Source organism: Salmo salar, chromosome 13 (assembly GCF_965601325.2).
Source record: "Salmo salar chromosome 13, fSalSal1, whole genome shotgun sequence".
NCBI classification, from domain to species: Eukaryota; Metazoa; Chordata; class Actinopteri; order Salmoniformes; family Salmonidae; genus Salmo; species Salmo salar.
The window spans coordinates 101,066,435-101,198,680 of record NC_138303.1 but is presented as its reverse complement, the minus strand read 5'-3'; the positions used below and the strand labels follow the sequence as shown (position 1 = coordinate 101,198,680).

The window sequence follows — 132,246 nt, the reverse complement described above, 5'->3', positions numbered from 1 at the left end:
CATGATCATTTTGCTACACGCTCTCACCTTCTCACCCTTTCCCTTCGCTTGTGGACTTCAGTGCTCAACACATCAGCTGTCTTTGACCAGGTGAAAAAACCTTTCCAAGTCAAACCTTCATATCATAACCACTACACCCAGCCTACATTGTTGTCACCACATAAGCTAATGTCATAGATACCATAGCTACTACAGCTAATGCATTACTAAACTCACTACAATCCTGCAGTACAGTGTATGATCAGCAAGCAGTTTAGCAGTTACACTGGCGGGCCCTGGTGAAAATACATTTATAAAACCAAAAGCTTACCTTGACTTGGAAGAGTTCTAGTGTTGAATAGCTTCCCTCTCTGCTTGAGCCAGGTGTTTGAGTAGGCTAAACAAGCTATCTGTATTTGCTAGCTGAGTGAAAGTGTTGTTTTAATTATTGTTTAAGTCTATGGAAGGGTGTGTGAAATTCCCTTTCCTACTCTGAGTAACCTCTACTGAAGACAATCATGATGATGGTCCACTGCAGTCATTGTGACTTTGTGAGGTGAAATACTGTGTTTGTATCATGGGTGGAGTGCTGTTAGAGCAAAATGGTCATACCAAGGATCATTTAACTATTAGAATTTTAGGACCCCTTTACGTATATATTTTTATATACAGTTGAAGTCGGAAGTTTACATACACCTTAGCCAAATACATTTAAACTCAGTTTTTCACAATTCCTGACAATCCTAGTAAAAATGTCCCTGTTTTAGGTCAGTTAGGATCACCACTTTATTTTAAGAAAGTGAAATGTCAGAATAATAGTAGAGTGATTTATTTCAGCTTTTATTTCTTTCATCACATTTCCAGTGGGTCAGAAGTTTACATACACTCAAATAGTATTTGGTAGCATTGCCTTTAAAATTGTTTAACTTGGGTCGAACATTTCAGGTAGCCTTCCACAAGCTTCCCACAATAAGTTGGGTGAATTTTGGGCGATTCCTCCTGACAGAGCTGGAGTAACTGAGTCAGGTTTGGAGGCCTCCTTGCTTGCACACACTTTTTCAGTTCTGCCCACACATTTTCTATAGGATTGAGGTCAGGGCTTTGTGATGGCCACTCCAATAGCTTGACTTTGTTGTCCTTAACCTGTTTGGGATAGGGGGCAGTATTTTCACGGCCGGATAAAAAACGTACCCGATTTAATCTGGTTACTACTCCTGCCCTGAAACTAGAATATGCATATAATTAGTAGATTTGGATAGAAAACACTCTAAAGTTTCTAAAACTGTTTGAATGGTGCCTGTGAGTATAACAGAACTCATATGGCAGGCCAAAACCTGAGAAGATGCCATACAGGAAGTGCCCTGTCTGACAATTTGTTCTCCTTCTGTGGCATCTCTATCAAAAATACAGCATCTCTGCTGTAACGTGACATTTTCTAAAGGCTTCCATTGGCTCTCAGAAGGCACCAGAAAGTGAAATGACGTCTCTGCAGTCTCTGGGCGAAAAACAGCAGGAGTTTTTGTGAGTGGTCAGGCAATGACAATGGAGATGCGCGTGCACGAGACGACTCCATGTTTTTCTTTCAGTGTTTGAATGAATACAACGTCGCCCGGTTGGAATATTATCGCTATTTTACGAGAAAAAATAGCATAAAAATTGATTTTAAACAGCATTTGACATGCTTCGAAGTACGGTAATGGAATATTTTGATTTTTTTGTCACGAAATGTGCTCGCCCGTCACCCTTCGGATACTGTCTTGAACGCACGAACAAAACGGAGGTATTTGAATATAACTATGGATTATTTGGAATCAAAACAACATTTGTTGTTGAACTAGAAGGCCTGGGAGTGCATTCTGACGAAGAACAGCAAATGCCAAGTGTCACACCCCAAAAATCCTATAGATGGCGAGCGCGCTCCACCGTGGATTTTCATATTGCAAATGTTACACAAGTCAACACCCAAGGAACACATTTTTTAAAAATTAAAATTTTTTTGAAAACTTATCAGTCCCTTAAAAAAGTTCTTTCTGGAACGTTTTTCGAATTTTTGTCATATTTTTTTTGTTTTGAATTACACATGTATGAACATACTTTTGACCATTTTTTTGGTTGTTTTTGCTTGTGCATAAGGCATATGTTTTGTGCATTTGGAATATGATTTCATAGGAAGTCAAAAGTGACTTTCTTTCTTTTTTTGCCAAATGCCATTAGAAATGTCCAAATGAAATGTCAAATTATTTTTTTGTCAATTATACATGTATGAAAGTATTGAATGTGCCAAATCAGGATGTTTGTCCATTTGCCATGTACGATCATAGGAAGTCAGTTTCCAAACCCAAAAGTCAGTGAACCATGTCCAAATGGCATTTATACTGGCCAAATGATATATAGCCCTATGTTAAGCCATGAATCAACCTAGATGGTCTATTTGTCATGTATGATGAGGGAGAAGTGGGACTCTGTTGTTTTTGAACGATTTTTTGAAAAACGTCCAAAATGACCATTCCATCACAAATTTGACATGCTCAAAAATACTGCAGAAATGCAAAATTGACTGGCCCGATGAACTCAGGATGGCCGGGCAGTGACTGTGGTTCCTCTCCATCGCTCGTTGTGGTGTTTTCATCATGTCCATTTGGTGATGTTTTTCACTATTGAATTATATTGCAAATGTACAATATGTTGCAATTTGTTGCAATATTTTTCAATGCGGCATATACCATCACAAATTTGACATGCTCAAAAATACTGCAGAAATGCATAATTGACTGGCCCAATGAACTTGGGATGGCCGTGCAGTGACTCTGGTTCCTCTCCATCGCTCGTCACCCAGCAAGTCAGCGTCCATCAGTCAATTAGATGTCATTCTGACACCAAACTGATACCATCTGACACCAAATCCACTTTTTCCAACTCGTTTAGAAGCCAACTATCACATATCAGAGCAGGCCCATAATTCACAGCGCCTTCAGTTTAAACCATAAAAAACCATAAAACACGTAGTTACGTTCTAGCTGCGGGTCCAGCTCTGACATTATGTGTAGGCCTATGTGAGGCGACCCCGAATCCTAAGTTTCGGCTCGATATGTCATTCGGTGCCCGAGCAACGGCCTTAATTGGTGCTGAAAATCCACTTTTTCAGGGCGTTGCTACGTGGTCCTTGAATGAGCTATCGGACAGAAACGTTGGGGTCCATCTCTATGGCCTGAGGCGGTTTCAATGCACCTAGTCTTGTGACTCTGGGACATTTCTAAATGTCGCCATTTTCGTGATGGCCAAAATGAATTGAACATATTGCAAATGTATGAGGCTGTTTCTCGGTCTGAGAACCTTCTAGAGCCACATAACTCACCGTGCACTATCGACTTGAGCTCTAGAACAGGTTTCTAAAGTTTCAGAGCTCTAGGTCTGACGGTTCTTTAATCGTTCGAACGAAGGTAACTATTGCAGGCACTGTATGTCTCTAAGCCCCACATTGTGTCACTATGGCCTAGCTGTGTGTGTTAGTTTTTTTGCTAATCTGATGGGATAAATGACTGATTTACAGTTCATGAGGGTTACCTAGTCACACATATGAAGTTTTGAAATGATCTGACTTTTTTTAACCCTTCGAAACAGCCCCTGTGACCCATATTTAAGGCACTTCCAGTTGGCACAGGAAGCTATAAGTAAACACATATCCTGATTGGGGTATGCTATTACAGAATCCTGAGTTTTAAGTCTTTACATGCAGAATTGACTGATCTACATAGGGTTGAATGCAGTGATTTTCACAATATGCAGGCTGGTTATAGAAAAACACTTTTTGGGTGTTTTAAACCACTTCCGGTTGCTCCAGGAAGCTTAGAATCGACACAGGTAGACCTCATAGTGGCCTGATAGTATGTCATTGAAGACAGGTTCATAAGGCATTCATAACCCACATAGGCTTCAGGTTGAATTTAGGGAAATAGGCAATGTATTCCTATGGGGAGAAAAGTCATTGCAAACTTTTTGATGTAAACACCTTCTTTTAACTGTTAAGGGCTAATGTCACATGGTCAAGGTTAGGCTTGCACAGATCGGGAGGACCTCAGGAACATTCCCAAGGTCAAATTGTGCTTCTAACCCTAACGGTTCCGCCGCTGTCACCCAAAAGCACTTGAAATTTAGGGCCAGGCTTCATTTTGGGTCTACTTTTTCTCACGGTTGCTGCGCTTAGACCGAGCGAGCTATGGTCAAGTGGGGTATCTCGTTGAACTCGGCACAGCCTAGAGATAATGGTAATGCCATTGCAGGCTCTGTGTGTCTTTAAGCACCGCACTCTGTCACTCCATCCTTGGTGTGTGTGTGTGTGTGTGTGTGTGTGTGTGTGTGTGTGTGTGGTGTGTGTGTGTGTGTGTGTGTGTGTGGTGTGTGTGTGTGTGTGTGTGTGTGTGTGTGTGTGTGTGAGAGAGAGAGAGAGAGAGCTTTTCTTTGACATCTGATGGGATAAATGACTGATTTCCAGTTCATGAGGGTTGCCTAGTCACACATATGAAGTTTTGGAAAGATGTGACTTTTTTAACCCTTCAAAACAGCTACTCTGTCCCCAATTTAAGGCACTTCCAGTTGCTCCAGGAAGCTTAGAATCGACGCAGGTAGACCTCACAGTAGCCTGATGGTATGTCATCGAAGACAGGTTCATAAGGCATTCATAACCCACATAGGGTTCAGGTTGAATTTAGGGAAATAGGCAATGTATTCCTATGGGGAGAAAAGTCATTGCAAACTTTTTGATGTAAACACCTTCTTTTAACTGTTAAGGGTTAATGTCACACGGTCAAGGTTAGGCTTGCACAGATCGGGAGGACCTCAGGAACGTTCCTGAGGTTCAATTGTGCTTCTAACCCTAACGGTTCTCTCGCTGTCACCCAAAAGCACTTGAAATTTAGGGCCAGGCTTAATTTTGGGCCTACTTTTTCTCACGGTTGCTCATCTTGGACCAAGCGAGCTACGGTCAAGCGGGGCATCTCGTTGAACTCGGCACAGCCTAGAGATAATGGTAATGCCATTGCAGGCTCTGTGTGTCTTTACGCACCGCACTCTGTCACTCCATCCTTGCTGTGTGTGTGTGTGTGTGTGTGTGTGTGTGTGTGTGTGTGTGTGTGTGTGTGTGTGTGTGTGTGTGTGTGTGTGTGTGTGTGTGTGTGTGTGTGTGTGTGTGTGTGTGTGTGTGTTTGTGTGTGTGAGAGCTTTTCTTTGACATCTGTTTGGAGAAATGACTGATTTACAGTTCATGAGGGTTGCCTAATCACACATATGAAGTTGTGGAAAGATCTGACCTTTTTAACCTTTCGAAACAACCCCTATGACACCATTTTAAGGCACTTCTGGTTGACACAGGATGCTGATGTGAACACACATCCTCCTTGGGTTAGGCTCTTATAGAATTTTGAGTTTTAAGTCTTTATGTTAAGAACTGACTTATGTACAGAGGGTTGAACAAGTGTGTGTTGTTTCAGAAAATCACAGAAAATCACAGAAATCTCACAGAGCTCCGAAACCTGCCTTAACGGATTCATCTGAACACGCTGCAACTGGATCTGTAACTTTAAAAAAAGAAAAACTAATTATTTTGAATATCACCAATTTGACATTGTACGATTTCTCTTACATGACGATAGATAAATGTCTGGTTCTTTTTTTCCTGACACCGTAGGCTCATGTACTTTGATGTGAAGCGGTCAAATTAGCGCTCTATTTTAATTTTTGACTTTTAATCCCAGAAAAATGGCCTTAACTCAAAAACCATTGAGGCCTCGACTCCATCTTGTTCGGGGCCAACTGCCCATTATGCCAAACCAATGCTCACCAAGTTTCGTCTTCGAATTCTTTTCCATTTAGGAGATTGGTGATGTTTGTTACATTTGCAATATGATTCCATTCGCCCTCCTGTGGTATAATCCGGGACAGGTGAGAAATGACCAAAATTAGAAAATTTTATAAAACGGAAACCGAATGTCCGAGAGACTCCGTTCAATGACTTCCCGGAAGATCCGGTGCACGGCCCGACGCCGTCCGTGAGATTTACAAACGTTCGCGGATGTCTAGTAAGGGACCGTACATATGCAATATGGACTTTGTCACTAATCATACAACAAATGCCGAAATGTTCCCTTCATGTATGGAAGTGTAGTAACCAAAAAATTGTTAAACAAATTAAAATATATTTTATATTCTTCAAAGTAGCCACCCTTTGCCTTGATTATACAGCTTTGCACACTCTTCGCATTTTTACTTTGCAGTCCAACTCATCCCAAACCATTTCAATTGGGTTGAGGTAGGGTGATTGTGAAGGTCAGGTCATCTGATGCAGCACTCCATCACTCTCCTTCTCGGTCTTTGTGAGACGCAGAGTAGGTGAACGGATGATCTTCGAATGTGTGGTTCCCACATTGAAGCATGGAGGAGGAGGTGTGATGGTGTGGAGATGCTTTGCTGGTGACACTGTCAGTGATATATTTAGAATTCAAGGCACACATAATCAGCATGACTACCACAGCATGACTTCTTCAGCATTCTGCAGCAATACGCCATCCCATCTGGTTTGCGCTTAGTGGGACTATCATTTGTTTTTCAACAGGACAATGACCCAAAACACACCCCGAGGCTTTTTAAGGGCTATTTGACCAATGAGAGGGATGGAGTTCTGCATCAGATGACCTGGCCTCCACAATTGAGATGGTTTGGGATGTGTTCGACCGCAGAGTGAAGGAAAAGCAGACAAGTGCTCAGCATATGTGGAAACTCCCTCACTTCCGGCGCTGACAGAGATGGCCTCCTCGCTTCGCGTTCCTAGGAAACTATGCAGTATTTTATTTTTTTTATGTGTAATTTCTTACATTGTTACCCCAGGTAATCTTCGGTTTTATTACATGCAGTCGGGAGGAGCTATTGGATATAAGAGCAACGTCAACTCACCAACATTACGACCAGAAATACGACTTTCCCGAAGCGGATCCTCTGTTTGACCTACCACCCAGGACAATGGATCGTATCCCAGCCAGCGACCCAAAACAACGACGCCGTAGAAGAGGGGGCAGACGGAGCGGTCTTCTGGTCAGGCTCCATAGACGGGCACATCGCGCACCGCTCCCGAGCATACTACTCGCCAATGTCCAGTCTCTTGATAACAAGGTAGACGAAATCCGAGCAAGGGTAGCATTCCAGAGAGACATCCGAGACTGTAACGTTCTTTGTTTCACGGAAACATGGCTCACTCGAGACACGCTATCTGAGTCGGTACAGCCACCTGGTTTCTTCACGCATCGCACCGACAGAAACAAGCATCAAGAAGAAGGGCGGGGGTGTATGCCTTATGATTAACCCCTGGTCGGGCTCGGACGGACATCCAGCGAAAAATCCTATCGACATTAGCATAACAAAATGTAATCTTTTTTTTTTCAAATATAGGACTATGTTATATCGTTTTATAGATACACCTCTCCTGAATCGAACCACATTGTCCGATTTCAAAAAGGCTTTACAGCAAAAGCAAAACATTAGATTATGTTAGAGGAGTATATCGTAAAAGTAGCCACATAGCCATTTTCCGACCAACCACCTGCATCACAAATAACCAAAAACAGCTAAATGCAGCACTAACCTTTGACAATCTTCATCAGATGACACACCTAGGACATCATGTTACACAATACATGCATTCTTTTGTTCGATAAAGTTCATATTTATATATAAAAACAGCATTTTACATCGGTGCGTGACGTTGACTAACTATTTTCCCTCAAATGCATCCGGTGAAACAGCGCTACAATTTACTAAATTACTATTCGAAAACATTTTAAAAATGTAATATTGTCATTCTAAGATTTATAGATGAATATCTCTTGAAAGCACCTGTAATGCCAGATTTAAAAATAACTTTACTGGGTAATCACACTTTGCGATAAAAGGGGATGCGATACTCAGAAAAATAGGCTACCGTTACAGGTCAGCGCCATCTTGGAACAATCGCATATCAAAATCTACTCTTGTATACTATTGTCAATAATCCCTTACCTTTGATTATCTTTATCAGAAAGCACTTCCAGGAATCCCAGGTCCACAACAAATGTATTTTCGTTTGAAAAAGTTAATCCTTTACGTCCCAATAGCTTGTTCTTGTTAGCGCGTTCTGAAGGCTGCTCCAAAACTTCCGTCGGCTGCGGGACTTCTCTCTCAACAAAATGCATTTTTTTTTAATTTAGGTTAGTTCAAACATGTCAAACGTTGTATAACATAAATCTTTAGGGCCTTTTTCAACCAGAGCTCCAATAAGATTCAAGGGGGACGATTGCATTGTGTTTCAAAACGTTTCGAAAGGGGAGGGGTAGCCAGGGGCCCTGGCGTCATAATGGTGATGGCCCTCTCCGTGTGACCACGTTCCACTGCGTCTCATTCATTCAGTTTTCACAGTAGAAGGCTCAAATCACTTTGTAAAGACTGGGGACATCTAGTGGAAGCAATAGGAAGTGCTCAATGAACCATTGCTCACGGTGTGATTTATAGGCAAGGTGCTGAAGTTGAGTCCGCAATTCAGAATTCCACATCCTGTTAAGATCGGTCTCGAGGTTTTGACTGCCATATGAGTTCTGTTATACTCACAGACACCATTCAAACAGTTTTAGAAACTTTAGGGTGTTTTCTATCCACAACTATTAATTATATGCATATCCTAGCTTCTGAGTTTGAGTAGGAGGCCGTTTAAAATGGGCACGAATTCTTTTCAAAAACCGCTGTAGTGCCCCCTAGCCTAGGCGACCGTCAAGAGGTTAACGAGACGTGGTGTGATCATAACAACATACAGGAACTCAAGTCCTTTTGTTCACCTGACTTAGAATTCCTCACTATCAAATGCCGACCGCATTATCTACCAAGAGAATTCTCTTTGGTCATAATCACAGTCGTGTATACCCCCCCAAGCAGACACATCGACCGCCCTGAAAGAACTTCTATGTAAACTGGAAACCACATATCCTGAGGCTGCATTTATTGTAGCCGGGGATTTTAACAAGGCCAATCTGAAAACAAGGCTCCCCAAATTCTATCAGCATATCGATTGTGCTACCAGGGGTAGCAAAACCCTAGACCACTGTTATTCTAACTTCCGCGACGCGTATAAGGCCCTCCCCCGCCCTCCCTTCGGAAAAGCTGACCACGACTCCATTTTTTTGCTCCCAGCCTATAGACAGAAACTAAAACAGGAAGCTCCTGGCTCAGGTCTGTTCAACGCTGGTCCGACCAATCAGATTCCACGCTTCAAGATTGCTTCAATCACGTGGACTGGGATATGTTCCGCATTGCGGCGAACAACAACATTGACGAATACGCTGATTCGGTGTGCGAGTTCATTAACAAGTGCATCGGTGATGTTGTACCCACAGCGTCTATTAAAACATTCCCCAACCAGAAAAAGTGGATTAATGGCAGCATTCGCGCAAAACTGAACTCGTGAACCACTGCTTTTAATCAGGGCAAGGTGACCGGAATGACCAAATACAGTGTACAGCTCAGCATTTAACACCATAGTACCCTCCAAACATGTCATTAAGGTCGAGACCCTGGGTCTCGACTCCGCCCTGTGCAACTGGATCCTGGACTTCCTGACGGGCCGCCCCCAGGTGGTGAGGGTAGGTAACAACATCTCCACCCCACTGATCCTCAACACTGGGTCCCGACAAGGGTGCGTTCTCAGCCCTCTACTGTACTCCCTGTTCACCCATGACTGCGTGGCCATGCACGCCTCCAACTCAATCACCAAGTTTGCAGACGACACTACAGTGGTAGGCTTAATTACCAACAACGACGAGACGGCCTACAGGGAGGAGGTGAGGGCCCTCAGAGTGTGGTGTCAGGAAAATAACCTCACACTCAATGTCAACAAAACAAAGGAGATGATCGTGGACTTCAGGAAACAGCAGAGGGAGCAGCCCCCTATCTACATTGACGGGACAGTAGTGGAGAGGGTGTAGAGTTTTAAGTTCCTCTGCGTACACATCACGGAGAAACTGAAATGGTCAACCCACACAGACAGCGTGGTGAAGAAGGCGCAGCAGTGCCTCTTCCACCTCAGGAGGCTGAAGAAATTCGGCTTGTCACCAAAAACACTCAAACTTTTACAGATGCACAATCGAGAGCATCCTGTCGGGCTGTATCACCGCCTGGTACGGCAGCTGCTCTGCCCATAACCGGAAGCCTCTCCAGAGGGTAGTGAGGTCTGCACAACGCATCACCGGGTGCAAACTACCTGCCCTCCAGGACACCTACAGCACCCGATGTCACAGGAAGGCCAAAAAGATCATCAAGGACAACAACCACCGGAGCCACTGCCTGTTCACCACGCTATCATCCAGAAGGCAAGGTCAGTACAGGTGCATCAAAGCGGTGACCGCGAGACTGCAAAACAGCTTCTATCTCAAGGCCATCAGACTGTTAAACAGCCATCACTAACATTGAGTGGCTGCTGCCAACATACTGACTCAACTCCACCCACTTTAATAATGGAAAAATTGATGTAATCAATTTATCACTAGCACTTTATATTATATAATGTTTACTTACCCTACATTACTCATCTCTTATGTATATACTGTACGCTATACCATCTACTGCATCTTGCCATCTTGATGTAATGTATCACTAGCCACTTTAAACAATGTCACTTCATATAATGTTTTCATACCCTGCATTACTCATCTCATATGTATATACTGTACTCTATACCATCTACTGCATCTTGCCTATGCCGTTCGGCCATCACTCATTTATATATTTTTATGAGATGTCGAGAGATGAGTTTGGATTGGTCTGCCATGCAGCTAGCTTCTGTCTATAAAATGAGCTGGTCAGTATGTGTAGGTAATCCTTTCTGAAGCTTCTTTTTTGAAAGATGTCACGTAGTAGAACTGCAAAAGTGTTGCTCTCCACTTTGTAAAGGACCGAGTTTTGAAATCAGTGGGATGCCCAGTGGAATTAGAGTATGATAGCTAAGGAGAAAATTCTTGCATTTGATTGCAAAGGGAATCGAAAAGAGGGAATCGAAAGAGAACACACAGGAGGCTGTCGTATAAAATGCCTGTCTCTGTATTACCTTCAAACTAAGGGCAACCATGGCATCCGTGACAGAGAGGGAGAAACGTCCATCCATATATATGGGTAAGATCGTCTAGCTAGCTACATTTTCAGATAATATACTTTTCTAATTTGTCAGAAAGTCATTTTATTTTCAAGTTAAAGCATACTGTTAGCTAGCAAGCTAACATTAGCTGGCTGACTCGCTAGCTAACGTTACATGTTTGATCTGTGTTTGACCTTCTGGCCACTCTACCATAAAGGCCTGATTGGTGGAGTGCTGCAGAGTTGGTTGTCCTTCTGGGAGGTTCTCCCATCTCCACAGAGGAACTCTGGAGCTCTCTCAGAGTGACCATCGGGTTCTTGGTCACCTCCTTGACCAAGGCCCTTCTTCCCCGATTGCTTTGTTTGGCTGGGCAGCCAGCTCTAAGAAGAGTCTTGGTGTTTCCAAACTTCTTCCATTTAAGAATGATGGAGGCCACAGTGTTCCTTGGGACCTTCAATGCTGCAGAAATGTTTTGGTACCCTTCCCCAGATCTGTGCCTCGACATAATCCTGTATCGGAGCTCTGCAGACAATTCCTTCGGCCTCATGGCTTGTAAAAATGTAAAAAACACAATTTCAAATTTTGCTACTTAAGACCGAATCGAGCCGGTCGGTCACATATCCAAAACAGAGAAATATGTGGTTTTATTCCTTAATTCATAACCATAGTAACCCATATTAAGCGTGTAAAGAATATATGATTTGAGATGAGTAAATTGACTTTACATGGATGAGCGCTATTGGAATATAAATAGTATATTGGCAGCAGAGATATCCCGGAATGTGAACAGACATCTGTATATTATGCATACACTGTTACAGCATACTGCTTAAGATGCACCACACTACAGGTTTCTTAGGCTGCCTAATATTTGGAGCATAATCAAGTGTAACAGCAATTAAGCACAGTTTACCTTGAGCCAGATAAGACTGCTACGTTCCACATTCCAAGACAGCAATTTTCCGTTAGAGTACACTGTGACCAATCATTGATTAGAGTCGTATGTATGCCTCCTCCAATTTCTACCTGGTCACACATTCCAATCCCTTAATCAGGGCTACGTCCCAAATGTCACCATATTCCCTATTTAATGCACTCGTTTTGACCAGAGACCTATCAAAAGTTGTGCACTAAATAGGGAATATGGTGCCATTTGGGACACAGCCCTGTCTGGGCTGGGATTCATATTTCTCTGCTCTTGGGGTGGTTAATTACTTTATCTTGAAGGATGATGTAGCTATAGATACAATGGGTATACATGTTTGTGATTCATTGTAGCATTTAGTGTGGAAAAACAGTTTATTCGTTTTGATCAATATCGTAAGAGTTTTGTTCAGATTTCAGTCTTTGAATAAGGGACATATTGTTTCTTTGCAGACTGTTTTGATGAACACAGCTTGCAGGTGTGTAGTTCCAGCTCCTTATCAGGTGTATAGTTCCAGCTCCTTATCAGGTGTGTAGTTCCAGCTCCTTATCAGGTGTGTAGTTCCAGCTCCTTATCAGGTGTTTAGTTCCAGCTCCTTATCAGGTGTGTAGTTCCAGCTCCTTGTCAGGTGTGCAGTTCCAGCTCCTTATCAGGTGTTTAGTTCCAGCTCCTTATCAGGTGTTTAGTTCCAGCTCCTTATCAGGTGTGAGTTCCATCTACTTATCAGGTTTGTAGTTTCATGTGTGTAGTTCCAGCTCCTTATCAGGTGTTTAGTTCCAGCTCCTTATCAGGTGTGCAGTTCCAGCTCCTTATCAGGTGTTTAGTTCCAGCTCCTTATCAGGTGTGTAGTTCCAGCTCCTTATCAGGTGTGAGTTCCATCTACTTATCAGGTTTGTAGTTTCAGGTGTGTAGTTCCAGCTCCTTATCAGGTGTGTAGTTCCAGCTCCTTATCAGGTGTGAGTTCCATCTACTTATCAGGTTTGTAGTTTCAGGTGTGTAGTTCCAGCTCCTTATCAGGTGTGCAGTTCCAGCTCCTTATCAGATTTGTAGTTCCAGCTCCTTATCGAATCTGGTCTCAGAGCATTTCATATTATTCTGTACATCCGCGACCCTACATTTAGTATGATGTGTTACGTTTTGTATTGTATGTATTAATTTGTGGATGTCCATCACCCATTTCTTACGATATGTAACAAATTACAATTCGTATTATATGTCATGAATTTGGTAAACTTACAATATATTATGAATTGCTAAATGTATGATATGTTATGAATTCTAGCTAGTTGGCTAAGTGTCTAACATTAGCTTGGGGTTAGGGTTATGGGTTAGAGTTAAGGTCAAGGTTAGGGTTATGTGAAGGGTTAGCTAAAAGGGCTAAGGTTAGGGTTATGGGTGTGTAGTTCCATCACTTTATCAGGTTTGTAGTTCCAGCTCCTTATCAGGTGTTGTGACTATCTCCTACTATACTGAATAATGATATTAATCTGTGATGTTTCTACCCATTAGTAACTATTAACCTTCCTGTCAGTTTAGCTCCGTCCAGTACCTGTCAGTTTAGCTCCGTCCAGTACCTGTCAGTTTAGCTCCGTCCAGTACCCGTCAGTTTAGCTCTGTCCAGTACCTGTCAGTTTAGCTCTGTCCAGTACCTGTCAGTTTAGCTCCCTCCAGTACCTAGTTAATGCTTTGGAAATGGTATAATAAATACATTTTTTCCTGATATTTTCATACAGGAGCCTTTGTACTCAAACAGAGGTATCATTCTGCCTACAAAATACCTAAAAACTCAGTTTGAATGGCCAGCTGCAACCAAGGCTTGAATAATTTGACTCCTGAATGTTCTTTCATTTTTGATAGCTGTTATTTTCCCTCTTACTCCCTCAGTTTCCCATGATACTGGTATATGTTTTGCAGGAGAGACATTAGTGCTGTGTTTTATATTCAGCTGCTCTATCTTACAGCATCCCCAGTCATTTTCTGCTGGGAGAAAAGGAACTGGGCAGAGAGGGCCCCGGGTATTGTGTGTGTCTGTGTGTGTGTGTGTGTGTGTGTGTGTGTGTGTGTGTGTGTGTGTGTGTGTGTGTAGTCAAAAAATATAGAGGGTGAACAAATGTGAATGATGTTGAAGGCTAGTGATGAAGATGCATCTAGTGACTTGCAGGCACTGAGGCCCAGCGTGATGACTCAATCGCGATTCATGGCATTGTCAAGATGGCTGACCATTTGTTGGCTATCACAAGAGTCGAAACACACCTTATCCGTGACTTCTCAGAGCACGGACAGCGCACGGACACTTGAATGACTAAATGAATGTTACTGTGTGAATGAAATTGTCTTGTTTGGATTGTTTCAAGAGCTGCAATTAGTTTTTCTTGTATTGTATGAGTTATGGATTTATTTTTACAGAGTTACTGTGTTAATCTGTTTGTTGGATGATGGTCGGTTCAAACACATATGTGCGCTCCTATCATTTAGATAAGAGTTGTGATGATTAGGTTCAAGAATGCATGTGGCATGTTTATGCCTTTTGTTTATTGTTTTGGTCAAACAAAGTGATGTTAATTATCTCCCGCTCACATATTTTCATACCGCAGCTGGCTTTCTGTCCGACTCCCACCCTCTGCCCGAAAGAAGTGGTCCCAAACTCAACCGCAACCCTTGCATTTTCTCTGGAGCTATTTTTATAGCCTACTTTTTAGGAGTGGGAAGATTTTTAGATTAAGAAATATGGGTGATCAATATTTATTAAAGACAATGTAGTAAACTACAAACTACAGCTAATAATATTTAGGAAGTACATTTCCTTGGAAAGATAACTGCCCCGACTCTATTTAATTGAGACCACAAGCACACCTGATCTCGCAGGTATGGCTACTGAACTTGAAGCAGCAAGAATGATGACAGTGATACTTGCTAGTTTTGGATATAAGATATAGTTTACCTTTTAGGAGGACGATTTGAATTCAGAGACAAATAAATGGGTAATAATTGTTGTATTTGTATTTATTTATTTTTTATTTATTATGGATCCCCATTAGCTGCTACTCTTCCTGGGGTCCGGCAGAATTAAGGCAGTTATACAATTTAAAAAAACATTACAATACATTCATTACAGAATTCAAAACACACTGTGTGACCTCAAGCCCATCTTACTTATTGAAAATGAAAAGTGCCTTTTCCTTTTCAATGATGATCACATTTTCTGATTGCACCTTGACTCACTTTGGTTGAGCGCCCTCCACTTCTTTCCGTTATCAATATTTATTTAGACACTGTAGTAAACCACAGTCTAATCATATTTACATTACATTTTTTTAAAGTTAATTTCATATTTACGTTAACTGCCATGCGATTCCCAGCCCATGTAGGCAGACTACTCTATTTTAATGAGACCACACATACTAGGTACACTTGAACTTGCACGCCCAACTAGGAGACGAGAGGTAGGTAACTGAAGATGAAGCAGCGAATTCTGAGTGTGTGAATAATGCCAAAAATATGTGGTTTCAATACAATAGATAGGCGTAGGCTAAGCATACAAAGCAGAAAGATTAACATTTCCAAATAATCTGCGGGACAACCAAAATATCTCCTGGTATAGGTGTCTTTACACTATAGTGTGTTTTTTATACTTTTATACTAAAGATATTTCAGCCAGGTCACCTGTGATACAAGTCAGTATTGGACATCCACCCATGTCTGAGGACGTAGGGAGATGATGTAGAAACCGGCCACTAGGGGCAACAGTGAGCACAGTTACGTTTAAGTAGGTTTGGGATTTGCTAGATCATTGTGGACGGGGATGGTGGATGAGCATAAGCATCTGATTCCAAAGTCTGCAAGTTCAAATTCAGCGATAGAAAGTTGTTTTTGAGATTTTTGCTTTAAGCATATCCCAAACCTTAACCCTTACCTTAACCATTCGGAGTTAATGCCTAAACTTAACCTTAAACACTTTAACATTTTACATTTGCAACAACTTCGAAATTGGATGTTTAAGAAACATGGATGAACGTCTAATTCTGACGCAAGACTGTGGAAAGATAGTTTTTACACTGCTGCTACTCGCTGTTTATTATCTATGCATAGTCACTTTACCTGTACCTAAATGTACAAATTACCTCAATTACCTCAACTAACTTGTACCTCTGCACATTGTACCGTTAACCTCTGCATAGCCTCGTTATTGTTATTTTATTGTGTTACTTTTTTTTTTACTTTAGTTTATTTAGTAAATATTTTCGTAACTCAATTTTCTTAACTGCATTTTAAGTAAGCATTTCACGGTTAGGTTGTATTCGGCGCATGTGACAAATACAATTTGTTTAGATTTTTTTTATTTTATTTGTATTGTGTTGTCACGACTTCGGCAGAAGTCTTATTGCCTCGGTCTTATTGCCAGGACCGGGCGAGGGAGTGGGCGGCGTTCGTGCCCTGGGCAGAGATGGCCCAGAACTCGTTCTGCCACTCCTCCACTAATCTCTCTCCCTTTCAGTGTGTGTTGGGGTATCAGCCGGTTCTGGCCCCTTGGCATCAGAGTCAGACCGAGGCTCCTGCGGTGGACGACTGGTTCCGGCGCCAGAAAGTTGGCGCAGATCGTCACCGCAGTGAGGCCCCGGAGTTCGCCCTGGGGGACAGGGTCTGGCTCTCGACCCGAAACCTGCCCATCCGCCTGCCCTGCCGGAAGCTGGGTCTGTGGTTTGTGGGGCCGTTTAAAGTCCTGAGGAGAGAGAACGAGGTATGTTATAGGTTAAAGCTTCCCCCCATTACCGCATTAACACCTCGTTCCATGTCTCTCCTCAGGCCGGTGGTGGCTGGCCCGCTCCAGGAGGCTGAGGTGCGGGAGGTTCCTCCGCCCCCTCTGGACATTGAGGGGGCCCAGGCGTACTCCGTTCGATCCATCCTGGATTCGAGACGTCGGGCGAGGGGCCTTCAGTACCTCGTGGACTGGGAGGGGTACGGTCCGAAGAGGAGATGCTGGGTTCCGGTGGAGGATGTGTTAGATCCTTCCCTGCTGTGAGAGTTCCATCGTCTCCATCCGGATCGCCCTGCACCTCGTCCTCCGGGTCGTCCACAAGGCCGGTGTCGACGCGCTGCTGGAGCCTCACGTCGGGGGGGGGGGGGTGTACTGTCATGACTTCTACCGAAGTCGATGCCCCTCCTTGTTCTGGTGGTGCTCGGCGGTCGACGTCACCGGTCTTCTAGCCATCATTGATCCATTTTTCATTTTCCATTGGCTTTGTCTTGTCTTCCTACACACCTGGTTCCAATCCCATTCATTACATGTTGTATATTTAACCCTTTGTTTTCCCTCATGTCCTTGTCAGAGATTGTTTGTTTGTTGTTATGTGCTTGTGTTATTGAATTGGTGGGCGACGGTTTATTTTACCCATGTTTATTTTATTTATGTACGTTGGTTTTGGAGTTTGTTTTTATTTTTATTAAACTACTCCAGTTACACCGGGTTCGTTTCTCCTGCGCCTGACTTCCCTGCCACCTACACACACATGACAATGACATGTGTATTGTGCATTGTGTCATGTATTGGAATTTGCATAGTATTGTGTAATGTATTTTGTACTGTATTTTGCATTGTGTATTGTATTACATAATGTTATGTATACTATGCATTTTAGTTGTTGTGTTTTGTTTCCTGTTTGGACCCCAGGAAGAGTAGCCACTGCCTTGAGAGGCTAGTTGGGCATCCTAATAAAATACTATACTATTCTTATTGCATAACTGTAATACATCTGATTACTTTAAAATGGATACGAACAGTAGTTCTCATATTTCTGAGTAATATTCCTTTCATTATTATTTGATGTATGTTCTAGTGGTAAATGTTATTCACAATACACATAGCACATGCTTGGCTTCTAACTGTGCAGCTCTGAGATAAGGTTAACTCAATCATTTAATGCTGGGAATATATCACATTGTAACGGGTGTCGTAAGGATCAGACCAAAACGCAGCGGGAACGTGTATACTCATTTTTTTAATGTGAAGAAGGAAAAACAAACAAAACATGTATACAAAAAACAACGAACGACACTAACAGTCCTATCAGGTGCTCAGACACTAAACAGGAAACAACTACCCACAAATACCATAGAAAAACCACCCTCTTAAATAAGACCTTCAATTAGAAGCAACGAGGAGCAGCTGCTTCCAATTGAAGGTCAACCCCATTAACTAAACATAGACATAGAACGACTAGAACTAACATAGAAATAAACTAACAAGAACATAGCCCAAAAACCCCGGAACACTCTAAACAAACACCCCTCTTACATAATAACATAACCCAACAAACCCCGAACCACATAAAACAAACACCCCCTGCCACGTCCTGACCAAACTCCAATAACAAATAACCCCTTTACTGGTCAGAACGTGACACACATTATAAAATATTACCTACATGGGTCTGTAGCATTTAATGGAAATTGAGTCAGATTGAATATTATATTATGGTCGTATTCAGGGACTGATTAATGTAGGGCCTTACAATGGCTGGAGCCCCTGGGTCCTTGCCTGTAGACAGAAAAAGTGGGAACATTTGTAATTAAAAATAAATATCCAACCACAGGAGAATACTCTCAATGTTCAAAATACACCAGAGAGCATAATTAACCACATAGGATCAATAGTTTATGAAAAAATAACTGTAGATGAAGTTTTATCACAAGCACATACAGGTAACTGCCAAAATAAAGTGTCTTCATTGAGTGTTGGGTCACCACGAGCTGCCAGAACAGCTGCAATGCACCTTGCCATAGATTCTACAAGTGGACCAAACTATGCCAGGAAAATGCAACTCACATCATAACATATTCCTCATATCCCTCATTTACGCAAGCGTTTCCTTTATTTTGGCAGTTACCGTTAAGCCTACAGTCAGGAAGGCCGCAATTTGGGCAGCATGTGCGCCAAATATACAGCTTGCTGCATTGTGGCCATAGACATATAATCCATGGAAGAGTTTTGGAACCTCTTACAATTTGAATTGTTAAAGTCGAACACTAGCAATCACTGCCAATCTGACGTGAATGGGAACAGCCATTTATGGATTATATTTATATTGTTCGTTGCGGCTGTCTATTTGCCTTTTGCAAATTTCAAAATACAGTTGTGGAAAAAACATACAGTTTGGAAAGACTAATCTGTGTGTAGAACTAATAGATATTTATTTTCTCAACAACACCCAATTTTGAGTGAACAGCAGCACTGTTTTACAAAGTAGTTTATCTTGAGACCAGCTATTGCCACAACGAGTGCATTGGCCATCACCGGTGAATAGCCAATAGCTTTATCTTCATCATTGGGTGAGTCAGTGTGCCAGTGGAAATTTGTATTAGTAGCCTACCATAGCATATAAAGAGGTAGCCACCATTTGCCTTGATGACAGCTTGGCAGTCTCTCAACCAGCTTCACCTGGAATGCTTTCCCAACCATCTTGAATGAGTTCCCACATATGCTGAGCACTTGTTGGCTGCTTTTCCTTCATTCTTCGGTCCAACTCATCACAAACCATCTCAATTGGGCTGAGGTCGGATGATTGTGGAGGCCAGGTCATCTGATGCAGCACTCTATCACAATCCTTCTTGGTCAATAGCCATTACAAAGCCTGGAGGTGTGTTGGGTCATTGTCCTGTTGAAAAACAAATGATAGTACCACAGAGCGCAAACCAGACGGGATGGTGTATCGCTGCAGAATGCTGTGGTAGCCATGCTGGTTATGTGTGCCTTGAATTCTAAATTAATCACTGATAGTGTCACCAGCAATGTACCCCCACATCATCACACCTCCTCCTCCATGCTTCATGGTGGGAACTACACATGCAGAGATCATCCACTCACCTACTCTGGGTCTCACAAAGACACGGCGGATGGAACCAAAAATCTCAAATTTGGACTCATCAGACCAAAGGACAGATTTCCACCACTCTAATGTCCATTGCTCGTGTTTCTTGGCCCAAACAAGTCTCCTCTTTTAGTGGTGGTTTCTTTGCAGCAATTCGATCATGAAGGCCTGATTGACACAGTCTCCTCTGAACAGCTGATGTTGAGATGTGTCTGTTACTTGAACTCTGTGAAGAATTTATTTGGGCTGCAATTTTTGAGGCTGGTAACTCTATTGACTTCATCCTCTGCAGCAGATGTAACTCTGGGTCTTCCTTTCCTGTGGTGGTCCTCATGAGAGCCAGTTTCATCAGAGCGCTTGATGGTTTTTGCAACTGCACTTGAAGAAACTTGAAATGTTCTTGAAATGTTCCAGATTGACTGGCCTTCATGTCTTAAAGTAATGATGGACTGTAATTTCTCTTTGCTTATTTGAGCTGTTCTTGCCATAATATGGACTTGGTCTTTTACCAATTAGGGCTATCTTCTGTATACCACCCCTACCTTGTCACAACACAACTGATTGTCTCAAACGTATTAAGAAGGCAAGAAATTAACTTTTAACAAGGTACCTGTTAATTGAAATGCATTCCAGATGGCTACCTCATGAAGCTGGTTGAGAGAATGCCAAGAGTGTGCAAAGCTGTCAAGCAGCTACTTTGAAGAATCTCAAATATCAAATATATTTAGATTTTTTTTAACAGTTGTTGATTACTACATGATTCCATATGTGTTATTTCATAGTTTTGATGTCTTCACTGTTATTCTAAAATTAGAAAAAAGTAAAAATACAGAAAAACCCTTGAATGAGTAGGTGTGTCCAACTTTTGACTGGTGCTGTATATGTATATATAAATAAATACATAGATAATGAATTATATAATATATATATATATATATATATATATATATATATATATACTGCTCAAAAAAATAAAGGGAACACTTAAACAACACATCCTAGATCTGAATGAAATAAATAATCTTATTAAATACTTTTTTCTTTACATAGTTGAATGTGCTGACAACAAAATCACACAAAAATAATCAATGGAAATCCAATTTATCAACCCATGGAGGTCTGGATTTGGAGTCACACTCAAAATTAAAGTGGAAAACCACACTACAGGCTGATCCAACTTTGATGTAATGTCCTTAAAACAAGTCAAAATGAGGCTCAGTAGTGTGTGTGGCCTCCACGTGCCTGTATGACCTCCCTACAACGCCTGGGCATGCTCCTGATGAGGTGGCGGATGGTCTCCTGAGGGATCTCCTCCCAGACCTGGACTAAAGCATCCGCCAACTCCTGGACAGTCTGTGGTGCAACGTGGCGTTGGTGGATGGAGCAAGACATGATGTCCCAGATGTGCTCAATTGGATTCAGGTCTGGGGAACGGGCGGGCCAGTCCATAGCATCAATGCCTTCCTCTTGCAGGAACTGCTGACACACTCCAGCCACATGAGGTCTAGCATTGTCTTGCATTAGGAGGAACCCAGGGCCAACCGCACCAGCATATGGTCTCACAAGGGGTCTGAGGATCTCATCTCGGTACCTAATGGCAGTCAGGCTACCTCTGGCGAGCACATGGAGGGCTGTGCGGCCCCCCAAAGAAATGCCACCCCACACCATGACTGACCCACCGCCAAACCGGTCATGCTGGAGGATGTTGCAGGCAGCAGAACGTTCTCCACGGCGTCTCCAGACTCTGTCACGTCTGTCACGTGCTCAGTGTGAACCTGCTTTCATCTGTGAAGAGCACAGGGGGGCACCAGTGGCGAATTTGCCAATCTTGGTGTTCTCTGGCAAATGCCAAACGTTCTGCACGATGTTGGGCTGTAAGCACAACCCCCACCTGTGGACGTCGGGCCCTCATACCACCCTCATGGAGTCTGTTTCTGACCGTTTGAGCAGACACATGCACATTTGTGGCCTGCTGGAAGTCATTTTGCAGGGCTCTGGCAGTGCTTCTCCTGCTCCTCCTTGCACAAAGGCGGAGGTAGCGGTCCTGCTGCTGGGTTGTTGCCCTCCTACGGCCTCCTCCACGTCTCCTGATGTACTGGCCTGTCTCCTGGTAGCGCCTCCATGCTCTGGACACTACGCTGACAGACACAGTAAACCTTCTTGCCACAGCTCGCATTGATATGCCATCCTGGATGAGCTGCACTACCTGAGCCACTTGTGTGGGTTGTAGACTCCGTCTCATGCTACCACTAGAGTGAAAGCACCGCCAGCATTCAAAAGTGACCAAAACATCAGCCAGGAAGCATAGGAACTGAGAAGTGGTCTGTGGTCCCCGCCTGCAGAACCACTCCTTTATTGGGGGTGTCTTGCTAATTTCCTATAATTTCCACCTGTTGTCTATTCCATTTGCACAACAGCATGTGAAATGTATTGTCAATCAGTGTTGCTTCCTAAGTGGACAGTTTGATTTCACAGAAGTGTGATTGACTTGGAGTTACATTGTGTTGTTTAAGTGTTCCCTTTATTTTTTTGAGCAGTATATATATTGACATGGCACCAGTGAGATTCAAACCTATGGTCTTCTGTTTTCTATCCCTGGAATTAGTCCACTGAGCCACAAGAAATGGAGCTTGGTGAAATATTTGTTTACGCATACATATATATTTTTAAGTAACTTGTAAGCCCATGTGGGCTAGGCACAGGTAGGTGTATGACTAGGATTAGTAGCTAGTAGCTAGGATTCCATCCAATTTCATGTGATAAGTTATGTGTTGCGAATGTGCCCACTCTGGTGTTGGCATGTGCGCTCTGTTGGATAGCCAACATGATGAGATTATTAAGGACAAAAGAGCAAGATTATTTTTATTTGTCAAAAGGCAGCCAAGCGTCAATCATAATGTTTCCAGAATAAGACCCTAGATATTTATTGGAAAGGAGCATCAATCACAACATGCATATTCACCACCCTGTGAAGTTCATGTAGCATTTGATCTGTAGCCTAAAACAACATTCTTTCCCGACAAGTCGTAGTGGGAGGACGACACAACAGCTCAAAACGTGACCAAGTTCACTTCGATATGATGGTTATTATATCAATATTTGTTTATAAAGGCATTTCCGTCACCATTTCAGTGCATTATTAATCTTACTGACACTAAAAGAACCCACCTTTACTAACGTATTTTGTTTTGTCAACATTTGGAAAGTTTACCAACAAATCTGCTGTCAAAAGACCAATTAGTGAAGAAAATGTCAGAATTGGGCTGCCTGTGTAAATGCAACCTTAGAACGTTACTAAAGTGTTCTTGAGTTTTTTTATGGAAATTCTTCTTCATGTTCTGAGAAAGGAATTTAGAGCTTATTCATGTTAATGTAGAATTCCATTATATAGAGCATTCCCAGAATATTGACAAATACTAACATAAAAGAGAACCATACATTCTCTGAATGTTTTGAGAACATTGCTTATGTGACACCATTTAGGGGAATGTTCCCAGAATGTATAAAAAATGTGACATTAAGTAAAAAAACATGGGAACTTGTGTGGAATGTTCTGTGGAAGTGATGACATTCCCACAGAATAAAATTATTTTCTAAAGCTCTCTGAACAATTTGAGAACATTACTTTAAATAGAACCACAAGGAAAGCTTTAGGAAACGTTATGATGAAGTACTGAAATTCCTACAGAAGAACATTATGTCTTAAAGTTCTCTGAACCATTTGACAAAATTACTTTAAATAGAAAAATGAAAAAACCTGTAGGAAACATTATGCTAAAGTCTTGAAATTCCCACACAAGACATACTCTGAACATACTCTGAACTATTTGAGAACATTCTCAATGTTACTCTATTTGGAGAACGTTCATAGAACACTACCAAACATTTGATTAAATGTAACCATGTTTCAGCTTTTAGTAAACGTTCTGTTAAAGTAATTAAATAACAAGATTTTTATACATTTTTTGTCAAGTTCCTTAAATGTGCTGAGAATGTTCCAAAGTCAAGCAACTATCTTGCACCATTCCCAGACAGTTATGGGAAGGATGTATGCAAAATAACAGTTGGACAACAAAACTCTCACCAAGCTTTAAGAAACATACTGTATGGTTCTCAGAATACTGTGTGTTAGCTGGGTAGTGTGCTTCTGTGCACCTCAGGAAATGTATGCATAATGACTGATTGTTAATTAATTCAAAGTGTTCCTCAGTGTTATCCCTATTTCTTCCATAAGGACACTTATACGTCACCCTTGGAATCCCCAAGGGACCATTATAGCATAATTATGCCACTTCTCATTCTGGAAAACCTCTTCATAAAGAGAGAGAGAGAAAGAGAGAGAGAGAGAGAGAGAGAGAGAGAGGGTTCTAGCAACATCCCTTCTTCTCTCATGATTCACAAATTATTTTCCCTCTCAACTTACTGTCAATTTCTTTGACATTTTAAGTCTTTCAAGCTCAGTTGAACTCTTCTCTGTCACTGACCTCAGCTAAACAAGACTTAATCTATGGCAGATGTAAAACACTCAACATTAGATTAGATTACATTACAGTATTTATAGGCAACAGAATGTGAAGGGCAAGCAATCTGCCAGACAGCGAAAGACTTTGGCAGAAAGTTACTGTATTGCAAAAGTTACTGTATGTCTGTGCTGGTTGATAATGTATTTCTTGGACTTTTACAGCACAAGCACATAGTCTTTTCAGGTTCAGTAGTAAGAGCTGTGTAAAATGTCATTATGTGAATTTAGTTTATTTATAAAGGAGTTGACAATATACAGGTACAGTTGAAGTCCGAAGTTTACATACACCTTAGCCAAATACATTTAAACTCAGTTTTTCACAATTCCTGACATTTAATCCAAGTAAACATTCCCTGTTTTAAGTCAGTTAGGATCACCACTTTATTTTAAAAATGTGAAATGTCAGAATAATAGTAGGGAGAATTATTTATTTCAGCTTTTATTTCTTTCATCACATTCCAAGTGAGTCAGGAGTTTACATACACTCACTTAGGATTTGGTAGCATTGCCTTTAAATTGTTTAACTTGGGTCAAACGTTTCGGGTAGCCTTCCACAAGCTTCCCACAATAAGTTGGGTGAATTTTGGCCCATTCCTCCTGACAGAGCTGGTGCAACTGAGTCAGGTTTGTAGACCTCCTTGCTCGCACACTCTTTTTCAGTTCTGCCCACAAACTTTCTATAGTATTGAGGTCAGGGCTTTGAGATGGCCACTCCAAAAGCTTGACTTTGTTGTCCTTAAGCCATTTTGCCGCAACTTTGGAGGTATGCTAGGAATCATTGTCCATTTGGAAGACCCATTTGCGACCAAGCCTTAACTTCCTGATTGATGTCTTCAGATGTTGTTCAAGATGTTCAATATATCCACATAATTTTCCTCCCTCATGATGCCATCTATTTTGTGAAGTGCACCAGTCCCTCCTGCAGCAAAGCACCCACACAACATGATGTTGCCACCCCCGTGCTTCACGGTTGGGATGGTGTTCTTCGGCTTGCAAGCTTCCCCCTTTTTCCTCCAAACATTATGATGGTCATTATGGCCAAACAGTTCTATTTTTGTTTCATCAGACCAGAGAACATTTCTCCAAAATGTACGATCTTTGTCTCCATGTGCAGTTGCAAACCGTAGTCTGGCTTTTTTTATGGCGGTTTTGGAGCAGAGGCTTCTTCCTTGCTGAGCGGCCTTTCAGGTTTTGTCGATATAGGACTTGTTTTACTGTGGATATAGATACTTTTGTACCCATTTCCCCCAGCATCTTCACAAGGTCCTTTGCTGTTGTTCTGGGATTGATTTGCACTTTTCGCACCAAAGTACGTTCATCTCTAGGAGACAGAACGCGTCTCCTTCCTGAGCGGTATGACGGCTGCGTGGTCCCATGGTGTTTATACTTGCGTACTATTGTTTGTACAGATGAACGTGGTCCCTTCAGGCGTTTGGAAATTCCTCCCAAGGATGAACCAGACTTGTGGAGGTCTACAATTTCTTTTCTGAGGTCTTGGCTGATTTCTTTTGATTTTCCTATGATGTCAAGCAAAGAGGTACTGAGTTTGAAGGTAGGCCTTGAAATACATCCACATGTACACCTCCAATTGACTCAAATGATGTCAATTAGCCTATCAGAAGCTTCTAAAGCCATGACATAATTTTCTGGAATTTTCCAAGCTGTTTAAAGGCACAGTGAACTTAGTGTATGTAAACTTCTGTCCCACTGGAAATGTGATACAGTGAATTATAAGTGAAATAATCTGTCTGTAAACAATTGTTGGAAAAATTACTTGTGTCATGCACAAAGTAGATGCCCTAACCGACTTTCCAAAACTATAGTTTGATAACAAGAAATTTGTGGAGTGGTTGAAAAACTAGTTTTAATGACTCCAATCTAAATGTATGTAAACTTCAGACTTCAACTGTAACTGCCAAAATAAAGGAAACACCAACATAAAGTCTCATAATAGGGCGTTGGGCCACCACGAGCCGCCAGTACAGTATCAGTGTGCCTTGGCATACACTACATGACCAAAAGTTTGTGTAAAATCTGCTTGTCGAAAATCTCATTCCAAAATCATGGGCATTAATATTTAGTTGGTCCCCCCTTTGCTGCCTCCACTCTTCTGGGAAGGCTTTCCACTAGATATTAGAACATTGATGCAGGGACTTGCTTCCATTCAACCACAAGCATTAGTGAGGTCTCGGCACTGATGTTGGGCGATTAGGCCTGGCTCGCAGTCGGCGTTCCAAATTATCCCAAAGGTGTTTGATGGGTTTGAGGTCAGGGCTCTGTGCAGGCCAGTAAAGTTCTTCCACACCAAATTTGACAAACCATTTCTGTATGGACCTCGCTTTGTGCACCGGGGCATTGTCATTCTGAGACAGGAAAGGGCCTTCCCCAAACTCTTGCCACAAAGTTGGAAGCACAGAATCGTCTAGAATGTCAATGTCACACACACTGTAGCATTAAGATTTCCCTTCACTGGAAGTAGGGGGCCTTGCCTGAACCATGAAAAACAGCCCCAGACCATTATTCCTCCTCCATCAAACATTACAATTGGCACTATGCATTGGGGCAGATAGCGTACTCCTGGCATCCGTCAAACCCAGACATCCGTCGGTCTGCCAGATGGTGAAGCGTGATTCATCACTTCAGAGAACGCGTTTCCAATGCTCCATAGTCCAATGGTGGCAAGCTGCACACCACTCCAGCTGACTCTTGGCATTGCGCATGGTGATCTTAGGCTTGTGTGCGACTGCTCGGCCATGGAAAACCATTTCATGAGCTCCCGATGAACAGTTCTTGTGCTGACGTTGCTTCCAAAGGCAGTTTGGAACTCGGTAGTGAGAGTTGCAACCGAGGACAGACGATTTTTTCTCGCTACACTTTTCAGCACTCGGCAGTCCCATTCTGTGAGCTTGTGTGGCCTACCACTTTGCGGCTGAGACATTGTTGCTCCTAGGCGTTTCCACTTCACAATAACAGCACCAACAGTTGACCAGGGAATCTCTAGAAGGGCAGAAATTTGACGACCTGACTTGTTGGAAAGGTGGCATCCTATGACAGTGCCAAGTTGAAAGTCACTGAGCTCTTCAGTAAGGCCATTCAGTGTTTGTCTATAGAGATTGCATGGCTGTGTGCTCGATTTTATACTCTAGTCAATCATCAGTTTAGGGGGGCCATAACATTTTGAATGGGGTTGCCAAGGTGAGGCACAGACCCAGTTTAGGGGGCAATAACATTTTGAATGGGGTTGCCAAGGTGAGGCACAGGCCCAGTTTAGGGGGCTATAACATTTTGAATGGGGTGGCCAAGGTGTGGCACAGACCCAGTTTAGGGGGCCATAGCATTTTGAATGGGATTGCCAAGGTGAGGCACAGACCCAGTTTAGGGGGGCCATAACATTTTGAATGGGGTTGCCAAGGTGAGGCACAGACCCAGTTTAGGGGGCCATACCATTTTGAATGGGGTTGCCATAGAGATCCGTCTTTACAAAAATACACTGATTGGCCAGATGGTGGCGCTATAACAAAAGATTGAAAATGAAAAGTTTGAAAGGTCACGCCCCTTACCCCATTTGCAATTTGGTACATAGGTCCCCCTCCTCACGAGGAACAAATTTACCTCAGGGACCCATACTGCTCTACCATCCAAAAAGGCAGTAACTGCTCATAGCGTGGAACTGAGAAAAATGGCTTTTATTTCCCATGGTTTCACAGTAACTTTATGCAGTTACTGCTAACATGACCCCCATTTTTTCCAAAACAGAATACAATAGAGGCGGGATACTTGTCCACATAATTAAGCATGTTCTTAATGTAGCAAAAATGACATTAACTCATTTTCGACCAAATGAGAAGTTACTGCCTTTTTGATTGGTAGGGCAGCATAAGGTCTGCCATGATGGATGTTCTGCCATACTTGAATTTTGTGACAAACACTTAAAATGTAATTATTCTGGCACCGAATGACCAATCTGCATGAACCGTGATATGTGGCATCTATGGACAAATGTTTCTCAACACAATATTTTCCAGATTAGTACTTAAAACAACATGGCTACTATTGACCAATAGACATTCATATGGGCGTGGTCTGGCATATACATGCATATAAATAAGTTGAGGATATTCGTATTGTAACACAATTTGGTACACATGTTGCAAACACTGCCAAGACTCAACATATGCGAGAACATTCATATCGACCACACGGTGGTGCTATAACGGGCACATGTTTATATATCTTGATCTATTTGTCTCAGATCCCCCTAAATAGCCAAATCCACAAATTTGAAGGGGTGTCCACATACTTTTTTTTATATAGTGTATATTCTACAAGTGTCTTGAACTCTATTGGAGGGATGCAACACCATTCTTCCATGAGAAAATCTATAATTTGGTGTTTTGTTGATTGTGGTTTGATTGTGGTGGAAAACGCTCCAGAATCTCCCGTAAGTGTTCAATTGGGTTGAGATCTGGTGACCGACCAACCCACCCACGCACACTTTAAACCCCCTATGCTCCGTTGAGATCCCTCTTCAAAGTCACTGAGCTCTCTTTTTCTAGCCATGGTAGCCAAAATAATGGGCAGCTGGACATTTTTATACATGACACAAAGCATGATGGGATGTTAATTGCTTAATTAACTCAGGAACCACACCTGTGTGTGGAAGCACTTGCTTTAATTATTCTTTGTAGCTAAAGTATTTACTTTATTTTGGCAGTTACCTATAGGTCAGAGGATAAGTTTTGATAAAAGATGAGGAAGGAAGGTCTGACTTTAAATGTTTTTGCAGAATAAGTCATATCAACCACACTAATTAGCAAGGATGTTTTGAAAATTCACATTTGGTTGAAATACCTTTATTCAAATCAATACACTTTCGGTGTCAATTAATGTAAAAGACAAGACATTTCTCTCACAGAAATGGTTTCATTTAGTTTTCTAGTTCTCTGGTCACTTCTTCGACCCTACTTCATGACTGATTTCAGCACAAAAGGGGATTATGCCATGCAGTAGATTGCTGTGTAATCACTGGCATTTCCTTTTTCAAACTGAAGGAGACTGTGACTTCTGTCTTCACAGGGAGCTAGTCAACCGTTTTCAGTCTAGAGTCCCTGTGGCACACAGTGCTCTGCTTCACAGCATAGGCAGTTACTTTATCATGACTCCACAGACTGTTGCGTATAAATGACTATGAAAATGTCATTCTGCATATGGAGAATTTTCAGATAGAGACTGGATGTTTGCAGAGGGAACAACAATACAGATGTCAATGTTAATTCAATTCATTGTTGAGAAAACAATCTGCACCACCATGATGTTTCAACAGAAAAATGTAATATTATATTTTATTATTTTGCCTTTCCAAGAAATCAATAATGTAGGGTTCCCCCACAACTTGAAAAGTTCAGTCCTGGACAAGAAAAAAGACTTAAAAATCCCAAAACATTATGTAATTTAGCAAGCATAAATCACTGCCTTAAATGACCAGAACACGATGTTGACAATGTAAGTATTGCCATTAACTCAGGATAGAGTACAGCAGGATTTTCAGAATAAAGCTATTGACATAGGCCTTTTTCCTAGACCACACTAAGTTGAACATGTTGTGTTTCCCCTAGATTAATTTACCAGCGGTGCTCCCCCGAGATGTGTTTTTAAAGAGATAGTGCAAAGCCCTTTTTCTACTTACCTCGAGTCAGATTAACTAATGGATACAATTTGTATGTCTCTGAATGCAGTTTAAAGGAAGCTAGTGCAATGATTGGAAGTCTATTGGAACAGCTAGCATGCTTGCTGTTCCCATAGACTTCCAGTCAACGCATGCTAGCTATTACCAAACACTTTCAGTCATTGTGCTGTTAGGTTCTAATAAACGCAATGGACACTATGAAAGCTCAAACCAAGTTTATTCTTCCCAGAGGATCAATACAGCTGCATTAGACAAAGACATTGTTCACACAAGCACTGATATTTAACCCTTTTTATATGCTGAGTCTCCTCCTACACATCTGAACAAACATTGCATCTTTATTGCTAGGCAGAAAACTAAGTGATACGGGCCATAAACTTTTCTTTCTCCCTTAACGTGACCTGACCTGACCTCGACCCCCTTCATCACTAATCCATGGCTCTCTCCCCTTATCAATTCCTGCCACGTGATCGCTTTCCCTACACTCAGTACATTCCATGCTTAATTGCACCCACTATATACGCCTCAGGTCTCTATTACAGCTAATGATTAATAACATTTAAAGTTCAGAAATCCAAACCTATCAGTGCTACCGCTAGTTCGTAATGGCTCAACTTCCTTCAAACTGCACGCAGACATAAAAATGGCATCCATTAGTTAGTTCATCTGACACTGTTAAAGTAGAAAAAGGGTTTCATAGCCAAAATCTTGCACTATCCCTTAAAGATCAGAGTGGCAAGTTACAACATATATTTTTTGCAAACAGAGGGAGCAGTGGCTTGAATGAGAGCCACAAGCGCACAGCCACTGCTTGCTCCTCGTCATCTCCCAACAGTTCAGTGGCGAGCATCAGTTATATTTCAGATGGTGTCAACATCATTAAATTGTTATGCATTTTGGAGTAGAACGTCCTTTTAAAAAGTTACCAGAAGTGACCTTCTTACAGTTGTTCTACAAAACGTGTACAGTAAGTATGTAGTGCAGCAGGTATGTCTTTAGTCTTGTAATGGCAACCAGGCATCTCTTCCCTGCCTTGTCCCTGCAGCTAATGAACTAGGAATATGCTAAGTGTAAGTACTGTACTTTTCCACACCAGTTAAATGGCACACATTTTAACTGGAGGTTACCTATCTGGAGGCCCATACCCTCTAATTTTTCCTCCACAGTCCCCACTCATACAAATACTCATGAGGTAGTTTGCTAAAGACCCCCAGTGACTGACAGGACCCCATGCCAAGGGATTCTCTCACTCTTGTGGAGTGCTTGCCTTTCTCCTTTCACTATCATTCTCAATTGTTCTTAACCATTCGCTCTCTCTCTATCCCCACACGTGATATACTGCAGCTTTGTGATAACTCTCCCTAAGCTAACATATTACGAGCCGAGCTAAAGTACATTTACATAGTAAATAAGTAGGATTTACAATGCTGGATATATTATATAAAGAATATGTTTGTTGTTCACACCCTGTGGATTCCATGTGTTTCCCAAATTAAACCCTTTTGCCTATATAGTGCATTACATTTGACCAGGGACCATAGGGCTCTGGTCAGAAGTAGTGCACTATAAAGTGAATAGGGTGCCATTTGGAACACTGAAAGGCTAAACAGAACTTCCCTCAAAAAAACAGAGCATATAGACTCAAAGCATGTGACCAATGATAAGCTTAGATCACATTTACATTTTAGTCATTTAGCAGATGCTCTTATCCAGAGCGACTTACAGTAGTGAATGCATACATTTCATACATTTTTTCTCCGTACTGGAAATCGAACCCACAACCCTGGCGTTGCAAACACCATGCTCTACCAACTGAGCCACACGGGACCATCACCTCTCAAATGTGATATTCATTCCCTCAGCAATACAGTAAAACACCATTAATGGTGTTAAGGACCAGATTTGAATGTAACACTTAACTAGTTGCATTGAACGCAGCTCCCTAGCATCTCAACAAGCACCAGCTGCTAACCATTGCCAATCAGCCTCAACTAATGTTTGCAACGCTTAACTATTTGCCTTAAACGTAACACCTAAAACAAACTCCAGCTGCTACTAACTGCTAATCAGCCTTAACACCTGTTCTCACCCTCCTTAATCAGCATTACCACCCTACTTAAACCTGATCAGTCATTCCTTCTCTCTGTTTTGTCTTGCATGCAAGACACTGCGTGACAAGCCTTGCTGTAGCAAAAGCTTACTTAGTTACTTAAGGTAGCTTACTTCGTTTACAATGGAGCTTGACCTCACTGTCTTAGATTCCACCACGTTTTCAGACCAAGTCCCAGATTCTCCATTATCATGGGGACACCCACTCTAACCAGATGTCTGCGGTCTGTTGTCTTGGTGCCCTGCCACAATTCCAGGCCTCAAAGAACCAGAATGCCGTGGCTGGCCTCCATGCCGATCTTCCCACCGCCCTGCCCGCCTGAGCTCACCAGCTGTCCCGCCCCTCTCCGCATGCATGGACGGCTCGGGGCCTCCACCATCCCGCCAATCTACAGAACCCCTCTCCTCTCATGCCTCTGAGGCATGCAAAGGCAGGCCTCTAGTGCTGTTGGACAGGACCATTTCCTGGCTACAGAAGAAGATCTGGGAGGGGTGGGGGGGTCCAGAAGCAGTCCGTAAACATCCCGGACGCCATGGCTCCACCGCTGCCGAGGGCCTTCCATCTCTCTCTCTGTCCCCCCTCAATCATCCGTTCCATTCTCATTTTCCCACTGAATCCACGTTCTCACATCGGTTTCCTCAATAAATATTCTAAGCCCATTTCATGGCCTGTCCTTAAACTCATGAGTATGTTTTATTATGAGCCAGTCGTATCTATAGCTAGGTTTCTGTCTAACTGTTGATATTTTCATGCAAGTACTCCAAAATCTACATAAAAACAATAAGCATGTTCTGCTGCCAGAGATATTTCCATCAAATTGACTTGTTGCAGATAAGGCTGTGCGTGATGACGTAGTGCACATAAATACCTGTGTGCAGTTAAATTCCCATATACCGAATAAAATGGGCTTCCAATGCATTTTCAACTCTACTCTGAAAATGTGCCATAGTGAGTGTGCCCACTCTGCTTCTGGCTCGGTATTGACACGTGCATTCCATGCTGTTGGCAAGAGTGCATGTATAGCATACATGATGAGATTATTATAGATGAAAGAGCAATATTTTTGTTTGTCAAACGACAGCCAAGCATCGACGGTCATGTCACCAGAATAAGTCCCTCCATTTTTTATTGGAAAGGAGCGTCAAGCTCATCACCTTGCACTTTCACCACCTTGGGAAGTTCCTAACTTGTTTCATCTGTAGCCTAATAAACTGCATGCTTTCCCGGACTAGTGGGAGGACCAGACATGTCAAAAAAGCTTTTCCACCGCCATTTTTCGCATTATTCATTTTACTGACACAAAAAGACCTGACCTTGTCTAATGTATTTTGTTTTGGCGACATTTGGACAGTTTACTGAAGAATATCTTGTTTCCATCAGGCCTATCTGACGTACTTTACTCACATAAAATGGTTGGATGGAAACCTGCTTTATGGAATGCATATTTTGCTCCTGCATTTTAAATGCAGTCTAATGGCCCATACTGTACACTATTAAACTCGTTGAATATATCATTTCAATCTATGAGGCCCCCTGATTGAAACATCCTCCTATGCATTCTGATGTTCCTCCACTTATCACTGATTTAGAGTGAGAGAAACCCACCCCAGTGAGAAGGAGCCCTAATTCTCTCTCTGCCTTGCTTCTCCCTCTCCACCCCCCTCCTCTCTCTATCTGGATATACATTTTTTGCATGAATTACTTTTGGTCATCTGTGATCTGCATGAAGAGTAGCTTCTCCCAGTAGACCGGTCAGATTATGCAGATGAGAGTCTGTGATGCACAATTTACCCAGTAGGAGTAATCCTAACCCCACATCAACACTGCCCCCCCTAAAAAGCAGAATAATTAAAATCAGAATATTTAGCAAAGTCAACCAAATACATCTGCTACCTTTACTGATTTCAGTCCAAGGCTCAATGCATCAAATTTACTGCAATGGCTATTCAACGTGTCAGGAAAATGAAACCTACACAGTAAAACTGTGAACGAAATTGATGAAATGGGTCTCTGAGCGGCATTGAAGTGCCTTCATATAGAGAGTAAATGTGCCAATGGTGCTTTAATACCAATGTATTTTCTGCTACAACAAGCAGAAAATGTGAAAGGCAGCCTGTGCACTATGAATCTAACATTAATGGGTTGTTCTTGTTGAATATTTTTCCAAAATTGGGCATCTGCTGCTGTGCATACTGCACCAAGCAATAATGTGATGTGCCTACAGTACCTTTTTAGAATTATGCATCAGATTACTGTATGTGAAAAGCAGCACTATACAACGAGTATACAAAACATTAAGGACACCTGCTCTTTCCAATGACATAGAATGACCAGATGAATCCAGGTGAGAGCTACTATATATACAAAAGAATGTGGACACCCTTTCAAATTAGTGGATTCGCTATTTCAGCCACACCCGTTGCTGACAGGTGTATAAAATTGAGCACACAGCCATGCAATCTCCACAGGGAAAAAAATTGGCAGTAGAATGGTCTTACTGAAGAGCTCTGTGACTTTCAACGTGGCATCGTCATAGGATGCCACCTTTCCAACAAGTCAGTTCGTGAAGTTTCTGCCCTGCTAGAGCTGCCCCGATCAACTATAGGTGCTGTTATTGTGAAGTGGAAACGTCTAGGAGCAACAACGGCTCAGCCTCGAAGTGGTAGGCCACACAAGCTTACAGAACAGGACTGCCGAGTGCTGAAGCATGTAACGCATAAAAAACATCTGTCATCGGGTGCAACACTCACTACCGAGTTCCAAACTGCCTCTGGAAGCAATGTCAGTACAAGAACTGTTCATCAGCATTGTCATGAAATGGGTTTCCATGGCTGAGCAGCCACACACAAGCCTAAGATCACCATGCGTAATGCCTTGGAGTTGGGTAAAGCTCGCCGCCATTGGACTCTGGAGCAGTGGAAACGCGTTCCCTAGAGTGATGAATCACGCTTCACCGTCTGGCAGTACTACGAAAGAATCTGAATTTACATGTCCATTCAGACAGTCTTTGGTTGACAAATTGTAAGGCTGTACCATCAGAATGCAATATTGTGAAACATTATCATTCCACTATTACTGCAGATATATTGAGGACTTTTTCTGAAATGGCAATGCAAAAATATTACATAATGCTGCTTTAAAATGTGTGCTATTGATTACCCTGTTTATAATAACATAACTGGTAATGTTTATCTTTACATCATAAGTGATGACTTTCAAAATACATTAATATTTACTTTCAAAAGACATGGTCCTTGGTTTTCCTCTCAGAGAGCAAATGGTAATATCCCTTTTCCCTATTTAAATGAACATGACATTGTTATCATGTATAACAATAATTGCTGAGTTTACAGGTATTGATATTACCCTAATAGCATTAAGACTTGTGTTTACTTACTGATATATTCATATATTCCTCAAGCTTTGATTTTGCAGTAGCCCACTGTTGAACGATAATTGAATGTAATATGCAGCACAGTCAAGGCAGGTGTCAAGGCGAAGCGCCCCAGAATAAAGGGAGCCACATATGAATGAGGTTAGTTGATTACAGCAGCATCTCCACTCCTCTCTGGTAAGATGAAATGAGATGAGAGAGAGTGAGCGAGCTGATTCTTCAGTGCCATGTTTCTCTACATACCGTAGGTGGGCAGACATAATTACTGCTGGTCCACTATCTGATTAGCCATCTCGTGGGACCCAACGGTAAACGGAAAACATCTCCACGCACCGACCAATTACAAATGACACCACAGACCTCCGTTGTCAGTTTGTATCCATCATTATCACACTGTGCAATGTGCCTGGAATATCAATGTGCCGTTTATTGATGAAAAAGAGGCTGAATAACATACCGCTGTCTGTCCTGCTGTGAAATCTTCTCTCTTGAGCTTTTGGCCCCTTCCTGAGTGTCAGTTGGTGTGTCAGTTGGTGTGTCAGTCGGTGTGTCAGTCGGTGTGTCAGTCGGAGTGTCAGTCGGAGTGTCAGTCGGAGTGTCAGTCGGTGTGTCAGTTGGAGGGTCAGCCGGTGTGTCAGTCGGTGTGTCAGTCGGTGTGTCTGTTGGAGTGTCAGTTGGTGTGTCAGTCGGAGTGTCAGTCGGTGTGTCAGTCGGAGTGTCAGTCGGTGTGTCAGTCGGAGTGTCAGTCGGTGTGTCAGTCGGAGTGTCAGTCGGAGTGTCAGTCGGTGTGTCAATTGGTGTGTCAGTTGGTGTGTCAGTCGGTGTGTCTGTTGGAGTGTCTGTTGGAGTGTCAGTTGGTGTGTCAGTCGGAGTGTCAGTTGGTGTGTCTGTTGGAGTGTCTGTTGGAGTGTCATTTGGTGTGTCAGTCGGAGTGTCAGTTGGTGTGTCTGTTGGAGTGTCTGTTGGAGTGTCTGTTGGTGCAGGGGGGCGCTGGGATGCAGTGACAGAACAGAGAGAGGGTTTGTCAGGGATCAGTGGGCAGGGGTCAGGTGTTAGGAGCCAAGATGTTCAAACTGAACAGTAACTCAAAGAGAGTTCACTTAATGACTTGTACTATTTCCTACTGGTTACTTCCCTGTGGCTCTGCCTCTGCTGAGAGAGGCTTCATTATGGGAGGGAGTGACTCATCTTGTGCTGCAGGATCTAAGATATTATTGAATTCCATATTAATGGAGCTATAATATGGGTGTGATGAATTTGTTGCTCTTACCATTACTGTTGGTATGCTCAAATGTAAGCCTACGTAGGCAGCCGTCAAATTCTTTAAACTGTTCAAAATAGCATAGAGATAAGCTGTTAAAGCCCAGCCAAAGATATTGTTCATAAATATCTGACTGAAGTGAAGTGTACAGGGTACATTATGCTGAAAGAAGAGAAAGCTTCGGTTTTCTCACCCAGTATAGTCCCAACAGACATCAGTTGACAAAAGCATGCTTTCAGTGAATGTGTCTCTCGTTCTTGATTGCCATGGGAATAGTCTTGAAACACATGAAGGGAAACAGAATAAATGTTTTAAAGAAGCAGGGAAGCACAGTGTCAGCTAGGAATACTTATGGGATGGAATAGTCTTGGCCTCATGTGTAGGCCTTGGCTTAAAGTCAATTGTTGTGAATGTTTCTAGCTTTATCTTTTATGAATGTGCGATAACACAGGACTTCACACTTAATCTGTACACTTTTGAAACAGGTTTCTCAGAAGATGAGAGTGAGACTTTAAAGAGTGTCCTGCTACCAACTTACTTTCATCTCCTTTCAAGAGTTGCCAGACCAGCCCTCCCCCCCCCCCCCCCTCTGACTTTACAAAGGGGTTTAGTATTTCTAATACATATCAATTATCTGCCCTTTAAGCCACCTTGGGCCTGGCAATCGTATAATAAATGGATTTCTTAAAAAAAAAAATCAATATCACCTCACCCTTGAATAGCTCTGTGAAGTGGCACTGGTTTGGCTGAGGGTATAGGAAATGGTTGTAGCTCCCACACAACTGGGCAATTAATTAACTACACTACGAATGTCTCCCCCATTCTCCTCCTTTGCCGACTTAAGCCCTCTGAGATGGGATAAGTCGAAAGGCATAGATCATGGGCTTTTGTATGCCCCAGATTACATCTCTGAGTATGCTGAAGCGGACTACATTTATAAATAACAAGGTTTTTAAAGACGTTAGGTTCCTCCACCTCATGTTTTATTGATGTCCACAACACCTTGAGTCCATTCTTCCGTCCATGTCAGTGGGTCGGTTGATGCGTCATCTGTAGGCAACTTCAAACCCACAATTCCTTGAAGAATGACATACGCTGACTGTAGATGTAACGCCTTTGTGGTGCCTTTAATGAATGCTAAGGTGTTTTAAACTTGAACGTTATAAAACATGTTTCCAGTTACCTTTTACCCACAAAAGAAGTTTTCGCAAATTGAGAAGAGAGAGTAATGTTGCTTTAAAAGCTATCAAACTTTTTCTAGCAAAAAGATGATGATGAGAGGACTGATAACAACCAGGCCAGGCATTATATAAGGTGAACTTTATATCTCGGGGAACCCTCTGCTCCTCAAAGGTTTGTCAATAGGCCTTGTAGGTTGTCATTGTAAATAAGAATTTGTTCTTAACTTACTTGCCTAGTTAAATAAAGGTTAAATAAAATAATGTGCCTGTAATCTTAAAGGATCTATTTTCACCTGCATGGGTGACACAGGAGAGACAAGATGGCTTCTAGCTTCTCGCTGCCCGAGATTCTTAATAACGATCATCATCAAATCGAATCATCAAATCAAATGTATTTATATAGCCCTTCTTAGATCAGCTGATATCTCAAAGTGCTGTACAGAAACCCAGCCTAAAACCCCAAACAGCAAGCAATGCAGGTGTAGAAGCACGGTGGCTAGGAAAAACTCCCTAGAAAGGCCAAAACCTAGGAAGAAACCTAGAGAGGAACCAGGCTATGAGGGGTGGCCAGTCCTCTTCTGGCTGTGCCGGGTGGAGATTATAACAGAACATGGCCAAGATGTTCAAATGTTCATAAATGACCAGCATGGTCAAATAATAATAATAATCACAGTAGTTGTCGAGGGTGCAACAGGTCAGAACCTCAGGAGTAAATGTCAGTTGGCTTTTCATAGCCGATCATTGACAGTATCTCTACCGCTCCTGCTGTATCTAGAGAATTGAAAACAGCAGGTCTGGGACAGGTAGCACATCATGATAGCTATCACAGGCAAGTGTGCTTCCTTCCTGTGTTGGAGATGAAACTCATCCAAGAGCCATGTTTTCAAGTACACATGTTATCAATTACACAGAGCTATCATATAGATAGCTCACCATTTATCAAAATGGAACAGCAGATTGGCACTAAGCTGTCCCATTGTAGTGGATCTTACCTGGCTCTCACTGTTAAACCTCTCATTTACCTCATGTCACGACACAGATTGCCACATCTGCAAGCTGACATTTAGAATGGAGATTTAGATGTGTTGTTATCTGCTACCTGGCAGCAGTACAGTGGGGGCAAACCCAACCCTCATTGTTGGCATTTTGCCTGGCGTAACTTCACTTAATTGTCACGTTCAGTATCTTCTATCCATCTAGACTCTTCAATTTTCTTCAATCTTTTTTTTTTTTTCATCTTTCACTATATTTGATGATTTCATAAGATTGAAATGGGACTTGCTAGGCAAGAAAAGTAAATGGCAATCAGTGTAGCCATTATGGCAGACATTGTTCAATTTCCCCCTTTCTGTATAAACCATTATGAAAAGCAAGATTGCTTGTGATTAATGTCTAACCTGGGATTAGTCAGTTAAAGCCAAGACTGTAAAATGTATATGGCAGTTGCATTTGCATTTTCGATAGATTGGCATTACATCTGTCCTTTACAGCAGCTTGCTTTTGAGCTTGTCAAGGTGTTCAGAATACAAAGGTTTCAGCAAGGAATCTCAGTTTGCTGATTGAAGACTCTCTAAATGTGCCTGTAGATTTTGGTGTAATACACCCAGTCTTTAGTTGTGATTGCATTGTACATCGATCTTTCCAGTTTGTCAGTCTTGACATCTTTGACAAATTTTGTGTGTATGTTTTCAGCCACTACCAACCACTGTCTTCTGGCTTAAATTGAGGTCTCTATCGAAAATCATCAATTGTGGCCTAGGCTCTACCAACATGGTTGATTGAAGCGATTTAGTTGGTTGCATGTATAACCATCTTTGAAAACATAGAAGTATTTGAAACTCACACAGATGTAGGATTTTATTATTATTATTATTTTTATTATTATTGAATTTTAAAACATACAATCTACCTTCAGTGAAGCCGCTCAACATTTACATTACATTGTCATCTAGCAGACAGTCCCATCCAGAGCGACCCACCGGAGCAACCAGGGTCAAACGCCCCAGCCAAGGGCACATTGAGCAGATCTCCCACCAAGTCAAATTGGGGACCCGAACCAGCGACCTCTCTGCCACCGGCCCAAGCTCCCAACTGCCAGGCCACCAACTATCCAAGATCCCCCCACAGTTCCCCCGAGAGCTTCCCCTCAACCCTCCGAGACTCCCCCTCCACTCCCCACCCCCTAAACCACTCCACAGCTCCAGAAAAGCCTCAATTCGTCAGGGCATGGACTCTACAAGGTGTCGTAAGCGTTCCAAAATAATTATTTAACCTATCTCCTCTCCTTCATCTACACTGTTTGGAGTGGATTTAACAAGTGACATCAGTAAGGGATCATAGTGTTCACCTTGATTCACCTGGTCAGTCTATGTCATGAAAAGAGCAGGTGTTCCTAATGTTTTGTACACTCAGTGTAGCTCAGTATTTGAATTATTTATTTTATACAGTCATTACTGCTTATCTTTATCAACAGTGTCAATAATTTCGGACCCTAATGTATGTACATGATCACCATGTTAAACCACATAATCACATTTATAATAATATCCATATTCAAATCACACCTTTATTGAGATAGATGGCATCCATATTTTATAAATCCAATCCAAATTTACAGCTCAGAGTCATTGTGTTGAGGGGCCACCTTGCTTCAGGATAATTATTCACCCTCTGCACTTGCAATACATCACTAACACTGTTTACTGGCCCAAGGTCAGTGCTTAGCAGAGAGGGAGAGAATGTGAGAGAGAGAATGTGAGAGAGAGAAAGTAAGAGAGAGAGAGAGAAAGTGAGAGTGATAAAGAGAGACTGAGAGAGAGAGACAGAAGGAAAAAGCGAAAAATAGACATAGCCGAACAACAGGAGATATTGAAAATGTTGTGTTTAAAAATCAAGCAAATTAACGTTTCACTGGAATGCTATCAGACACTTTCGAATGGTTGGTGAAATATTCCCTCTGCGTTTCCTTACTGACACCAGCTATCAAACTCTTCCTGACTTGAGAGTCTGGAACGGCTGCTTTCATGTGTCAGCATGAAGCATCGATAATGAAGGAGGTGTGCCCTCAGACTTCCAGGCTGCACCCTACGCTGGTTGGATATCCCCATTTCAAATTGAATGAATCATGATCGATTGTTTTACATAGGACTGCCCCAGCCCTTCCTCTTCCAGCCAGCCTTTCCGGGATAAGCAAACAGATACAGTAGCTAGCTAGCTAGCAAAACCTTCGGAGTTCTGACATCGTTTGCCACTAACATCATGAATAGGGGGAATAGATTATCACAGACATTTTCAAAACGTTATAACAACCCTGACATATTAGACAACTGCACCCTGTTAAACGTGACAATCTTGTGGCTAGCAAGTAGCAACTAACGTTAGCTAGCATAGCTAGCTGTGAATGTGTCGATCGCCCATGGCTAGCTAGCTATTGTATTACCCATCTTCACTTCTGGCAAGTTTCCTGCATGCCCCCTTATTTTGGCAATACATGAACATGAAATACCCTAAACATTAACTACAGCAAGTATGACCAACAAAAACAAAAGAGATATGAATCATCTTTCATCAAATCAACCAAGTCAACCTGTCTATCTAATGCAACAATTACTAATGTAAAGATAAAGAAAAGAGAGCATGTACACAATGTACTTTACTTTACAGGATGATATAATGCATGACGCAAACATGGAATGACTGTGAAATTTGAAAATCTAGATTCAGTGAAGATGTACGCTACATGTCCACAAAAGTATGTGGACACTTGCGCGTCGAACATCTCATCTCAAAATTATGGAGTTGGTCCCCCCATTGCTGCTAAAACAGCCTCCACTCTTCTGGGAAGTCTTTCCACTAGATGTTTGCACATTGCTGCGGGGTCTTCCTTCCATTCAGCCACGAGAGCATGCACTGGTGTTAGACAATTAGACCCGCAGTCTGCGTTCCAATTCATCCTAAAAGTGTTCAATGGGGTTGAGGTCAGGGTTCTGTGCAGGCCAGTCAAGTGCTTCCACACCGATCTCGACAAACCATTTCTGTATGGACCTTGATTTATGCACGTGGGAATTGTCATGCTGAAACAGGAAAGGGCCTTCCCCAAACTGTTGCCACAAAGTTGGAAGCACAGAATCATCTAGAATATCATTATATCCTGTAGAGCTAATATTTCCCTTCACTCGAACTAAGGGGCTCAACCTGAATCATGAAAAACAGCCCTAGGTAATTATTCCTCATCCACCAAACTTTACAGTTGGCACAATGTATTGGGGCAGGTAGCGTTTCCTGGCATCTGCCAAACCGAGATTCGTCCGTCGGACTGCCAGATGGTAAAGCGTGATTCATCACTCCGGAGTCCAATGGCAGCAATCTTTACAGCAATGCCACTTGGCATTGCACATGGTGATCTTAAGCTTGAGTGCAGCTTTTCGGCCATGGAAACCCATTAACTAGAAATATGTGTTGGCATTGAGTAATTGTCTCTGGCCCCCTCCCAGTTAGGGGGAGTGATGAGCTCTACAGCAGACTCGCACAACTCAATCACTAGTTGAAAACTGTTTTCTGCCCTTCCCAACAGAATTTGTAGAGAACTGACCCTCTTTCTTGGATTCCCCCACAAACAGGACCAAGCCTGGCCTGCTCAGCAATGATGGACTCCATCCAAGCTGGAGGGGTGCTCTCAGGTGTCTAACTCCTCTAGCTCCACAATGAGATATGTTGCAGACCAGACAGCTCTTAGACAGCTTGCCAGCTTAGTGGAGTCTGCCACTAGCACAGTCAGTGTAGTCAGCGCAGATTTCCCCATTGAAACAATGTCTGTGCCTCGATCTAGGTTGGGCAAAACTTAACCTGGTGGTGTACGCCTTCGCCATCTCACTAGAATAAAGACCTCCATTCCTGTCATTATTGAAAGAGATTATGATAATATCTCACATCTCAAAATAGGACATCACTTCCAAGGCAGACATAGTCAATGAACTAATCACTGATCATAAACTTGATGTGATTGGCCTTACTGAAACATGGCTCAAACCTGATGAATTTGCTGTGTTAAATGAGGCCTCTCCTCCTCGTTACACTAGTGACCATATCCCCTACCCATCCCACAAAGATGGAGGTGTTGCTAACATTTACGACAGCAATAAAAAAAGGGCTGCGTTCTCGTCTTTTGAGCTTCTAGTCATGAAATCGATGCAGCCTACTTAATCACTTTTTCTAGCTACTATTTACAGGACTCCTGGGCCATATACAGTGTTCCTCACTGAGTTCCCTGAATTCCTAACGGACCTCGTAGTCATGACAGATAATATACCAATTTTTGGTGACTTTGATATTCCCATGGAAAAGTCCACAGCCTAACTCCAAAAGGCTTTCGGAGCCATCATCAACTCAGTAGGTTTTGTCCAACATGTCTCGGGACCTATGTACAATCATACGCTGGATCTAGTTTTGTCCCGTGGAATACATATTCAGGATGTAAATGTTTTTCCTCATAATCCTGGACTATCGGACCACCACCTGATTACGTTTGCAATCACAACAAATAATCTGCTAAGACTCCGAGATGCCCTTCCAGACTCCCTCCACCTACCCGAGGACGTCAGAGTACAAAAATCAGTTAACCACCTAACCGAGGTTCTAAACGTAATCTTGTGTAATACCCTAGATGCAGTCGCACGACTATCAATTCTAAAAACAAAAAACATTTGTCACAAGAAATTAGCTCCCTGGTATACAGAAAATACTTGAGCCCTGAAGCAAATGGAAATGGTGCTTCACCAAACTGGAAGTCTTCCAACTAGCTTACAAAGACAGTACCATGCAATATTGAAGAGCCCTCATTGCTGCTTGATCAGCCTACTTTTCCAACCAGATTGAGGAGAATAAAAACAATACAAAATATATTTTTTATACTGTTGCAAAGTGAACTAAAAAGTATGGCCTTCACTTCAGCAGTGATGAATTCATGAACTTCTTCGCCAAAATGATCATGATCATTAGAAAGCAAATTACGGACTCCTCTTTGAATATGCATATTTTTCCTAAACTCAGTTGTCCTGAGTCTGCACAGAACTGCCAAGACCAAGGATCAATTGAGACACTTTAGTTTTTTAATCCTGTATCTCTTGACACATTCACAAAAATAGTCATGGCCTCTAAATCTTTCAGCTGCCTACTGGACCCTATTCCAACTGAACTACTGAAAGAGCTACTTCCTGTACTTGGCCTGCCTATGTTGAACATAATAAACATCTCCCTGTCCTCCAGATGTGTACCAAACTCAATAAGGTGACAGTAATAAAGCCTCTCTTGAAAAAGCCAAACCTTGACCTGGATTATTTATTTTTTACTATCGGCCTATATCGAATCTCTTTTTTTCATTATGCAGAAAAGATAATCCATACTTTTGTCACTTCTAGATTAGACTACTGCAATGCTCTACTCTCTGGCTACCAGGATAAAGCACCAAATAAACTTCAGTTAGTGCTAGATATTGCTTCTAGAATTTTGACTAGAACCCAAAAATGTGATCACATTACTCCAGTGCTAGTTTCTCTAACCTGGCTTCCTGTTATTAAGGCTAGAGCTGATTTCAAGGTTTTACTGCTAACCTACAAAGCATTACATGGACTTGCTCCTACCTATCTCTCTGATTTGGTCCTGCCATATATACCTACACATACGCTATGGTCATAAGACTCAGGCCTCCTTATTTTCCCACAGAATTTCTAAGCAAGCAGCTAGAGGCAAGGCTTTCTCCTATAGAGATACATTTTTATGGAATGGTCTGCCTATCCATGTGAGAGACGCAGACTCGGTCCCGACCTTTAAGTCTTTACTGAAGACTCATCTCTTCAGTCCTATGATTGAGTGTAGTCTGGCCCAGTGGTGCAAAGCTGAATGGCAAGGCACTGGAGTGACGAATCGCCCTTACTGTCTCTGCCTGGCTGGCTCCCATCTTCCTCTGGGATTCTCTGACTCTGACCCTATTATGGGGGCTGAGTCATTGGCTTACTAGTGTTCTACCATGCCGTCCCTAGGAGGGGTGCGTCACATCGTGCCAGGATTTGTTTTCTATACTCGACTTGAGTGGGTTGAGTCACTGACGTTCTCAGGGTAGTACTGTAAGTTGGTGGTCTGTTGATATCCCTCTAGTCATGTGGGGACTGTGCTTTGGCAAAGTGGGTGGGGTTATATCCCACCTGGTTGGCCCTGTCCTGGAGTATTGCCGGGTACACAGTGTCCCCAGACTCCCCCCTGTCTCAGTCTTCAGTATCTATGCTGCAATAGTCTAATTGCTGGGGGGCTAGGGTCAGTCTGTCCTATCTGGTGTAATTCTCCTGTCTTATCTGGTGTAGTTCTCCTATCTTATCTGGTGTAATTCTCCTGTCTTATCTGGTGTAATTCTCCTGTCTTATCTGGTGTAATTCTCCTATCTTATCTGGTGTAATTCTCCTGTCTTATCTGGTGTAATTCTCCTGTCTTATCTGGTGTAATTCTCCTGTCTTATCTGGTGTAATTCTCCTGTCTTATCTGGTGTAATTCTCCTGTCTTATCTGGTGTAATTCTCCTGTCTTATCTGGTGTCCTGTGTGAAATTAAGTACGCTCCCTCAAATTCGCCCATCTCTTTCTCTCTCTCTTTCTTACCACCCTCCCGGAACACCTGAGCACTAGGACCATGCCTCAGGACTACCTGGCCTGACGACTCCTGGCTGTCCTCGTCCCCAGTCCACCTGGTCGTGCTGCAGATCCAGTTTCTGCTGAATTTTGCCTGTGGCTATGGAACCCTGACCCGTTCAACGGACGTGCTACCTTGTCGTGCTGCTGCTCCAGATTCAACTGTTCTGCCTGCGGCTATGGAACCCTGACCGTTTCACCCGACCTGCTACCTTGTCCCGAACCTGCTGTTTTTGGCCCTCTCTGTCTCTCTCTCTCTCCCTCCCCCTCTCTCTCCCTCTCTTCCACATCTGCTGTCTCGACCTCTGAATGCTCGGCTATGAAAAGCCAACATGTACTCTTATAATTTCCACCCGCCATAGCCAGAAGAGGACTGGCCACCCCTCAGAGCCTGGTTTCTCTCTAGGTTTCTTCCTAGGTTCCGGCCTTTCTATGGAGTTTTTTCTAACCACCATGCATCTGCATTGCTTACTCTTTGGGGTTTTAGGCTGGGTTTCTTTGTAAGCACTTTCTGACTGCTGATGTAAAAAGGGCTTTATGAATACATTTGATTGATTGATATGAGAACCAATACAAAAGTTGCTCAAAGTCACTAATAATTTGAGCTAACCTCCCCTTTTACAAGCCCGACTTACCAGACCAGTGATTCACAGCTCGCTGTGTAGTCACGTGGATCACGTGTCAGCCAGGCTACCATCAACTCTCATCAACGTTTGAATTAAGTTGATTGTTGTTGTATCCATAGAAATAGAATGATTCATTCTCTTTCTATGGTTGTATCTTCCATGGAATGTCAATTCGTTGAGCGTGACAGGAAGATAAAGTGTATGACTATATTCATTAAAATATGTTAACAATGCACACCAACAGAGAATGATGAAGCAGGAGAGCTAAGAGCTCTAACTGACCAAGTGGTGATAATGACCTTGGTAGCAACAAGTGGGTAACAATCCAAAGTGAATTTACACAAACATTCTATTGGGAGAAGGAATCAATAAGAGCCTATATCATTTCAAAATGTCTGTAACCTGAGCATTTAATATTTTTAGGGGAATTGTCATGCCCAAACATTGTGTCCTTTAATTGGTACAGTCCCTAGTTCTACAACTAGGGACTGTACCAAGTGTTCTCCTGATAGGCAGACTACAGTAATAAATGAGTCTTTTCCACGCCTTGTGTGCAGACTAAGCCATTCTCATCTGTTAATGACTGGCTGTTATCAGGAGGCGTAAGACAGTCACACAGCATGGTGGAGATGAAGAGATATTTCATGGCCGTTTCATGTCTTATTTTGAAATGCAGATGCCATTTCAGTACGACGTGTCTGTGTGTTCCTTTGTGGGTGCATGCGTGTTTGAGAGAGAGAGAGAGAGAGAGAGAGAGAGAGAGAGAGAGAGAGAGAGAGAGAGAGAGAGAGAGAGAGAGAGAGAGAGAGAGAGAGAGAGAGAGAGAGAGAGAGAGGAGGAGAGGAGAGAGAGAGAGAGAGAGAGAGAGAGAGGAGAGAGAGAGAGAGGAGAGAGAGAGAGACGAGAGAGAGGAGGAGAGAAGAGAGAGAAGATGAGGAGAGAGAGAGGAGAGAGGAGAGAGAGAGAGAGAAGAGAGAGAGAGAGAGAGAAGAGAGAGAGAGAGAGAGAGAAAGTAAACCAGTCACACCAATCAGACTTTGTTCTCTTGGGCTACAAACTTTCAAAAAGACATGAGTAATCTCTCGGGATTCACCTTCAATGAAATGTTTTGCTGTGGGGCATCCATTCAGTCACAGTTCACCACAAACCCACCTACACACATACAAGGAGCTTGGTAAATCAACACCCACCATCTCTCTCTGATATTTCTCAGCTTTGGAGAGGTTCTTTTAACTCTACTCTCAAGGGCCTCATTCTGAGTTTGAAAACGTCATGGCTCCTCAGGGTAAGACTTCCCTATAGCACTTTAAACACAGAGCTAGGATCAAAAGTACCAGATTCAAAAAACCTCATATAAGCTTATACATTACTGTTGATCCTCCTACCTTTTCATAAACTCCCAATCTACAGCTGTTTTAAGACAAGGAAAAGAACAACCTCAAGATAATTGCAAGTGACCCAAAAGTGCAACTGCTTCGCTATCTTTTCTGATTGTGATTTAGAAACCATTTTCTCATTTACCCATAGTTAGAACAACTAAATGTTGTGATGGCCTGATTCTTACTATAAGTTATTTCCATAATAACACATTATACAACAGCCATGGAGAAACCATGAGAATTTGATTAAGCATATGGTTTGTCTATTTGCCTTTGGAAGAGAAAACCATATTAAGAGATACCACTGCTCATGAGGAGCATAAACTGTACCTGTCTTTCCATTGTACCATTTTTCTCAGGGACTAAAGGTTATTCAGATAATAATATAACTTATTTATATCTTGGCAAATGCTTATGATTTCAATATTGGCATTGTTATGGATTAGGTTGGGTAGTTTAGATTTAGATTCAATTATTATTTTTACATTCCATCCTGGCCTGGCCTTTTGACTTGTACAGTAGTTAACTCAACACAGTTCAGCCAAGGCCACTATGGCACTGCTGGGAATTCTCTCTGACTCAGTGTTTTACCATGGAACCGCTGGGCATTCTCTCTGACTCAATGTTTTACTGTGGCACCGCTGTGCATTCTCTCTGACTCAATGTTTTACTGTGGCACCGCTGGGAATTCTCGCTGACTCAATGTTTTACTGTGGAACTGCTGGGCATTCTCTCTGACTCAGTGTTTTACTGTGGAACCGCTGGGCATTCTCGCTGACTCAATGTTTTACTGTGGCACCGCTGGGCATTCTCTCTGACTCAGTGTTTTACCATGGAACCGCTGGGCATTCTCGCTGACTCAATGTTTTACTGTGGCACCGCTGGGCATTCTCTCTGACTCAGTGTTTTACCATGGAACCGCTGGGCATTCTCTCTGACTCAATGTTTTACTGTGGCACCGCTGGGCATTCTCTCTGACTCAGTGTTTTTGTAAAATATGTGAAGTTCCAGGACTTATCAATCAAGGAAGTCTAGTTCCCCTAGCTAGCATATTCTCTGACTGATGAATAAATGCCTCCCTTGGCCAGGCATGGCCAGACAGACTCTATTCAACACTGTTAGCAACAATTTCCCATTGTAGAGTTGGTCTGAATGACACTGCATTTCGAATGGTAATAACTACTATTGTTGTTGTGCACTGTAAAAAAAAAAAATCCTGTGTTTTCTACTGTAAGTTATTGGCAGCCAGTATGGTAACAGCATACTGTACCTTTTTTATAGTAACTTACAGGCAACTGGCTGCCAGTAAGTTACCGTAAAAACGACAGGATTTTTCTGACAGTGTGCACAATAGTCTGATAAGTTAATACAAAGATTATATGTTGGCCTGAAAATGGACCCAGTGATTTTACCAGCTGTACTCTAATCATCCTATGTGATCTGGCAGTTTGTAGAGATACAAACAAAAGTAGGAACATTTCTGCCTCCTCTGGCTTGGTGTGACGTCAGAGGGAAGAGACTAAAGAGAGACAGATCAGGATGCAGAGCCTGATTCTTACATCCCATGATCTACAACAGCAAGCAGAACAGGTTGACAGTAAACCCCTCTCTGTATCATCATAAACGTGTCATGTATTTAACACCTACTTAGAGATTTTTAGGGGTATGAAATTCACACTTCATTAAAAGACGGCGCCTGTAGTCATTACACATTTAATACATATTCATTTTAGCGTAATTTGAAGCATATCAATGTCTCTGACTAGTTTTGTCTGTAATCACCTTGATAGCCTTTATCTCTTGGAGTAGATAACAAAAACAACCACATTCTTATTCCAAGACATTCATACGGAAGTGACTGAATATTTTGTGTCCTTTCATGGACCTGCACCTGTTGCGATTCGGTTCCGTTCACGTAAAGAGCCGTTCAAAAAGAGCCGTTCATTCGCGAACAACCCATCACTAGGCTACACTGACGAGTCACTTCAGCGGTCACTGCCAAGTCTCAAAATGGGCTTTGAATCCTAGGAAAATACAAGATCTTTGGTTTACTTGTCCCGATGCAATACCATGGACATAACTACAGTATATGATTTATGAATAGCAAAGGGATACAGGTGATTTACTTTATTCTAGAAAAAAGAAACGCACACCTTTAAAGGCGAGGTGCTGGCTAGCGGAGTAGAACACTAGAAAATAAAGGAAAGCCGCACACTCTAAGAGCTCAGATGCAAAAATTTAATCACCAACGTTTCGACAGCGAAGCTGTCTTCATCAGGGTATCATCAAACACTGCGAGATGAGTCATTTATATAGTGTCAAGAGACACACAGGTGTTTGTAATCATGGCCAAGTATGGCCTAATATCATTGGTTAACTCAAATATTTAAAAAAATGGCATACAAAGAACATACAAAAAGACAAACAAATGGATAGCATACGATCATAGCATTTGTAGTCTAAAATGTATCTAACAAACAATTACAATGGCAAAATCACAATTATCACAAGAATGGCTTCAGATCAAAGTCTATGTTGAGACCGAAGGGAGCAAGGGTCTTTAAATTAAAGATCCAGGCAGCCTCTCGTTTCAACAATAAATTATCAAGGTCACCCCCTCTCCTCGGGAGGGTGACATGTTCAATACCAATATAACGCAGAGACGAAATCGGATGGTTTGCTTCCAAAAAGTGGGCCGCAACTGGGTAAGTTAAGTTTTTGCACCTAATGGTGCTACGATGCTCTGAGATACGTACTTTTAATTCACGCTTTGTTTTACCCACATAATTTTTACCACAAGGACAAGTTATAAGATAAATAACTGCCTTAGTGGAACACGTAATGACACCTTTAATTGGGATAGATTTCCCTGTTTGGGGGTGTTTGAAGGATCTACATTTATAAGTGCCATTACATTGAGCACAGCCATTACACTTGTAATTTCCATCCAGTATGGGCGCAAATAGACGTTGTTCAGGATTTACTTTATTCAGTCAGTTCAACACCTTTTAGAAATGATGGAACAAACCAAAAAAATTATAATAACAATATAACAAACCAATATATATAATTTGGGCATTTCTATCAGAATTTTCTGCCTTTTCTTGATAAAAATGAACACATATAAGGATTCACATCCTCGTGAAAAGTTTAAAAGCACTTATCACACTAATCCTCGCTTCTCATTGTCAATTCAGTCTTTTATGAGTCTGTGGTCCCAGCAGGTCTCCAGTTCACAGCAAAGAGCTTGTTACTGAGCTCTGTCAGTGTCAGCTAGGTCTGTCAGCTCAGTGCCATGCCAGATTGCAGTGGCCTCGTTCCGTTGCCTCCTGGGTAATCTCCCAGTGTTGCTGTGTAAACACCAGTGTCATGATCAGGCCTTTGATTCCACCAGGCCCTGCTGGCTGAGACCCCTAACAACACAACACTACCACCCTGAATCTTAATTAAATCCTCACAATCAGACCACACAATGAATGCTAATATCATCATTATTTTTCTATTTGGCAGACACCCTTATTGAAAGCACCACTTGCCAAGCAACAAGTGTTGAGTATGACAGGAATAGAGTGCTCTCAGTGCAATTCATTGGCCTAATGATAGTTGTTTAACATAGAAGTTTTGAATTAGTGCATGAAAGTAAGAGGGTTTAAAAAAAGGGTCTTAAGTTTGATGAGTTTGAAGTTGGATGGGCCATGTTCCCTCATTCTCTCTCTAACCATATCTCTCTGGTCTAGCCTGCAGTGTACAAAGTACAGTGCTTTCCTTTTATGTGCTTAAAGATAAAGCTCTCTTTGCTCTACATTTTGGGAAAAGCATAGTGGATATGCTGTAGCTAACCACAGTATACAAACTCAGTACGATAAAGTATCGTCAATACATTAAAATGGCCACAGTACAAATCCAGGAAAGGATTAACTGACAAATTGTCAGCTATTTCTGTATACTCTGTCTTTATGAGTGAAAACGTGTTAGTTGCTAGGATTACGGTCTTTTAAACATCATCTCACAAGCATTTGTATTTCTCCGGTATTTCAGCAAGTGACTTTTTACCTTGACATTTATCTGGAAACTACAGAAGACAGGGAGACAGGGATCATTTGAACACACATCGGCAATAAGAGAGTGACACCAACCCACTTTAGTTAAGTATAGTTTCGTGTCCAATTATGTCCATTACAGCTGCAAAAGACGGATTATCTCTGTGTGTTACGGCTGGAAATTAACCTGAAATGGCTTGAAGTGCACCTCATCAATTCATTGAAGTGTTTTCAAGAAGGAGCAGATTGGGATCCATGCAGAATGTTGCAATTAGAGGCAATCTAAAGCAGATATGACTATAAACAATGATCTTCTTCTGACAACGGCAGTTATCAGCCAGATACGTGACGGTTATTTTTTTTCTTAGCCCCTTCTAGTTCTCAGGGAAATAAAGCCTGTCATTGCTGAAGCCAATCAGTTGTTTAAACATATGGGAATATATTGTTATTTTACTACATGATTCACTCCAATGGACTCCAATCTGCCACTGAGTTGTGGTATAAATTGTATGTGCTATCATTATCTTAACAAGCCCTATAGTTGTCCAATAGTATAGGTAGTCATGGGACAGTAGTAGCATTGTGCTAGTAGGCTATTATCTGAAATGGTCTCTGAACTAGCTACCATCAAAACAAATCCTGTTCCTGTCAGTGTTTTTACTAAACTGATCAGGTGATAGTTATTACATAGTAATAACATGTTTATGAAGCTATTATAACCAGTAGCATTCTAATCATATGGTGTCCATAAGTGACAGACCGACTCGATTCGGTCTATGAAGCAAATTTTGAAATTGTGTTTTTTACATTGGATAAAAGTAGAGACTCAGAGCTAGAAAATGGTATATCATACACTACAGTTGAGGAACAATGGGAAAGTAATTGTGCTTTGAAAGTTGATAAACTTGTAACCTCACTTTTGAGAAAATAGTCTTTGAATGTTTTGGTACACCTACTGGAGAGCTCTGCTTTGTCTACACCCATTCAGCATCATTCACACCCTCTTAAACTTTTGCACCGTCCATCTCTTTAAGGATTCACATGTTAGGCCATGTACTAAACAACCAAAGATTTCAAGACTAAAGGCTGGTTTATACTATGGGTGTGTTTGTATATTTAATCTGGAGTGCCATAGTGTGCTCTGGGCGTTCATAAACTCAGAGCGTTGTCAGATTGTCCGTTCGTAAATTCAGAGCATTTCGCTAACGGAGTGTTCAGAGCGCACGCTGGACGCTCTGGCCGAGGAGTAGGGTTGTTCCAAGCATTCTGTCCTAACAACAGCAGTCAAGCACCCTACACAATGAACCATAATCCCAACTCATGACTTTACTGCCCTGCATGAATCTACAGGTAGTCTACCAACCAGGTTCAATGTTAGCTAGCTAACATTAGGTTATAACTAGCAAAGCAATTGGCTCTGAGATACGAATAATATTACTACACAGATCATACACGTGACGTTAGCTAGCTGACCTAACAACAGCAGTCAAGCACCCAAGCTAACGTTGGTTAGCTTGCTAGCTACTTCCAGACACAAATGAGAGAACAGCTCATGCTGACCATTGTACTCGCCCTAGCAAAGCTGGTTAGGCTGTTTTTATGTTATCCAGAGCATTGGTGACTAACTGTGCTCCTGGCAACAATTTTATTACGCTTTTTTGCCAACGTTTACTGACACCGACCATATTCAATGGGTGTTGAGCGTTCGGAAATTCATCATTTATTCTGCTCTCTGGCACACTCAGACGAGAGTGCTCTGAAATCGGAGTAGATAGCCAGAGTGAATTTACTAGCTATGTCTATCAACAGTTGTTGCAGTGACATCATAAACAATCTATTGAAATGGTTACTTGCATAGTGGAGTCTTTTGTTAACCTGTTAGGGCTAGGGGGCAGCATTGACACGGCTGGATAAAAAACATACCCGATTTAATCTGGTTACCACTCCTACTCAGTAACTAGAATATGCATATACTTATTACATATGGATAGAAAACACTCTAAATTTTCTAAAACTGTTTGAATGGTGTCTGTGAGTATAACAGAACTCAAATGGCAGGTCAAAACCTGAGAGATTCCTTTACAGGAAGTGGCCTGTCTGACCATTTGTTGAACTTCTTTTCCATCTCTATCATTTACTAAGGATCTCTGCTCTAACGTGACACTTCCCACGTCGTCCATAGGCGCTCAGAGCCCGGGAAAAAACAGAATGTCGTCATTCCAGCCCCAGGCTGAAACACATTATCGCCTTTCTCAAGTGGCCCATCAAGAGACACTAGCTTATGCGCGTGACCCCGACCGCCCCCGCCTTTGGGATTTTTTCCTCTGTTTGCCGAAAAGGAGATTCCCTGTCGGAATATTATCGCTTTTCTACGAGAAAAATGTCGTAAAAATTGATTTTAAACAGCGGTTGACATGCTTCGAAGTACGGTAATGGAATACTTAGAATTTTATTGTCACGAATTGCGCCAAGCGCGTGACACTTCTTTACTATTTCGGATAGTGTCTGGAACGCACGAACAAAACGCCGCTATTCGGATATAACGATGGATTATTTTGGACCAAACCAACATTTGTTATTGAAGTAGCTGTCCTGGGTGTGTATTCTGACGAAGACAACAAAAGGTAATGACATTTTTATAATAGTAAATATGATTATGGTGAGTGCTAAACTTGCCGGGTGTCTAAATAGCGAGCCCGTGATGCCTGGGCTATGTACTTAGAATATTGCAAAATGTGCTTTCACCAAAAAGCTATTTTAAAATCGGACATATCGAGTGCATAGAGGAGGTCTGTATCTATAATTCTTAAAATAATTGTTATGCTTTTTGTGAACGTTTATCGTGAGTAATTTAGTAAAATGTTAGCGAATTCCCCGGAAGTTTGCGGGGGGTATGCTAGTTCTGAACGTCACATGCTAATGTAAAAAGCTGGTTTTTGATATAAATATGAACTTGATTGAACAAAACATTCATGTATTGTATAACATAATGTCCTAGGGTTGTCATCTGATGAAGATCATCAAAGGTGAGTGCTGCATTTAGCTGTCTTCTGGGTTTTGGTGACATTATATGCTGGCTTGAAAAATGGGTGTCTGATTATTTCTGGCTTGGTACTCTGCTGACATAATCTAATGTTTTGCTTTCGTTGTAAAGCCTTTTTGAAATCGGACAGTGTGGTTAGATTAACGAGAGTCTTATCTGATGCCTTTTTTCCCAAGATGGCGTAGCAGTTCAGACGTCCTCTACCCTCCTCTTGTCGTGTCCCGTGTATTTATATATTTACATATTTTTTTTTTTTCTTCACTTATCTTTTTATATATATATATATTCTTTTTTAATTCTAAAAACTCAACCTCAAAGCACTCTCCTGCAACCCGCCTCACCAATTTAAAAAAAGAAAGTATTATTTACCTCATCTGAATTCCACAACAGAAGCTAGCAAGAGGTTAGCCATTTTCACTGGCTAACGTTGAAGTTCAGCTAGCCACGGTTAGCTGTCCTCAGCTATCCATTAGCTCGAAAAGCTATCGCCAGTTTTTGTACAGCGCGACTCAGACCAGAGCATACCGGACCTATTCTCTCTCCTTTCCCCGACTTCTACCGCAGGCTCTGGACATTTACACCTGGATCTTGCAGCTAACTAGCTGCTACCTGAGTGACTATTGGCAACGTCGGTCACGGAAATAACACACATTATTACGGAGCTAGCCAGCTAGCCAGCTGAAGAGTTCCGTCAGCCACTCCTGGGCTATTCCTGAGCTAGCCAGCTGAAGTGTCTCCTGGGCTACAACTCACCTATCCTGACCCGTTTTACTGCCGATCCGGAGCCCCATCGGGTCTTCACGACTGGACCACCGACGTTATCTGCCCGAGGGAGTTATCCAACTGGCCCCTCCGTCGCGACGTAACCTGATCGCCCATCTGCGGCCCGCTAATCGTTAGCTGTCTTTTCGGCTGCGATCTGAATAGGTCTATCGGACACTTTTCTTGGGCCACTATAACTAACTATTTTGCCAACTTGGACAGGTCCCCCCTTCCACACGGAACCCCACTAACCCACAGACGGAAACGCACGAGCTGGCTAAAAAACAGACCTCCCTCCCATCTTCCACCAGCTTGCTACCTATGGCCCGGCTAGCTGTCTGAATCTCACTGGACCCTTTGATCACTCGGCTAAGCATGCCTCTCCTTAATGTCAATATGCCTTCTCCATTGCTGTTCTGGTTAGTGTTTATTGGCTTATTTCACTGTAGAGCCTCTAGCCCTGCTCATTATACCTTATCCAACCTCTCAGTTCCTCCACCCACACATGCTATGACATCTGGTTTCAATGATGTTTCTAGAGACAATATCTCTCTCACTATCACTAAATGCCTAGGTTTACCTCCTCTGTACTCACATCCCACCATACCTTTGTCTGTACATTATACCTTGAAGCTATTTTATCGCCCCCAGAAACCTGCTCCTTTTTCTCTCTATTCTGGACGTCACAGACGACCAATTCTTATAGCTTTTAGCCGTACCCTCATACTTATTCTTCTCTGCTCCTCTGGGGATGTAGAGGTGAATCCAGGCCCTGCAGTGCCTGGCTCCACTCCTACTCCCCAGGCGCTCTCTTTTGATGACTTCTGTAACCGTAATAACCTTGGTTTCATGCATGTTAACATTAGAAGCCTCCTCCCTAAGTTTGTTTTATTCACTGCTTTAGCACACTCCGCCAACCCGGATGTCCTAGCTGTGTCTGAATCTTGGCTTAGGAAGTCCACCAAAAACTCTGAAATCTTCATCCCTAACTACAACGTTTTCAGACAAGATAGAACGACCAAAGGGGGCGGTGTTGCAATCTACTGCAGAGATAGCCTGCAGAGTTCTGTCCTGCTATCCAGGTCTGTACCCAAACAATTTGAACTTCTAATTTTAAAAATCCACCTCTCCAAAAACAAGTCTCTCACCGTTGCCGCCTGCTATAGACCCCCCTCGGCCCCTAGTTGTGCTCTGGACACCATATGTGAACTGATTGCCCCCCATCTATCTTCAGAGCTCGTGCTACTAGGTGACCTAAACTGGGACATGCTTAACACCCCAGCCATCCTACAATCCAAGCTTGATGCCCTCAATCTCACACAAATTATTAATGAACCCACCAGGTACAACCCCAAAGCCGCAAACACTGGCACCCTCATAGATATCATCCTAACCAACGTGCCCTCTAAATACACCTCTGCTGTTTTCAACCAAGATCTCAGCGATCACTGCCTCATTGCCTGCACCCGTAATGGGTCAGCGGTCAAACGACCTCCACTCATCACTGTCAAACGCTCCCTGAAACATTTCAACGAGCAAGCCTTTCTAATCGACCTGGCCCTGGTATCCTGGAAGGATATTGACCTCATCCCGTCAGTAGAGGATGCCTGGTTATTTTTTTAAAATGCCTTCCTCACCATCTTAAATAAGCATGCCCCTTTCAAGAAATTTAGAACCAGGAACAGATATAGCCCTTGGTTCTCCCCAGACCTGACTGCCCTTAACCAACACAAAAATATCCTGTGGCGTTCTGCATTAGCATCGAACTGCCCCTGCGATATGCAACTTTTTAGGGAAGTTAGAAACCAATACACACAGGCAGTTAGAAACGCCAAGGCTAGCTTTTTCAAACAGAAATTCGCTTCGTGCAACTCCAACTCTAAAAAGTTCTGGGACATTGTAAAGTCCATGGAGAATAAGAACACCTCCTCCCAACTGCCCACTGCACTGAGGATAGGAAACTCTGTCACCACCGATAAGCCCACTATAATTGAGAATTTCAATAAGCATTTTTCTACGGCTGGCCATGCTTTCCACCTAACTAGCCCTACTGCATTCAACAGCACTGCACCCCCCACAGCAACTCGCCCAAGCCTCCCCCATTTCTCCTTCTCCCAAATCCATTCAGCTGATGTTCTGAAAGAGCTGCAAAATCTGGACCCCTACAAATCAGCTGGGCTTGACAATCTGGACCCTTTCTTTCTAAAATTATCTGCCGAAATTATTGCAACCCCTATTACTAGCCTGTTCAACCTCTCTTTCGTGTCGTCTGAGATTCCCATAGATTGGAAAGCAGCTGCTGTCATCCCCCTCTTCAAAGGAGGTGACACTCTTGACCCAAATTGCTACAGACCTATATCCATCCTACCCTGCCTTTCTAAGGTCTTCGAAAGCCAAGTCAACAAACAGATTACCGACCATTTCGAATCCCACCGCACCCTCTCCGCTATGCAATCTGGTTTCAGAGCTGGTCATGGGTGCACCTCAGCCACGCTCAAGGTCCTAAACGACATCGTAACCGCCATCGATAAGAAACATTACTGTGCTGCCGTATTCATTGACCTGGCCAAAGCTTTTGACTCTGTTAACCTCTTGGGGCTAGGTGGGACGCTAGCGTGCCACCTGTGGTGCACTCCATCAACAGCAGGTGCATTTCAAGAGCGGCAAATTTGAATCCAAATAAATGTCAAAATTCAAATTTTTCAAAAATACAACTATGTTACACCATTTGAAAGATAAACATCTCCTTAATCTAACCACGTTTTACGATTTCAAAAAGGTTTTACGGCGAAAGCATAAATTTAGAGTATGTTAGGACAGTACATTTACAAGAGTTGTGTGTAATGTTTTGTCAAGTCAAAGACAGGGTCACCAAAACCATAAAACCAGCTAAAATGATACACTAACCTTTTACAATCTCCATCAGATGACACTCCTAGGACATTATGTTAGACAATGCATGCATTTTTAGTTCTATCAAGTTCATATTTATATACAAAAACAGCGTTTTACTATGGCATTGATGTTGAGGAAATCGTTTCCCTCCAATAACCGGCAGTCAAGTCAGCGTCACAAATTAAATAATTAAAATTAGAAAACATTGGTAAAATATTATATTGTCATTTAAAGAATTATAGATTTACATCTTTTGAACGCAATCAACTTGCCAGATTTAAAAATAACCTTACTGGGAAATCACACTTTGCAATAATCTGAGCACTGTGCCCAGAAAAATACGCGTTGCGATACAGACTAGACGTCATGTTGGGGAGATCTAAAATCGAAAATACTATGTAAATAATCCATTACCTTTGATTCTCTTCATCAGATGTCACTTCCAGGTATCACAGGTCCATAACGAATGTAGTTTTGTTCAAAAAAGCTCATCATTTATGTCCAAAAATCTCCGTCTCGTTAGCACATGATGTAAGCCAGCCGGACTTCTCGTCATGAACGAGGGGAAAAAATATATTTCCGTTCGTTCAAACATGTCAAACGTTGTATAGCATAAATCATTAGGGCCTTTTTTAACCAGAACATGAATAATATTCAAGGTGGACGAATGCATAGCCTTTTATAACGTATTGGAACGAGGGTACCCAACATGAAGTAGCGCGCCAGGTGTCTAATGGGACATCACCGTTCCATGGCTCTTGTTCGGTCAGATCTCCCTCCAGAAGACTCAAAACACTTTGTAAAGGCTGGTGACATCTAGTGGAAGCAATAGGAAGTGCCAAAATATTCCTAAACCCCTGTGTTTTTCAATGGGAGAGGTTTAAAGTCAATACAACACATCAGGTATCCACTTCCTGTCAGAAAATGTCTCAGGGTTTTGCCTGCCAAATGAGTTCTGTTATACTCACAGACACCATTCAAACAGTTTTGGAAACTTTAGAGTGTTTTCTATCCATATATAATAAGTATATGCATATTCTAGTAACTGGGTAGGATTAGTAACCAGATTAAATCGGGTACATTTTTTTTATCCAGACGTGCAAATGCTGCCCCCTAGACCCAACAGGTTAATCACCACATCCTCATCGGCAGACTCAGTAGCCTTGGTTTCTCAAACGATTGCGTCGCCTGGTTCACCAACTACTTCTCTGACAGAGTTCAGTGTGTCAAATCGGAGGGCCTACTGTCTGGACCTCTGGCAGTCTCTATGGGGGTACCACAGGGTTCAATTCTTGGGCCAACTCTTTTCTCTGTATACATAAATGATGTCGCTCTTGCTGCTGGTGAATCTCTGATCCACCTCTACGCAGACGACACCATTCTGTACACTTCTGGCCCTTCTTTGGACACTGTGTTAACAACCCTCCAGACGAGCTTCAATGCCATTCAACTCTCCTTCCGTGGTCTCCAACTGCTCCTAAACACAAATAAAACTAAATGCATGCTCTTCAACCGATCGCTGCCTGCACCTGCCCGCCTGTCCAGCATCACTTCTCTGGACGGTTCTAACTTAGAATTTGTGGACAACTACAAATACCTAGGTGTCTGGTTAGACTGTAAACTCTCCTTCCAGACTCACATCAATCATCTCCAATCCAAAGTGAAATCTCGAATTGGCTTCCTATTTCGCAACAAAGCATCCTTCACTCATGCTGCCAAACATACCCTCGTAAAACTGACCATCCTACCAATCCTCGACTTCGGCGATGTCATTTACAAAATAGCTTCCAATACCCTACTCAACAAGCTGGATGCAGTCTATCACAATGCCATCCGTTTTGTCACCAAAGCCCCATATACTACCCACCACTGCGACCTGTACGCTCTCGTCGGCTGGCCTTCGCTTCATAATCGTCGCCAAACACATTGGCTCCAGGTCATCTACAAGACTCTGCTAGGTAAAGTCCCCCCTTATCTCCGCTCACTGGTCACCATAGCAGCACCCACCTGTAGCACGCGCTCCAGCAGGTATATCTCTCTGGTCACCCCTAAAGCCAACTCCTCCTTTGGTCGTCTCTCCTTCCACTTCTCTGCTGCCAATGACTGGAACGAACTACAAAAATCTCTGAAACTGGAAACACTTATCTCCCTCACTAGCTTTAAGCACCAGCTGTCAGAGCAGCTCACAGATCACTGCACCTGTACATAGCCCATCTATAATTTAGCCCAAACTACTACCTTCTTCCCCTACTGTATTTATTTATTTTATTTATTTTGCTCCTTTGCACCATATTATTTATATTTTATCTTTGAACTTTCTTCAAACTACAAATCTACCATTCCAGTGTTTTTCTTGCTATACTTTATTTACTTTGCCACCATGGCATTTTTTTGCCTTTACCTCCCTTATCTCACATCATTTGCTCACATTGTATAGTCTTATTTTTTTATTATTATTTTTTATTTTTTTATTCTACTGCATCATTGATTGTATGTTGTTTTACTCCATGTGTAACTCTGTGTTTTTGTATGTTGTCGAACTGCTTTGCTTTATCTTGGCCAGGTCGCAATTGTAAATGAGAACTTGTTCTCAACTTGCCTACCTGGTTAAATAAAGGTGAAATAAATAAATAAAATTTCTGCCCAAAAAATTCATTTTGATTAAAAAAAAAATGTTTAAATGGCTCTCCTGTGAAGTAGTGACGCGTGACATATGCCTAGTTTCCTGAAATGAGTCAGGAAACGAATCACAGCATCCTATTCCTGTCAGAGTTTTTCACTGAACTGTGTTTGTTCCCCCTGTCACCCATTAAGGCCCAGAGGCTGTGGTAAAGTATGTTCCTGTTGTTAGTTATTTGTGAAGTGTTATAACCAGATATTGCCCTGAAAGTTCTGTCCCTGTCAGTGTTTTCCACTGAACTGCATTGGTTTACCCTGCTGTCACCCACTAAGGCCCAAAAGCTGTGTGTGGAACATGTTCATTCCTGTTGTTCCACTACAGTCCCCTTTCACCTCTGTGCAACGCTGCACTCAATAATAATATATTGAAATAGATGCTAATGCGCAATAATGAATACAAATGCCCCCATTCCAGCCTGCCACTGATGGGAGTGTGCAACCTAATTTGAATCTGCTTAGTGGTTAAAAAAACTGTAAATATTGTAACTGAACAAAAATATAAACACGACATGTAACAAGTCCAACGATTTTACTGTTACAGTTCATATAAGGATATCTGTCAATTGAAATAAATTCATTACACCTTAATCTATTGATTTCACATGACTGGGCAGGGGCGCAGCCATGGGTTGGCCTGGGAGGGAATAGGCCCAATCACTTGGGAGCCAGGCCCAACCAATCAGAATGAGCTTTTCCCCACAAAAGGACTTTATTACAGACATAAATACTCCACAGTTTCATCAGCTGTCCGGGTGGCTGGTCTCAGATGATCCCGCTGGTGAAGAAGCCAGATGTGGAGGTCCTGGTCTGGCGTGGTTACATGTGATCTGAGGTTGTGAGACCGGTTGGACGTACTGCCAAATTCTCTAAAATGACATTGGAGGCGGCTTATGGTAGGGAAATTAACATTCAATTCTCTGGCAACAGCTCTGGTGGACATTCCTGCAGTCATCATGCCAATTGCACGCTCCCTCAAAACTTGAGACATCTGTGGCATTGTGTTGTGTGAGAAAAATGCACATTTTAGAGTGGCCTTTTATTGTCCCCAGAATCAGGTGCACCTGCGTAATGATCATACTGTTTAATTAGCTTCTTGATATGCCACACCTGTCAAGTGGATGGTTTATCTTGACAAAGGACAAATGTTCACTCACAGAGACATTTTTGAAAAATACGCTTTTTATGCGTATTGAACATTTCTGGGCTATTTTATTTCAGCTCATGAAACATGGGACCAACACTTTCCATGTTGCATGTATATTTTTGTTCAGATGTTTTTTTGCCTAGTGGGCCTGTATAATTTGTTTTTTTTTGCACAAAATTATTATTATCTGGCTAAGAGTGGAGGCCTCAAGCTAAAAAATTGGCCGGTGTGTTAGAATTATCAGGGTTGATTTCTGGTCCCATTCCGCCCCTGCATAGTGTCTTCATTTGCACTGTACTATGGGACAGTATTGACACTCGTTGATTACCAGGCTGGTGAATACTCCTGAATCCTCAATGAAACTTTGAATCCTAAAATCCTAATCCAATATCATGTGGTTGGTGAAGGGAAAAGAGCTTTAGAGTGGATATGACACTGCAGCATGGCATATGACTGAGTGAGCAACCAAAGATTTAGCGATAGCTTGATTGCACTGATACCATCGCTCTTTAGAAAACGTCTGATCGATTCGCTCAAGATTAAGTGTGACGGGGAAGGAATTAAATTCTAAGAGGGAGACTACTCTAACACAGGGTAATCTTCATAATGAACTTTGAGAAAAGATGCAGCTATAACTAAACTCAAACTGAGACCCCATAGAAAACATTAATCTGGAGACATCTTGGATGCATCCCAAATGGTACACTCTTCTCTATACAGTGTACTACTTTTGACCAGGACCCATAGGGAATAGGCTGCCATCGGGGATGCATCCCAGAACCGCTTCTGGCATTCTTTAGGAGTAGAGGAAGAATGGCTGGATCTTTGTTTCTGTCTCTCTTTTCTGTGCTAGCCCTGAGGCTCATCCCGTTCTGTTCTGTTTATGTTTACATGCCTCCTGTCAATGTCTGTTTGCCTCCTACTTTTGTCTATTTCCTCGTTTGCGGTGTTCCATCATTTTCTCTCTGGTTTTGGCTTTCCGTTTCATCTGATGTGTGGCACAATTACAAGGTAAAAGCGTCCCATTTGTCTTAGAGTAAGAGATTATTCTTGTGGGTTTATTAGGAGTGGAATGCCTAATTAATTCCAAGATGTATTTTCGCAGCAGAAAGAGGTAGCTGGTGACGTATCGACTTGTTTATCTTAAGCGTGTGTTAATCCATAAATCGTAGTAAAAGAGTAGTTTTGGTTGCCCTGGATTTGTGCTCCAGACAATACCCTTAAGCTATTTGTCTGCTCATTAGCCTTACGTCTGCTTTTACCACACACACGCACACACACGAGTCTTGTACAGCTAACCTAACCCATACTCTTACCCTAACCCTAACCTTAACCCAAAAAACCTAACCTCCACCCTAACCCTAAACCTAACACTAGCTCCTAACCCTAGTTCCTCACCCTAACCCTTAACGTAATTCTAACCCTAACACTAATTCTAACCTCAACCCTAAACTCCCTAGAAATAGCATTTGACATTGTGGGGACTAAAAGAATGTCCCAAGTTAACAACGTCCACACACACACACACGCACCCACCCACACACACACACACACACAAAAACACACACACACACAAATGTGTGTTTAAAAAATGTCACATGAATATACAGAAAGTTTTTGTTTTGGGCTGTAAGCCTTCGTGACTCACTATGTTGAACCACACTTATATTGATGATACTTTTTTCTCTTTTCTGCTGTTTCATTTAGTGCCTTGACTAGTTGAATTTCCTCGATCTGGCTCCTCACTGATATTATTTTTTGAATTTGACCTATCTAATATATTAGTATTCTCTCTACACTGCTATCCTCTGGCATGAATATGATGGGTCAAGCTTTCTCCAGTCTGTCTCAACTCATGTTCCATAAGGCACATTGATTGGTCAAATCATCAGCACTCCCCTCTGACTCCTTTAGTGTCCATAAATTACCATACTACTATCCTTTCTACACTCCTGTGTTCGGGCCACCTCCCTCCCCTCCCTAAAGAATCTAATGCATCAGCCAAGTTTAGACAACCGAATTGCTGTCCATGGTTCTGAATTGGCCACGTCTACGAGGCTGCATATCAGATTATGTGGTGCTAGTGCTTGTAGTAGCCTATAGCTTTGCTTTTATAGTCTTTTTCTCATGTTAAGCCTAACATTTATGTTTCATGAAGCCATACGCCTACGCTGTCGCAATGCTGCTATTTAAAATGTTGGCTGACAGCAATAATGTATTTACTTGTTCAGTAATTAAAGTGGGAAATTCAAACATTTCAGACTGTAAAATAAAATGTCTTTGCAAAAGCATACTAATCAGTAACCTTTATATATGTGTGTGTGTGTGTGTGTGTGTGTGTGTGTGTGTGTGTGTGTGTGTGTGTGTGTGTGTGTGTGTGTGTGTGTGTGTGTGTGTGTGTGTGTTGTGACAAGGTATGGGTGGTATACAGAAGATAGCCCGATTTGGTAAAAGACCAAGTCCATATTATGGCAAGAACAGATCAAATAAGCAAAAAGAAATTACAGTCCATCACTTTAAGACATGAAGGTCAGTCAAAGGAAGAACCAGTTACCTCTGCTGCAGAGGATAAGTTCATTAGAGTTAACTGCACCTCAGATTGCAGCCCAAATGAATGCTTCACAGAGCTCAAGTAATAGACACATCTCAACATCAACTGTTCAGAGGAGACTGCGTGAATCAGGCCTTCAAGAAATGACTACTAAAGGACACCAATAAGAAGAAGAGAGAAGAGAAAAACAAGCAATGGCCATTAGACCGGTGGAAATCTGTCCTTTGGTCTGATGAGTCCAAATTTGCGATTTTTGGTTCCAACCGCCATGTCTTGGTGAGACACAGAGTACATGTAGGTGAACGAATTATCTCTGCATGTGTGGTTCCCACCGTGAAGCATGGAGGAGGAGGTGTGTTGGTGTGGGGGTGCTTTGCTGGTGACACTATCTATGATTTATATAGAATACAAGGCACACTTAACCAGCATGGCTACCACAGCATTCTGCAGCGATACGTCATCCCATCTGGTTTGCGCTTAGTGGGACTATCATTTGTTTTTCAACAGGACAATGACCCAAAACACACCTCCAGGCTGTGTTAGGGCTATTTGACCAAGGAGAGTGATGGAGTGCTGCATCAAATGACCTGGCCTCCACAATCACCCGACCTCAACCCAATTGAAATGGTTTGGGATGAGTTGGACCGCAAGAGTGAAGGAAAAGCAGCCAACAAGTGCTCAGCATATGTGGGAACTCCTTCAAGACTGTTGGAAAAGCATTCCTCATGAAGCTGGTTGAGACAATGCCAAGAGTGTGCAAAGCTGTCATAAAGGCAAAGGGTAGTTACTTTGAAGACTATAAAATGTAAAATGTACTTTGATTTGTCTAACACTTTTTTTGTTACTACATGATTCCATATGTGTTATTTCATAGTTTTGATGTCTTCACAATTTTTTTACAATGTAGAAAATAGTACAAATAAAGAAAAACCCTTGAATGAGTAGGTGTGTCCAAATGTTTGACTGGTACTGTATATTTGCAACTGTCCTGTAGGCCTATAGCCTACCTTGGCCGTTCTTGTGCTCTTTTGCAGCTTGGATAGAACATTTGTGCTGTGTAAAACCAGTCTATAAAGTCAAATAATGCAATCAGTCCACCGTCAAAACAATAGCTTACTAGGGATTGTTTCATTATGCAGACAATACAAACTAGTCTACTAGCCTATCTATAGCTACAGTATATACAGTATTTAGCTGGTATTTATATTAAACGTTTGAACTCGGACTTCATGCTGTTGGGGCTATCCGTCTTGTCACTCGTAAGCTTACCAGTGTTCACCGAAGGCGGGGTCATCCTCATGAGTGCCGCTGGGTCTCTGGCAGTCATCAGCTTGGTTTTCTGGGAGAGGAGGAGGAAAAGAAGGAGGGTCAGCACACTCACTAGAGGAACTGTCACTATTCTCGAGGGGTGGAAGAAGAGGAGGAGCAAGGCAACTGTCATGGCTGGCAGTGATGTCTCTGTCGGGACTGGGAGGCTGCTAGTGCTAGCTGCTGCATAATGCTTACTAGCTTCCACCTGCCAAGTGGTAGCTTTGCTCATGTGGTTACCTTCGGTAATTTGGCACGAGCTTGATCAGATACAGCTTTTCTTGATGTGTTTTTTTGCACCACTTGGCCTTGCCTTTTGTTTATCCATCTTGAACAATGCATTCATTCCATCCGAGTCCGACCTGATTCACGTAACTTTTGGGAATTTCATAGCCAATTTGAAGGCCGAGGCGGGATGAACGAAATGGGCTAACTAGATGCTTGACAACTATATACTGTACATCGTCTGTCTGAGTCACCTACTACCATGTAGATTGGACAACACAAACACTTCACTTGCTATATGTGGAAATGAAAAAGGTGGGTTATTGTAAAAATGATTTATTAAAAAAAGATATAACATTTAGACATAGGTTTGAGATTACATGTGCATGGGCCCCCAGATACCTTGCAGGGGCTGTGGGGGTTTCCACTACGCCAGTGTCCTTGTGTAATGCTGTCTAGATGCTCCATACAGTGCATGTCTGACAGGCCAGTGTTTTTCCAGTGTAAAGGCTTTGTTTTTCCACAGGCTTTGACAATCAGACAGTCAGGCTCCAGTGGGCACCACTCATGCTGTGACAGCCCACATTGTCCCCTCAGTGACAAACAGCCAGCGCTGCTCACAGAGAGGGAGAGGGAAAGAAAGGGGGAGAGAGATAGACAGGGAGAGAGGAATGGAGAGAGAAAGCAATAGAGAGAGAAAGAGAGCGAGAGAGAAGGTGAGAGCGAGGGAGAGAAGGACCCGTGATAAGAAGCCTGATAAAATGCATTCAAGGTGAAATGATGAGCTTCTTTATTTTCTAGTTCCTTTGTTCTCCTGAGGCTTCTAGGATTTCAGGAGGCAGATGGTCCATGTACTGTAGCTCGCTCACTGACAGGCTCTCTGATCCAGCTACCATCTCCTCGCCAAGGATTCAGCTTTCTATCCCCATCATTTATCTGGTCTTTGTTTTTAATGTGCAGATGTGCTGTGAGACCTTTAATGCCGTAACCGTGTGTGTGTTTGTGTGAGTGTCTGTGAGGAAGTGCGTGTCTGCATGTCAGTCAATACCTTGTCTATCCTCTTTGTCTTTGAATTATAATTTTTTCTCCCACTCTTCATTTCTCATGTTTACGGTGCAATGCAATCAGACAGACCAAATCTGTAATCTTACAAAACATTACCCCTCACAGACGTCCACGCCAGGAACGATATAGCTATAGAAAAGCCTGCTCCTGCTCTCCCATAACATAAAAAGCCATTTCATTCCCTCTGGCCTGGCGATTAGGAGCTGGGGATGGACTGTCCCTGAAGAAACAAAGTCCCCTCAGGTAAAGAGACACACCTGTCCATCACCGTTGACAAAAAAGCCTTAAAATGCCCGAATGATGAACCTCTTATCACGCGACAGAACATTCAAGCTGATATCATTTCTTATTTCCCAGGCTTTATGAATCCCCTCCAATTCCCCCTTATCTGTACGGCTGGCTACTGTGTGGACTGACTGGCCATCTATGTCCTTCTTAACAAGTACACCTTCCAGCCCAGCCGTCTGTCTGTCAAGTCGGTAAGGATAGAATAAAAGACACTGGCTAAAAGGAATCTTCTTTTTCTTTCTCGCTCCCTCTCTCTTTGCATTTTATAATTACAATTTCCCATTAGCCAAGCCAAGCACATGGATATATACACTGAGTGTACAAAACATTACAGTAGGTAATATTGAGTTAGTTCTAATGAATTGCTTTCCAACATTAACAGAAGGTGTGGAGTGGGAATTATTGATGGGTCCTGTGATTCACTCATCTGGTGCGGCCAGGGACAACAATACATTATTCTATTCATTCAACTTTACCCTTGCATTACAAACAAAAGCAAAGCAGTCAAAAAGCAACAATGACTCACTCAAGAACACATGATGATATACACAAATAGCCAAGTAAATCCAATGCTGCTAAGAACAACGCCAAATAAACTACTGTCTGATACACTGGGGGCACTTCTTTTTGGGCATACATATGAGATGAGTATTGTAGGGTATGAAAACATATAAAGCAGCATTGTCTAAGGTGGCTAGTGATACATTACATCAGTATGGCATAGAGTACAGTACATACATATGAGATGAGTAATGTAGGTTATGAAAACATTATATGAAGTGGCATTGTTTAAAGTGGCTAGTGAAACATCTAATATATGAAGATGGCAAGATGCAGTAGATGGTATAGCGTACAGTATATACATATGAGATGAATAATGTAGGCTATGCAAACATTATCTAATATAAAGTGGCAAGTGATACATTGATTACTGTAATTTCCGGACTATTAAGCGCACCTGAATATAAGCCGCACCCAATGAATTAAATTTTTTTTTTTATTTTGAACATAAATAAGCCGCACATGTCTATAAGCCGCAGGTGCCTACCGGTACATTGAAACAAATGAACTTTACACAGGCTTTAACGAAACACAGCTTGTAACAAAAAATAAAAAATTAGCAGTAAGCTTTAGTTGTCTTTTTGCACTGAGTCAATTTCTCACGCTGCTGTTTCCAACGTCTTATCATCGACTCATTAAGACCAAGCTCCCGTGCAGCAGCTCTATTTCCTTTTCCAACAGCCAGATCAATCGCCTTCAACTTGAAAGCTGCATCATATGCATTTCTCCGTGTCTTTGCCATGATGAGGGTGACAAAATGATTACCGTAATCAGAATGATGGGAAGTTTGAGAGCGCTCGATTTCATCTAAACAGTAAACAAAAAAGTTGTTTGACCGTAACCCGTTCGGCAATTTCATTGGTCTAATGAAAGCTTCATGCCGCCAAAAAACTGAGCACGTCACAGAATGTGTTTTTTTGGAGAAAAAATAATTGAAAGCGGGAAAAATCCATATATTAGCCGCGTCATTGTTTAAGCCGCGAGGTTCAAAGCCTGGGAAAAAAGTTGCGGCTTATAGTCCGGAATTTACGGTACATCAATTTTCCCATTATTAAAGTGGCTTGAGTTGAGTCAGTATGTTGGCAGCAGCCACTCAATGTTAGTGATGGCTGTTTAACAGTTTGATGGCCTTGAGATAGAAGCTGTTTTTCAGTCTCTCGGTTCCAGCTTTGATGCACCTGTACTGACCTTGCCTTCTGGATGTTAGCGGGGTGAACAGGCAGTGGCTCGAGTGGTTGCTGTCCTTGATGAACTTTTTGGCCTTCCTGTGACATCGGGTGGTGTAGGTGTCCTGGAGGGCAGGTAGTTTGCACCCGGTGATGCGTTGTGCAGACCTCACTACCCTCTGGAGAGCCTTCCGGTTATGGGCGGGGCAGCTGCCGTACCAGGCGGTGATACAGCCCGACAGGATGCTCTCGATTGTGCATCTGTAAAAGTTTGAGTGTTTTTGGTGACAAGCCGAATTTCTTCAGCCTCACTCCTGAGGTTGAAGAGGCGCTGCTGCGCCTTCTTCACCACGCTGTCCGTGTGGGTGGACCATTTCAGTTTGTCCGTGATGTGTACGCCGAGGAACTTAAAACTCTCCACCCTCTCCACTACTGTCCCGTCAATGTAGATAGGGGGCTGCTCCCTCTGCTGTTTCCTGAAGTCCACGATCATCTCTTTTGTTTTGTTGACATTGAGTGCGAGGTTATTTTCCTGACACCACACTCCGAGGGCCCTCATCTCCTCCCTGTAGGCTGTCTCGTTGTTGTTGGTAATCAAGCCTACCACTGTAGTGTCGTCTGCAAACTTGATGATTGAGTTGGATGCGTGCATGGCCACGCAGTCGTGGGTGAACAGGGAGTACACGAGAGGGCTGAGAATGCACCCTTGTGGGGACCCAGTGTTGAGGATCAGCGGGGTGTTACCTACCCTCACCACCTGGGGGCGGCCCGTCAGGAAGTCCAGGACCCAGTTGCACAGGGCGGGGTCGAGACCCAGGGTCAAGGGCTGAATGACGAGTTTAGAGGGTACTATGGTGTTAAATGCTTAGCTGTAATCAATGAACAGCATTCTTACATAGGTATTCCTCTTGTCCAGATGGGTTAGGGCAGTGTGCAGTGTGATGGCGATTGCGTCGTCTGTGGACCTATTGGGTCGGTAAGCAAATTGGAGTGGGTCTAGGGTGTCAGGTAGGGTGGAGGTGATATGGTCCTTGACTAGTCTCTCAAAGCCCTTCATGATGACGGAAGTGAGTGCTACAGGGCGGTAGTCATTTAGCTCAGTTACCTTAGCTTTCATGGGAACAGGAACAATGGTGGCCCTCTTGAAGCATGTGGGGACAACAGACTGGGATAAGGATTGATTGAATATGTCTGTAAACACACCAGCCAGCTGGTCTGTGCATGCTCTAAGGACGCGGCCGGGGATGCCGTCTGGGCTTGCAGCCTTGCGAGGGTTAACACGTTTAAATGTTTTACTCACGTTGGCTGCAGTAAAGGAGAGCCCGCAGGTTTTGGTAGCGGGCCGAGTTAGTGGCACTGTATTGTCCTCAAAGCGAGCAAAAAAGTTGTTTAGTCTGTCTAGGAGCAAGGCATCGTGATCCGCGACGGGGCTGGTTTTTCTTTTGTAGTCCGTGATTGACTGTAGACCCTGCCACATAACTCTCGTGTCTGAGCCGTTGAATTGCGACTCCACTTTGTCTCTGTACTGACGCTTAGCTTGTTTGATTGCCTTGCGGAGGGAATAGCTACACTGTTTGTATTCGGTCATGTTTCCGGTCACCTTGCCCTAATTAAAAGCATTGGTTCGCGTGTTCAGTTTTGCGCGAATGCTGCCATCAATCGACGGTTTCTGGTTGGAGAATGCTTTAACTCTTACATCTAGACGTTCCGCTAGCGGAACACCTGCTCCAATATCCAATGATGGGCGTGGCGCGAATTACAAATTCCTCTAAAATCCGAAAACTTTAATTTTTCAAACATATGACTATTTTACAGCATTTTAAAGACAAGACTCTCGTTAATCTAACCACACTGTCCGATTTCAAAAAGGCTTTACAGCGAAAGCAAAACATTAGATTATGTCAGCAGAGTACCCAGCCAGAAATAATCAGACACCCATTTTTCAAGCTAGCATATAATGTCACAAAAAACAAAACCACAGCTAAATGCAGCACTAACCTTTGATGATCTTCATCAGATGACAACCCTAGGACATTTTGTTATACAATGCATGCATGTTTTGTTCAATCAAGTTCATATTTATATCAAAAACCAGCTTTTTTACATTAGCATGTGACGTTCAGAACTAGCATACCCCCTGCAAACATCCGGTGAATTTACTAAATTACTCACGATAAACGTTCACAAAAAACATAACAATTATTTTAAGAATTATAGATACAGAACTCCTCTATGCACTCGATATGTCCGATTTTAAAATAGCTTTTCGGTGAAAGCACATTTTGCAATATTCTCAGTAGATAGCCCGGCATCACAGGGCTAGCTATTTAGACACCCAACAAGTTTAGCCCTCACCAAAGTCAGATTTACTATTACATAAGTTTCATTACCTTTGTTGTCTTCGTCAGAATGCACTCCCAGGACTGCTACTTCAATAACAAATGTTGGTTTGGTCCAAAATAATCCATCGTTATATCCAAATTGCGGCGTTTTGTTTGTGCGTTCCAAGACACTATCCGAAATGGTAAATCAGGGTCGCGAGCATGGCGCAATTCGTGACAAAAGTTTTCTAAATATTCCATTACCGTACTTCGAAGCATGTCAACCGCTGTTTAAAATCCATTTTTATGCCATTTTTCTCGTAAAAAAGCGATAATATTCCGACCGGGAATCTCCGTTTAGCTAAACAGACAAAGGAAAAGAAAGCTTTCGGTCGACGCGGGCACGAGCCTGAGTCTCACAGTACTGTAACCAGCCACTACCCAAACGCGCTACTTTGTTTCAGCCAGAGCCTGCAAAGCCACGATTAAGCATTTTGCCGCCTTCTGAGAGTCCATGTGAGCCGTAGAAAGTGTCACGTAAGAGCAGAGATCCCCTGTAATTGATAGAGATAATCAACAAGGCCAAGAAATGGTCAGACAGGGTACTTCCTGTACAGAATCTTATCAGGTTTTGGCCTGCCAAATGAGTTCTGTTATACTCACAGACACCATTCAAACAGTTTTAGAAACTTTGGAGTGTTTTCTATCCAAAGCTAATAATTATATGCATATTCTAGTTTCTGGGCAGGAGTACTAATCAGATTAAATCGGGTACGTTTTTTTATCCGTCCGTGAAAATACTGCCCCCTAGCCATAACAGGTTAATAGACGCTGTTAGTACAACATCACCAATGCACTTGTTAATGAACTCACACACCGAGTCAGCATATTCGTCAATGTTGTTGTTCGCAGCAATGCGGAACATATCCCAGTCCACGTGATCGAAGCAATCTTGAAGTGTGGAATCCGATTGGTCGGACCAGCGTTGAACAGACCTGAGGGCGGGAGCTTCCTGTTTTAGTTTCTGTCTATAGGCTGGGAGCAACAAAATGGAGTCGTGGTCAGCTTTTCCGAAGGGAGGGCGGGGGAGGGCCTTATATGCGTTGTGGAAGTTAGAATAACAGTGGTCTAGGGTTTTGCCTGCCCTGGTAGCACAACCGATATGCTGATAGAATTTGTGGAGCCTTGTTTTCAGATTAGCCTTGTTAAAATCCCCGGCTACAATAAATGCAGCCTCAGGATATGTGGTTTCCAGTTTACATAGAGTCCAATGAAGTTCTTTCAGGGCCGTCGATGTGTCTGCTTGGGGGGGGATATACACGACTGTGATTATAATTGAAGAGAATTCTCTTGGTAGATAATGTGGTCAGCATTTGATTGTGAGGAATTCTAAGTCAGGTGAACAAAATGACTTGAGTTCCTGTATGTTATTATGATCACACCACGTCTCGTTAATCATAAGGCATACACCCCCGCCCTTCTTCTTACCAGAGAGATGCTTGTTTCTGTCGGCGCGATGCGTGAAGAAACCAGGTGGCTGTACCAACTCAGATAGCGTGTCTCGAGTGAGCCTTGTTTCCGTGAAACAAAGAACGTTACAGTCTCGGATGTCTCTCTGGAATGCTACCCTTGCTTTGATTTCGTCTACCTTGTTGTCAAGGGACTGGACATTGGCGAGTAGTATGCTCGGGAGCGGTGCGCGATGTGCCCGTCTACGGAGCCTGACCAGAAGACCGCTCCGTCTGCCCCTTCTTCAACGACATTGTTGTTTTTGGTCGCCTGCTGGGATCCGATCCATTGTCCTGGGTGGTGGGCCAAACAGATAATCCGCTTCGGGAAAGTCGTATTTCTGGTCGTAATGTTGGTGAGTTGACTTTGCTCTTATATCCAATAGTTCCTCCCGACTGTATGTAGTAAAATCTAAGATTACCTGGGGTAACAATGTAAGAAAAATACACATAAAAAAGCAAAATACTGCATAGTTTTCTAGGAACACGAAGCGAGGCGACCAAAGTCTCACTTCACAATTAGATGTTCATCCATGTTTCTCAAAACATTACATTTTCAGTTTGTTCCAAACATCACATTTCAAAGTGTTTAAGGTTAAGTTTAGGCAATAATGCTGAATGTTTAAGGTTTCTGTTAAGTTTAGGCATTAACTCTGAATGTTTAAGGTTAGGGTTAAGTTTAGGCATTAACTACAAAATGTTAAGGTTAGGCCTTAACTCCAAATGGTTAAGGTAAAAGTTAAGGTTTGGGATGGGGTGAAAACAAAAATATCAAAAACAACTATCTATCGCTGGATTCAAACTTGCAATCTTTGGAATCAGAGGCAGATGCTTATACCCATCCACCATCCCCGTATGCAAAACCCTAGCAAGGTACCTAATTGATGTTAACAGCGCTGTTTCCAAATCATCTCCCTACGTCCTCAGACATGGTTGGATGTCGAATACTGACTTGTATCACAGGTGACTTGGCTGCTGAGCTGACTTTCACTTATTGGTTCACTGCACTGCAGAGATGGGCTAGATGCCTGGACAGTCATGGGCTAGATGCCTGAACAGTAATGGGCTAGAACTCTGGACAGTGATGGGCTAGATGCCTTGACAGAGATGGGCTAGATGCCTGGACAGTGATGGGCTAGAAGGCTGGACAGTGATGGGCTTGATGCCTTGACAGAGATGGGCTAGATGCCTGGACAGTGATGGGCTAGATGCCTGGACAGAAAGGCATCTAGCCCATTGAGTTAGCCAGGTGTGTGTGTGTGTGTGTGTGTTGGATGGGTCTGACTCTGGACAGAGGCCAGTCAGCTGCATCATCAGGGTTTGGTCCTTCAAGCTTCACCAGTTCACTGATTCTCACCCATTACCTCTAAGCAGTAAGAGTACTGAAATTGGAGAACACTTTACAGTAATGTGACACCCGCTCCCAGGGTGAAGCCCAGGTGAATACTCTCCTGACCACCATGACACTTTGTGTCAGCAAACCATCATTGGCAACTTTATAGATCGATATAGACATTTTTTTATTCAATTATGGCACCCTCTGGAGCGTGTGGGGAGAATGTGGAGGGAGAGATCACACTAGATTGAAGGCGAAATTCAACGTTTTGGGAGACGCTGTCAAAACCGGCCACGCACTGGCCTTGAACGCGCAGTCTACGGTGCAGGAACTAGCGGCTTAGACCACTCCACCATCTGTCCACAATGATTTAGCAAGCCCAGTCAGACTGAATGGCTAAACTTAACCATGCAATTGTTTTTCTATTTTTATTTCACCTTTATTTAACCAGGTAGGCAAGTTGAGAACAAGTTCTCATTTACAATTGCGACCTGGCCAAGATAAAGCAAAGCAGTTCGACACATACAACAACACAGAGTTACACATGGAGTAAAACAAACATACAGTCAATAATACAGTAGAAAAATAAGTCTATATACAATGTGAGCAAATGAGGTGAGATAAGAGAGGTAAAGGCAAAAAGGCCATGGTGTCAAAGTAAATACAATATAGCAATTTGAACCCTAACCCAAACCTTAATCATTATCTGAATGATTCAGTCAGAATTAAATCTTAACCGTAGAGTTGTTTCTGTGTGCCTAAATTTAACGTGATTGTCACAGAACATCGGGACACGAGAGATGAGTTTATTTGTAAAAAAATATATATGTTTGTCCAAGGACATTTGGACATGAAGTCAGACTGTGATAACTTGTTGGTGAAAGAGAGAGAGTGTGTGTGTGTGTGGGGGGGTTCTTCTATTCTTATGGTGACCTAAAATCCTCAAAATTCCCCACAAGGAAAATTCCCAAGTCCCAATAAAGACAAAGATTATTTTAAGTTTAGGGGTTAGATTTAGGGTTAGGCTTATGAGTTAGGTTTAGGGTTTGGTTTACAGGCTAAGGTTAGGTTAGGGGTGGGTTAGGTGTTAGGGAAAATAGGATTTTAAATGGAAATACATTTTTGGTCCCCACGAGGATAGAAGAACAAAATGTCTGTGATTGTGTGTATGTGTGTGTGTGTTTGGTCGAATGAGCAATGATACAATCATGAATGAGCAAACATTACATTATCTCTGTAAATTAAACAGACATTTAAGGCAATATAATACTCTGTTCATATGAGCTCTGAAGTCCTCAGATCAAGATAATTATCCCATTTCACTTTGGAATTAAGAATTTTGACTATTTCATATTTCTATTTACCCAAATGATTATACCAACGTGATGCTACGTGGGATGAAACACAACAACTTGTCTGTTTTACACTTGAATCACTTTAACAACAAATCAAGCCATCTAGATACCAGGAAGCTTGTACACCGACATGATCAAACAGTCCTGATGAACCATTCACAGTCAGACTAGAGAGAGACTGAAAAAAACAAACTGATCAAACAAGATGATAACCAACCTGAAGCATTCCAACACACACACACACACACACGCACACACACAGAATGAATTAATGAATAGTAGAGGTGTGCCGACATGGCCATACTCATATTTGTAATCGTATCCCTAAATTGACAGTTGATTGTCGGATCGGATGATATTCGTGAAGGGAAAAAACTGAGAAGTTTTAATATGCCTATGTAGATGTTTATAGACACAACAAACTGCAGATTAGGAACCATGGAGGGGTGTGTTTATCTGACCTGTGTGTTTATCTGACCTGTCTGTCTGTTTATCTGACCTGTGTCCGTGTGTGTCTGACCTGTGTCCGTGTGTGTCTGACCTGTGTCTGTGTGTCTGACCTGTGTCTGTGTGTGTCTGACCTGTGTCTGTGCGTTTATCTGACCTGTGTCTGTGTATTTATCTGACCTGTGTCTGTGCGTTTATCTGACCTGTGTCTGTGTGTGACCTGTGTCTGTGTGTTTATCTGACCTGTGTCTGTGTATTTATCTGACCTGTGTCTGTGCGTTTATCTGACCTGTGTCTGTGTGTTTATCTGACCTGTGTCTGTGTGTGACCTGTGTCTGTGTGTTTATCTGACCTGTGTCTGTGTGTTTATCTGATCTGTGTCTGTGTGTGTGTGACCTGTGTCTGTGTGTCTGACCTGTGTCTGTGTGTTTATCTGACCTGTGTCTGTGTGTGTGTGACCTGTGTCTGTGTGTGTCTGACCTGTGTCTGTGTGTGTCTGACCTGTGTCTGTGTGTGTCTGACCTGTGTCTGTGTGTTTATCTGACCTGTGTCTGTGTGTTTATCTGACCTGTGTCTGTGTGTTTATCTGACCTGTGTCTGTGTGTTTATCTGATCTGTGTCTGTGTGTGTGTGACCTGTGTCTGTGTGTCCTCAACTTGCAGTGGGCAGACAAGTTTGATATCAGTCAGAATGCCCGTTGGCGTTTCATATTTTTTCCCTATCCTCGCCCCGCTTGTTAGATATTATGTACATTGATAGCTTGACAGCAAACATCCTTGCCATGTGATTTATCATAGTAGCAGGCTAACAGGAGGCTGCAGCAGTCTGAATGATAAGACCTTAACAGAGAAGTGAAAGTGATCGGGTGAAATTATGAAGGAAGTGGACAGATATACAGCTTCACTATATCCAATCAGAGCAGCAGGATCAACGTACAGCCCACCCTTCTCTTTACAGACAGGCAAACTAGCCAGTTGAGTTATTTAGAGCACGTAGTACCTCAATTGACTGACTGACATGAGAAAGATGCTTGCATTTTCGTCTTTTGAGCTTCTAGTCCTGAAATCTATGCAGCCTACTCAATCACATTTTATAGCTACTGTTTACAGGCCTCCTGGGCCATATGCAGCGTTCCTCACTGAGTTCCCTGAATTCCTATCGGACCTTGTAGTCATCGCAGATAATATTCAAATTTTTGGTGACTTTAATATTCACATGGAAAAGTCCACAGACCCAATCCAAAAGGCTTTCGGAGCCATCATCGACTCAGTGGGTTTTGTCCAACATGTCTCTGGACCTACTCACTGCCACAGTCATACTCTGGATCTAGTTCTGTCCCATGGAATAAATGTTGTGGATCTTAATGTTTTTCCTCATAATCCTGGACTATCGGGCCACCATTTTATTACGTTTGCAATCGCAACAAATAATCTGCTCAGACCCCAACCAAGGACCATTAAAAGTCGTGCTATAAATTCTCAGACAACCCAAAGATTCCTTGATGCCCTTCCAGACTCCCTCTGCCTGCCCAAGGACGTCAGAGGACAAAAATCAGTTAACCACCTAACTGAGGAACTCAATTTAACCTTGCGCAATACCCTAGATGCAGTTGCACCCCTAAAAACTAAAAACATTTGTCATAAGAAACTAGCTCCCTGGTATACAGAAAATACACGAGCTCTGAAGTAAGCTTCCAGAAAATTGGAACGGATATGGCGCCACCCCAAACTGGAAGTCTTCCGACTAGCTTGGAAAGACAGTACCGTGCAGTATCGAAGAGCCCTCACTGCTGCTCGATCATCCTATTTTTCCAACTTAATTGAGGAAAATAAGAACAATCCAAAATGTATTTTTGATACTGTCGCAAAGCTAACTAAAAAGCAGCATTCCCCAAGAGAGGATGGCTTTCACTTCAGCAGTAATGAATTCATGAACTTCGTAGAGGAAAAGATCATGATCATTAGAAAGCAAATTACGGACTCCTCTTTAAATCTGCGTATTCCTCCAAAGCTCCGTTGTCCTGAGTCTGTACAACTCTGCCAGGACCTAGGATCAAGGGAGACACTAAAGTGTTTTAGTACCATATCTCTTGACACAATGATGAAAATAATCACTGCCTCTAAACCTTCAAGCTGCATACTGGACCCTATACCAACTAAACTACTGAAAGAGCTGCTTCCTGTGCTTGGCCCTCCTATGTTGAACATAATAAATGGCTCTCTATCCACCGGATGTGTACCAAACTCACTAAAAGTGGCAGTAATAAAGCCTCTCTTGAAAAAGCCAAATCTTGACCCAGAAATTAATTAAAAAAACTGTCGGCCTATATCGAATCTTCCATTCCTCTCAAAAAATTTAGAAAAAGCTGTTGCGCAGCAACTCACTGCCTTCCTGAAGACAAACAATGTATACGAAACGCTTCAGTCTGGTTTTAGACCCCATCATAGCACTGAGACTGCACTTGTGAAGGTGGTAAATGACCTTTTAATGACGTCAGACCGAGGCTTTTACCTCTTGGGGATGTCATTTGAAAACATAATGTTAAATTTCACTGCTATGCGGATGACACACAGCTGTAAATTTCAATGAAACATGGTGAAGCCCCAAAATTGCCCTCGCTAGAAGCCTGTGTTTCAGACATAAGGAAGTGGATGGTTGCAAACTTTCTACTTTTAAACTCGGACAAAACAGAGATGCTTTTTCTAGGTCCCAAGAAACAAAGAGATCTTCTGTTGAATCTGACAATTAATCTGGATGGTTGTACAGTCGTCTCAAATAAAACTTTGAAGGACCTCGGCGTTACTCTGGACCCTGATCTCTCTTTTGAAGAACATATCAAGACTGTTTCAAGGACAGCTTTTTTCCATTTACGTAACATAGCAAAAATCTGAAACTTTCTGTCCAAAAATGATGCAGAAAAATGTATCCATGCTTTTGTTACTTCTAGGTTGGACTACTGCAATGCTCTACTTTCCGGCTACCCGGATAAAGCACTAAATGAACTTCAGTTAGTGCTAAATACGGCTGCTAGAATCCTGACTAGAACCCAAAAATTTGATCATATTACTCCAGTGCTAGCCTCCCTACACTGGCTTCCTGTTAAGGCAAGGGCTGATTTCAAGGTTTTACTGCTAACCTACAAAGCATTACATGGGCTTGCTCCTACCTATCTTTCCGATTTGGTCCTGCCGTACATACCTACACGTACGCTACGGTCACAAGAAGCGGGCCTCCTAATTGTCCCTAGAATTTCTAAGCAAACAGCTGGAGGCAGGGCTTTCTCCTATAGAGCTCCATTTTTATGGAATAGTCTGCCTACCCATGTGAGAGACGCAGACTCAGTCTCAACCTTTAAGTCTTTACTAAAGACTCATCTCTTCAGTAGGTCCTATGATTAAGTGTAGTCTGGCCCAGGGGTGTGAAGGTGAAAGGAAAGGCTGAAGCAACGAACCGCCCTCGCTGTCTCTGCCTGGCCGGTTCCCCTCTCTCCACTGGGATTCTCTGCCTCTAACCCTATTACAGGGGCTGAGTCACTGGCTTACTGGTGTTCTTCCATGCCGTCCCTGGGAGGGGTGCGTCACTTGAGTGGGTTGAGTCACTGAAGTGGTCTTCCTGTCTGGGTTGACGCCTCCCCGTGCGGGTTGTGCCGTGGCGGAGATCTTTGTGGGCTATACTCGGCCTTGTCTCAGGATGGTAGGTTGGTGGTTGGAGATATCCCTCCAGTGGTGTAGGGGCTGTGCTTTGGCAAAGTGGGTGGGGTTATATCCTGCCTGTTTGGCCCTGTCCGGGGGTTTCATCGGATGGGGCCACAGTGTCTCCTGACACCTCCTGTCTCAGCCTCCAGTATTTATGCTGCAGTAGTTTATGTGTCGGGGGGCTAGGGTCAGTCTGTTACATCTGGAGTATTTCTCTTGTCTTATCTGGTGTCCTGTGTGAATTTAAATATGCTCTCTCTAATTCTCTCTTTCTCTCTTTCTTTCTCTCTCTCGGAGGACCTGAGCCCTAGGACCATGCCTCACGACTACCTGGCATGATGACACCTTGCTGTCCCCAGTCCACCTAGCCATGCTGCTGCTCCAGTTTCAACTGTTCTGCCTGCAGCTATGGAACCCTGACCTGTTCACCGGACGTGCTACCTGTCCCAGACCTGCTGTCCCAGACCTGCTGGAACCCATACCTGTTCACCGGACGTGCTACCTGTCCCAGACCTGCTGTTTTCAACTCTCTAGAGACAGCAGGAGCGGTAGAGATACTCTCAAAGATCGGCTATGAAAAAGCCAACTGACACTTACTCTTGAGTTGCTGACTTGTTGCACCCTTGACAACTACTATGATTATTATTATTTGACCATGCTGGTCATTTATGAACATTTGAACATCTTGGCCATGTGCTGTTATAATCTCCACCCAGCACAGCCAGAAGAGGACTGGCCACCCCTCATAGCCTGGTTCCTCTCTAGGTTTCTTCCTAGGTTTTGGCCTTTCTAGGGAGTTTTTCCTAGCCACCGTGCTTCTACACCTGCATTGCTTGCTGTTTGGGGTTTTAGGCTGGGTTTCTGTACAGCACTTTGAGATATCAGCTGATGTAAGAAGGGCTATATAAATAAATTTGATTTGATTTGATTTTGCTGCCACATGAAAATATAATTTTCTCCGATCACGGATAATTACAAAAAATACTTGAATCATAATTGTATTTGGAAAATTGCCCATATCCGTTACGATACTCATTTTGTCTGACTACTAGGCACACCTCTAATAAATAGCATCTACTATCTCTGATCGTGTTAAATGAGCACAATCTCCAAAAGCGTTGTTATCATCGGAATCACTCTCTCTCATTATTCAGCTAAATAGCAGGGAATAAATGATTTTTAATCACTCAGTGCACTGGCTGCTATTGTGTGTGTGTGTGTGTGTGTGTGTGTGTGTGTGTGTGTGTGTGTGTGTGTGTGTGTGTGTGTGTGTGTGTGTGTGTGTGTGTGTGTGTGTGTGTGTGTGTGTGTGTGTGTGTGTGTGTGTGTGTGTAATTACAAGACGTATTGAGGCGGCTAACATTAAGATTAGGGATTTAGATAAGGCAACTGCTTTACCGTTTTGTATCATTGTTCAAAGCCTCCAGGACACAGACGATTGGGTGGTACTGCATGGGCCAATGTATCATCATTTTGATGTAAAAAAATAAAGTCACCTTGCCTTATTAATTTGGCCAAAAGCACAGTGCCGTAGTAGCAGGTCTAGTTAACTGGGACGGGCCTGCTAGCTGCTAGCAGCCATTTCATTCTTATTCCAAAGATGCTCTGTTTGGAAGCCATTATACTGTACGCCCACGGTCTGGAGCTCTGGGTAAAAGGTATTGTACCTATAATGTGTACTGTACTGTATTGCACGATAAACAGCCAGGTCACTCCAGAACTTGTTGATCATAAAAATAGTTCTAGTTGGCCCTATGCTAACGCTCACCCTAATGCTAACGCTTACCCTAACCTCATATCCAATTCCCGGTTCAACCTTAACCCTCAACGCTAACCCTCAGCCCTAACAATAGCCTCAATCCTTACCTTCAACCCTAACCCTCAACGCTAACCATAGCCTCAGCCTCAGCCCTAACCCTCAACTCTAACCCTAGCCTCAGCAATATGATGTAGATGCAGAAAGTAAACAGCATAGTGGGTCAATTTCCACGACAACCAAGAGCGTTGAAGAGAGAGGCTCAATTTCTCCTCTATTTTGGTCCCATACCTACCACGCTCTAAAAGTGTGAAGGAAATGTGCGCATGTGCAGATACTGTTGTGTGACTATGTGAGAGCGAATTCTTACATCTCGCTCATCTCAAGTCTACCTTTAAGTCTGTCTGTGTGTCAGTTATTTATTATTATTATTATTATTATTTTATTATTTTTACCTTTATTTAACTAGGTAAGTCAGTTAAATTCTTGTTTACAATGACGGCCTACCCAGGCAAACCCTAACCCAGACGATGCTGGGCCAATTATGCGCCGCCCTATGGGACTCTCAATCACGGCCGGTCAGGATAAAGCCTGGAATCGAACCAGGGTCTGTAGTGACGCCTCTAGCACAGTTAATTTTGTTTGAGTGACTCCCAGCCCTGTGTTTGAGTGATGAGCTATCACTGTTCCATGAGGCTGAGGGTATGTCCCAAATGTCACCCTATTCCCTATATTAGTGTATCTATGGGTCCTAGTCAAAATACGTGCCATTTGGTATGCACCCTGAGGTTGGTTGAGTATGTTTTTGGCTGAGCACTGTCACTGTAGACTTGTCTCGGGTGAGAGAGACAGTGCCGTGGGCTCCAGGCACCGCTTAGCGCTCCAGGCACTGCTCCCAGCATCTGGCTCCCTCCCCTCAGTCCCCTGGGTCTCCAACAGTCACCCAGCATCTACAGGCTGATAACACAACCTAGCTGTGACCCTAAGGGGCCACCGTCTAATCCCCACTACATTAATACACAATCATAAACCTCTAGGTCTTAGCCTAGCATGCCCAGCGCTTACCACTTAGCACACCACTGAAGTAAGAGTGATAGTTAGTGATAGTCCTGCCGCTGAGGGGATCACACCCATTCAAGGAAAAATCTATTTAAATCTATACATTTTTTTATTTTCTTTGTCACATGTGGCAAATGACACTTTGCTTCTTGAAAATCCTATATCTTGAAAACTTGACTGCTGACATGCAAAACATTTTGGGACTGTATCAACAGTGGACAAAAGAATTTACTAAAAAGAAGGTTGTTTTCTTTTAAGTTGTTAGTTAGCACATCTAAAAACATTTTTGGGTGGTGTCAGCTCAGCTTTTTACTAAACATGTTTTGTTTGACAATGACAGCAATGGAGTAGATACGAGCACAAACAGATCTGCAAGAACCAGGCTACAATTTCCTCATATTGTATTGATGCTTCAGCTAGTTATCATTAAAATCTCCTTTTCCCATCATCACTGTTACTTCAGCCAGGTACACTTAGAAAGGGTTCTCAGGCTGTCCCCATTGAAGAACCCTTTTGGGTTCCATGTACAGTAGAACTCTCTGTGGAAACAGTTCTAAATCAAACCCCAAACCCCAAAAGGGTTCTACCTGGAACCAAAAAGGGTTCTCCAATGGGGACAGCCTGAGAACCCTTTCTAAGTGTACCTGGCTGAACCAGACGCTCTTATCCAGAGAAATTAGGGTTAATTGCCTTGCTTAAGGGCACATCAACAGATTTCCGCTAACCGCTAGGCTACTACCCAACCCCTTCAAAAGGTTCTCTTATGGGGACAGCCGAAGAACCCCTTTGGGTTCTAGATAGCACTTTTAAAACCTCTTTCCTTTCACCACCTTCACTGTTACTTGTTACTTCCACTTACTTGCATCATTAATGACAGTGTCTCCACTCCCTCTACTACAAAGGGAAATTAATCATGACAACAATTAGACAGTCATGCAAAATGAGAATCTGTCTCAGAGGAGGCTCAGGGAGGAGGAGACGCAGAGAGGAGGTGCAGGGAGGAGGCTCAGGGAGGAGGCTCAGGGAAGAGGAGACATATGGTCTCTGAGAGTGTCTCAGAAGGAGGCTCAGAGAGGAGGAGAGATATGGTCTCTGACGGTCTGTCTCAGGAGGAGGCTCAGGAAGGAGGAGACGCAGGGAGGAAATGTAGGGAGGTGCTTAGTGCTCTGTGAGATCTGCAACCGTGGGAGCCTTTGATTCTAACATTATTCCATTGCTTTCGGATCAAACTCAACACTGGGATGGGGTGTTAGACACAATCAATGACAACCCAATTAAGATTCCAGCGTTCATACCATGCAGGCATCCATTCTGTCAGCAACACATTAGTGTGAGAACCCTCACAGTTCCTTTGATATCATCCTCTGCATTGCTCCAACATTCATGCTATACCTTAGTTTCCCCTTTGGTATTCAAGCCATTGTTGGATATATTGTGTGCGCAAAACAATTGGGAAATGATTTTATACTACACTGACCAAAAATATAGCCACAACATGTTAAGGTCCCATGTTTCATGAGCTGAAATAAAAGATCCCAGAATTTTTCAATACTCATATGAAGCTTCCTGTATTTATCACAACTTTTGTGTACACATTTGTGACTAGTTTCAGGAAACTAGGCGTATGTTGCATGTCACGACTTGTTTTGGCAGAAATTCCTTCTTGAACATTTGAACTTTCATGTACCTTAATAACAAACTTGTATGCCATCTGTAAATATGAATAAAGTTGTTAAATTACAAGCCTAGTTAGTTTAGCAACAGAAAAAGACAGGAACCTTCCCGCTAGCTATGATAATGAATGGGCTGGACATGCCGAGAGATGACTTTCGGATTGGTCTGCCGTGTAGCATCTTCTGTCTATTTGAACTAGTTATGTGTAGATAATCCTTTCAACTGCAGTTTAAAAAATATATATAACGTTAGCCATGGCGAACTGCAAATGTGTTGCTACTGCTCTCAATAACAATGCTGCCCTGAATTTATCAGACGCTATTAAAAAAGGTCTGTGTGATCATGCTCTCCATAGCCGATGTGAGCAAAGCCTTTAAACAGGTCAACATTCGCACATGTACTCAAAGCATGTGCGAACCAACTGGCAAGTGTCTTTTTCAACCTCTCCCTGACCAAGTCTGTAATACCCACATTTTAAAACAGACCACAATAGTCCCTGTGCCCAAGAAAGTGAAGGTAACCTGCTTAAATGATTAACGCCCCGTAGCACTCATGTCGGTAGCCATGAAGTGCTTGGAAAGACTGGTCATGGCTAATATCAACACCATCATGTCGGAAACCCTAGACCCACTCCAATTTGATTACCGCCCCAACAGATCCACAGATGACGTAATCTCAATCACACTACACACTGCCCTTTTCCACCTGGGCAAAAGGAACACCTATGTGAGAATGCTGATCTTTGACTACAGCTCAGTGTTCAACACCATAGTGCCCACAATGCTCATCACTAAGCTAAGGATCCTGGGACTAAACACCTCCCTATGCAACTGAATCCTGGACTTCCATACGGGCCGCTCCCAAGTGGTAAGGGTAGGCAACAACACATCTGCCACGCTGACCCTCAACACTGGGGCCCCTCAGGGGTGCGTGTTTAGTCCCCTCCTGTACTCCCCGTTCAGCACGACTGTGTGGCCAAGCACGACTCCAACAGCATCATTAAGTTTGCTGACGACATAACAGCCTGATCACCGACAATGATGAGACAGCCTATAGTGAGGAGGTCAGAGACCTGGCAGTGTGGGATCAGGACAAAAACCTCTCCCTCAATGTGAGCAAGACAAATGAGCTGATTGTGGACTATAGAAAAAGGAGGACCGATTAGACCCCTATTAACATCGACGGGGCTGAAGTGGAGCGGGTCGAGAGTTTCAAGTTCCTTGGTGTCCACATCACCAACAAACTTTCATGGTCCAAACACACCAAGACAGTTATGAAGAGGGCACAACAAAACCTTTTCCCCCTCCGGAGATGGAAAAGATTTGGCATGGGTCCCCAGATCCTCAAAAAAGTCTACAGCTGCACCATCGAGAGCATCCTAACCGATTGCATCACTGTCTGGTATGGCACCTGCTCGGCATCTGACCTTAAGGCGCTACAAAGGGTAGTGCGTATGGCCCATCCCTGACATCCAGGACCTATATACTAGGCTGTGTCAGACTATTTACATTCACCCCCACCCCTTTATTTTTACACTGCTGCTATTCGCTGTTTATTATCTATGCAAAGTCACTTTACAAATTCCCTCTACTAATCTGTACCCCTGCACATTGACTCGTTACCGGTACCCCCTCGTTATTGTTATGTAATTTTTTTGTGTTACTTTTTGATATTTTTTTACAACTTTTTTTATTTACTAAATATGTTCTTAACTCTACAGTATATGTTGAACTGCATTGTTGGTTAAGGGATTGTCAGGGAGCATTTCACAGTAAGGAAAGCACCTGTTGTTGTCACGCCCTGACCGTAGAGAGCGGAGTCAGGGTTTAGACCTGAGCCAACTCCCCGTGCTTACCGTGGGGAGCGTGTGACCGGTCAGGCACCGTGTTATGCGATGATTCACAGCCCGGTGCGCTCATTGCCGGCTCAGCGCTCCTGGTCTCCAGTACGCCTCCTCACTCCAGGATATCCTGCGCCGGCTCAACGCACTGTGTCGCCAGTGCGCCTTCACAGCCCAGTGCGCCCTGTGCCACCGCCCCGCACTTGCCGGGCTAAAGTAAGCATCCAGCCAGGACGGGTTGTGCCAGCCCTACGCTCCAGACCTCCAGTGAGCCTCCACGGCCCAGTATATCCTGTGCCTGCTCCACGCACCCGGCCTCCAGTGCGTCTCTCCAGCCTGGTACGCTCTGTGCCTGCTCCACGCACCAGGTTTCCAGTGCATCTCCCCAGTCTGGTGAGACCTGTTCCGGCTCCACGTACCAGGCCTCCAGTGTGTCTCCCCAACCTGGTAAGCCCTGTGGCAGCTCCACGCACCAGGCTGCCAGTACGTCTCCTCAGTCCGGTGAGACCTGTTCCGGCTCCACGTACGAAGCCTCTAGTGATGATCCATGGTCCGAAGCCTCCAGTGATGATCCATGGCACGAAGCCTCCGGTGATAATGCATGGCCCGGAGCCTGTAGTGATGATCCATGGCACGGAGCCTCCAGTGATAATCCATGGCACGAAGCCTCCAGTGATAATCCATGGCACGAAGCCTCCAGTGATGATCCATGGCCCGGAGCCTGTAGTGATGATCCATGGCACGAAGCTTCCAGTGATAATCCATGGCCCGGAGCCTCTAGTGATAATCCATGGCATGAAGCCTCCAGTGATGATCCATGGCCCGGAGCCTGTAGTGATGATCCATGGCACGGAGCCTGCAGCGAGGGTCCCCGGTCCGGAACCTGCAGCGATGGTTCCCGGTCCGGAGCCTCCAGCGATGGTTCCCGGTCCGGAGCCTCCAGCGACGGTCCCCGGTCGGGAGCCTCCAGCGACGGTCCCCGGTCGGGAGCCTCCAGCGACGGTTCCCAGTCGGGAGCCTCCAGCGACGGTCCCCAGTCCAGAGCCTCCAGCGGCGGTCGGCAGTCCAGAGCCTCCAGCGGATGTCGGCAGTCCAGAGCCTCCAGCGGCTGTCGGCAGTCCAGAGCCTCCAGCGACAGTCGGCAGTCCAGAACCTCCAGCAACGGTCGTCAGTTCAGAGCCTCCAGCGGGGGTTCCCAGTTCAGAGCCTCCGGCAACAATCCAGGGTCCGGAGCCTCCGGCGACGATCCACGGTCCGGTTCCTCCGGCGACGATCCACGGTCTGGAGCTTCCGGCGACGATCCACGGTCCGGGACCTTCGGCGACGATCCACGGTCCGGAGCTTTCGGCGACGACCCCTGACATAGAGTCGCTACTGAGGATGGCGGACCCGCGAGCAGAGCGGGGACTACGTCCCGCACCGGAGCCGCCACCGAGGCTAGATGCCCATCCGCCCTGACCGTAGAGAGCTTTTTTATTTCTCTATTTGGTTAGGTCAGGGTGTGATTTGGGTGGGCATTCTAGATTATGTATTTCTATGTTGGCCTGATATGGTTCCTAATCAGAGGCAGCTGTCTTTCGTTGTCTCTGATTGGGGATCATATTTAGGCAGCCTTTACCCACCTGTGTTTGTGGGATCTTGTTTTTGTTAGGTACTGTGTAGCCTGCAGAACTTTACGTTCATTTTTTTGTATTTTGTTGTTTTGACGGTGTTCATTTTTAATAAAGGAAAAATGTTCGCCTACCACGCTTCACCTTGGTCTCCATCTTCAGACGAGCGTGACAGTTGTATTTGGCTCACGTGACAAATAAAATTTTATTGGATTTTTTTTATTTGATTTGTGACAAATAACATTTGATTTGATTTTCAGATAATTTGGCAGTGCGTCCTACTGGCCTCACAACCACAGACCACGTGTAACCACACCAGCCCAAGACCTCCACTTCCGGCTTCTTCACCTGCGGGACCGTCTGAGACCAAACACCCGGACAGCTGATGAAACTGTGGGTTTGCACAACCGAAGTATTTCTGCTCAAACTGTCTCAGGGAAGCTCATTTGCGTGCTCATCATCCTCACCAGGGTCTTGACCTGACTGCAGTTCGGTGTTGTAACCGATTTCAGTGGGCAAATGCTCACCTTCGATGGCCACTGGCACACTGGAGAAGTGCGCTCTTCACGGCTGAATCCCGGTTTCAACTGTACTGGGCAGATGGCAAACAACGTTTATGGAGTTGTGGGCGAGCGGTTTTGCTGATGTCAACGTTGTGAACAGATTGCCCCATGGTGCCGGTGGGCTTATGGTATCAGCAGGCATAAGCTACGGACAATGAACACAATTGCATTTTATAAATGGCAATTTGAATGCACAGACATACTGTGATGAGATCCTGAGGCCCAATTGTCATGCCATTCATCCACCGCCATCACCTCATGTTTCAGCATGATAATGCTGTCGCAAGGATCTGAACACAATTCCTGGAAGCTGAAAATGTCCCAGTTCTCTCATGGCCTGCATACTCACCAGACATGTCACCCATTGAGCATGTTTGGGATGCTCTGGATCAACGTCTACAATAGCCCATAATAAGAAAATGGTTTTTAGATTTTTTGGCAAAATAAATAAATAAATAACAGAAATACCTTATTGACATAAGTATTCAGACCCTTTGATAAGAGACTTGAAATGGAGCTCAAATGCATTCTGTTTCCATTGATCATCTTTGAGATGTTTCTACAACTTGATTGGAGTCCAAATGTGGTAAATTACATTTATTGGACATGATTTGGAAAAGCACACGCCTGTCTATCTAAGGTCCCACAGTTGACAGTGCATGTCAGAACAAAAACCAAGCCATGAGGTCGAATTAATTATCTGTAGAGCTCCTAGACAGGATTATGTCGAGACACAGATCTGGGGAAGGGTTCCAAACAATGTACTCAGCATTAAAGGTCCCCAGGAACACAGTGGCCTCCATCATTCATAAATAGAAGATCGGAACCACCAAGACTCTTCCTAGAGCTGGCCGCCCGGCCAAACTGAGCAATCGGGGTAGAAAAGCCTTGGTCAGGGAGGTGATCAAGAACCCGATGGTCACTCTGACAGAGCTCCAGAGTTCCTCTGTGGAGATGGAAGAACCCTCTAGAAGGACAACCATTTCTGCAGCACTCCAGCAATCAGGCCTTTATGGTGGAGTGGCCAGACAGAAGCCATACCTCAGTAAAAGGCCCATGACAGCCCGCTTGGAGTTGCCAAAAGACACCTAAAGAACTCTCAGACCATGAGAAACAAGATTCTCTGGTCTGATGGAAACAAAATTGAACTCTTTGGCCTGATTGCCAAGCGTCAAATCTGGAGAAAACCTGGCACCATCCCTACGGGGAAGCATGGTGGTGGCAGCATCATGCTGTGGGATAGTTTTTCAGCGGCAGGGAATGGGAGACTTGTCAGGATCGAGGGAAAGATGAAAGGAACAATGTACAGAGAGATCCTTGATGACAACTTGCTCCCGAGCACTCAGGACCTCAGACTGGGGCAAAGGTTCATCTTCCAACAGGACAAAGACCCTAAGCACACAGCCAAAACAACGCAGTAGTAGTTTTGGGATAAGTCTCTGAATGTCCTTGAGTGGAGTAACCAGAGCCCAGACTTGAACCCGATCAAACATCTCTGGAGAGGCCTGAAAATAGCTGTGCAGCGACGCTCCCCATCCAACCTGACAGAGCTTGAGAGGATCTGCAGAGAATAATGGGAGAAACCCCAAATATACAGGTGTGCCAAGTTTGTAACATTATACCCAAGAAGACTGTAATCGCTGCCAAAGGTGCTTCAACAAAGTACTGAGAAAAGGGTCTGAATACTTATGTAAATGTGATATATCCGTTTTTTATTTTTAATACATTTACAAAAATGTCTAAACAGTTTTGATTTGTCATGATGGGGTATTGTGGGTAGATTGATGAAGGGAAAAAAAGAGTTTAATCCATTTTAGAATAAGGATGTAACGTAACGAAATGTGGAAAAAGTCAAGGGCTCTGAATACTTTTTAACTGCACTGTATCTCTCTGGCATATTACATTATTTATGCAGCAACAAACAATACATTTTTGGACTCACGTTGTTGTGCTGTGCTCACTTGAACAGGAAGGTGGCGCGGCTGTCCTTCTCGTGGGCAACTTTTGTCATCAAACTTTGTCATCAAAGTCTGTCATTCTCTGGATTTATGGTGCTTTCAAGACAACTGGGAAACTCAGAAAAAAACAAGGTTGAATCATGACAGTAGTGATCTTCGGGTCGGAGCTCTAGAAGAGGCCTGAATTCCCGACTTGGAATACCGAGTTGGATGACCTTTGAAAACGCATTTTCCCCGTCGGAGCTCATTTACTTCAGAGTTCCCAGTTGTCTTAAACTCACTGAAGTCTGAGATTTCCCAGTTCCGAGTTTCCAGTTCTTTTTAATGCGGCAGAATTCATGCTGGATTGACAGCATGGCCAATATATTCAACCTTTCTGGCCCATGGTGTTGCATGTGAATGTTTATGCTTTTAAACTTGGAAAAGAGACCCTTAAATCCAGACTTGAACCACATACGTTTCCACTGAATAGCAGGCTAGTGATTGCTTTGCAACACTTGCAGTTAGCCACTGATTACTTCTAAACCATTCATTGTTGAATTTATGATTTCCAACTTGTTGTGTAATGTTTATGTTCAATGGCTGATGAGCACCGATACATTTTTTCTAGCATTTCTCTTCATATGACAAGGGTTGAAAATGATTTGCCAGTAGATTGTTGACTCGATTCATGACGATGACTGCTTGTCTAGTTTGCTAGCTAAGATTTCAAAAGTATGATGTTGACATCAGCCCAATCAAAGCTACAGTAGATATAACGTGATTTGACATCCTTTTATCTGTGGCCAATGACCTTGAGCCTTTTTGGATGGGCACTTCTAATGTAAATCTGTGGTAGCACCTATGTGGCTTGAATTTTCGAGCTCTCCCTGTAAATTTTGCGGTGATGTAGTGTCCCCAAGAGTGAGCCAATCACGGCGTAACTAGAGAACATTACCAACCCTTACGCTCTGTATTTTCTTCTGACTGCCCCAACACGACAGAAAGCACTGAGATAGGCTGAAACACCTGCATTTTGGAGCTGCATTATTCAAGAAAGCAAAAAAGAGACCATGTTTGTATGCGGCTTTCTTAGCTCAATTATTATTTTTTTTACATTGTTTGCAAACTGATATGTGACATATATTAATGTCAAAATAACATGCAAAACATTAAATAAAAAAATCTAATTATATATACACTGCTCAAAAAAATTAAGGGAACACTTAAACAACACAATGTAACTCCAAGTCAATCACACTACTGTGAAATCAAACTGTCCACTTAGGAAGCAACAATGATTGACAATACATTTCACATGCTGTTGTGCAAATGGAATAGACAACAGGTGGAAATTATAGGCAATTAGCAAGACACCCCCAATAAAGGAGTGGTTCTGCAGGTGGGGACCACAGACCACTTCTCAGTTCCTATGCTTCTTGGCTGATGTTTTGGTCACTTTTGAATGCAGGCGGTGCTTTCACTCTAGTGGTAGCATGAGACGGAGTCTACAACCCACACAAGTGGCTCAGGGAGTGCAGCTCATCCAGGATGGCACATCAATGCGAGCTGTGGCAAGAAGGTTTGCTGTGTCTGTCAGCGTAGTGTCCAGAGCATGGAGGCGCTACCAGGAGACAGGCCAGTACATCAGGAGACGTGGAGGAGGCCGTAGGAGGGCAACAACCCAGCAGCAGGACCGCTACCTCCGCCTTTGTGCAAGGAGGGGCAGGAGGAGCACTGCCAGAGCCCTGCAAAATGACCTCCAGCAGGCCACAAATATGCATGTGTCTGCTCAAACGGTCAGAAACAGACTCCATGAGGGTGGTATGAGGGCCCGACATCCACAGGTGGAGGTTGTGCTTACAGCCCAACACCGTGCAGGACGTTTGGCATTTGCCAGAGAACACCAAGATTGGCAAATTCGCCACTGGTGCCCTGTGCTCTTCACAGATGAAAGCAGGTTCACACTGAGCACGTGACAGACGTGACAGAGTCTGGAGACGGCGTGGAGAACGTTCTGCTGCCTGCAACATCCTCCAGCATGACCGGTTTGGCGGTGGGTCAGTCATGGTGTCGGGGTGGCACTTCTTTGGGGGGCCGCACAGCCCTCCATGTGCTCGCCAGAGGTAGCCTGACTGCCATTAGGTACCGAGATGAGATCCTCAGACCCCTTGTGAGACCATATGCTGGTGCGGTTGGCCCTGGGTTCCTCCTAATGCAAGACAATGCTAGACCTCATGTGGCTGGAGTATGTCAGCAGTTCCTGCAAGAGGAAGGCATTGATGCTATGGACTGGCCCGCCCGTTCCCCAGACCTGAATCCAATTGAGCACATCTGGGACATCATGTCTCGCTCCATCCACCAACGCCACAGACTGTCCAGGAGTTGGCGGATGCTTTAGTCCAGGTCTGGGAGGAGATCCCTCAGGAGACCATTCGCCACCTCATCAGGAGCATGCCCAGGCGTTGTAGGGAGGTCATACAGGCACGTGGAGGCCACACACACTACTGAGCCTCATTTTGACTTGTTTTAAGGACATTACATCAAAGTTGGATCAGCCTGTAGTGTGGTTTTCCACTTTAATTTTGAGTGTGACTCCAAATCCAGACCTCCATGGGTTGATAAATTGGATTTCCATTTATTCTTTTTGTGTGATTTTGTTGTCAGCACATTCAACTATGTAAAGAAAAAAGTATTTAATAAGATTATTTCTTTCATTCAGATCTAGGATGTGTTGTTTAAGTGTTCACTTTATTTTTTTTAGCAGGATATATACATTACCAGTCAAAAGTTTGGACACACCAACTCATTCAAGGGTTTTTCTTTATTTTACTATATTCTACATTGTGGAATAATAGTGAAGACATCAAAACAATGAAATAACACATACGGAATCATGTAGTAACAAAAAAAACTGTTAAACAAATCAAAATATATTTTAGATTTTAGATTCTTCAAAGTACCCACCCTTTGCCTTGAAGACAGCTTTGAATACTCTTGGCATTCTCTCAACCAGCTTCATGAGGAATGCTTTTCCAACAGTCTTGAAGGAGTTCCCACATATGCTGATCACTTGTTGGCTGCTTTTCCGTCACTGCGGTCCAATTCATCCCAAACCACTTAAATTGGGTTGAGATCGGGTGATTGTGGAGGCCAGGTCATTTGATGCAGCACTCCATCACACTCTTTGATCAAATAGCCCTCACACAGCCTGGAGGTGTGTTTTGGGTCATTGTCCTGTTGAAAAACAAATGATAGTCCCACTAAGCGCAAACCAGATGGGATGGAGTATCGCTGCAGAATGCTGTGGTAGGCATGCTGGTTAAGTGTGCCTTGAATTCTAAATAAATCACTGACAGTGTCACCAGCAAAGCCCCCCCCCCCAAAATCACACCTCCTCCTCCATGCTTCACGGTGGGAACCAAACATGGGGAGATCATCCGTTCACCTACTCTGCATCTCACAAAGACAAGGCGGTTGGAACCAAAAATCTCAAATTTGGACTCATCATACCAAAGGACAGATTTCCACTAGTCTAATGTCCATTGCTCGTGTTTCTTGACCCAAGCAAGTCTCTTCTTATTACTGGTGTCATTTAGTAGTGGTTTCTTTGCAGAAATTTGACCGTGAAGGACTGATTCACTCACTCTCCTCTGAACAGTTGATGTTAAAATGTGTCTGATACTTGAAGTCTGAAGCATTTATTTGGGCTGCAATTTCTGAGGTGCAGTTAACTTTAATGAACTTATCCTCTGCAGCAGAGAGAGCTCTGGGTCTTCCTTTCCTGTGGCGGTCCTCATGAGAGCCAGTTTTATCATAGCGCCTGATTGTATTTGCAACTGCACATGAAGAAACGTTCAAAGTTCTTGAAATGTTCCACATTGACTGTCCTTCATGTCTTAAAGTAATGATGTATTGTTGTTTCTCTTTGCTTATTTGAGCTGTTCTTGCCATTATATGGATTTGGTCTTTTACCAAATAGGGCTATCTTCTGTATACCACCCCTACCTTGTCACAACACAACTGATTGGCTCAAACGCATTTAGAAGGAAATAAATTAGACAAATTAACTTATAACAAGGCACACCTGTTAATTGAAATGAATTCTAGGTGACTACCCCATAAAGCTGGTTGAGAGAATGCCAAGAGTGTGCAAAGCTTTCATCAAGGTAAAGGGTGGCTACTTTGAAGAATCTCAAATATAACATATATTTTGATTTGTTTAACATGTTTTTGGTTACTACATGATTCCATAGCTTTGATGTCTTCTCTATTATTCCACAATGTAGAAAATAGTAAAAAATAGAGAAAAATCCTGGAATGAGTACGTGTGTCCAAATGTTTAATTGGTACCAAATATATATACTGCTCAAAAAAATGAAGGGAACACTTAAACAACACATCCTAGATCTGAATGAAAGAAATAATCTTATTAAATACTTTTTTCTTTACATAGTTGAATGTGCTGACAACAAAATCCCACAAAAATAATCAATGGAAATCCAATTTATCAACCCATGAAGGTCTGGATTTGGAGTCACACTCAAAATTAAAGTGGAAAACCACACTACAGGCTGATCCAACTTTGATGTAATGTCCTTAAAACAAGTCAAAATGAGGCTTAGTAGTGTGTGTGGCCTCCACGTGCCTGTATGACCTCCCTACAATGCCTGGGCATGCTCCTGATGAGGTGGCGGATGGTCTCCTGAGGGATCTCCTCCCAGACCTGGACTAAAGCATCCGCCAACTCCTGGACAGTCTGTGGTGCAACGTGGCGTTGGTGGATGGAGCGAGACATGATGTCCCAGATGAGCTCAATTGGATTCAGGTCTGGGGAACGGGCGGGCCAGTCCATAGCATCAATGCCTTCCTCTTGCAGGAACTGCTGACACACTCCAGCCACATGAGGTCGAGCAGGGCCAACCGCACCAGCATATGGTCTCACAAGGGGTCTGAGGATCTCATCTCGGTACCTAATGGCAGTCAGGCTACCTCTGGCGAGCACATGGAGGGCTGTGCGGCCCCCCAAAGAAATGCCACCCCACACCATGACTGACCCACCGCCAAACCGGTCATGCTGGAGGATGTTGCAGGCAGCAGAACGTTCTCCACAGCGTCTCCAGACTCTGTCACGTCTGTCACGTGCTCAGTGTGAACCTGCTTTCATCTGTGAAGAGCACAGGGCGCCAGTGGCGAATTTGCCAATCTTGGTGTTCTCTGGCAAATGCCAAACGTCCTGCACGGTGTTGGGCTGTAAGCACAACCCCCACCTGTGGACGTCGGGCCCTCATACCACCCTCATGGAGTCTGTTTCTGACCGTTTGAGCAGACACATGCACATTTGTGGCCTGCTGGAGGTCATTTTGCAGGGCTCTGGCAGTGCTCCTCCTGCTCCTCCTTGCACAAAGGCGGAGGTAGCGGTCCTGCTGCTGGGATGTTGCCCTCCTACGACCTCCTCCACGTCTCCTGATGTACTGGCCTGTCTCCTGGTAGCGTCTCCATGTTGTGGACACTACGCTGACAGACACAGCAAACCTTCTTGCCACAGCTGACATTGATGTGCCATCCTGGATGAGCTGCACTACCTGAGCCACTTGTGTGGGTTGTAGACTCCGTCTCATGCTACCACTAGAGTGAAAGCACCGCCAGCATTCAAAAGTGACCAAAACATCAGCCAGGAAGCATAGGAACTGAGAAGTGGTCTGTGGTCCCCACCTGCAGAACCACTCCTTTATTGGGGGTGTCTTGCTAATTGCCTATAATTTCCACCTGTTGTCTATTCCATTTGCACAACAGCATGTGAAATGTATTGTCAATTATTGTTGCTTCCTAAGTGGACAGTTTGATTTCACAGAAGTGTGATTGACTTGGAGTTACATTGTGTTGTTTAAGTGTTCCCTTTATTTTTTTGAGCAGTGTATATATAGTATATATTTTCCTTTCATCATTTTCTCCTAACCCTACCACATCTCCCATAATTGGAGTAATGGACAACAACACTTCGGCTTCTATTTTTAGCTTATCAGATCAAATCACATTTTATTTGTCACATACAGTACAGGTGTTTAGCAGATGTTATTGCTTGTGTTTCTAGCTCTAACAGCGCAGTAATATCTAACAGTAATACCTAACAATTTCACAACAATACAAACAAATCTACAGTAAAGGAATGGAATTAAAAATATATAAACATTTGGGCGTGCAATGTCAGAGCGGCATAGACTAAGATACATTAGAATAGGATAGAATACAGTATATACATATGAGATGAGTAATGCAAAATATGTAAACATTGATTAATTGACTAGTGTTCCATTATTTTAGTGACCAGTGATTCCAAGTCTATGTATATTTGGCAGTAGCCTCTAATGTGCTAGTGATGGCAAAAATAATAACACATAAAAAAAACTAAATAATGCTAAGTTTCCTAAGAGCTAGAAGCATGGCAGCCCACTCTGTCGGCGCAATCTTACTAAAATGTATACATACTACATACACTTTATGGACACAGTATATTTTACATTAGTTATCTTTTGTTTGTTTTTAGTCCCATCCCATCCTTCAACCCCTCCCATCTATCTCTGAAGACCATCCAGTTTTGATTTCTATTTGCCATTTATTTTCAACTGTACTGTGATATTTCACAAAAGTTCTGAACCTATATACAGTTTACGGACACAGTATATTTACATTAGTTATCTTGTTTTTTTGTTTTTTTTAGTCCCACCCTTCAGCTCCCCTCAACTCCTTCCATCTACAGTGTCTCTGAACAACATCCAGTTTTTATTTCTATTTGCCATATATTTTTCAACTGTGCTGTGATGTTTCACAAAAGTTATGGACCTTTCCAGTCTCATAGTTTCTACAGATTGTAAATTAAAGATACCATTTTTTGCTAAGAGTATTATTATATTGATCAATTGACTATGACTTTTCAGATCTCCCAGCACTGCTATTTGCAGAGGTAACTCCAGGTAAATGTTACAATTCTTCAGCCATTCCTGAACATGCGACCAAAAACAAGCTACATATGGACAGTACCAAAACAAATTATCTAATGATTCTGTCTCTTCGCAGCAAAATCTGCAGAGCTGGGATGGTTGTATCCCCCATATACATAACATTCTATTGGTTGCAAGATTTCTGTATAATAATTCAATTTTGAATCCGGCGTCTTTTTGTGTATCAGTTCATAATCCATGTGCCATGGAATCGGTACCTCGAAACTGGTGTACTTCTTTATTTATCACAATTTTCATTAACCATTTTTAGTCTTTAAAGCAGGGTCGACAGACAAGTTTCTTACTCTCTCCCCTTTTCATTTGCCTCTTCCATCTTTGCGATAATGCTGTCTTATGTAGCAACATTTCAAATTGCGTTTTTCACATAGGGTAAAAGTAGAGACTCAGAGCTAGAAAATGCTATATCATACACTACAGTTGAGGAACAATGGGAAAGTCATTCTGCTTTGAAAGTTAATAAACTTGCAACCCCAGTTTTGAGAAAACACCCTTGAATGTTTTGGTACTCCTTCTGGAGAGCTCTTCTTTGTCTACACCCATTCAGCATCGTTCCCACCTTCTTAATCATTAGCCTCACCCATCTCTTTAAGGATTCACATGTGAGGCCATGTGCTAAAGACCCAACGATTTCAAAACTAAAGGCTGGTTTATACTACGTCTATCGACATGTCTGTAGACAGTTGTCGCAGTGACGTCATGAACATTCTATTGTTGTCCGACATCAACTTGTCGTTATGAAGAAGTATAAACACAAAAACGACAGGCTGCATGACATCAGCAGCCTGGGGGTCCAAAATAGCGTAACTGGAGTAGTTTAACACCAATAAACCCATTTGGTTAAAAATGTATTTAGTATACTGTATATCAATCTAGCAAACCAGGCAACTAAAAACAACTTTCTAAACAATGTTCTGGTTAGTTTCTAGCTTGTTAGCTAGCGAGCTAAGGATAAGCTAGCTGGCTAGCCAGTTCAAATAAGGACCATATCACAGCTGACAACATCTTAACTTTAGCTAATTTGTATGAATTATTACAGTAAAATAAACTCACAACAAGATCATTATTTACAAGTTAAAGGTGAGCTAATTACAGAAAATAGCTTACAGTTCTGAGTGTGACGAAATAAAAGCAGGACAATTTTAAAACTTGGACACACACTTGTTGGTTATATGTTATATCCTAATTTGACATTGGTGCAGGTCATGCTTTTCTTCACATGACCATCTCTGATAAACACACACTATATCAAATAAAATCAAAGTTTAATTTTCACATGCACATGACACAAAAGGTGTAAACAGTACAGTGAAAGTCTTTTTTTGGACATGTAACTAGCTAGCTAGCAAAACAATTAACCATAATCCCAACTCATAACTTTCCAACCATGCATGAATCTGCAAGCAGCTAAAGATAACCAACTAGGTTCAATGTTAGCTAGCTATCTAATGTTAGGCTTTAACTAACTTAGCAATGCAAATTACTTTCTGATATATTAATAATTTTACTATACAGATCATACACGTTACATTAGCTAGCAAGCCAGCCAGCTAACATTAGCTAGCTAGCTAAAAGTACACTTTAACTTGCAATGGAAATAACTTTCTGACTAAATTAGAAACGTGTAATACTTTTAAACATAGCTAGCTAGATTCTCTTACCCTTATACATGGATGAATGCTTCAACCCTCTCTGTCACGGATGGCATTGTTGCCCTTAGTTTAAAGATGTAATCCGGTGACATGTGTTTTGTACAACAGCCTTCTGTGTGTTTTCTTTTCAACTCTTTACGCATATTTGCAATCAAATGCCAGAATTTTCTCCATCTCCTTAGCTATTATACTGTGCTTCCACTGGGCATTCCACTGATTTCAAAACTCGGTACTCCAGAAACTGGAGAGCATTAGCAACACTTTTGCAGTTCTTTGTGATATCATTAAAAAAATCTGCGTTAGAAAGGATTACTCATACTGAGCAGCTCATGTTATAGACAGAAGCATGCTACATGGAAAACCAATCCGAAATCATTTCTTGGCATGTCCCGCCCAGTTACCTGAAACTAGTCTCAATTTTGGATAAAAAAAACATTTCCATATATTTCTGTTAGCTGCATGTGTGACATTACTCCACCAGACCTATTTATGATATAATTTACAAAGATTACCCAAACTGTAAATGTTTTTTTTCTCCTAAACTAATGTTTATCAATAAGTATATTTGAGTTTAACCACAATATTTGTTGTAATATTTGTTCTGTGTAACGAGTGTGCTGAGAGTCGGGAAGCAAGTTTAGGGAGTGAGTGTTTTAATAAATGAACGCAACTGAAAACAAAACAAGAAACACAAACAACGCACAGACATGACACTGAAACAGAAACAATAATGCCTGGGGAAGGAACAAAAGGGAGTGACATACAGTTGAAGTTGGAAGTTTACATACACTTAGGTTGGAGTCATTAAAACTTGTTTTTCAACCACTCCACAAAAAAACTCCACAAAACTACAGACAGATTATTTCAATTATAATTCACTGTATCACAATTCCAGTGGGTCAAAAGTTTACATTCACTAAGTTGAGTGTGCCTTTAAACAGCTTAGAAAATTCCTGAAAATTATGTCAAGGCTTCAGAAGCTTTTGATAGGGTAATTGACATCATTTGAGTCATTTGGAGGTGTACCTGTGGATGTATTTCAAGGCCTACATTCAAACTCACTGCCTATTTGCTTGACATCATGGGAAAATAAAGAGAAATCAGCCAAGACTTCAGAAAAAAATTGTAGACCTCCAAAAGTCTGGTTCATCCTTGGGAGCAATTTCAAAATGCCTGAAGGTATCACATTCATCTGTACAAACAATAGTATGGAAGTATAAACACCATGGGACCACGCAGCCATCATACTGCTCAGGAATGAGATGCGTTCTGTCTCCAAGAGATTAATGTACTTTGGTGCGAAAAGTGCAAATCAATCCCAGAACAACAGCAAAGGACCTTGCTTCTACACCTGCATTGCTTGCTGTTTGGGGTTTTAGGCTGGGTTTCTGTACAGCACTTTATGACATCAGCTGATGTAAGGAGGGCTTTATAAATACATTTGATTGATTGATTGATTGATTGATTGATTGATTGATTGATTGAAGATGCCTGAGGAAACGGGTACAAAAGTATCGATATCCACAGTAAAACAAGTCCTATATTGTCATAACCTGAAAGGCCGCTCAGCATGGAAGAAGCCACTGCTCCAAAACCGCCATAAAAAAAGCCCGACTACGGTTTGCAACTGCACATGGGGACAAAGATTGTACTTTTTGGAGAAATGTCCTCTGGTCTGATGAAACAAAAGTGGAACTGTTTGGCCATAATGACCATCGTTATGTTTGGAGGAAAAGGGGGGATTCTTGCAAGCCGCGGAACACCATCCCAACCGTGAAGCACGGGGGTGGCAGCATCATGTCTTTGGGGTGCTTTGCTGCAGGAGGGACTGGTGCACTTCACAAAATAGATGGCATCATGAGGGCAGGAAAATTATGTGGATATATTGAAGCAACATCTCAAGACATCAGTCAGGAAGTTAAAGCTTGGTCACAAATGGGTCTTCCAAATGGACAATGACCCCAAGCATACTTCCAAAGTTCTGGAAAAATGGCTTAAGGACAACAAAGTCAAGGTATTGGAGTGGCCATCACAAAGCCCTGACCTCAATCCCATAGAAAATATGCGGGCAGAACTGAAAAAGCGTGTGCGAGCAAGGAGGCCTACAAACCTGACTCAGTTGCAGAAGCTCTGTCAGGAGGAAGGGGCCAAAATTCACCCAACATATTGTGGGAAGCTTGTGGAAGGCAACCCAAAAAGTTTGACCCAAGTTAAACAATTTAAAGGCAATGCTACCAAATACTAATGGAGTGTGTGTAAACTTCTGACCCACTGGGAATGTGATGAAAGAAATAAAAGCTGAAATAAATCATTCTCTCTACTATTATTCTGACACTTCACATTCTTAAAATAAAGTGATGATCCTAACTGACCTAAGACATGGAATTTTTACTAGGATTCCATGTCAGGAATTGTGAAAAACTGAGTTTAAATGTATTTGGCTAAGGTGTATGTTAACTTCCGAGTTCAAATGTATATAGGGAAGGTAATCAGGGAGGTGATGGAGTCCAGGTAAGTCTGATGATGCACAGGTGCGCGTAACAATGGTGACAGGTGTGCGCCATAACGAGCAATCTGGTGACCTAGAGGCTGGAGAGGGAGCACACATGACATTCTGTCTTTTCTGGTGGATTAAACTTAAATTACAAACAACTTTCTATTGCTTTATTTAAAAATAGCAATATTTTGATTTCATTTTCAAATAACCAAAAGTGAGAGGTTGTAATCTGAAAAAAATGGAAAAAGGCCATTATTGAACGTGGGGTGAGACATTCTTACTATTTTGCTAGAGAACCAGTTCGGATTGAAGTATAACTTTTGTATGACTGATGCCTTTAGTGACAGGTCTAATGCTTTAATATTAAATTATTTCTACCCTCTGAATTCATATTCAGTATATAAATAGGCCATGTTAATTTTGCTTGGCTTGCCATTCCACATAAAATGTTAGATATTTTTTCTTATATAATTTTAAAAACAGGTCGCTAGGTGTAGGCAAGACCATAAGCAAATAGGGATACTGGGATATGACTTAATAGTTAATCAGGGTGATTTTTCCACAAATAGACAGATATTTTCCTTTCCATGATTGCAAAAATAGATATTGCTAACTTTCTATACAATTTTATTGGAGTGAGATCATTTCATTCTTTCGGGATATGTATACCGAGTATGTCCACATCCCCATCAGACCATTTTATTGGTAAACTACATGGTAATGTAAAAGTTATATTTTTTTTGTGATCCAATACGTAGTATAGTACACTTATCATAATTTGGACAAATTATCTAGATCCTCTATCAGGCTGTGGAGGGATCTAAATTGTGGATTTAAAAGAAAACATGAATCATCACCATACAATGACACCTTTGTTTTTAAGACCTGGATTTCTAACCCCTTCATAGTGTCACTGAGCTCTTCAGTAAGGCCATTCTACTGCCAATGTTTGTGTATGGGGATTGCATGGCTGTGTGCTCAATTTTAATTTTATACACCTGTCAGCAATGGGTGTGACTGAAATAGCCGAATCCACTAATTTGAAGGGGTGTCCACATACTTTTGTAAATATAGTGTGTCATACAAAATAGTGTGTCATACAAAGTTCATCTCTACTCTTCCCTGTCCTCTTTCTTGCTCTTTCTCGCTCTTCCCCTCTCTCTCTCTTTCTTGCTCTCTCTCACATACACACACACACACACTCATGCTCACAAGCAGTGGAACAGCCAGAGTCTTGATATGGTAGACCATTTTACCATCTGCCTACATTTGAATAATGGTTCTGTTGAGCCAGTACCATGGCTTTCGATCATACATACTGTATCATACCCATCTCTCTCTCTGTCTCTCCATCTCTCTCTCTTTCCCTCTCCCTCCCTGTCTCTCTCCCCTCTAGCTCTCCCTCTCTCTCTGGGTCTCAATGCATCATTCTTCAGTGCTATAGATTGCAGGCTGATTTCCTGGGCTATAGAAGGTAATGATATCTGTGCCATCTTGCTGCAGAGAGATGAAGCTCATCAGTTTTTTTCCTGGTGATGGATCCTGTGGGTTATGTGTTTGGATAGATATGGGCAGCAGAAGCAAGATGCAGGGAGAATACAGGAAGTAAAGGAAGCATGGCGGTCCAGGTGCAGCAGAGAACAGAAGCCTGTGATAGGCTTGTACATGATAGGAAGGAACTGCAACCATCAGGATGCAACCATCAGGATGCTCACTTGACTGCATTGATGATTTAATGGCAGTGGGAAAACTCAATCTGCAATCCAAACAAATGAATGGAATTGCCCTCAGCAACCATCTATTATCAGTGCGGTGGTGTGTGTACCACACTGTTTTCTCATTCTCAGCCTGAATACATTACTTTGTGTTGAAATGAGGAAAGCTATTTCATACTGTACATGTTCATTTCTCAATCGATGATTTGGTCTTTGCTTCAATGCTTTAAGCTAACACTTTATAGTCTGTTTCATCCACTAGGTACCCATAGAGAGAACACACACACACACACACACACACATTTTCTTGTCTCCCATGAGATCATGCAGACGTGAACATTTGTATTTGTGTTTGTTTGTTGTTTCTCTGTACAAGAAAAGCATTTTGCAAGGAGTGCTGCATTCTATAAAAACACAAACATATATTTGAATACAAACAATAGGCATCCTTGGTGTAAGCACTCAGTCATTTTCATCATAAAGTAGGTTCACTCTCCATTTGTCTGCTGCTTAGTTTCAGGTGACAGATCACTTTAAAATTATTAAAATCTCGCTGCTACAATAAATTGTGAACGCTGGCTGGTTGCTTCAAGACAGAACATGAAATATGAGGAGCCTTCAATCATCTCTGATTGAAATTTCTGCTGCAGAGCATTTTAAACAGCACCATCATGTAGCTTTAGGAACCTTTCCACATCACTCAAATGACTGCCTCTCATTTCCCCAGTATCTGGGAGAAAATAAGTGAACAAACCAACCTGTTCAACAAGGCCGTTTTAATATCTCAGCCAGGGGGTTCAAATTGGAGACAATTTTCAAATAATATTGCAAGAATAATTTTTAAGGGGTTGCATAATATATATGTGAGAGAAGAAACACAAGATGCATCTGTATGATTCAGTGCCTTGAATCCTGAAGCAAGCAGCTTGATAAAATGCTGTATCATCCGGTAGGTGACATCCGGGTGGGCTCCATTTCATTCCAAGAATATGTTACCTCCCCTCTACCCTCCTCGAAGACAACGATGTAGGTCTAAGCAATAGACACACCTAGTTTGCACCATGTTGCTTTCACATATCCAGTCCTATCAGCTCTGTGAAGAGGACTGAACAAGGGCAGAGGGAAGGACTAAAAGGATCTTCTTCCTTGAAGGAAACGCAGCCCTGGAGTCAGTGTTGGGGTTCAAGTTGTTGGTCTCCTTAAGACTGTGACAGTTCCAAGAGGAACTCTCCTAATCTGTTTAAGCCACCAGGGATATTAATTACATAGAAACTCTCACCTGGAACATGAACAAACTGTGAGTGAGTGACAAGTGGACTGGATCCATACAGTATGTGTGCAGGTACAGTATAATAATTCCCCTCTCAGCTCGAAGCAGTTTGGCAGAAACCTTGGAACAGATGCTGGGCTGTTTGTAATAGGCTTAGGTAGGCAATACACTGTCTTTCTTTTCCCAGCTGGGGTATTAGGTTTCAGATTCAAACTGGCACCCCTCCTGTTGCTGGCCGACCTCTTCAACCTCCAGCCTAGGCTACCTGCTGTCCCTTGGTTTTTCTGATGGATGATGTGTTGCATGTGTGTTAGCGCTACTAGTGTCCGTAAAATACATTTTTCCTCATATGCTATGGGCAGTTGGACTTGCATTACCCTCCCCCTGCAGTCTGCTGTTTTTTTTTTAAACACATCAAGGGATAACTATGTTCTCGAAATGTCACTGAGGATTTTGTCCGGGGCGCTGTGGACCAAGCATTCACGCAGCAAATGTTCTTCTGAACATACTGTATTTAAAGCATATTGCGGTGAATAGTACAGTGTAGAGACTGTAATCTCGTCCTCTAGCAGCTCCCTCTTTGTCAAATATTTTTGAACCTTTATACACTACCATTCAAAAGTGTGGGGTCATGTAGAAATGTCCTTGTTTTTCAAAGAAAAGCAACATGTTTTGTCCATTAAAATAACATCAAATTGATCAGAAATACAGTGCAGACATGTTAATGTTGTAAATGACTATTGTAGCTGGACACAGCAGATTTTTTATGGAATATCTACATAGGCGTACAGAAGCCCATTATCAGCAACCATCACTCCTGTGTTCCAATGGCACGTTGTGTTAGCTAATCCAAGTTTATAATTTTAAAAGGCTAATTGATCATTAGAAAATCATTTTGCAATTATGTTAGCACAGCTGAAAAATGTTGTTCTAATTAAAGAAGCAATAAAACTGGCCTACTTTAGACTAGTTGAGTATCTGGAGCGTCAGCATTTGTGGGATCAATTACAGGCTCAAAATGGCCAGAAACAAAGGACTTTCTTCTGAAACTTTTTAGTCTATTCTTGTTCTGAGAAATGAAGGCTATTCCATGCAAGAAATTGCCAAGAAACAGAAGATCTCGTACAACGCTGTGTACTACTCCCTTCACAGAACAGCGCAAACTGTCTTTAACCAGAATAGAAAGAGGAGTGGGAGGCCCCAGTGCACAACTGAGCAAGAGGACAAGCACATTAAAGTGTCTAGTTTGAGAAACAGACGCCTCACAAGTCCTCCACTGGCAGCTTCATTAAATAGTACCCGCAAAACACCAGTCTCAATGTCAACAGTGAAGAGGCGACTCCGGGATGCTGGTCTTCTAGGCAGAGTTCCTCTGTGCAATGTGCATACATTGTTTTTTTCCCCTCTCATCAATCTATATACAATACCCCATAATGACAAAGTAAAAACAGGTTTTTAGAAGATTTTGCAAAAAAATATAATAATAATGAACAGAAATCACATTTACATAAGTATTCAGACGCTTTACTCAGTACTTTGTTGAAGGATCTTTGGCAGCGATTACAGCCTCAAGTCTTCTTGGGTAAGATGCTACAAGCTTGGCAGACCTGTATTTGGGGAGTTTCTCCCATTCTTCTCTGTAGATCCTCTCAAGCTTGGTCTTGTTGGATGGGGAGCATTGCTGCACAGCTATTTTCAGGTCTATCCAGAGATGTTCGATCGGGTTCAAGTCTCATGGTCTGAGAGTCCTTTAGGAGCTTTTTGGCAAACTCCATGTGGGCTGTCATGTGCCTTTTACTGAGGAGTGTCGTCTGTCTCGCCACTCTCGCATACAAGCCTGATTAGTGGATTGCTGAGAGATGGTTGTCCTTCTGGAAGGTTCTCCCATCTCCACAGAGGAACTCTGGAGTTCTGTCAGAGTGACCATCGGGTTCTTGGTCACCTCCCTGACCAAGACCCTTCTCCCCTGTGGCTCAGTTGGTAGAGCATGGTGTGTGCAACGCCAGGGTTGTGGGTTCGATTCCCACGGGGGGCCAGTACAAAAAAAAAAAAAAAAAGATGCATGAAATCAAAATGAAATGTATGTATTCACTACTGTAAGTCGCTCTGGATAAGAGCGTCTGCTAAATGACTAAAATGTAAAATGTAAATGTGTTCTTGGTGACCTTCAATGATTCAGAAATGTTTTGCTAGCCTTCACCAGATCTGTGCCTCAGCAAAATCCTGTCTCAGAGCTCTACGGACAATTCCTTCAACATCATGGCTTGGTTTTTGCTCTAACATGCACTGTCAACTGTGGGACCTTATATAGACAGGGGTGTGCCTTTCCAAATCAAATCACATTTTATTGGTCACATATACATGGTTAGCAGATGTTAATGTGAGTGTAGCGAAATGCTTGTGCTTCTAGTTCCGACCGTGCAGTAATATCTAACAAGAAATCTAACAATTTCACAACAACTACCTTATACACACAAGTGTAAAAGAATGAATAAGAATATGTACATATAAATATATGGATGAGCGATGGCCGAACGGCATTGGCAAAATGCAGTAGATGGTATAGAGTACAGTATATACAGTTGAAGTCGGAAGTTAACATACACCTTAGCCAAATACATTTAAACTCAGTTTTTCACAATTCCTGACATTTAATCCTAGTAAAGATTCCCTGTCTTAGGTCAGTTAGGATCATCACTTTATTTTAAGAATGTGAAATGTCAGAATAATAGTAGAGAGAATGATTTATTTCAGCTTTTATTTCTTTCATCACATTCCCAGTGGGTCAGAAGTTTACACACACTCAATTAGTATTTGGTAGCATTGCCTTTAAATTGTTTAACTTGGGTCAAACGTTTTGGGTTGCCTTCCACAAGCTTCCCACAATATGTTGGGTGAATTTTGGCACCTTCCTCCTGACAGAGCTGGTGTAACTGAGTCAGGTTTGTAGGCCTCCTTGCTTGCACACACTTGTTCAGTTCTGCCCACAGATTTTCTATAGGATTGAGGTCAGGGCTTTGTGATGGCCACTCCAATACCTTGACTTTGTTGACCTTAAGCCATTTTTCCAGAACTTTGGAAGTATGCTTGGGGTCATTGTCCATTTGGAAGACCCACTTGCGACCAAACTTTAACTTCCTGACGGATGTCTTGAGATGTTGCTTCAATATATCCACATAATTTTCCTGCCTCATGATGCCATCTATTTTGTGAAGTGCACCAGTCCCTCCTGCAGCAAAGCACCCCCACGACATGATGCTGCTTCCCCCGTGCTTCACGGTTGGGATGGTGTTCTTCAGCTTGCAAGCGTCCCCCTTTTTCCAATGGTCATTATGGCCAAACAGTTCTATTTTTATTTCATCAGACCAGAGGACATTTCTCCAAAACTTACGATCTTTGTCGCCATGTGCAGTTGCAAACCGTAGTCTGGCTTTTTTTATGGCGGTTTTAGAGTGGCTTCTTCCTTTTTGAGCGGCCTTTCAGGTTATGACAATATAGGACTCGATTTACTGTGGATATAGATACTTTTCTACCTGTTTCTTCCAGCATCTTCACAAAGTCCTTTGCTGTTGTTCTGGGATTGATTTGCACTTTTCGCACCAAAGTACGTTCATCTCTAGGAGACAGAACACATCTCCTTCCTGAGTGGTATGACGGCTGCATGGTCTCATGGTGTTTATACTTGCGTACTATTGTTTGTACAGATGAACGTGGTACATTCAGGTGTTTGGAAATTGCTCCCAAGGATGAACTAGACTTGTGGAGGTCTACAATTTTTTTCTGAGGTCTTGGCTGATTTATTTTGATTTTCCCATGATGTCAAGCAAAGAGGCAGTGAATTTGAAGGTAGGCCTTGAAATACATCCCCAGGTACACCTGCAATTGACTCAAATTATGCCAATTAGCCTCTCAGAAGCTTCTAAAGCCATGACATAATTATCTGGAATTTTCCAAGCTGTTTAAAGGCACAGTCAACTTAGTGTATGTTAACTTCTGACCCAATGGAATTGTGATACAGTGAATTATAAGTCAAATAGTCTGTCTGTAAACAATTGTTGGAAAAATCACTTGGGTCATGCACAAAGTAGATGTGATCACCGACTTGCCAAAACTATAGTTTGTTAGAAATTTGTGGAGTGGTTGAAAAACGAGTTTTAATGACTCCAACCTAAGTGCATGTTAACTTTCGACTTCAACTGTACATATGAGATGAGTAATGTAGAACAAACATTATATACAGTCATTGTTGAAAGTGACTATTGATACATTTATTAAATCCAATTTCTAATTATTAGTGGCTAGAGATTTGAGTCAGTATGTTGGCAGCAGCCACTCAATGTTAGTGATGGCTTTTTAACAGTCTGATGGCCTTGAGATAGAAGCTGTTTTTCAGTCTCTCGGTCCCAGCTTTGATGCACCTGTACTGACCTCGCCTTCTGGATGATAGTGGGCTGAACAGGCAGTGGCTCGGGTGGTTGTTGTCTTTGATGATCTTTTTGGCCTTCCTGTGACATCGGGTGCTGTAGGTGTCCTGGAGGGCAGGTAGTTTGCCCCCGGTGATGCGTTGTGCAGACCTCACTACCCTCTGGAGAGGCTTACGGTTGTGGGCGGAGCAGTTGCCATACCAGGCAGTGATACAGCCGAACAGGATGCTCTCGATTGTGCATCTGTAAAAGTTTGAGTATTTTTGGTGACAAGCCAAATTTCTTCAGCCTCCTGAGGTTGAAGAGGTGCTGTTGCACCTTCTTCACCATGTCCAATCAATTGAATTTACCAAAGGTGGACTCTAATCAAGTTGTAGAAACATCTCAAGGGTGATCAATGGAAACAGGATGCACCTGAGTACAATTTCAAATGTCATAGCAAAGGGTCTGAATACAGTGGGGGGAAAAAGTATTTGATCCCCTGCTGATTTTGTACGTTTGCCCACTGACAAAGAAATGATCAGTCTATAATTTTAATGGTAGGTTTATTTGAACAGTGAGAGACAGAATAACAACAAAAAAATCCAGAAAACGCATGTCAAAAATATTATAAAATGATTTGCATTTTAATGAGGGAAATACGTATTTGACCCCTCTGCAAAACATGACTCAGTACTTGGTGGCAAAACCCTTGTTGGCAATCACAAAGGTCAGATGTTTTTTGTAGTTGGCCACCAGGTTTGCACACACCTCAAGAAGGATTTTTCCCCACTCCTCTTTGCAGATCTTCTCCAAGTCATTAAGGTTTCGAGGCTGACGTTTGGCAACTCGAACCTTCAGCTCCCTCCACAGATTTTCTATGGGATTAAGGTCTGGAGACTGGCTAGGCCACTCCAGGACCTTAATGTGCTTCTTCTTGAGCCACTCCTTTGTTGCCTTGGCCGTGTGATTTGGATTATTGTCATGCTGGAATACCCATCCACGAACCATATTCAATGCCCTGGCTGAGGGAAGGATGTTCTCACCCAAGATTTGATGGTGCATGGCCCCGTCCATCGTCCCTTTGATGTGGTGAAGTTGTCCTGTCCTCTTAGCAGAAAAACACCCGCAAAGCATAATGTTTCCACCTCCATGTTTGACGGTGGAGATGGTGTTCTTGGGGTCATAGGCAGCATTCCTTCTCCTCCAAACACGGCGAGTTGAGTTGATGCCATTTTGGTCTCATCTGACCACAACACTTTCACCAGTTGTCCTCTGAATCATTCAGATGTTCATTGGCAAACTTCAGACAGGCATGAATATGAATTCTTGAGCAGGGGGACCTTGCGGGCGCTGCAGGATTTCAGTCCTTCACGGCGTAGTGTGTTACCAATTGTTTTCTTGGTGACTATGGTCCCAGCTGCTTTGAGATCATTGACAAGATCCTCCTGTGTAGTTCTGGGCTGATTCCTCACTGTTCTCATGATCATTGCAACCCCACGAGGTGAGATCTTGCATGGAGCCCCAGGCCGAGGGATATTGACAGTTCTTTTGTGTTTCTTCCATTTGCGAATAATCGCACCAAATGTTGTCACCTTCTCACCAAGCTGCTTGGCGATGGTCTTGTAGCCCATTCCAGCCTTTTGTAGATCTGCAATCTTGTCCCTGACATCCTTGGAGAGCTCTTTGTTCATGGCCATGGTGGAGAGTTTGGAATCTGATTGATTGATTGCTTCTGTGGACAGGTGTCTTTTTTACAGGTAACAAGCTGCGGTTAGGAGCACTCCCTTTAACCTCTATGGGCTAGGTGGGACGCAAGCGTCCCACCCGTGGTGCACTCCATCAACAGCAGGTGCATTTCAAGAGCGGCAAATTTGAATCCAAATAAATGTCAAAATTCTAATTTTTCAAACATACAACTATTTTACACCCTTTGAAAGATAAACATCTCCTTAATCTAACCACGTTTTACGATTTCAAAAAGGTTTTACGGCGAAAGCATAAATTTAGAGTATGTTAGGACAGTACATTTACAAGAGTTGTGTGTAATGTTGTGCCAATTCAAAGACAGGCGTCACCAAAACCATAAAATCAGCTAAAATGATGCACTAACCTTTTACAATCTCCAAAAGATGACACTCCTAGGACATTGTGTTAGACAATGCATGCATTTTTAGTTCTATCAAGTTCATATTTATATCCAAAAACAGCGTTTTACTGTGGCGTTGATGTTCAGGAAATCGTTTCCCTCCAATAACCGGCATTCAAGTCAGCACCACAAATTAAATAATTAAAATTAGAAAACATTGTTAAAATATTATATTGTCATTTAAAGAATTATAGATTTACATCTCTTGAACGCAATCAACTTGCCAGATTTAAAAATAACCTTACTGGGAAATCACACTTTGCAATAATCTGAGCACTGCGCCCAGAAAAATACGCGTTGCGATACAGACTAGCCGCCATGTTGGGGAGATCTAAAATCGAAAATACTATGTAAATAATCCATTACCTTTGATTCTCTTCATCAGATGTCACTTCCAGGTATCACAGGTCCATAACGAATGTAGTTTTGTTCAAAAAAGCTCATCATTTATGTCCAAAAATCTCCGTCTTGTTAGCACATGATCTAAGCCCGCCGGACTTCACTTCATGAACGAGGGGAAAAAATATATTTACGTTCGTTCAAACATGTCAAACGTTGTATAGCATAAATCATTAGGGCCTTTTTTAACCAGAACATGAATAATATTCAAGGTGGACGAATGCATTCTCTTTTATAACGTATTGGAACGAGGGTACCCAACATGAACTCGCGCACCAGGTGTCTAATGGGACATCATCGTTCCATGGCTCTTGTTCGGTCAGATCTCCTTCCAGAAGACTCAAAACACTTTGTAAAGGCTGGTGACATCTAGTGGAAGCAATAGGAAGTGCCAAAATATTCCTCAGCCCCTGTGTTTTTCAATGGCATAGGTTTAAAGGTAATACAACACATCAGATATCCACTTCCTGTCAGAATCTGTCTCAGGGTTTTGCCTGCCAAATGAGTTCTGTTATACTCACAGACACCATTCAAACAGTTTTAGAAACTTTAGGGTGTTTTCTATCCATATATAATAAGTATATGCATATTCTAGTTACTGGGTAGGCTTAGTAACCAGATTAAATCGGGTACATTTTTTTATCCAGCCGTGCAAATACTGCCCCCTAGCCCTAACAGGTTAAGTGTGCCCCTAATTTCAGCTCGTTACCTGTATAAAAGACACCTGGGAGCCAGAAATCTTTCTGATTGTGAGGGGGTCAAATACTTATTTCCCCCATTAAAATGCAAATCAATTTATAACATTTTTGATATGCGTTTTTCTGGATATTTTTGTTGTTATTCTGTCTCTCACGGTTCAAATAAACCTACCATTAAAGTTATAGACTGATCCTTTCTTTATCAGTGGGCAAATGTTCAAAATCAGCAGGGGATCAAATACTTTTCCCCCCCACTGTAACTATGTAAATAAGGTATTTCTGTTTTTCATTTCTAAAAACCTGTTTTCGCTTTGTCATTATGTAGATTGATGGGGATTTTAATTTTTATTCAATCCATTTTAGAATAAGGCTGTAACGTAACAACATTTGGAAAAGGGAAGGGATCTGAATACTTTCAGAATCCCCACCAATTTGTAAGTCGCTCTGGATAAGAGCGTCTGCTAAATGACTTAAATGTAAATGTAGAATGCACAGTATGTATGACTATCCCTCTGGAAATAAATCCATCTTAATACAAGAAATGACTGGTGGCTAATTTCTGCATTACCAAATGAGGAGAGTTACAAACTTCACACACAAGTCAGTTATACTTAACTACATCTTTAATAATTAAAATACTTTTGTAAAAGCACTTGACTTTCAATGAAGCACTATCTCTAATGAACCACTGAAAAGTGATGACACAACAGTACAAAGATCTTTTATACTCAAGATCCATCCCTCTCAACGTACATGACGAACAACAGATCTTAGGAACTGTTCACAAAGGGACCTTATACTTTAGAAAGGAGTATCCTTTAGCCAGATAACATTCGCTATACATCATCGTTCTGTTTGGTCCCTAATGATGAGGTTCTAATCTCGTTCCTGGTACTTCATAGTACAAAAACACCATCTCATCCAATGGCATATATCAATTGTCCACTCTAGATACTCCCATCTCAAGTAAACCCCCTCTTGATCCCACTCCTGGACAAGCTCACTGAGGGGAGTGACATGCACAGACATTGTGGAGACAAATAATTGGTTCCCCATTAATCACGCCATCCCTTCACATGGTTTAAGAATATGTAAAGACACATTCACACATGAAGACAATGTTTCATTCTGACTTCCCCCCTCTCTAGGCCCCAAGTGACTGAGCCCTAGCTAAGGGAAAAGTACAACTGTCAACACCAGAGTCCAAAGGGCATGCCATCCTAATGACAAGTATCTCACATAAGCATATTATACAAATAAAACATCTTAATTATCTATGTTACCCAACTAATTCTGATTCATCCACCACATGACCAAAAGACAGTAGCTGGTTGAATCTATAGCAGCCTTGTATTGTTGGTTTCATCTTGTGTTTCTTCTGTCTTCAATCTTTAGAATTGCTACTGTAGAGAGTTGAGGATTTCTGCAATACAAGGCCATTGATTTCACTCCACTACCTGCACTATTGTCAACGGCCAACGATCACTTGAGAAGGCTCTGTGTGACAAGGAAACTGTGAGCTCTTTTGTTTGCTGCTTTACTAATACCCAACTATGTATGCCACCTCTTTCCTCTTTCCTTTATCCAACAGTAACATCAATCCCAATCATTGTACTAATCGGGGTTCACATCTAGGCCCCCCGTACAAAATCAGGTTGTATGACTGATGTACACATTTGGCGTTACTGTTTTAGATACAACGAAGGTGTATAACAACAGACAGTTTTTCTGAATCGAAATGCTTACACAATGGTTGTCGAGACACTGCACAATGGGTTGTGTAATCATTTTTGAGCAGGCTAACTATCTGTTGCATTTTTGTGCAGACTAACTATCTGTTGCATCACAAAAATACCTGTTGTATCACAACCGTTGTGTCACGTGTTGTATATCAGTATCAGTTGTATACCAATAAGTGCGCAGCAGGATAGCAGTCATGGCTATAGAGGACAGTAGAGGCTATAATAAAATGTACCATCATCTGGGACAGAAACATTGTCGTTAAATTAATAAGAACAAACTAGGACAAACTAGAAAAAAACTCCTTCAGCATCACAGAGAGAAAGCAACACAATATCATTATATAATACAATATATAACAAGAGGGATAAGGCTTAACCTGTTAGGGCTAGGGGGCAGTATTGACACGGCTGGATAAAAAACGTACCTTATTTTATCTGGTTACTACTCCTGCCCAGTAACTAGAATATGCATATAATTATTGGCTTTGGATAGAAAACACCCTAAAGTTTCTAAAACTGTTTGAATGGTGTCTGTGAGTATAACAGAACTCATATGGCAGGCAAAAACCTGAGAAGATTTCATGCAGGAAGTGGCCTGTCTGACAAGGTGTCGTTCTTCTTGCCTCTGTTTATTGAAGACTGAGGATCTCTGCTATAACGTGACACTTCCTACGGCTCCCATAGGCTCTCAGAAGGCGGCAAAAAGCTGAATCGTGGCTTTGCAGGCTCTGGCTGAAAAAAAAGTAGCGCGTTTGGGTAGTGGCTGGTTAAAGTACTGTGAGACTCAGGCGCGTGCCCGCGTCGACCGAATGCTTTGTTTTCTTTCCTCTGTTTACCTAAACGCAGATTCCCGGTCGGAATATTATCGCTTTTTTACGAGAAAAATGGCATAAAAATGGATTTTAAACAGCGGTTGACATGCTTCGAAGTACGGTAATGGAATATTTAGAATTTTTTTGTCACGAATTGCGCCATGCTCGTGACCCTTATTTACACTTCGGATAGTGTCTTGAACGCACGAACAAAACGCCGCTATTTGGATATAACGATGGATTATTTTGGACCAAACCAACATTTGTTATTGAAGTAGCAGTCCCGGGAGTGCATTCTGACGAAGAACATCAAAGGTAATCAAACTTTTGTAATAGTAAATCTGACTTTGGTCAGGGCTAAACTTGGTGGGTGTCTAAATAGCTAGCCGTGATGGCTGGGCTATCTACTGAGAATATTGCAAAATGTGCTTTCACCGAAAAGCTATTTTAAAATCGGACACCTCGATTGCACAAAGGAGTTCTGTATCTATAATTCTTAAAATAATTGTTATGTTTTTTGTGAACGTTTATCGTGAGTAATTTAGTAAATTCACTGGAGGTATGCTAGTTCTGACCGTCACATGCTAATGTAAAAAGCTGTTTTTTGATATAAATATGAACTTGATTGAACAAAACATGCATGTATTGTATAACATAATGTCATAGGTGTGTCATCTGATGAAGATCATCAAAGGTTAGTGCTGCATTTAGCTGTCTTCTGGGTTTTTGTGACATTATATGCTAGCTTGAAAAATGGGTGTCTGATTATTTCTGGCTGGGTACTCTGCTGACATAATCTAATGTTTTGCTTTCGTTGTAAAGCCTTTTTGAAATCGGACAGTGTGGTTAGATTAACGAGAGTCTTGTCTTTAAAATGGTGTAAAATAGTCATATGTTTGAGAAATTGAAGTAATAGCATTTCTAAGGTATTTGAAAATCGCTCCACGGGATTACACCGGCTGTTGCGTAGGTGGGACGATTTCGTCCCGCCTAGCCCAGAGAGGTTAAAAAAATGTAATAATGAAATGTGCAATTTTTTTTCTCCAGCTTCAGCTGGAATGCTTTTCCAACAGTCTTGAAGGAGTTCCCACATATGCTGAGCACCTGTTGGCGGCTTTTCCTTCACTCTGCGGTCCAACTCATCACAAACCATTTCAATTCGGCTGAGGTCGGGTGATTGTGGAGGCCAGGTCATCTGATGCAGCACTCCATCACTCTCCTTCTTGGTCGAATAGCCTTTACACAGCGTGGAGGTATGTTGGGTCATTGTCCTGTTGAAAAACAAATGATAGTCCAACTAAGCGCAAACCAGATGGGATGGCGTATCGCTGCAGAATGCTGTGGTAGCCATGCTGGTTAGTTCTAAATAAATCACAGACATTGCTTCATGGTGGAAACCACACATGCAGAGATCATCCGTTCACCTACTCTGCGTCTCACACGGCGGTTGGAACCAAACATTTTCAAATTTGGACATCAGACCAAATGACAGATTTCCATCGGTCTAATGTCCATTGCTCATGTTTTTTGGCCCAAGCAAGTCTCTTCTTATTATTGGTGACCTTTAGTAGTGGTTTCTTTGCAGCTTGATGGTTTTCTCTTCTGCACTTGAAGAAACGTTCAAAGTTCTTGAAATGTTCCGTATTGACTGACCTTCATGTCTTAAAGTAATGACAGACTGTTGTTTCTCTTTGCTTATTTGAGCTGTTCGTGCCATAATATGGACTTGGTATTTTACCAAATAGGGCTATCTTCTGTATACCGTCTTCCCTGTGGCTCAGTTGGTAGAGCATGGTGTTTGCAATGCCAGCATGGTGTGTGCAACGTGTGGGTTCGATTCCCACGGGGGGCCAGTACAAAAAAAAAAAATGCATGAAATTAATTGTATGAAATGTATGCATTAACTACTGTAAGTTGCTCTGGATAAGAGTGTCTGCTAAATGACTAAAATGCAAAAATGTATACCACCCCTACCTTGTCACAAACCAGCTGATTGGCTCAAACGCAGTAAGGAAAGAAATACCACAAATTAACTTTCAACAAGGCACACCTGTTAATTGAAATGCATTCCAGGTGACTACCTCATGAAGCTGGTGGAGAGAATGCCAAGAGTGTGCAAAGGGTGGCTACTTTTTAGAATCTCAAATATATTTTGATTTGTTTAACACTTTTTGGCTACTACATTATTCCATATTTGTTATTTCATAGTTTTGATGTCATCACTATCATTCTACGATGTAGAAAATAGTAAAAATAAAGAAAAACCCTTGAATGAGTGTGTCCAAACTTTTGACTGGTACTGTATCTGTTACATAGACAAGGAGACACATTTTCTTTTCATTACACAGAAAGTCCACAAAGTCTGTTTTATACATCCATTGTGAATGACAACAGTTCCTCTCTCAACTGAAAAAATCTTTCCAACACTCCCCCTCGATAACCACCAAGCCTCCATGTGAAATAGAACATTGTTGTGCTGGGCAGCAGGTAGCCTAGTGGTTAGAGTGTTGGACTAGTAACTGGAAGATTGCAAGATTGAGTCCCTGAGCTGACAAGGTAAAAATCTGTTGTTCTGCCCCTGAACAAGGCAGTTAACCCACTGTTCCTAGGCTGTCATTGAAAATACGAATTTGTTCTTAACTGGCTTGCCTAGTTAAATAAAGGTTAAAAAAATGCTTTGATCCCATATCTCCACATACTTTTGTGAACAGGGTGCGCAATGTAGTTTATAGTAGAAGTTACCTGGTTCATATCAATGAGTTCTGCGCTCAGCTCTTTTGCCGCCAGTTGCTCTCGTTGTATCCAATATAGCTCTGGGTGTATCTTACAATGCATCCATATGGCAGAGGGAGACACATTCATAACTAGAGTGCAGAGGCCTGTGATAGATGGAGCCCCATCTGTGCAAAAGCCCACCGTTCGATCCCATGGAATCTGTTTTTCATCAATATAGCCACGCAGCACACTGAACATCCCCTGTGCAGTTTCATGCTTGGGAATCGTGAGACAGAACAATATGTCCTCGTAAATAGCATCCCCTGACACGTAGCGTACAAAAGTCAATGCATGGGCATCTCGGCCCTCACAGCTAATACCCATTTGGAGAGCATGAGGCTTTGAGTCGTTCAGAGTTTCCTCTTGATTGCTAGCTATAGCATCAATTCTTAGTTTTACAGCATTATCTGACAAAGGTATTGATGTGAGTTTCTGTTTTCTGCTTCCCTACACATTGTTTTCACCATATCAATTGCGGCCGGTAATATCAAAGTCTCTGCAATAGTGTGTGGTTTCATAGAGTAGAGGGCTTAACTATTTACCGTGGGAATGATTCAAGTGCAACGGTCAAGTGGGGCCTTTTCCCACGATCTAAGGGAGCTCTCTAGTTGAATTTTTACTTTTAGATCTGAATAAATTTCATTTAGATGTTTACGCATATTACAATGATTTTGAGAGACAAAGATGATATTAGAATATTATTTATTTTTGTGGAAATTCCCCCGCAACCCCATTTTCAGATTAGTCGCAACCCCTAGTTTGGGAACCGCTGGTCTATGGGTGTCTTCCTGAAGCTCTGACAGGGTATAACGCACTGCGTGATATTAGTTGACAGTCTATGGCCTACTGGGTGACATCCTGAAGCTCTGACAGGGTATAACGCACTGTGTGATATTAGTTTAGTCTATGGCCTACTGGGTGACATCCTGAAGCTCTGACAGGGTATAACGCACTGCGTGATATTAGTTTACAGTCTACGGCCTACTAGGGGGGTATGATATCTGTCGTGATGCTCCAGTGTACCATGGTATTACATAGTAACATGAGAGGTCAGGGGTTGAAGGTGTGTGTGTGTGTGATGGACAGGTCTTGTGGTTGTTTGAGGAGGAAGACTAATGGTGATTAATCACTCAACGTCCAACAGGATCAGGAGCTGCATGTGGCGTCTAATTGTCTCCAATTACCCAGAGTTATTAGTGGTTTGTTATCAGGGTTTTTGACCTCACTCTGCTTATTAGAAAATGAATAAGAGCACAACAAATTGATTGTATCAGTATATCATATTGTTGCAATCCATTTATTTAATTTTTTTTAGCCAGGATAGTTCACTCAGTAACAACTGCCAATTTTCCATGAAGTTCTGACATATTTTTGGGGTGTTGCTTTCTCCTATCCTTTTTTCTGAAATACCACTAGTATTCCTTTGTAATAATAATTTGTGGGGGGTGCTTATATTTTTCCTGTTACACATACAAGTAGTGGACATGTGTTTCTTGCATATCCCAACACCCCCTGAGACACCCGCAGGGAGTGAGGTCAAGGCCAGGGTCACCATTGTCCAGTGCCCCTGGAGCAATTAGGATTAAGTGCCTTGCTCAAGTGCACAGTGACAGATTTTTCACCTTATCTGCTCTGGTATTTGAGCCAACAACCTTTCGGTTACTGGCCCTTTGCTCTAACCTCTAGGTCAAGGTTAGACCTTGGATGGTTTTGTAGTTTAATACTGACTGTGAATAGCCGAAGTTCAGCGTTGAATGTTTGTCCACTAAATGGACAATTTTTTAAAATGATTTATCATATATACAGCATATTCTTTCCTTAACCTGTTGGGGCTAGGGGGCAGTATTTTCACGGCTGGATAAAAAAACGTACCCGATTTAATCTGGTTACTAATCCTACCCAGTAACTAGAATATGCATATACTTATTATATATGGATAGAAAACACCCTAAAGTTTCTAAAACTGTTTGAATGGTGTCTGTGAGTATAACAGAACTCATTTGGCAGGCAAAACCCTGAGACATTTTCTGACAGGAAGTGGATACCTGATGTGTTGAATTACCTTTAAGCCTATGCCATTGAAACACACAGGGGTTGATAAATTTTTTGGCACTTCCTATTGCTTCCACTAGATGTCACCAGCCTTTACAAAGTGTTTTGAGTCTTTTACTGTGAGATCTGACCGAACAAGAGCCATGGAACGGTGATGGCCGATTAGACTCTGGCGCGCGAGTTCATGTTGGGTACCCTCGTTCCAATACGTTATAAAAGAGAATGCATTCGTCCACCTTGAATATTATTCATGTTCTGGTTAAAAAAGGCACTAATGATTTATGCTATACAACGTTTGACATGTTTGAACGAACGTAAATATATTTTTTCCCCTCGTTCATGACGAAAAGTCCGGCTGGCTTAGATCATGTGCTAACAACACGGAGCTTTTTGGATATAAATGATGAGCTTTTTTGAACAAAACCACATTCGTTATGGACCTGGGATTCCTGGAAGTGACATCTGATGAAGAGAATCAAAGGTAATGGATTATTTACATAGTATTTTCGATTTTAGATCTCTCCAACATGGCCGTTTGTCTGTAAAGCAAAGCATATTTTTCTGGGGCGCAGTGCTCAGATTATTGCAAAGTGTGATTTCCCAGTAAGGTTATTTTTAAATCTGGCAAATTGATTGCGTTCAAGAGATGTAAATCTATAATTCTTTAAATGACAATATAATATTTTACCAATGTTTTCTAATTTTAATTATTTAATTTGTGGTGCTGACTTGACTGCCGGTTATTGGAGGGAAACGATTTCCTCAACATCAATGCCATAGTAAAACGCTGTTTTTGGATATAAATATGAACTTGATAGAACTAAAAATGCATGCATTGTCTAACATAATGTCCTAGGAGTGTCATCTGATGGAGATTGTAAAAGGTTAGTGCATCATTTAGCTGGTTTTATGGTTTTGGTGACGCCTGTCTTTGAATTGACAAAACATTACACACAGCTATTGTCAATGTACTCTCCTAACATAATCTAACTTTATGCTTTCGCCGTAAAACCTTTTTGAAATCGGACAACGTGGTTAGATTAAGGAGATGTTTATCTTTCAAAGGGTGTAAGATAGTTGTATGTTTGAAAAATTTGAATTTTGACATTTATTTGGTTTCAAATTTGCCGCTCTTGAAATGCACCTGCTGTTGATAGGGTGCACCACGGGTGGCACGCTAGCGTCCCACATAGCCCCAAGAAGTTAAAGCCAGACACAGTGGCAGTTTCGTCATTTTGTTTACATTTTATATTTCAGCAATAAGGCACGAGGGGGTGTGATATATGCCCAATATACTACGGCTAAGGGCTGTTCTTAAGCATGACGCGACGTGCCTGGACACAGCCCTTAGCCGTGGTATATTGGCCATATATCACAAACCCCTGGGGTGCCTTGTTGCTATTATAAACTGGTTACCAACGTAATTAGAGCAGTAAAACAATTTTATTTGGTCATACCCGTGGTACACGATCTGATATACCACAGCTGTCAGCCAATCAGCATTCAGGGCTCGAACCACCTAGTTTATAATTTGTTTTATCGCACCAACAAAACAAACCCAGGCAGGACGTCATAACATGCTCTATAGTCTAGGCTACCTGAAAGTTGTCAAGCAGCTGCTGGGCCAGCCACCCTTTGAGCCATATCAACCAGTAGGCATCTTCTAGTTACAACAAGCATGTAGGCTGCTGTATTATAAAAATAAAAATGTACAAGTCAGCTATGAATGTAACAGCAGTAAAATCTAATTCCCGGGTTCCGGTTTAGCATGTGAATGGAGAAGAAGCTTGTGGACTAGGCTCCTACGCATTAGTTAATTTAGCCAAATTTGTACTTTCATTCCACTTTCTTACATATCATATTTGATTGATGAGTTCGTAAGTTACCTTTTTGATTCAAATGTCACACGACCTGAGGAGCAGAAGACCTGTAACTAACATTTCAACCTCGATGGCAAACGTGAATGGTAATAATGGCGCCGACTCCAGTCCAACTGTTACAAAACCCCATGCGGTCACACTCCCCATAGATCTTCAGAACCTCCGTACGGTTCTGGTCTCGGAAATTACAGCTACCATTGCCACTCAGCTCAAAACTGCCAGCGATACTGCTCTGGCCCCCTTCTCCGCCATCCTAGATGATGTCCGAGCCGCTGCGGATGAACAAGGCCGCCGGATTGACAGTTTTGAACCTGTGTGACTACATTGACCGCATATTAGCACTTGAGAAAACGGTCGCCCATCTGAGCTCCAAAAACCAAAAGCTGATTGACAAGACCAATGACCTAGAGTCCCGTTCTCGCCGATGCAATCTTCGTGTTGTTGGAATACCAGAGAAACGTGAAGGAGGGGAATCAGTTAAAAACATCTTCAGGCCAGGGCCTATTTTTCTCAATTTCTACCTGACTGACATGTCCAAAGTAAAATGCCTGTGCTGAGGCCCTGAAGCCAGGATATGCATATAATTGGTATCATTGGAAAGAAAACAATCTGAAGTTTATAGAAATGTTTTAAACAATGTAAGAGACTATAACAGATATGGTAGGAGAAAATGCAAAGAAAAACCAACCAGAATTATTTCTTTTTGAGAGCCCATGCTCTTCCAATGGAAAGTTTAGGGGGCAAAAATGTAATCTAGCTCCCAGTATGCAATTCCTATGGCTTCCACTGGGTGTCAGTTGTCTTTGTTCAAGGTTTCAGGCTTGTTTCTTCCAAAACGAGGAAGAATAAGGAGTTTTCATACAGGGACACAGACTTGGAAATTCGCACCTGCTAATATCGTTTTTCTATTGAACATACTTCTTTCGGGATGAAACATTATAGTTTAATTACATTTTAGGGTATCTGAGGATTAAATAGAAAAGTATTTTGACTTGTTTTTAAAAAAGTTTAGCGGTAGCTTTTTGGATTCCTTTCTCTGCATGTTATACAAGTGGATTACTCAAATCGATGGCGCCAACTAAACTGACTTTTTGGGATATAAAGAAGGATTTTATCTAACAAAACGATACTACATGTTGTAGCTGGGACCCTTTGGATGACAAATCAGAGGAAGATTTTCAAAAAGTAAGTGAATATTTAAATCGCTATTTGTGAATTTATGAAACCTGTGCCGGTGGAAAAATATTTTAATGTGGGGTGCCATCCTCAAACAATCGCATGGCATGCTTTCACTGTAAAGCCTACTGTAAATCGGACAGTGCAGTTAGATTAACCTCTTACATCTAGACGTTCCGCTAGCGGAACACCTGCTCCAATATCCAATGATAGGCGTGGCGCGAATTACAAATTCCTCAAAAATCCCAAAACTTCCATTTTTCAAACATATGACTATTTTACACCATTTTAAAGACAAGACTCTCCTTTATCTAACCACACTGTCCGATTTCAAAAAGGCTTTACAGCGAAAGCAAAACATTAGATTATGTCAGCAGACTACCCAGCCAGAAATAATCAGACACCCATTTTTCAAGCTAGCATATAATGTCAAAAAAAACTAAACCACAGCTAAATGCAGCACTAACCTTTGATGATCTTCATCAGATGACATGCCTAGGACATTATGTTATACAATACATGCATGTTTTGTTCAATCAAGTTCATATTTATATCAAAAACCAGCTTTTTACATTAGCATGTGACGTTCAGAACTAGCATTCCCACCGAACACTTCCGGTGAATTTACTAAATTACTCACGATAAACGTTCACAAAAAACATAACAATTATTTTAAGAATTATAGATACAGAACTCCTTTATGCACTCGCTATGTCCGATTTTAAAATAGCTTTTCGGTGAAAGCACATTTTGCAATTTTCTGAGTAGATAGCCCGGCAACACAGGGCTAGCTATTTGGACACCCACCAAGTTTAGCCCTCACCAAACTCCGATTTACTATTAGAAAAGTTTGATTACCTTTCCAGTTCTTCGTCAGAATGCACTCCCAGGACTTCTACTTCAATAACAAATGTTGGTTTGGCTCAAAATAATCCATAGTTATATCCAAATAGCGGCGTTTTGTTCGTGCGTTCAAGACACTATCCAAGGGTGACGAAGGGTTACGCGCCCGACGCGTTTCGTGACAAACAATTTCTAAATATTCCATTACCGTACTTCGAAGCATGTCAACCGCTGTTTAAAATCAATTTTTATGCTATTTTTCTCGTAAAAAAGCGATAATATTCCGACCGGGAGTCGTTGTTTTCGTTCTAATACGAAAGAATAAAAACATGGGGGCACCTCGTGCACGCGCCTCTAGTCTCTGTTCTCTGATCGACCACTATCTAAATGCGCTAATGTTTTTCAGCCATGGCCTGCAAAGCCACCATTCAGCTTTTTGCCGCCTTCTGAGAGCCCATGGGAGCCGTAGGAAGTGTCACGTTACAGCAGAGATCCCCTGTTTTGGATAGAGATGATCAAGAAGGCCAATAAATGGTCAGAGAGGGCGCTTCCTGTTTGGAATCTTCTCAGGTTTTGGCCTGCCAAATGAGTTCTGTTATACTCACAGACGCCATTCAAACAGTTTTAGAAACTTTGGAGTGTTTTCTATCCAAAGCTAATAATTATTTGCATATTCTAGTTTCTGGGCAGGAGTAATAATCAGATTAAATCGGGTACGTTTTTTATCCGGCCGTGAAAATACTGCCCCCTATCCATAACAGGTTAACAAGAATTTAAGCTTTTAACCAATATAAGACACTTGTATGTACCTAAATGTTTAATATCCATCATTTTTATGATTATTTACTTGAATTGCGCGCCCTCCAGTTTCACCGGAAGTTGTCCCGCTAGCCTTACGCCTTATTAAGTTCATGTCAGAATTCTTTGCGGATGTACTTGGTCCGGCTTTCGTTCCATCACCCCCGAAGCTGGATAGAGCCCACCGCATTGGCCCCTCCCCAGCGAGCGGAGACGACATCTCCAAGCCTAGAGTGTTTATCGTCCATTTTCACTACTACCGTGACAAACTTCATGAGAAGAAAGTGAAATTCTCACTCCGCTTCCCTGCTCGTCTGCACATTGAACATGCCCGGGGGAAGCTACAATTAGACTCCGACGAAGACGCCCAGCGTTGGTTCGATAGTCACTTCTGAGCACTATCTTGGATCTATGACCTACTATTTTGCCAGGTAGCATGCATAGCCTAGCCTCTAAGTCGAAGGTATGTTTGACTTCTACGGCAGGGCATTTTTTTCTCTCCCTATTGCTATTCCTTTTCTACTCGGCAGAAACACTAACGTTATTGAACTCTGGTAAAAATGACTAATATTGTCTTGTGTGGTTGTCATTTAAGCTACACATTTGGGAGAGCCTTTTAATTTGGCAAGAGGGCTAACGTAGTATTGCTGGCTACAATTCCAGGCTTTTGTAGAGCTTTCCTCGTGGTTTTTTTCTTTATTTTCATCTAGATACTTACTGAAGGACTTTTCACCACTTTACGCCCTATTGATCATTCGTACATGTACAGACACTTGGACCCTTTTCTTTTTTGTAACAGGGTAACATACTGTGGGACACTTATTTGGCCATCCTTAAGACACATTGTACGTATTGCACTGATTGAAGACTCGCCGAGTCAGGACAGTTCCGTTTCACTGTTATGGGGTGTTCGTTTTGGTTATCTGACCTACTTTATTGTTTTGTGAATGCCTTTTCAAATGTATTTCACAACTGGTGCTATGGTGCCTCTCCGCATTAGGATAGGAAGGTTTTCTGTTTATATGCACCGAAGCTGCGCAAACTTCAACCTGCTGTCTCCATTCGCTGGGGAAGGAGACTTTGGGGTTGGGTGGGAGGGGAGGGCGAGTGACCTTTTTCGGTCCTATTTTTGTAATATATTTTTTTTCTTTGCTTTTTTCATCAGTTTTCTCTGTTATCTTTGCAAATGCTTGGTTTGTTTTCACACCTTTTTCATTTGAATATTTTAGATGGTTAACACTAATAATAGTACTATAGGTAGGCCTAATCCTATAAAGTTTTTATCTTGGAATAGTAAGGCAATGAACAATCCTGTCAAGAGGACTCGGGTCTTCTCTCATTTGAAAAAGCTAAAAGCAGATGTGGTATTTTCACAAGAGACCCATTTATGCATTAAAGATCACTCAAGGCTACAAATCTTCAGGTTTAGTCAAGTTCAGACTTTAACTCCAAAGCCAGAGAGGTTGCAATTTTGGTTAGTAAAAGAATACACTACTCTACTACTAATGGATTTGGGGACAAATTTAGCTCGTGGATCCGTCTCTTGTATACATCTCCCCAGGCCAGTGTCTGTACCAATGACACCAGTTCTGATCATTTTGCCCTGGAACGTGGGACTCGCCAAGGCTGCCCACTGTCCCTTTTATTATTCGCCGTCGCCATTGAGCCCCTTTCAGTAGCTTTGCGGGCATCCTCCTCTTTCCAAGGTGTAACATGGGAAGGAGTTGAACATAGATTATCATTATATGCAGATTATTTGTTACTCTATGTAAATAACCCTGTAACCTGTTTACCTTCTATCCTTTCTATTATGGGGAACTTTGGCTCCTTCTCCGGTTACAAACTGAATCTCCAGAAAAGTGAGTGCTTCCCAATCAATACAGCAGCGCTACAGCTCCAGCAGACATACTTTCCCTTCCAGCTTCGCCGCTCTGGTTTCATATACCTTGGAGTGAACGTAACTCATTCATTACATGCTCTTATTCCTGCAAACTTTGCTCCCCTTCTTGCGCAAATGAAAACTGATTTTCAGAGATGGGGTAGCTTACAACTATCACTTATAGGAAGGATTAATGCTGTAAAAAATTAACAGTTTACCCAAATTCCTTTATCTATTTCAATCTATCACATTGCTTTTACCAAAGTGTTTTTTTTAAGTCAATCAATTAGGCTGTTACCACATTTATATGAGGAGGAAAGGTACCCAGAGTCAGTAGATCTTTACTTCAGAGATGCAAGTTTAGTGGAGGGCTGGCACTGCCCAACTTTTTATACTATTACTGGGCAGCCAACTTTCAGAAATTGCCATTCTGGTTATATGCTCCAGATACCCCATGGTGCCACTTAGAGGCACATTCTTGTATTTCTTCTACTCTTCTTGCTTTACTCTGCTCTTCTCTCCCAACATCCCCCTCTCGCTATACTCACAATCCTGTAGTGCTTTCCACACTTAAGATTTGGTACCAGTTTTGACAACATTTTAAATTCTCCGCTGCATTTACTATGGGTCCTATTGATAAGAATAACCAATTCCCTGCTTCTCTAATAGATAATGCTTTCTCTTACTGGACAAGAAAAGGTATTAAGTCTTTACAAGACTGATATGTAAATATCATTATTTCAAGTTTTCCCAACCTGGCCTCTAAATACTCTTTGCCTCCATCTCACTTTTTCTGTTACCTTCACATTAGGCATTGTATCTCCCAATTTTCTGGGTTCCCTGCTCCACCCCCTTGCCAACCCTGGGATGGCATATTACCTCGATAGAAAGCAGTCATTTCTCAGATCTTTCTGTGTATTTTGTCATTGGACAAACACTCCACCAACAAAATTAAATCTGCTTGGGAACGGGAAATGGGTGTTGAATTTACACAGGAGTGATGTGATGAGGTGATTGATAGAGTAGGCTCCACTACATTTGTTTTTATTTTATTTCACCTTTATTTAACCAGGTAGGCCAGATGAGAACAAGTTCTCATCTACAACTGTGACCTGGTCAAAATAAAGCAAAGCAGTGCGACAAAAACAACAGAGTTACACATGGGATAAACAAACATACAGTCAATAACACAATAGAAAAGGTCTATGTACAGTGTGTGCAAATGTAGTAAGATTAGGGAGGTAAGGCAATAAATAGGCCATAGAGGTGAAATAATTACAATTTTGCATTAACAATGGAGTGATAGATGTACAGATGATGTGCAAGTGCAGATACTGGGGTGCAAAAGAGCAACAAAAAAATTACATGGGGATGAGGTAGTTGGGTGTGCTATTTACAGTGATCGGTAAGCTGCTCTGACAGCTGATGCTTAAAGTTAGAGAGGGAGATATAAGTCTCCAGCTTCAGGGATTTTTGCAATTCGTTCCAGTCATTGGCAGCAGAGAACTGGAAGGAAAGGTGGCCAAAGGAGGTGTTGGCTTTGGGGATGACCAGTAAAATATACGTGCTGGAGGGCGTGCTACAGGTGGGTGTTGCTATGGTGACGGGGCTGGTAAGGCGGGGCTTTACCTAGCAAAGACTTATAGATGACCTGGAGCCAGTGGGTTTGGCGACGAATATGTAGTGAGGGCCAGCCAACGAGAGCATACAGGTCCCAGTGGTGGGTAGTATATGGGGCTTGGTGACAAAACGGATGGCACTGTGATAGACTACATCCAATTTGATGAGTAGAGTGTTGGAGGCTATTTTGTAAATGACATCACCGAAGTCAAGGATTGGTAGGATAGTCAGTTTTACGAGGGTATGTTTGGCAGCATGAGTGAAGGAGGCTTTGTTGCGAAATAGGAAGCCGATTCTAGATTTAATTTTGGATTGGAGATGCTTAATGTGAGTCTGGAAGGAGAATTTACAGTCTAACCAGACACCTAGGTATTTGTAGTTGTCAACATATTCTAAGTCAGAACCTTCCTGAGTAGTGATGCTAGTCGGGCGGGCAGTGATTCTACATCTTGTGCTCGTCTTGGTCTCATACAATTTAAGGTTTTACATAGTGTGCATTTTTCCAAATCCAGATTGTCTGACATATATCCAAATGTAAATGATGAGTGTGACAGATGTCATGTCTCACCATGTGACCTTAGTCACATGTTCATTTAATGCTCTATATATATTCCTGAACAACGTCTATTTGCGCCCATACTGGATGGAAATTACAAGTGTAATGGCTGTGCTCAATGTAATGGCACTTATAAATGTAGATCCTTCAAACACCCCCAAACAGGGAAATCTATCCCAATTAAAGGTGTTATTACGTGTTCCACTAAGGCAGTTATTTATCTTATAACTTGTCCTTGTGGTAAAAATTATGTGGGTAAAACAAAGCGTGAATTAAAAGTACGTATCTCAGAGCATCGTAGCACCATTAGGTGCAAAAACTTAACTTACCCAGTTGCGGCCCACTTTTTGGAAGCAAACCATCCGATTTCGTCTCTGCGTTATATTGGTATTGAACATGTCACCCTCCCGAGGAGAGGGGGTGACCTTGATAATTTATTGTTGAAACGAGAGGCTGCCTGGATCTTTAATTTAAAGACCCTTGCTCCCTTCGGTCTCAACATAGACTTTGATCTGATGCCATTCTTGTGATAATTGTGATTTTGCCATTGTAATTGTTTGTTAGATACATTTTAGACTACAAATGCTATGATCGTATGCTATCCATTTGTTTGTCTTTTTGTATGTTCTCTGTATGCCATTTTTTTAAATATTTGAGTTAACCAATGATATTAGGCCATACTTGGCCATGATTTCAAACACCTGTGTGTCTCTTGACACTATATAAATGACTCATCTCGCAGTGTTTGATGATACCCTGATGAAGACAGCTTCGCTGTCGAAACGTTGGTGATTAAATTTTTGCATCTGAGCTCTTAGAGTGTGCGGCTTTCCTTTATTTTCTAGCATTTAATGCTCTAAACCAAAAAATTACTGGGATTCTATTTTTAAAACTTTATCTGAGGTGCTTGAAATGAACCTGCAGCCTTGTCCCTTGATAGCTGTCTTTGGTATTCCAGAAGACTTGTTCTCCTTGGAACCAAAACATGCTGATACTGTTGCTTTCACATGCTTATTAGCTCGACGTAGAATTCTTCTCCAGTGGAATTCTGCTCAGCCCCCCTCTACTTCTCAACGGCTCAACGATGTAATATTCTTTCTAAAGCTTGAGAAAATTAAGTATTCTCTTTGTGGTTCCAATGATACATTTGTTAGAAAATGGCAACCATTATTATCATACTTTAAAGGCTTGCAGAGGCTACCCTCTGATGAGATGCTTTAAGGTTTCCCAGTAGGTATTACCAGTAGTCATTACATAATAGGTACAGTCATCAATATAACGCTATCCAGTCCAAGCAAGTTTGTCTAAGGTTTACTGATCATTTATTTATTTCTGTTTTTGTATTTTGAATCTGTATTGAGTTGTTTGTATTTAAAAAAATTCCCCTGTATGCCTGATTGTTTATTTGTTGTGAAATCTCTGTAGAATTTTTGTTTTCTAGGACCGAATTGAGGGAGGGAGTGGGATGGGTTGGCTATATGGGGTGATCACAGTGGGTGGTTGGAAGGGGGTTGGGGGTGGGTGGGTGGTTGGGAACCGAGGTGGGTGGACTGACTGAGGTGGGGCGGAGAGGTAGGGAAGGTACTAGGGGGGTTGGGTGGATGTGTTGTATGGAGGGAGGGTGGTTGGGATATGGTAAAATCTTTGTACTTACATTGATGTACATTTTGTATTTTTATATATTTTTATTCAAGTTTTACAATCTAATTCTAATTTACACTGAACAAAAATATAAACGCAACATGCAACAATTTCAATGATGTTACTGTGTTACAGTTCATATAAGGAAATCAGTCAATTGAAATAAACAAATTAGGCACTAATCTATGTATTTCACATGACTGGGCAGGGGCACAGCCATGGTGGGCCTGGCTCCCAAGCGAGTCGGCCAATGCCCTCCCACTAGGAAGCCAGGCCCAGCCAATCAGAGTTTTTCCCCACAAAGGGGCTTTATTACAGACAGAAATACTCAGCTTCATCAGCTGTCCAGATAGCTGGTCTCAGACGATCCCGGAGGTGAAGAAGCCGGATGTGGAGGTTGTGGGCTCGCATGGTTACATGTGGTCTGCGGTTGTGAGGCCAGTTGGACGCACTGACAAATTCTCTAAAATGACATTGTATTATGTATCATTGGGTTAATTGTATTGTATTAACGACATTGTACATTGGCTTATGGTAGAGAAATAAACATACAATTATCTGCCAACAACTCTGGTGGACATTCCTGCAGTCACCATGCCAATTGCAAGCTCCCTCAACCTTTGGACATCTGTGGCATTGTGTTGTGTGACAAAATTGCCCATTTCAGAGTGTAATGATCATGCTGTTTAATCAGTTTATTGATATGCCACACCTGTCAGGTGGATGAATTATCTTGGCAAAGGAGAAATGCTCACAAAGAGGATGTAATCACATTTGGGCACGAAATAAGCTTTTTGTGCATTACGGAAAATGTCTGTGTAAGTGTAGGTTCCGTCCCTCTCTTCGCCCCAATCTGGGCTCGAACCAGGGACCCTTGCACACATCAACAACTGACAACCCAAAAAGCATCGTTACCCATCGCGCCACAAAAGCCGCGGCCCTTGCAACACAAGGGGAAACCCTACTTCAAGTCTCAGAGCGAGTGGCGTCACTGATTGAAACGCTATTAGCGCGCACCACCGCTAACTAACTAGCCATTTCACATCGGTTACATCTGGAATCTTTTATTTCAGCTTATGAAACATGGGACCAACACTTTACATATTGGGTTTATATTTTTGTTCAGTGTACATAGCTAGACAGCAATATACAGCGGTGCAACAATAATGACGTTATCTGCTTGAGCTCAGTCTTGCAGTGCAAACACTTGTCTGGAAAAGTTTACCCTTAGCAGCTAGCTAGCCTATGTTGAATTATAAAATAAATTCGCCATCTAAGGGTTTCAGTAGTAAACACAACATCCAAGTTGAAAACAATTAGCCAGCTAACAACTGCAGCAAAGTTTGCAAGCAAGTGCCAAAAAGTTGTTTTGACTAGTTGACTCCACCACCAGTTTGCAGATTTAGCAATGCTTGAATATATCGACAGCTCTTTGCTAGCAAGCTAAATGAGCTAGCTTGCTTGCTTACTACATAGACTTGCCTAGTTAAATAAAGGTAAAATAAATACAATAAATAAATAGTTTCACTTACCAGTAGACAGCTAGCTCAGACTTTCGTGATTATCATTGGCACAGTCCACAGCAGCGTGATCCTGGCACTGAGTAAGGAATCCCTGCCTTGCTGAATGAAAATTGCCCACAATTCCAGTTTACAGTTTTATTCAGAAAATCAAGCTAGCATCATCAAAGCAACTTTGTTACAGACCCGCCGGTGTTTTCAAAAATCCTCTGTTATTCATCATCGGCTGACAGACAGACTGACTTATTTTTCTGTGGATTTGATGGCGTACTACATCCGCAGAAGGACTGGCAGCCAGGAGCCAATATATTAACCGTTACCACATGCATTTGTCAGCTAAACTTCAGTTTTATTCTATATCACTCAACTATTATTTATACTGAGTCTTGTTTATAATAGAGAGGGCTATTTGTATTGTTGATGTGTTGCTGTAGTCGTGGACGGATCAGAGCAACAGATAGAACGTGATAAAATGATCAATAAGCCTATACATCATAATTACCTGGAGAAATCTGACTTGCAATTTGTAAACAAAGCTGCAGTACTTATAACTTGAAAACGCATGTTTTCTATCACTTT

The 132,246-nt window shown here is 42.4% G+C and overlaps 1 long non-coding RNA gene across 1 annotated transcript; it reads right to left on the bottom strand.

The window, feature by feature from the left end:
• Nucleotides 1-18,130: 18,130 nt before the first annotated feature.
• On the bottom strand, nucleotides 18,131-131,951 carry LOC106568374 (uncharacterized). Its single transcript, XR_001320274.3, has 3 exons — nucleotides 131,680-131,951; nucleotides 66,127-66,196; nucleotides 18,131-18,579 (listed from the first exon to the last, which is right to left on the bottom strand). It is a non-coding gene; the product is annotated as an uncharacterized LOC106568374 (long non-coding RNA).
• Between the last annotated feature and the right edge of the window lie 295 nt (nucleotides 131,952-132,246).